We start from the raw sequence: 144179 nt of genomic DNA, 5'->3' as shown, positions 1-144179 counted from the left end.
AAGCAATCAAGACACGGAAAACTGGTTCAGAAAGGTTAAGTGGCTGAAGGATTAACCTTTCAACATCCATGCCATCAGGGACAAGGCGTGAAGATTGGGATGGCGGAGGCAGCCGTCATTTTGAGTGATCAGAAGTGGGTCCTTTCCCAAGGGAATGTGCCTGCGAATGGAGAGATCCTGCAGTATTGGAAACCACACTTGGCGTGGCCAGTGAGGTGCTATCAGGATCATGGTTCCCTTGTCCTGACGTAACTTCACAAGAGCTTTCGAGAGAAGAGGAAGTGGAGGGAATGCGTAGAGTAGACCGGTTGCCCACGAGAGGGAGAATGCGCCTCTGGGCTGAGAGGGTTTGCTGCAAATGAGAGAGCAGAATTTCTCTACTTTGCGGTTTTGAGGAGACGCAAAGAGGTCTATCTGAGGATATCCTCATTGTTGGAAGATGGAGTTCGCCACCGAGAGGTTGAGAGACCACTTGTGCGGTTGAAAGATGCGACTCAGCTTGTCTGCCAACACATTGCCCACTCCCGGCAAGTAGGTGGCCCTGAGGTACATTGAATGGGAGAGAGCTTCCGCCCAAATCTGTGCAGCTTCCTGACACAGAAGGAAGGAGTCTGTGCCTCCCTGTTTGTTGATGTACCACATGGCCACCTGGTTGTCCATCTGGATCAGGATAACTTGATTTGAGAGGCAATCCTGAAATGCCCTGAGAGCATATCTGATTGCTTGAAGCTCCAGGAAATTTATTTGGTGTTTGGCTTCCTCTGGAGACCAAGAGCCTTGTGTCTGCAGATCGGCCACATGGGCTCCCCATCTGAGGTTGGAAGCATCGGTGATGAGAATTAATTGAGGGTTTGGAGCCTGAAAAGGCAAGCCTTGGAGGAGATTGATCTGATTCTTCCACCAGGCTAGAGACTGACGGAGTGAGTCGGTTACATGGACAATGGTCGACAGGGGCTGAATGCTTTGAGTCCATTGAGACCTTAGAGTCCACTGCATGACTCTCATGGCCAAACGGGCCATTGGTGTGACCTGAACTGAGGACGCCATGTGTCCCAGGAGGATGAGAAAGTGGTGTGCAGCCACGGAGTGCTGAGACTGCAGCTGGTGTGCAAGAGACACAAGAGTGAGAGCTCGCTGTTGAGGCAGAAAAGCCTTTGCCTGGAAGGTGTCCAAGTCTGCCCCAATGAACGACAAGGTTTGAGATGGGACTAAGTAGGATTTGTCATAGTTGACGAGAAATCCTAATGAAATTAGAGTGTGTAAGGTTAGATTGAGGGACAACGGAGCAGCTTGCTGAGTGGGAGCCCTGATTAACCAGTCATCCAGATAGGGGTAGACGTGAATACCTTTTGTCCTGAGGAAGGCTGCAACTACTATGAGGCATTTTGTGAAGACTCGTGGCACAGATGCCAGGCCAAATGGAAGCACTCAGTATTGATAGTGCTTGGGGCCTACTAGAAACCTCAGGTATTTGCGATGAGATGGAGTTATCGCAATATGAGTGTATGTGTCCTGGAGGTCCAGAGAGCAGAGCCAGTCTCCTCTTTGTAGAAGAGGAAGAAGCGAGCCTAAGGTTACCATCTTGAACTTCCCTCGCTGGAGGTACTTGTTGAGAGCCCGTAGGTCCAGAATAGGATGAATGCCTCCCGATTTTTGGGGGATTAGAAAGTACCGGGAATAGAACCCTAGGCCGTGCTGAGAGTAGGGTACTGGTTCTATTGCCTTGGACTGGAGGAGGAGGGAGACCTCCTGTCCAGAAGGATGGAGTGATCGGATGTTCTCCACGTCGGTAGAGGTGGGGAGTCCGGTGGAATGGAGAGAAAGTTCAGATGGTAACCCTGAGCAATTATCGCTAGTACCCATTGGTCTGAGGTGATTGAGTGCCATATGTTGTGGAAGTGGCACAATCGACCTCCCACTGGTATGTGAGGCAGTGGAATCTGGCTGCTGCTCTCTAGGTGGAAGTCAAAAACCTGAAGCAGGCCCTGGTTGAGGAGCTGCTTGTGGTTTTTGTTTACGTGTTTGACGAGACTGTGCTTTTTGAAAAGGTCTTGTGGCACGGGATCTGGTTGGTGGCGGGTAGGACTTCTTCAGGCGAAAGAATGACTTTTTAGAGTCCTTTTTGAAGGGCTGTTTAGAAGAATAGTCAGAAGGCATCAGAGAGAGCTGTCTTAGGGTCTTATAATGGTCCTTAAGTTCCGCCACTGTCCGTTGAATCTGTTCTCCAAACAGATTATCTCCAAAAAAGATAGGTCGGATAACCCCCTGTACCTCAGGGCGAAGGTCAGAAGACTTGAGCCAGGCCCACCTTCTCACTGAAATAGCAGCTGCAGATATGCTAGTGGCAGTATCAAAGATATCATAAGATGATCTGATCTCATGCTTGCCTGCCTCAAAACCCTTGTTTACTAGGGTTTGGAGCTGATCTTGAAATTGCTGAGGCAGGGAGTCCGCCAAGTCTTGTATCCACTTAAAAATGACCCAATATAACAGGGTCATATAGAGTTAATAAGCGGCAATTCGGGAGATGAGCATTGATCCTTGGAAGACTCGGCGACCAATAGCATCTAAAAACTTCTGTTCCTTGCCAGGGGGAAAGGAAATGTGAGGCTTTGACCTCTTTGCTCTCTTCTGTGCAGATTCTACCACTACAGATTGGTGATCCAATTGTGGTTTCTGAAAGACCGGAGCTGACTGCACCAAATAGGTAATGTCAGCTTTTCTGTGGATTGGAGCAATGGAGCCAGGATGTTCCCAATTCTTCTTCAGGAGATCCAGAAGAACCTGGTGGATAGGGATGGAGGTTATTACCTTGGGAGCATCCAGGAACTGGAGCAACTCCATCATCTGATGTTTATCATCCTGTTCAGTCTGTAATTGGAAGGGAACCAATTCAGACATTTCCTTCACAAAATTTATAAAGGAAAGGTCCTCTGGAGGAGAACGCTTTCTACTTTCAGTGGGTGAAGGTGGTGAAGGCAACTCATCGGTGTCTGGTGAGGAATCATCAGTCCAGGTATCATAGGGATCAGCACCTGTGCCTCTAGGATGTAGAGGGGGACGGGATGGTGGGATACCTGAAGGCTCTGGTCTAGGCTCCGAAGGAATCGAAGGAATAATCAGAGGCACCAATGACGGCATTGAAGGCACCGGCACAGGCATCGAGGGCATCGATGGGTGGCTCGGTGGTGCCAACGGACGTATCAGCACCGATGGTTGGATCGGTGGCGAGGGATGTATCGGCATCAATGGCTGAGGCAGAATTCCCGATGGAGGGATGCGAAACGGTGTTTCTCCTGCCGATGACAGAGTGAGCGGGGAGGGCACCGGCACCATCGGTGACCCAGGGTCCATCGGTGGAAAAGCAGCTATGAGCACTTCCATCCTGGAGAACAGCAGTGCCAACGCTGCTGGAATCGGGTCGGTGATCCGTTCCGCAGTCGGTACTGGTGTCAGTTCCAGAGGAACCTGGAGTCATTGCATCGCCTTGTCGATGGCCTCCTGAACCATCCGGTCCAGTTCTTCTCAGAGACCTGGAGCAAGCAGCCCCGGCTCCGGAACAGAAGAAGGAGGCAGAGGCATAGCCGGAGGGACCACCATTAAAGGCAGAGTCGCGGCTCCCGATGCCCTATCAGGGGAGGGTTGCCTCGGTGACCTGGTCGCCAAAAAGGTCGGTGCCTTTTCTGGATGGGGTTTCTTCGACAGCGGCTCAGCCGATGGCGAGGTCGATGATTTCGCTCCCTCGATGGTCCGAGACTTTCTATGCCGGTGGCGATGTTTATCTCTATGATCCCCTTGGTCCTGAGGGGGAGTAGAGGGTGTCGAAGGCCGAGATGTCGTCGATGCCGGACGGTCACCAGCTGGTGGACAATGCTGGCATGAAGTTGACGGTGCCGGTTCTGACGACGTCGATGCAATGGACGGAGTCGGGGTTTGAGCATGGAAGAGAAGTTCCATCTTCTCCATTCTGGCCTTGCGACCTTTTGGTGTCATAAGGGCACATTTGGTGCAGGTTAAGACATCGTGCTCTCGTCCAAGACACATTACACAGACTTTATGGGGGTCTGTGATGGATATGGTGCGATTACAGTCCGGGCACTGATGGAACCCCAACGCCATGGCCATGGAAAAAATTGAGCCATGGTACGGTTGACAGCCAGTAGGCCGCGAGGGCAAACTCGACGGTAATCGACGGAAAATGGGTAAAATCTTACCAGAGTACCGTGGCTTGAAAAAATTCGAGGAGGGACCCCTGTGGGGCAAATTAACTTTTAGTAATTCCGTGAGGAAAATTCCTGTCAGGAATCTCTGCAGAGCTCCTTAACCGCGAGGCTACTGCTGCATGGAAAAAAGAAGACTGAAGGGGGACTCCTGCTGGCTGCAGGGTTAGTGCCATGCTGGGCATGCCCAGTACGGGCCAGTCAAAGTTCTGGAAACTTTGACAGAAGTTTTCCGTGATTGGGCTCCATCCTGTGATGTCACCCATATGTGAGGACTAACATCCTGCTTGTCCTGTGAGAAATGGAGGACTTTGGCGCCCATCACTGTAAATCTAGCCCCTTTCCAAAGCACGAAGGGCCTGATTTACTAAGGCTTTTCTCCTATTTTGTGTCTATGGGAAAAATGCTTAATAAATGATGCCCTAATTTTGCTAGAAAAGTATAAAGAAATAAATGCAAAACAAAAAAGCTGATCAGCTTGTACAAACGGGAAGTACATGTATTAATTCCTAGTTCAGCAACTGCTCACACTGAATTGATTGTCTTGGGTGAGTGGAATAGCATACTATATTAGGCAGCACAGAAAAGCAAGCATCATGATTGTTCAAATAAAACTGCATGATTATGCACTCTTATCTGCCTTCCCCACATAGTTTGGATCTCATTTTGACGTATCATGATCCCTTGAGCCATTATAGACAGGAAATCCTATTGGTCGAAGTTGTCAGCCAAAATGACCCTGCTTCCATGCATAATTTTCCATTTTCACACAGCTATTTTTAAAAGTCAAGCTGCCTGGGCAATGCAGAGAAAGATCCATCTCTTTCATGTTTTCACATTTCAGATCTTCTTTATACATTTTCCAGCTTTTTGGTATGCATAGAATACCTTGGAGGGTGCTGGAAGCCAGAGGGCCCTTCCCAATGTAAATTTCCATTGCGGAGTATTCTTGTACTTTACCAATCATTTCTCAGGGACCATTCATCACACACACACAAAAAAAAAATCAATCAATATCATTGGAAAGTTGAGATTCATAGCCATAACAAGTCCTGAAACATAAACAGCTAAAATTGCTGGCACTATCATAACTCCTGTTGAAACCTGCTGAGATAGTTGCTTTTCTGCTAGGAAGGGAGCTTGAAACCTCATTTTCTGGTTCAAATATGGGCTCTGAAATACAGTGCTGTGTGCCACCTGCATGCCACTATATCACAATATGAAAGAAGCACCAGAGAATGGCTACATTTCTTTACAATCATGGTACAGCAGCAAACATATATGCAAATTGAGGCAATGGAAACAAAGCAGAAGCTCAACATAAGATAATCCTGGTTTTCTCAGTTTTCATACTTTTGCTGCTGCACTACAAAGGACAAAAATAAAATAGGAGACTCAGAGGCATAAAACGGTAACTTCCTTTTGTCTGCAAACATGAACAGATATTCAGTTTCATTTTTCACAGAAATGTGACTAAATTCCACTTGCAGTTTCAAGCCTCCACAGTGACTGCATCTGTTTTGCAAGGTTTGTTACTTTCATCTTCGGTATACAAAGGATATGCAAATTAAAGCTGACGTCAGTTAATTCTCTAAAATAGACCTCAGAGTCAGTCAGCCATTGCAGTGGGGCACAGTAAAGCTCCAACTATCTATAAGGCTGTTATAGTAGACAAGTATTTATATGCCTATAGGAGGGTCATTTAATAGCTCAAGGTGAGGTGTTGGAGGTGGTTTAGGGTTTAGGGGCAGCTTATCATGCAGAATGAGACGTACGAACAGCACAGAACATCTCGGTGAAGATTAGACTTCATTTGGAGTAAGGAAAGTCTCACAAAGATAAAATTTTGTACTATATTATCTCGCCCTAGCTTGATGGTACCCTGTTATAAAGTCCATTAAGCTAGGGTGAGAGAACATGGAAATTTCATCTTTGTGAGACTTTCCTCATTCCAAATGAAGTATAATCTTCATAGAGGTGTCCTGTGCTGTTCGTACATTTCACTCTGCATGATAAACTGGCCCCTAAACCCTAAACCAACACCTCACCTCAAGCTATTAAATGACCCTCCTATAGGCATATAATTATTTATCTACTATGAAGCTCTTATAAATTCACTCTCTCTCTCTCTCACATAGGAAGTATCACAAGGTACAAAACGTTTACTGCACTATGCCCCTTTTTCATATCACTGGTGTTATCCATGTATTATTATTGCATTTTGATGAATCTAGGAGTAAGTTAGGTGCCTAGTGCTGAAAATCAGTGCTAAGCTATTAACTTTTTTCCCACCCTAACTCCATCCCTGTAGCCACTCACTTTTTAGATTCCTAAATTTAGGAGCATTGAGAAATTAGGAACCTAGCACATTTTCAAAAGGGTCAATTGTAGAACCTACACTCCATGAAAATTAATCTCATCCTGCTATAAGTGCACAACTTTTTCCAGTGTTTGCATGTGGTAAGATCTTCCTTTGCCAACACTCATGCAAATCTCATTGCTTAGATGTGCAGATGTGTCTACTGTGATCTGTGGTGCCATGGCCAGTACTTGCAGGGTTAGTGGACATGAAAGAAAAAGCAAAATATAGCAACCATTTTATTTTTATTGGGATGTGATGAGTCCCAAAAGAGGAGGGTGAACTAAAAGTCAGCACATAGGAGTACTTAGACTAGAAACAGCATCAGTATATTTTGCGTTCTAAAGACCATTACAACACCGAGTGGCCTAGAGCTGAAGAGCATGTGGTAGGAGGATGTTCCATGCCTGGTATAACAGGGCACTGAAGGGATTTTTCTCAGATGAGGCCTCCCTTCCAGTCGATTGCCAGCCGGGCTGTGCAGGCTCACCCAGTGCTGACATCAAAGCCTAGATGAGGGGGGAAGGAAAGCTTCTCAGAAGCACTTGCATTTTCTTTCAAGGCTCCCCCCCCCCCCAATTTTGGATCTGATGTTCTATCTAAAGGGTTTATTCCATTTTGAATCTATGGGGGAAATGCTTTGGACAAGGCCTAGAGTGTCTATGGGGGGAAAAAAAAACAACTTAGTAAATCAAACTCTCTTTCCAATCAATGGCAGCTTGACTATTCAGAAAGGGTTTTGTCTCAAAAGAGGCTTTCATTCCAGCCAGCGGGTCTAGTCAGGTTCTTTTTAGTACTGCCCTCAAATCCTAAGTAAAGGGGGAGAAGAGCTACTCAGAGGTATTTACAGGTTCTTTCATGACTTCAGGTCTGTTCCTCTTATTTTCCTTTTCTGGCCTGCAATATTAAAATGTTTTCCCGGTTTGGAATCCATATGAAAAATGCTTCATAGGGCCCTCTGTGTCTATGGAGAAAAGAAAACCTTTGTAAATCAGGCACAGTTCCTGCATTAAGTCCCTTAGAAAAGCATGTGCCAAAAGGCTTTCAGGTTAATTTGAAGCACACATTTTCAGCCAGGGACTGATGGAAAGGTTAGGATTATTCAAGGAGAAGGAGTGAGTGAGGGGCTTTCTTAAGAAACCAAACTGTGAATCTCTTTATGTTTTGCTGCGCAGGGGGGGGGGGGCAGTCTATATTTCAACGCTCTGGTTCTTTACATAGAGTGCACCCCGTCTTCAAAACATGAAACAATTCTGCACTCCCTGGTATTTACTGTAACAAAAAAAACGCCATGCAGCATTCTGCCCTTGTTTCAGAATGAAGATTAATTTCTTTATAAAAGTACAATAGAGTTCTGATATCTGGTTTTATTACTCCTATTATTTTCGTCTAGTTTCTGATTACAAAAAGGAAGCTGGAAAGAAGGTTAAGCAAGGTAATGCTTTCTGTTATTCTCATTATTCATTGCATTCAATGATTGTGACTGATGTCAGAGTGCAGGCCTTGAAAAGGTAAGTCCTTTTCTCCAAAATATGTTACATATACAGGGGCTGATGCAATACTGTGCGCATGGTTTAACATGCAATCGGAGCATTTTGAACGTGTGTCCATAACCCGCAATGCAATATGGGGATTAGCGCCTCCAAAATGCGCGTCCATATCACCACATAGCTAATAGTGCACATCACATGTAAATTCCATGTAAATGGAGGCTATTAGCTAATCCCTGCGATACTGAAAATTTCCCGCTTGGCCAATGTGCCCATTGCAATGCGGCAAATTGGTATGCTATGCTCAAGGGCACATTTAAAAAAAATTAAAATCCTGCTTTCTGTGATTCTTCCTAATCGTATCATAGCAATTCTAAGGAGGAGGAACCAAATAAAATAGATTTAGTTAAAACAAAAAAGTTTTTGAAAAAAACCCAAACATTCTGGATGCCTAATATACACACACAAGATACACAGTCCAGGCCATGTATCTTGTGGGTGTCTATGCCAGTAGCAGGAGAAAATGGAAGGTTGTAGATTGAGCGTCCGTTTTCCCAACCAACCTTTCAGCCACCTCTCCTGTATGCCCGATGCTGAGGCACTAGGGCTGCACAAACCTCCCTAGTGCCTCTTTTTTTGCGCAACCCCTAATTTAAATATTGCATCACGTGCCCAGGAGGGGAGGCTGGCTGCACGTTAGGAAAAATGGGTGTTCAACACTGAGCACCTGTTCACTGCACACAGATACTGCATTGGTCCCACAGGGCATAGTCCTGGCAGCAGCAGCAGCAGCAGCAGTTTTTCTGTACTGCCCTGCCATTGCGCTTCCAGACTACCTCTAGAGGCGAGAGCCTGAATTATTTTCTACATCCATGATCTCCCTGTTGAGATTGCCTGCAGGTGTGCGAATTGTAATGGTACTTTGGGTGATTACGGACGCTAGAATTAGAAAACACCAACTTGCCTGATGTGGGCCACTTGAATATGGGGTTTGAAAATTTGTACGCTTGTTCATTACTTCCCCTTTTGTGTAAGCACATCGTTACCATGCAGTGAGCCCCAAGCTTGTCTCCTTACTGCTGACCTACCTTGTGGACAGACATAAGTTCAAGTCTTGAAATTTCTGGATTCTTTTGCCTCATCGCCATTTGCTACACACCAGTATCGCTGTCTTTGCTCTTGCCTGTATTGTTCCCTGACACTGTCTCTGCCTGCCTGCCTGCCATGCTACTGGGCTGACAGTGCTCCTGGGTTTTTTTTCCCCTCAGGTCAGCACTGTGATTCTTTGTGTTCCCTTGTGCATCCCATTCCCTGCCCGGCATTGGAGTGAGGTTCCACCCTCCGATAACATCTGAAGAGGCTCCCTACTAGAAGCCCACAGCAGTGCCAGAGATGCAGATGCTGCTCACACGAAGGGCCACTCCTTTATGCGTGCTCATGCCATTTGTGCCATTAAATTGTTTCTCAGACTTTGGCTTTATTTAAGTTAGCCCTATTGGGCCATTTTATAAGGAAGACTGTACCTCATTTTGGTATTATACTAACATGAGAGGCTCTTTGGGTAGTGCTTTTACATTTTCCTTTGTCTCTATCAAAGACTTGCTTTTTTGTTATTGGGGTCTTGTTGGGCCATTTTTATTCTTATTATATTCTGTAACCATTCCTACAATGGGTGAATGTATTCCCGTAGCATTGGGGAGAGGTCTCTGTCTGCCCACCCATCTAGATTCCTGAACTCAGGAGAATGTGGTTTAGTACTAATACAGGTATCATTGAATAACCATCTTTCTATGTTAACAACCAGCTTTTGCTCCCTTTCACTTTGTCTCATCAATTTTCAAGCTATTCGGCGTAAGATTCCAATACTGATAGACCTTATTCAAGACCATTTCTTGCATCTCTTATGTATCACAGAATCCTGGCTTTTTCCATCGGATACTGTTCTGCTAAATTCTCTATTCTTACTAGGTTATGAGGGCTTTTCAAGCCACAAGCCAATGGCTGAGGAGGTGGTCTTTTGATGGTAGCTAAAGAATCACTAGGGTTAAGCATTTCTCTGAATTGCTTTCTCTTATTTCTTCAAGAAATTGGGGCATCAGTCTAATTTACTGTCCTCTGGGACACTTAACCTCTAATTGCTCTTCCGTCTTTGAAGGTCTGCCTTCTGTTAAAATAAATGTAAAAAATGCTATAATTTTCGGTGATTTTAACATTCATGTTGATAAATAAACAGGTTTGACGACCTATTTATATTCAACTGTTATCTATAATGGTTTTATTTATAAATGCTTATTTATAATTATTATTTTTTTCTATATTCACCTGTTATTTAATGATTTGACGACTTGTTTCAATGTAACGCCACAGCTGCGACTGTTCTGTTTCAATGGAAACTGATTTGATTTGATATTTTTATCAAGAATGTCGGTATATAAAAATTATAAATAAATAAATAAATAAATAAATAAATAAATAAATATTTCACCACCTTCTGCAGAGTGATGACTTTCTTTCATTTTTGCAATCTTTGGGCAGGACACGGGTCATTTGTACACCCACTCACAAGTTAGGACATACGTTGGATTTAATTTTCATATGGGATGACTGGAGTTTGAGTAGCTCTTATAAATCTTATATCTAGTCATGTGACCTGGTCCCTTGGTCAGACCATTACTTGATCTTTTTGTTGTCTTTTCATTCTTAGGCAGGAGATACACGCTCCTTCTCGGACCTTCAGTGTTACTCGATGCTCTCATATTGAAGTTGACCAGCTACATAAATGATGGGTCCCACTTCTCAAGGCATCAGCTTTTGCTGACGTGCAGACTCTAGTTGATACTTGGCAATCAACTTTATATACTGTGTTTGATAACTTAGCCCCAATGAAATTGCTCCAGCTTTCCCATAAGAGTCAAGCTCCTTGGTATTCTGACTTAAGGTCTCAGACAAGAGAAGTTTGATGTGCAGAATGAAGTTTGAGGAAAAAAAAAACTCCACTGACAATATGGATTTATACCATTCTTAGCTTGCTGCCTATAGAAATGCCACTGACCAGTCAAAAAAAAAAACAAAACAAAAAAACAACATTTTGCGCAGAATTCTTGTTTCAGTCTCATGTCCATTTGAACTGTTTCGAATAGTTCATTCTTTATCTTGATCAGCTGGGGGTTGGAGTGCTCATAGACTCATCTCCAAGATTTTGTGAGGGTTTAGCACTTTTTTCCACCGCCACCATTCTCACCACTGCTTCCACCTTTATTTACCATCATTCCCACTGCTGCCACCTCTATTTGCTGCCATTTTCAATCCTGCTGCCTCTGTTTACTGCCATTCCCACTGCTTCTATTTGCTACCACCATCATAGGCAGATGCCATTTGTCGATGTCAGGTTGCTGATGGGCCTGAAAGGCCACCTCCTGCTATTATGCATTGGAATGGCCTTCCCACATTGGAGAGTGCTGCCTATTTCTGCAGGCCTCCTCTTCCAACTCTCGCAGCCACACTGGGATGGACGTCTCGAAGGAGCAGGGTGGGACTGTTGTCTGGGAGCCAGGAGGAAGATGAAATGGAGATTCTCATGCTATGAGCAGGGAGAGAGGGAATGACAGACAGAAGAGGGAGGAAGAGAGAGAGAGTGGGGATGCTGGAAAGATGGTCAAGGGGATGGTGGCCAGAGGGTTAAAAGCCTAGGAAAGATGGACTCAGGGAAATGGGGAGGGGCTCAGTGGAATGGTGGACTGAGGGAGGGGATAAGAGATGGCAAGAAAGAACAGGTTAGGGGTTGATGGGGATCAGGTGGATTCTGGGCAGGAAAGGTTAAGAAAAGCATTGGACTTGGCAAAACCATTTTCACCGGATGATGCAAATGGACAATCTCACCTCTATACTAACCCCAATGCGACGACGTGTTTTCATGGACATTTGGGAGGTCTACCTGCACACTCTGCCGCATCATGCTAGGAGCTGGATACTAAATGCCTGAGCAGTGAATGACGACCTTACTTTTGGAAGTGCACTGGACTCCCACTCTTACGAATCGGTGTGGTTTCTCAATCCCATTGCTTTATATGTTGATGTTCTCTTTGCCTAGACCTGGGGAAAAAGGGAGGAGGAGGGGGAAAGGGGGGAGGGTAGGGGGGAGTGGGAAGGGGGGAGGGGGAGGGGGGAAGACTGTAGAAGAGTGGAGGCCTTGTGTACACATATTTTTTAATTTAGGGTACGCTCGCTACGGCGGCTCACTTCATTGATGAGAGGGATGTATCAGAGTTCAGCATCCCCAATGCTACCTGACTGGATCATTATAGCGGGCTTCCCTGGTGGTTCATGAATGCGGATGGGGGGCACAAGGATACCGATATTAGAGTGGTTCTGTTATACCCTTTGACGATGGTTGTTTGTATTTGTACTTTGATGCACGTATTTCACGTCTGCATGATAATGTTATTTCTATGTGTTATCCACTCAATAAAAATTGTTATATAAAAATAAAGAAAAGCAAAAGAAAAGTGAAACCTATCTGGTTCTCAAAGGAGGTGACTGATAAAATAAAGGCTAAAAGAACAGCGTTCAAGAAATATAAAAGATCCCAAAGGGAGGAGCACAAAGAAGAATATCTGGTACAACGGAGGGAGATGAAGAAATTAATCAAGACGGCAAAAAGTCAAGCGGAAGAGAGGATTGCCAAGGAGATAAAGAGAGGTGACAAAACATTTTTCAGATACATCAGTGAAAAGAGAAAAGTTCAAAGTGGTATAGTGAAATTGAAAGGTGGAAAGGATCAATGTGTGGAGAGAGACGAAGAAATGGCAGAAATATTAAACGAATACTTCAGTTCTGTGTTCACTAAAGAGGACCCTGGTGAAGGACCGTCGCTGCTTAACAAGGAACTGGAGGGGAGTGGAGTAGATGTAACTCCATTTACAGTGAAAATGTATGGGAAGAGCTGGAGAAACTGAAAGTGGACAAAGCCATGGGGCCTGATGAGGTTCATCCCAGGATACTGAGGGAACTCAGAGATGAGCTGGCAGGTCCGCTGTGTGACCTGTTCAATAGATCCCTAGAAACAGGAGTGGTGCCAAGTGATTGGAGAAGAGCGGTGGTGGTCCCGCTTCACAAGAGTGGGAACAGAGAAGAGGCTAGTAACTTCAGACCGGTTAGCCTCACTTTGGTGGTGGGAAAAGTAATGGAGTCGCTGTTGAAAGAGAGAATAGTGAAATATCTACAGTCGGGACAATTGCTGGACCAGAGGCAGCATGGATTCACCAGGGGAAGGTCCTGTCAGACAAATCTGATTAACTTTTTTGACTGGGTAACCAAGGAATTGGATCAAGGAAGAGCACTCGATGTCATCTACTTGGATTTCAGCAAAGCTTTTGATACGGTCCCGCACAGGAGACTGGTGAATAAAATAAGAAGCTTAGGAGTGAGTGCTGAGGTGGTGACCTGGATTGCAAACTGGTTGAAGGACAGATGACAATGTGAGATGGTAAATGGAACTCTCTCTGAAGAGAAAACAGTTTTAAGCGGTGTACCGCAAGGATTGGTGTTGGGACCAGTCCTGTTCAATATATTTGTGAACGACATTGCGGACGGGATACAAGGTAAGATTTGTCTTTTTGCGGACGACACTAAGATCTGCAACAGAATGGACACGCTGGAAGGAGTGGAGAGAATGAGACGGGATTTAAGGAAGCTGGAAGAGTGGTCAAAGATATGGCAGCTGAGATTCAATACCAGGAAGTGCAGAGTCACGCATATGGGGAGTGGAAATCCGAATGAACTATATTCGATGGGGGGGGGGGGGGGGGAGATTGATGTGCATGGAACAGGAGAGAGACCTTGGGGTGATAGTGTCTAATGATCTGAAGTCAGCGAAACAATGTGACAGGGCGATAGCTAAAGCCAGAAGAATGCTGGGCTGCATAGAGAGAGGAATATCGAGTAAGAAAAGGGAAGTGATTATCCCCTTGTACAGCTCCTTGGTGAGGCCTCACCTGGAGTATTGTGTTCAGTTCTGGAGACCATATCTCCAAAGAGACAGAGACAAGATGGAGGCGGTCCAGAGAAGGGCGACCAGAAAGTTGGAGGGTCTTCATCGAATGACTTATGAGGAGAGATTGAAGAATCTAAATATGTATACCCTGGAGGAAAGGAGGAGCAGAGATGATATGATACAGACTTTCAGATACTTGAAAGGTTTTAATGATCCAAAGACAACGACAAACCTTTTCCATTGGAAAAAAATCAGCAGAACCAGGGGTCACGATTTGAAACTCCAGGGAGGAAGACTCGGAACCAATGTCAGAAGTATTTCTTCAAGGAGAGAGTGATGGATTGGTGGATGCCTGGAATGCCCTTCCGGAGGAAGTGGTGAAGACCAGAACTGTGAAGGACTTCAAAGGGGCGTGGGATAAACACTGTGGATCCATAAAGTCTAAAGGACGTGAATGAAGAGTGGGCGGCTTGTGGGAATGACGGCTACTGCCTGGAGATAATACCCTTATTCAATAAACATACATACGGTTAATGCGACTCCAACAATGCTCTAAGCTTCATCGGCGAGGAAATGTGGAAAAAAGGATTTGCATTCACAAAAAAGCAGGGAGTAGCTTGCTTGTTATGGCGGTTACTACCCCAAACCAAATAAGCCTGATACTTCACTTTCAATACATATCCAGCAAAGCTCTCTGCTTTAACGGCAGGGGAGAAAGACCGATACTTCACGCATATCCAGCATAGCTCTTTGCTTCAATGGCAGGGGGAATGAAGAAAAGTGGATCTATATACAGACAACAACCGAAAAGGACTGAATTACATAGTCTGGGTAAACAAATAAGCATGGGTGTAGCTTGCTTATTGTGGTGGTTACTACCCCTAACTAATTAAGCTAGATATTCACTTAGATGCAGTTCCAACACTGCTCTCTACATTAATGGTGGGGGTGGGAGGGAAATAGAACCAAAAGGTTACTAAGAGCCAAGACTAACAGAAGTATGAGAAAAAAAAATAAATAAAAAGTGCAAAGCTTACTGGGCAGACTGGATGGGCCGTTTGGTCTTCTGCCGTCATTTCTGTGTTTCTATGTTTCTATGTAAGGTTGGTGGGAACAATCAGGGAGGTAATAGACAGAGGATAAGAGGTTCTCTGGGATGAGGAGGCACCTTTGACCCTAGTCCAAGCCTAGGATGCACAGCATCTGGAGGGGGCAGGGGGGCAGCAGTGTTGGGACTGGTGGTGATTTTATTTTTCCATTGTTGCATTCCAGTTTGGCTTCTTGGGTTTTCCAGTGTCATTTTTTTTGGTACATTTCTATTTCTAATTTGTGGTTCCTTATTCTGTATTTGGTGAGGGTCTGTCCATTTTCTGCTTGTGTTATCAAGGTGAGGGATTCTGCTAGTATATAGTTTCTATGTATGGGTCTATAGTAGTCTGGCTTCTTCTGGGGTTTTTTTCAGTAGGATGTATATTTATCTTCTATGGTTTAGTGTAATATTTGCGGTGCAGCTTTTCCCTGAGTAAGGTTGTTGCTGTTTGAGTTCTGGAAGTTAGTGCTGTTTTGGTATGGCAGATTTGTCTTTTAGGGTAACTGTATTCTTGGCATGCTGTGATAGCTTTTATTGAATCTATGTAAGTATTACCCAGAAATACCATGCATGAGCTATTGAGACTATATAGGACCCATCTTCATATGTGAATGTTTCTTATGTGACATCTGAAGAAGGGACCTATGTAGTTTTTAAAGTTTTTGTACAAAATGAAATAAAATGTTTAAGTACAGGAAATTGTTATTCTATAGGTATTTATAGGCATGCTGGATTGTTTTGTTTTTCTAATAGGATATATATTGTTTTAGTGCCTAGTGTAATATTTGCAGTGCTGCCTTTTCATAGGTACGGTTCTTACTGTTTGAGTGCTGGCAATTGGTATTGGTTTTGTAAGGGAGGTTTACTATACTGTAATTATTTATTCATGGTTTATGAGGACCAAGCCCATTCTCAGTACATGTTACAATATGTCTAATGATTAGTAAACAAAACGTTAACGGACCGTGAAGCACCAATAAAAAGACATATACAAAGAGACTGGGATTTAGGTGAAGAAATGATTTGCTAAACTTAGAATATTTTGGGTGTTAACGTTTTGTTTACTAATCATATTGGGACTCTTTAACTAAGAGAGGAATATATTTTCTACAATATGTCTAATGCCATATGAGTTCCAAGTGTCTTTTGTGCAGGGTTTTCTGGTTGTCACCACAGCACTGCATGTATATATACTATATATGTAGGTGATATTTTTACCTCAGAAGCCTAAATGTGTAATGTCCCTTTTCATGCAAATTTATGCAGATAAGTGGGAGGAGGAGAGGCATTCCCCCACCCTGGTCCACATATGTCCAGTCCTGGTCTACAGAAAAGTTGGCAACCCTATGTTGAAACATCTGCTGTGTTAACCATGGGCCTCTGTATCTACAAAGCCCTGCATGGTTCAAACATCAGTTGTTTGAACTGCATGGGCCACAAGAGGAAAGAGGTGCCTATCCCAAAGCAGCAGTCTGAGCAGCTTAGAATTGCCAGTCAAGGTTGGAGTTGCAAATCGTTTTTTGAGGGGGTAGGAGGGACTTTTCAACCCTTGCCATACTATAGCGACACCCCCTGGTTTTTAATTTTCTGGCCTCCAAACTATTCATGAAAAATCCTTGTATTCTTCTAAAACAAGAAGTACCCCTTTCATGCAACACAGAAGGTAATGATTTTGTCACTACATTTGACAGCCTCATTTGTCATTCTGATAATTAATGAAAAATTACTTTTCTGAAAATCATTTGCTTAAAAAAAACAAAAAAAAAAAACCCAAAATAAACAATGCTCTTTTATTCTGAATATACAAGCAGGAGCTAATTTCTGACTACAAGCCTGTGCTTATCGTTGACTAAACTTTTAAAAGATTTGGTGTTTAAGAGACCGTTCTTTAGTAGAATGACACCAAATGGTTTCCAGCCTACTAACCTGTCCCTGGAACCTAAAAGAATAATAAAAAAGAAAGAACTAAAGTTTTTTGCAAAAAGAAATGGCATTTTAAAGTCTATTTACTAACCAGTGTTAAAGCTGTAATGGTATCACCAGTTACCTAGTGATTTTAATGGTAGGGGTACACTGAGCTTTAGTATTCGGATTGATGCGTCATTGGTGCAATTTTGCATTGGGCACCGAGTCCAGCAGGAAGGAATCAGGCTCCAACCTACTGGCAAAATATTTAGGGGTCTTCTACCAAAGTAAGTGAAGGTATAGGGGTGGCTAGGGATTTTGCAGGCCTAAAGTCCTGATTTCTTCTTCAGGAGAGGGGGAGGGAGTGTTGTGGGCCCAATATCAGTTTGCCAGTGAGTTTATGGGGTAGGGGCACAGAGGTCAGATATCTGTTTGCTCCCAGGGGAGGAAGACAGGGAGGCATAGAGGTTTAAGGCATTTAAGGCTTGAGATAACATAGCCCACTAAGGCTGCAAAAGTTAACTGTACCTCTTAAGTCCATCCAATATTAGGGTTTTTTGACCCAGTAGTTTTCTGCCTGTTAGATCTCATCCTAGTTCAATTGGAACCATGTCGAGATTTAACACCATGATCTTTCATTTGCAACTACCTGGGGAGTTTTCTCCTTATTTTAAAAAACCTACAAACTTTCTTTAGGCCAGTCATGGCAGCAACATTCCTCAACCATGCACAAGCCTCTTTCCAGAACTCTGCACTCATGGGCGATAAATGTAACCACTAGATGGTGCCATTGCATGATGAATACGATTCTCTTCCCCAACAAGGACTGTAAACTCTGCCTCCACAGCATCCCCAGCCAACCCAGGGAACAGAAAATCTCAGCTGGGAATCAAACCCAGCTCCCTCCGCCTGGCAGAATACAACACTGGCACTGAGCTGGCTCCACATAATGAAATAATTTAAATATTTTTCTTTTGGTAAATTTGCATGTACATCAACTCCCAACTCCCTGACAGTAATGCTATCATGCATGCCAATAACACATATTAACATGTTTAGAACAAGGGCATTAGCTAGCATTAACACATTTAAGATGAACGTTGATACTAATATCCATAGGCACAATTAAGCTCTGGAATTTGTTGCCAGAGGATGTGGTTAGTACAGTTAGTGTAGCTGGGTTCAAAAAAGGTTTGGATAAGTTCTTGGAGGAGAAGTCCATTAACTGCTATTAATCAAGTTTACTTAGGGGTAGATTTTCAAACCGCGAGATTTGGCGTACTTTTGCTGGCGCATCAGGCGCAAGCAAAAGTACACGGGATTTTAGTAGATACGCGCGTAGCCGCGCGTATCCGCTAAAATCCTGGATCGGCGCACGAAAGGCTATCGATTCCGTATAGCCGGCGCGCACCGAGCCGCGCAGCCTACCCCCGTTCCCTCCGAGGCCGCTCCGAAATCGAAGCGGCCTCGGAGGGAACTTTCTTTTGCCCTCCCCTCACCTTCCCCTACCTAACCCACCCGCCCGGCCCTGTCTAAACCCCCCCCCTTACCTTTGTCGGGGGATTTACGCCTCCTGGAGGGAGACGTAAATCCCCGCGCGCCAGCGGGCCGCTTGCGCACCGGGACGCGACCTGGGGGTGGGTACGGAGGGCGCGGCCATGCCCCCGGACCGCCCCAGGCCGTAACCACGCCCCCGGGCCCGCCCCCAAAACACTGCCGACACGCCCCCAAAACTCCGCGCCGACCGGGCCCGCCCCCCGACATGCCCCCAACATGCCCCCCTCAGAAAACCCCAGGACTTACGCGAGTCCCGGGGCTCTGCGCGTGCCGGTAGGCCTATGTAAAATATGCGCACCGGCGCGCAGGGCCCTGCTCGCCTAAATCCGCCCGGATTTAGGTGAGCAGGGCTCTTAAAATCCGCCCCTTAGGGAATAGCCACTGCTATTAATTGCATGGGATCTTTTGGTGTTTGGGTAATTGCCAGGTTCTTGTGGCCAGGTTTGGCCTCTGTTGGAAACAGGATGCTGGGCTTGATGGACCCTTGGTCTGACCCAGCATGGCAATTTCTTATATTATTTTGTTCTTATTAGGAAAGGGAAGCAGTGGCTCATATCTGCCACATCTCCAGCATTTCAGACCTAATTTCTTGACTATTTTCAGTTTGTTGGAGTCTTAAGCATGTTTAACACATGACAATCCATTTAATCATCTGTATCTTTAGCAAAAGCAGAGTTCTAGCTATATTTATAAAACAGTGGGAATTAAGATACTGGTAGGATAGGGGAGGTGATGCTAAGGGGGAAGGGAGGTGTTGATGGGAGTGAAAGAGGTGTTATGGTGGGGTGCTGAAAATGAGGGGGGGAATGGTGCTAGGGACTGAGAAGTGCTGGTATTGGGGATTAAGAAATGTTGTTGATGTTAGGACTATTGGGAGAAGGGAATAGAAGGGCATTACGGCTAGGGATTGAGAGTAGGTATTATCAGTGACAGATTGGGCAGTTGCCTCAGGCCCAAACTTAGAAAAAGGTCCACACAGATTCAAAATAAAGGTAAGGATGAAAGGGTCCCAACGCACTGTCAATCCATTCCTAATTGCTATGGACTGAAATTCGTTAGAAAAGAATGGGAGGGGGGTCCTGCTGGAGACCGAGTAGCACTGTAGACGGGGGACTAAGGAAAAGTACTGTTGAGTGTGGGGAGGTGTTTTTGGGGATTGAGTTAAGGAGTTCTGGAGATCTGAGGGAAAGTGTTGTGGAATGTGAGCAGGTGTTGCTGTGGATTAAGGGAAGAAGTATTTTGGGGCCTGAAGAAAACAGTTATAGTTTATGGGAAGACGTTACTGTGGATCAAAAGAAGATTTTGTGGAATTGGGGGAGGTGTTGCTGGGGACTCAGGAAAGGAATTTTCAGGGATTGAAAGAGTTGTTAAGTCAAGCAGGATACAAGTTCTGCAGAAAACTGACTGAACTCTGGAATCCTTATGGATAAAAACTGCAAGTATGATAGGGAAGAGTACAGTAGTAGGGGTATACTACTGCCCACCTCATCAAGATGAGAAAAGATTGTAAAATGATAATACAGATTAGACAGGCTAATAAAATTAGAGATTTAATAATGGGAGATTTTAATTACCCCAATTTTAATTGGATAAATGTCAGACCAGGACATGCTAGGAAGGTAAAGCTCCTAGATGACATAAATGACTGTTTCATGCAGCAGCTGGTCATGAAATCAACAGGAGAGAGAACTACTTTAGATTTAGTTCTCAGTGGGACCCAGGACCTGATGCAATGGGTAAAGGTGGTGGATCCACTTAGTAATAGTGATTATAATGCAATTAAAATTGTCTCTTTGATGTACTATTCATATGAACAATTTGGTTAGAAGAATAATATGAATCAACTTTTGCAGTCAAAGTGCCTCTATTATGGAACTCACTGCCTGAGCATTTGTGGAAAGAGCCCAGCTTTTACACATTCAAAAAGCAACTAAAAACATTTCTCTTTAAAGAGGACTACCAGTTTTAAGCCCATTGTAATGTACCTACATCACACTGATTTTTTAACAAACAGCTTGGCTGGTACAATAATTTTGATTGTGCCATGGCAAATACCATCTAAAATAGTTATTGCAGATATTTTAGATTGTAGCTCTGTCTCATTTTTTTTATGTAATTACATATGCTTATTTGTGAGTCACGAAGAATTTTGGATTGTCGCTGCTTATAAAAGTTTTAAATAAATAAATTAAATAGATTTAACCTAATGTAATCACTGAAGGTCAGATATTAAGTAAATTTACTCTGGTAGCATTTAACCTTTAAAAAGGAAACTAAATAAAATTAAATTAGAAAAAACCCAAAAAGGAGTGGTTGCCAATGTTAAAAGTTTGCAAGAAGCATAGATATTGTTTAAATTTATTATTTTGGAAGCCCAGACTAAATGTATTCCATGTATTAAAAAAGGTCAAAGGAAGATTAAATGACTACCAGCATGGTTTAATGGTGACATGAAAGAGGCAGTTAAAGCCAAAAGGGCATCTTTCAATAAAAGGGAAAGCAGTTCCAAATGAGGTAAATAGGAACTGGCAAGTTAGATATAAAATAGTAATAAGGCAGGCCAAGGAAGAATGTGAAAAGAAGCTTGCCATAGAGGTAAAGACTAATAATAAAAATGTTGTTAGTGCATTCTAAACAAAAAGCCTTTGAAAAAGTCAATTGGATTTTTAGATGGCCAAGGGGTAAAAGGAGACAGAGGAAAAACTAATATAATTCTTTGCCTTGGTCTTTACTGAGGAGGATGTTGGAGACATAAATGAGAAATGTTCGGGACATACATGATTCTGAGCATCTAAAGCAAATTTCTGTGAAACTGGTAGATGTAATAGAGCAAACTGACAAACTAATGAATGATATATCATTAGGACCCATCTTGGAATTCTGAAAGAACTTGAACATGAAATTGCAACATTAAACTGTTACTAGTAATCTGTAACCTATCATTTAAAATGGCAATAATGCTAGAAGACTGCAGGATGGCCAGCATAATGGTATTTTTTAAAAAAATCTCCGGAGTGATATGGTAAACTACTGTAATTGATAGAACCTTTTCCTTCTACAGTATTGTTTAACCCAATCTGCTTGTTCAGGGTCTGTGCTGGCTCAATAAAAACATACGTGTTTTCTCATCCAGACAGCTAACTTTTCTTCCCAATCAGTCCTCGAGACAAAGATCCTTTAAGTTTGAAATTATTTATTGTACAAGCAGTTTTTCATTACTTACAATTGTTGCATTCCAAATGTGTAGCCCCAGGCAAAGATCTTTGTAGCTGGAGATAGGTAGGAGAGGGGAGAACGGAGTTTCTTGGGTTTCAGGGTGAGAAGGCAAGAGTGTTCTGAGGCTGATTTAATCTTTTTAGAACAAAGAGATAAGAGGAAATGTAAAAAAAGCCAAGCGTTTCACAGAGCTTTACAAAGTGCTGCTGGCTTTGAAGCCACAAGGGCAAGACTGAAACTTTCCTAGAGAGCTGTTACAGAAACGCTTCTATAAGCTGGAGACAGGGGGGACAAGGTCCAATGGCAGCGAACCTAAGACCCATGTGACACAGGGGGAGCATGAAGGGCAGTCCCTTGAGCCAATAAGGCACTTAGGAAGACTCAAGTTAGATTGAAAGGGCATTCAAGCTCTTCCCAAGTGAGAGAAGGAAAAGGGGGAAGGGAACTTCTCTTAAGGGCAAAGCTCCCTTAAAGGCAAGGCTCACAGGTTTTTATCATGGGTTACAAAAAGTGTTTCAGTGTTCCCAGAAGGGATGGGCTGCACTAAACACAGATAAGCTACACTATATATAGATACAAACATGTACCCACTGCTGGGGACAGAACAGGGTCAGAACCAGATGTGAGCAGCAGAAACCCCCACACATACAGGAGAAACTTACTGTGAAGCAGAAATGACTCAAAATATTTCTATGGCAATATGCAAGAATTCTTTACTTGGGAGCCTGGGATAGAAAAATAATAAACATATATGTAGTTATTGTTCTGTACAGGTGCTTGTATTGGTGTGAGCAGCTCCATAGGCAGGGAGGCAGATGAACTCACTAATACAGGTTACATCCTATCTAAATGCCCTTGTAGATCCATTCTTTCCCTTATAGGGTCAGGTGACATGCACCAGGGAACTTTAATCTCTTGCTGTTTGGTCTGGAAGATGAGTTTCCGCTTTTGCTCCTCCAGCACCTCTTTTTGATGGCTGAACACTCAATCCCCAAGACCCTTTTTCCAGGTTTTCTTTAATATACTCGGACATGGCTAGGGTATCTGGACGAGTCAAAGGGTAGGTTCTGCCCTTGGGAGGCGTTGTGCCTGGCAAGCTCTATGGGGCAATTCAGTTTGCGAAGTGGAGGTAGTGTGTCAGCCTATTGCTTAGAAAAGACGTCCTCGAATTCGAAGTACTGGGCTGGCAGCCCGGTAAGAGTGGTGGTCTTTAGAACAGATACCATTGGAGCCTCTGACTCACCATGGGCATCTCCTCTTCGTGGAGATGCCCATGGTGAGGCATCAGCCACCATATGGTGGGTGATGAGTCAGGGAAGGTTTTCCCCTTGGATGGATGAAATGCGAAGGGCGACCTCTAGGGGTTGTAGAGGAATGTTCAGAAGCTTGACGATGTCATCCATAATGAAGCTGCCACTTGCCCCTGTATCGATAAGGGCAGTGGTGGTGAAGGAGTGAGGCTCGATGCTAAGTGAGACTGGAAGTAGAAGTCGGGGGCCGGTGACAGTAGCGCCCAAGCTCGGGACCCCCGCCAGGCTCAGGCATTGCAGTTTCCCAGTTGGACCAGGCAAGACTGCCAAAGATGTCCAGAAGCACCACAGTAACGGCAAAGACCCTCCTTCCTCCGTCGAAGATGCTCGGTCGGAGGCAGTCGCCCACAGTTAACCTGAATAGGTTCCTCAGCAGGAAGTGGTGGTACCAATGAAGCCTTAGACGGAGGGCTTATGGCACGCGTTGGGCGTGGACAAGGAGATTGAGAGACCTTTAATTCTAGGCGCTTTTGCCGGAGTCGATGGTCAATCCTCCCAGGGAGGGAGATCAGATCCTCTAGAGATGTGGGAGTCTCACGGACGGCGAGTTCATCTTTGAGAGCACTGGAGAGACCATCTAGGAAGATGGCTTGCAGACACTCCTCTTGCCACCCAAGCTCAGTAGTCAGGGTCCTGAATTCCACCATGTACTCGGAGAGGGTTTTCGACCCTTGACAGAGGTGGAAAAGGTTATGACTGGCTACGGCTTGACTGCCCGGGTCTCCGAAGGTCTGCCTGAAGACAGTGACGAACTCTGATACCTGGGAGAGCATGGGATCAGAGTGTTCCCACAATGGAGAGGCCCATGCTAGAGCCTTTCCCTCCAAGCGGGTGGAATTGTGGTTTCCTTCTGGAACAAAGAGGGTTGCAGTGCAAATTGCATGAACCAGTGATTAAGGAAGCCTTGACAGAGACGTGGGTCCCCGTTAAACCAAGGAGGTGCTGGAAGAGCCAATGATGCTCTGGGTAGCAGAGAAGTCGAGAGGCCCACGGGGTTGGCCTGAGCTGTATCATGCAGCTGGGAACAAAGCTCTTCAACCAAAGAGACCAATGATTCCAAGGCTCGTCGATGTTCTTGGACCGTTGTGGCCAAACCCGGTAGGGCCCAGGAAGTGGAGGACTCCGCTGAGTCCATGGCCTTGGCAACATGTTGCGCCTGGAGGTGGACCCTTGTCCTGAGACAGTGAGGAGGGGCTTCCTGATCGGGCCCAGGAAGCAACTGCCACCAGGAGGCGGAGCAAGGAGGAGACAGAGGCTAGCTGGAGCTTCACCACTGGAAGCCCGAGGTCCCCCCGGGTGCAGCCCTTGGGGACCTGGGCTGCTTGGACTTAGGTGGGCCTCGAGGGTCTCCTGGATAGGAAGTATAGAGGTGTTCCCACCAGGATCAAGGGTGCACAGTCAATGTCAGAACTGGAGGCTTGAGGAATCAAGGAAGGCCAGAACAATGTCTGTGATGACAAAGCTAGGAGTAGGGCCAGGCTCAAGAAGATGTGGTCAGTGATAGCAGAGGTCACGTTCTAGAGGTCAGTCCGAAAGTAGTCAGCCATAGCAGGGGTCAAGTTCCAAAGGTCAGTCCGAGAGTAGTCAGCCAAAACAGGGGTCAGGTTCCAGAGATCAGATGTGTCAAGGAGGCAGGTGAAGGTCAGAATCCAGGCAGCAATCAGTGTAAACAAGAACAGGCAGAGGTCAGTATCCAGGCAGCGATCAGCGTAGTCAAGAACAGGCAGAAGTCAGTATCTGGGCAGCGATCAGTGTTGTCAAGAACAGGCAGAGGTCAGTACCGGAGAGTCAGTCCAAGAGGTATTACCTGAGGGAACGTAGGAACAGACAGACACTGGAACAGAAGGATGCTGGAACAGGAGGATGCTGGAACAAGGCTGGAACAAGACTGGAACAAGCGATGAGACACTGAGGCAAACTAGTACATACACGGTGTCGACCTGATTGCCAAGGCAAGGAAGAGAAGACAGGAACTTCCTGATATACTGTGCTCAATTAGGGCGTGCCACGGAGCTACAACCTGCCCCTGACCCTATAAGGGACCGGGTGGTCCGTGCGCGCCTAGGGGTGGGGGCCGATGCCGATGCCACAGAGGACGCCGAGCCCCGCCTTGAGGCCTGGTACGCTGAGGAAGGCCCGGCGACCGCCACTGCGGGACGCTGAGGCCTCGAGGAGCTAGCTGCAGCCACGGAAGAGGCTGGCCCGGAACCTGCAGAGGAGTTGGGAAGGTAAGCAGGCCCATGCGCAGGCTGAGCACGGACGGGGTGTACAACAGGTAGCTCCTAATATGGAACCTAACATCGTGTAACTACAGCATGGGTTATTTTTCCCTATATACATCACCTTGCACTTATCCACATTAAATTTCATCTGCCATTTGGATGCCCAATTGTCCAGTCTCACAAGATCCTCCTGCAATTTATCACAATTCGCTTGTGATTTAACCATTCTGAATAATTTTGTATCATCTGCAAACTTGATTACTCACTCATCATATTCCTTTCCATATCATTTATAAATATATTGAAAAGTACGTTGCAGGTGTCACTTTGCCTGTCACAGATAGTGCACACATGTCAGTGTCTCTGAGCATGGGAATATCTTTAAATCTGCTGTCATCTGTTTATTGAACAAATCATTTATTGCATCTCGGCATGTGTGTATGCACTTCTGGTGTGGCAATTGGGTAGCTGCTTTAGCTTTGTCATCTATGGAGATGATTCTGTTTAAGCTGACCCCCGATTCACATTTACCTGTTTAAGTTCTTTCATGATTTTGTAGATCTCTAATATGTCCCCCCTCAGCCATCTCTTCTCCAAGCTGAACAGCCCTAACTTCTTTAGCCTTTCCTCATAGGAGAGTCGTTCCATGCCCTTTATCATTTTGTTCATCCTTCTCTATACGTTCTCCAGTGCAACTATATTTTGAGATGTGGCGACCAGAATTACACACAGACTTACACACACAGTATTCCAGGTGTGGTCTCACCATGGAGTGATACAGAGGCATTATGATATAATTATTTTCTACGACACTTAAAATCTGTTTTAACATGTTATTGATATTTATCTAATAGCCACGTTCTTATGTTCAGAAACTTTGTTTTATATCTACGTTCCCATGCTCTAAAAAAAAACCAAAAAACCATGTTCTATGTAACGCCTTTTCAGCGACTGTTTTGTTCTATGGAAACCGACCTGATTCGATATGTCTATCAAGAATGTCGGTATATAAAAATTCTAAATAAATAAAGAGGGAAGGAGGGGAGATGGGTGGGTGGAGGGGAGGAGGGTAGATGGATGGGTGGAGGGAAGGGGGGTACCTGGGAAGATGTGGCAGAATTGTTGGGATTTGAAAGGGTTTAGTTTAATATATTTTTAGTCAGCTAGCTTTTGGTTTTAATGTATTTTAGTCATGTACCATGTTTTGTTTTTAGTATATATGTGTTTGAAGGTTGCTACTGCAACTTCAATCAATGTAAACCGCCTTGAAATGAACTTGAAAGCCGGTATATAAGATTGAATAAATAAATAAATAAATAAATAAATAAATAAATTCCTATCATTCTATTTGCTTTTTTGTCTGCTTCAGCACACTGTAATCAACTATAACACCCAGATCTTTTTCCTGGGTGATAACTCCTAAAATGCAACCTAACATCATGTAAGTACAGTGTGGGTTATTTTTCCCTATATGCATCACCTTGCACGTCTACATTAAATTTAATCTGTCATATGGATGACCAATCTTTCAGTTTCGCAAGGTCTTCCTGCATTTCATCACACTCTTCTTGTGATTTAACTACTCTAAATAATTTTGTTTCATCTGCAAATTTGATCTCCTCACTCATCATACCCCTTTCCAGATCATTTATAAATATATTAAAAAGCATCTGTCCAAGTACAGATCCCTGAGGCATTCCATTGTTCACCCTTTTCCACTGTGAAAACAGACCTTTTAATCCTACTGTTTGTTTTCTGTCTTTTAACAAGTTTACAGTCCACAAATGGACAATGCCTCCTATCCCATGATTTTTTAGTTTTCTTAGAAATCTCTCATGAGAGACTTTGTCAAATGCCTTCTGAAAATCTAAATACGAGAAAGATGTGTTTGGGAATTGAGAGAAGGTGTTGCAGAGCACAGAAAAGAAGGTTATTTTGGGATTTAGAGGCGTTACAGAACATGGACAATAGGTTTTGGGGGATTAACAGGAGCTGTTGCTGAGGGCTGGAGAAAGGTGTTGCAGTGTGGGGAGGGGGGAGGAATGTAGTTGGGGCTCAAGGGCCTCCGGCTGCCAGCCTGGAATGTGAGCCCTACAGTGGACGGTAGGGGATGGGAGGTGCAGAGAAGAGCTGCCCTTGACAGCCAGCTCCCCCCCACCCCCTTCCTCCTCCTCTCCCAGCTGGAGGTGCAGGCAGCGCGGAGCTGGAGCAGCAGGCTCAATCGTGCAGTGGCTGTCATGGTGAAGAGTTTGGAGAAAGTCCCCATCATCGCCCCGGCCGGGCCGGAGGACGTGGAGCAGTGCAGCCCTCCGCCCGTGAGCAGCCCGCGTCCGCTCCCGCCAAAATTCTCAATGACGGGAAAGCCAAATCTGCGGCGCCCACCCTCTGCAGCAGCGCGTTCATTAATTCTTCTATTATTATTTTTTTTTTCGTTAAGCGACGCCAAAAAGTGAAGCAACTTTCTGCTAGCGTTAAAGTAGCACCGTCGCAGCATCTGCTATGAGCGTCTGAAACTCAGGGCGCCCCGAAATTAGGCTTTTTGCTGCGTACGCCAATAGAAGGGTTAAAACCTATTCATATGTAATCATAATTTTTAGGTTTGTTAATTCTTTTATCGAATTTTCCGTCGTAACATGCATGTCAGTTGCTGGCGAGTGAGCGCAGGGGGGCTGGGACAGGGCCTGGCCGGCTCATCTCATGCCTTGCCCGCTCCTCTCGTCCCTTTCTTTCCTGCAGGCGTACACGGCGAAGCCCTCCTCTGGCAGCGGGCGGCGGCGGCTGCTGCTGCGGATCGGAGCCGCGGCGCTCATCTCCGGGGCCCTGCTGCTACTCCTTGTGGCCCTGGGAGCCTTCTACTTCTGGAAAGTCAACGACAAGCACGTGAGTGACGCCCGGGGGCCCCGCGCGCGCGCGCCCCCTCCCCCCGGAGGCGTCTGCACGCGGATAACAGCGGGGGAAGGGTGCGGATCCGGCGCGCGTGAAAGAGGAGCGCTCCAGCCGGGGCCACTTCTCAGCTCAGTGGCCCCCAAAGCGGAAACCTTCTCTCCCTGGGGGCCTCAGGGGCAGAGGTTTAGTGTTTGTCCCTTCGGGCTGTGTAGCTGATTCCTCCTTGTGGCCCCTTACCTGTTTGTTTACTTCGCTGACACCGCCTTGAGCTATTTTTAAAAGGCTGTATAGCAAATAAATATTATCCTAATCCCCGTTACGAACCGTAAAGAGCAGACGTATTGTTCACAAACTCCTTACAGAAGCAATGCATACTTTTATTCTGGCTAGCCATAATAAAGCGCCCTGGGATTTTTGCATTGGATTATTATTATTATTGGACTTCCAGCAATTATTGTTTGAATTGTAAAGCAATTCTGCTTTACCGCTGTGCTTTATTAGGAGGGGGGGGGGGGACTTTGAAAAAACTAAAGGCTGCAGATTGCCCTGCTTCGTCTGCCTCTTGTCTCCTTCCCCAGCCACCACTCATTCCCCTTAACAAAAAAAAAAAAAAAAAAAGGGGGGGGGGGGAGGAATTAGGTGCTTGAACTGAGATTATTTTGATAGCGGTAGAAAATCATTTTTTTTCCAGTTTCCCACTTTGAAAAAAATACAGCTGGGCAGTGCTTTGTAGCAAAACTTAAAAAAAAAAAAAGTTTTGATGCAAGTATTAGGTACAGTTTTGTTTTGTTATGTATTTTTCCTAGAATAAAATGCTCAGAGTCAAAATATCTGAAAGAAAGAAGGGCCATCTACAATAGCGGGAACAGGGGAAATTATTCCTTCTAGTATGGAAATAGTGGGGCAGTTTTGTATAAATCTGTTAGAGAAAACTTTGAACACTGTGTTTACCCTACAAAGAGCAATTCAGATAAACCAGTTAATTTATTACTGCCTTTTTTTTTTTTTTTTTTATGGCATGCCTTGTACATGAAAGGCAACGCTGTCTTCAGGTCCCAACAGCTATGAGGTTTTAGCAGTGTCTAGGGCTCTTATTCCCACTGGGAAGAATCTCTATTGAAGAAAACCCTATATGTAAGACAGCTCACACTCACACATCGAAATCATGTGAGGCTTCCATTGTGTATATCTTAGCAAATTAAAGTATGTAGAAAAATGTTTAACCATCAGAGCATAACAACATTACAGCATAACAACAAAACTGTACAAATAGTATTTCCCAATCATAGTAAAGTTGTGCCTTTTGGACAGATGGAAACATTTGAAGAGTTTGAAAAATTCACACAGTAGGTAATAAAAATCCACCCCCCTTGTATGGTGTTTTGGCATGATTGTAGATTCTTGATCAGATTTAAATCGACCCCCCTGATTAAAATTCTTTCATAACACAATGAGGAAGGTAACATGCTGGAGATCAAATCCTAAATTCTCAACCCATTTTGCACACATGGCAAAGAGGGGAACTGCACACTGTTCAAAATGTCCATGAGATTATTGTAATTCCACAGTATTCTATTTGTGATGATGTTTTTACACTTTGAGGAGTATGTATTAGGCATGTGTTTATAATGGTATCTATTTTTCAAAATAAACATTAGGTAGTATTTAGGATGGGGTTTAGTGGTTAGAAAAGAATTACAAGTCAGGAGAACTGAGGCAGATGTCTGGGTCTGTGATAGTGACTGTCTTGTTGCGCTGTGGAAGATACTTTCCCGGTGCTTCACTACAGTTTATTCTGAGTGCAAGTTGTCATTGTAAGCCCATAGAGAATGTTTGTCACAATTTATAATTTTAATGTTCTTCAGTTTTAAAATAATTTTTCTTAGCATCCAGTCAGATGAATCCAAAACAAGTGGGTTATGCACCTCTACCAGCAGATGGAGATGGAGTAGGCTGACGTCAGAGTATATATACACCTCCAATGACATCAGTTCACCAGTATTCTTTGTCTCCTGTAAATGGTGGACATGCATCTCCTTACTAGGGATTGCTTCATTTTAAAGAAAAGTATTCAGGAAATGAATTCATCCTGCTCTTCTGCGGTGATAGCAAATGGTCCCTTCCCCAGTTGAGCATTCCTGAGGTGATTTCCGTGGTCTCTCAGATGAGTGCCTTGGTCCGGTAGTCGGTTTTCAGCAGGCGTGGACTTAACTGCTTGAACAGCTGAAAGGCAGCGGGTGCAGGAAGCCGAGCGCAGCGGTGACGGCACATGCCTTGTCCCCCCATAGCTGTAGATCAACTCTGTACTCAGCCAGGTACAGCTGAGTTATGGTAAATTAAAAAAAAAGAAAACTTACAGAGACTTAGAAGGAGGTTTTTTGTTGTGTAGGGCTTCCTTTTCTCTCAGACTCCATGCTTGGCGCACTGGTCCGACATTCGTCCCGCTCCATGGAGGGTCGAGAATGTGAGCAGCCTTGCAGGTTGAGCAGTTTCCTTAAGCTAGGCCCCGCTCTGCGGCTTTTCACTGCGCACTGTGTGGTAGGCCGCAGCGGCTTTTCATGCACTTACTAAGGTTGCCCTTTATAGAATTGTCAGTCCGGCATGAGCATCTAGCTGTGTGTCCAGGTTGTGTGCTCTGTTTTTGGGCCCACAGTCGGGCTTTGTAGTCTGTGCACCCACGTTAACCACCGTTTCCCTCTGCATACAAGTGGTCCTGTGCGCTTCATTTTTTGTGCGCTTAATTTATTTTGGCTGCCTAGGTGTTGGTCGCATGATTTTTGAGCACCTAGTTGAGTGTGTAAAAAAAACAAACAGCTAGACGCATGCATATGGCCGCCGGTCAGTGCGCTGTCGGCTAGAGTGGTGCCTGTACCTAAGAAAACTAAGCGTCTTTCTCTTCGCAGATTTGTACCAGTGCTGTTTGGAGGCTCAGGGAGAATTGTCTTCCTCTGATTTCACTAAGCCTGGTTCTTCCCAGCTGGATGTGGGTTTGGGTAAAGATGACTCAGGTGAGGCGCCTGATTTTGGAATTCCTCTAACTGATTCCTCAGCAGGGGAAAGTGGCTCAGTGAGTACTCCTCAGGCTCCTCCTTTTCTGGATACCTCTACTCCTTCATGGGTAGAATTTTTCCAGGGATTGCAATCCTTTTCTTCAGGCGTAGTCCTTGGTCCTGTCCAATGCTTCTCGGGTAGAGGCACAGGTATGAACCTTGCCTGGACCTTCTGTTCAATACCGGAGTACTCTAGAGCAGCAGCAGAACATCTGGATATAGATCCGGATGGCATGGATGTTGACACCAATCCTGCCTCTCTTGTGGATGGTGAAGTTCCCCCCAGATTAGAACCATCTAGAACTATGTTACAGTTCTTTCATAGAGATGAACTGCCAGCTCTGATTTCCCAGACCTTGAAAATGTTTAGAGTTCCTGGGGCTGATTCAGTGTCTAAGACAAAGAGAAATTCCATTTTGGTTTCTTTGCATAAAGCCTCTTGATTTTCCCCATGATGGAGGCCATTCAAGAATTGATTGGTCTTGAGTGGGGCACCCCAGAGGCTAATTTCAAAGGGGGTCGGGTTTTGGAAGGCCTGTACCCTCTAAATCCAGTGGTAAGAGAGTGCTTACATTTTCCGAAGGTAAATGCACTTGTGTGTGCAATCTTCAAGCGGACCACTATTCCTGTGGAAGCAGGAGCGGCCTAGAAGGATGCTCAACTTTAAAAAATTGAGTTTATCCTTATGCAAGCATTTGAAGCTGTAGTAATGATCTTAGATCGCTTCTTGTTGTTCCTTGGTGACTCGCTCTTGCTTGCTTCTCTCCCAGGAGGTCGATGACTTGAGGATAAATTCCAGGGCAGTTATAGAACAAGCTGCTGCCTTCTTGGCAGATGCAGGCTGTGATTTGGTCCACACTTCAGTCAGAGGGTTGGCTTCGTTAGTAGCAGCCGGTCGTCAATGATGGTTGAGAAATTGGTTGGCCGATGTGATCTCCAAAGCTAAACTCATCAAAATGCCCTTTCCATGGCTCACTTTTGTTTGCCAGCAAATTGGAGAAACTGGCTAATAAGTGGGGCAAATCTCTGGTTCCTTGTTTGCCAGAAGATAAGAAGCAGGTGCAGCACTCCCTTAACAGGAGAGGTCATGATAGAGGATCCAAGCGTTTTCGGCCTTACAGAGGAGCGACCTTTCAGAGGATTTGACCCTTCGGTAGGTCTCAGTCCTTTTATCCACAACAACACAGGAGATGCGCAGGCTCAGGTAGTTGAACCTCTCAATCCTCCCAATAAAGTTTTGCTGACCCACCCCAGGAACAGGAGAAGGGGGACGCCTCTCTCTCTTCTATCGGAGGTTAGTTGAAATCAAATCGTATCAATAGGTACTGGAGGTGATGCGAGGAGGATATGCAATAGAGTTTCGCAGTGTTCCTCGGGACATGTTTATGGAGTTTCCCTGCCACTAACAACAGGAGAAGCAAGCAGTGGAGGGTACATTGGCAAGGTTCCTCAGTCTGAAGGCTGTGATCCCAGTCTCCACGTCTCAAGAAAATAAGGGGCAATATTCCATTTATTTTGTTTTGCCAAAGAAGGAGGGCTCTTTTTGTCCCTACCTGGACCTCAAAGGTGTCACTCTGCGCGAGAAGCATTTATTTATTTATTTATTTATTTATAATTTATTATAATTTCTTAAATACATTCAAATGAAATAAGAAAAGGAAAATATGCGTTACAGCAAAAATCAAAATTAACTACAACCACAAGGAAACATTATTCTGTAGCATCACATACAGACCCCATAATCAGTGGGAGAGCCTATTCATTTGTATAACATAACAAGGTAATTATGAAAATCATAAATCAAGGGAGACTTTTTCTATTTCCTGCCAAACATCATTCTCCAACTGGGGCAGTAACCCTCTTAACCACCTTTATCTTGAAGGAAAACTTCTAAATGCCCTGGGTCAGTGAAAACAAACTTATTTTTTTGAAAAGAAATCATACATTTACATGGATATTTAAGATAGAAGGTGGCCCCTAAAGCCAGTACCCTCTGTTTCATTATCAAAAATTGTTTCCTTCTGTGTTGAGTAGCTCTCGACACATCTGAAAACATTTGCATAGTTTGTCCACAAAACGCAAAACTTTTATTCAAAAAGTACTTCTGGAGAACCAGATTTTTCTGGCTCTCCAGTGCAAACACCACAACCAGTGTTGATCTTACCTGGATATTGTCCACTGAAGCCTCTAAAAAGGATGTTAAATTAGGGCTTTCAGGCTGGAGAATATCCATATCCCCATCATTTTTTGCCAAGGTTTTTTTTATATTAGATACATAATACAAATTAGAAATTATAATATCTTCAGTAATACCCAAAATTTCTTTTGAGTATTTCTTAAATAATTCATGGGCCGACAATAATCTGGTAATAGGAAAAACGAGAAGCATTTTTACATAGAGACCTTGCGCTCAGTGATAATGGCCAAGCATTCAGGGGAATTTCTGACCTCTCTGGATCTGTCTGAGGTGTATCTTCACATTCCCATCTGACTAGACCAGAAGTTCTCAACCGATGTGTCGTGACACACCAGTGTGTCACCAAGCTCCGGCAGGTGTGTTGCGGCTCCCTGTATTCCACTGCCCCGCTTGTGCTTCCCTTCGTCCTGGGGGTGGGGCCGAAGAGCGGAGAGACCTGTGCACCACCGCTGGCAGGGCCGAAGAATGAAGAGACGCTGCGCGCTGCCACCGGCGGCTGAAGAGTAGAGAGACCGCGCCGCCGCCGGCGAGGCTGAAGAGCAGAGAGACCTGTGTGCCGCCGACGGCGGGGCCAAAGAATGAAGAAACGTGCGCTGCCACCGGCGGCCGAAGTATGGAGAGACCTGCGTGCCGCCGCTGGCGGGGCCGAAGAGTGGACAGACCTGTGCGCTGCTGCCAGCGGGGCCGAAAAATGAAGAAACGCTGCACGCTGCCACCGGCGGCTGAAGAGTGGAGAGACCTGAGCGCCGCCACTGGCGGGGCCGAAGAGTGGAGAGACCTGTGTGCCGCTGCCAGCGGGGCCGAAGAATGAAGAAACGCTGCACGCTGCCACCGGCGGCTGAAGAGTGGAGAGACCTGAGCGCCGCCGCCAGCGGGGCCGAAGAATGAAGAAACGCTGCGCGCTGTCACCAGCAGCTGAAGAGTAGAGAGACCTGTGCACCGGAGGCCAGGCCGGCAGGGCCGAAGAGCGGAGAGACCCTGCGCACCGCGGGAGGCGGCTGGAGAGACGTTGCATGCCGCCGGAGGTCAGGCTTATTGGGCCAAACAATGAGAAGAGGCTTCATGTCAGCCTGTGTATGTGTGTGTGTGTGTGTGTGTGTGTGTGTGGTAGAATGGGTGCCTGGGTGCATGAGTGAGAGCTTGTGTGTGTGTGGTACAGTGGGTGCATGAGTTGCAGTGTGTGTGGTATATTGGGTGCCTGGGTGTATGAGTGGCAGTGTGTGTGGTTGTAAGTGACAGAGTATGTGTGAGCTTGTATGTAAGTGACAGAGCATGTATGTAAAGTTTAAAAATTCCATTTTATTTTGATTATTTTATTTTTGGTTTTAAATCTGTGAACCGTTTTTGATAAAATTTCTTTTTTAAAAAACGGTATATAAATACAAAACGGTATATAAATACTTTTTAAATAAATAAATAAATAAATAAATGTGATTGAGAGAGACTGGTCAGGGAGGTGATTGGTGTGTGTGTGTGTGTGTGTGTGTGTGTGAGAGACAGAAACTGGTCAGGGAGGTGACTGGGTGTGTGTGTGTGTGTGTGTGTGTATGAGACAGAGAATGGTTACCGAGGTGACTGGTGTCTGTGTGTGAGAGACAGAGACTGGTCAAGGAAGTGACTGGTGTGTGTGTGTGTGTGTGTGTGTGTGTGAGAGACAGAAACTGGTCATGGAGGTGACTGGTGTGTGTGTGTGTGAGAGACAGAAACTGGTCATGGAGGTGACTGGTGTGTGTGTGTGTGTGTGTGAGAGACAGAAACTGGTCATGGAGGTGACTGGTGTGTGTGTGTGTGTATGTGTGAGAGAGACAGAAACTGGTCATGGAGGTGACTGGTGTGTGTATGTGTGTGAGAGACAAAAACTGGTCATGGAGGTTACTGGTGAGTGAGTGTGTGTGTGTGTGTGTGTGAGGAAGAGATACTAGTTAGGGAAGTTACTGGTCTGTGTGAGACAGAGACTGGTTGTGGGCCCTAAGGAAGAGGACTGTGAGGACAGAGCTTCAGCATCCACTGCTGCTTCTGGTGAGTGCTATTGGCCTGCAAGGGAAAGGAGTAGGAGAGTTGCTGGAGAGGGTAAGTAAAAGCAGCTTTTTAAGTTTATTTTCTTGATTGACTGCCATTTTAATTATTGGGTATTATATGATGTCTGCTGTTTTGAAATATTTTACTGATATTTGGACAATTTTTAAATAATTTTTATGAGTTTTTAATTGTTGGATGTTATTCTGTTCATCAGCTGTTTTGTAACATTTATTAGTATAGTTTTACAATTACTTCTAAGTGAGTATCTATCTATAGCAGCTTGGCTTGCTCTGTTTTCCTAATAGGAGGTGTATTAGTGTTTAGGGCCTGGTTAAATATTTGTAGTGGTAAATTACTGTGTTTTCATAAGGAGGGGTATTGTGCTTGCCAGTAAAGAGAGTTTGTTTTGCTTTTACTGAGATGTCATCAGATCTAGAATATCTTTTTTTTGTGTGGTGAGCTGTACGGGTAATGCCCTAGTTCTGCTCTGCACCCATTGCTGGGGGTTGAGGGGGTTCCTGAGTATGCAGAATGTATATTTACATTTTGCCCCGTGACGGTTACAAGGTCAGTGTGTCATGCATGTGAGAACCATCTGACAGGTGTGTCCCGGCCAAAAAAAGGTTGAGAACCACTGGACTAGACCATCTATGCTTCCTGCGAATTGGTGCTGCCTCTTGGTCTGGCCACTGCTCCCAGAATTTTTTTCCAAGGTACTGGTGGTAGTTGTGGCAGAATTGAGAAAGGATAGAATCCTAGTACTCATGTTATTGGACAACTGTCTGATTCGCGCCAAGTCGCTGGAAGAGAGCCACCTGGTGACTCGCAAGGTGATTTCCCTGTTGCAGGAGCTCGGCTGGGTGATGAACGTAGCCAAGAGCAGCCTTCAGCCTCCCCAGCTGATGAAATAACTGGGGGCTCGATTCGACTGAAACAGGGCAAGGTGTTTCTGCCAGAAGCTTGAATTCGGAAGTTGCTTGCTGAACTCCGTCTATTGTAGAACAATGTGTGCCCAACTGTATGGTCTTATCTACATATTCTTGGCTTAATGGCGGTGACCCTGGAAGTGGTACCATGGGTGAGGGTGCATAAGTGTCCTCTACAGTGCTCCCTGCTGTCATGGTGGGATTCAGTCTTAGGACTATTTGATTCGGCTCCACCTGCCGATGCACGTCTCCTCCCAACTGCAGTGGTGGCTGCAGACAACTCATCAATGAAAGGGGTTTTCCCTGTCCTGCTCCGAAATGGTTAGTACTGACAACAAATGTGAGTCTTTTTGGTTGGGGAGCTCATTGTCAGAAGCGGATAACACAAGGGTGCTGGAGGTAAGAAGAGTCTCTGGAACGTCAATCAGCTAGAAGCCAGGGCTGTCCGGTTTGCATGTTTACAGTTCAGCAGACTGATCGACTGTAGGGTCGATCAGTCTGCATAATGTCAGACAATGCTACGACTGTGGCTTACATCAATCGGCAGGGAGGTTTCAAGAGCCAACAAGTGTCGCAGGAAATTGATCAACTTACAAAATGGGCAGAGGTGCATCTCCTGATGATCTCAGCCTTGCATATTACAGGCAAAGACAACATAAGAGCAGACTTTCTCAGCAGGGAGAGTCTGAACCAGGAGAGTGGACGTTGTCAGACGAGGCATTTCAGCTGATTCAGGATCTCAATGTGAAAGTTCTGTGATTCTTCATCTGGGGATTGATGCCCTAGTGCAGGCATGGCCGGAAGACAAGTTGCTATATGCCCTTCCTCCATGGCCCTTGTTGGGCAGGTTGATTTGAAGGATCGAACGTGTCAGAGGGATGGTGCTCTTGGTCACTCCAGATTGGCCCAGGAGACCGAGATATGCAGATCTGCGGAGGCTCCTGGTGAATTCACCTCTTTGACTTCAGTGCACAGGAACCTGTTGTAGCAGGGACCTGTTCTTCACGAAAATCTGACTTAATTTTGTCTTACAGTATGACCCTTGAGAGGGCTTACTTGCTGAAATGTGGATTCTTGGCGGCAGTGATTTCCACCTTGCTAAGAGCTAGAAATTTTTCCATTTCCTTGGCCTGTATGTGGTTTGGAGAGTGTTTGAGGTCTTGTGTCAGGATAGAGGTACTTTTCCTTCTTTGGTCAAGATTCCACTCATTTTGGAATTTTTTGCAGGATGGCTTGACTGAAAGCTTGGCTCTTGATTCCTTGAAGGTACAAGTAGCGGTTCTCGCCTGTTTCAGAAGTCAGGTAAATGGTGGACCCTTGTTGGCTCATCCTGATGTGGACCTTTTTTTCTGAAAGGAGTGAGACATCTTGCCTCTGTTGTGGTTTTCTGTGCCCCTATGCAGTCTTAATTTGGTTTTGGAGTTTTTGGTAGGCCCTATGTTTAGACCACTACATACTTTGTCCTTGCGGTTGCGGACTTTGAAAAAGGTTTTCCTTGTGGCAGTTTGTTCGGTGCTTAGGGTTTCCGAACTGCAGGCCTTGTCTTGCTGGGAGGCATTTCTCCAGGTGACTCCAGGGCGAGACAGCTGCGTACTGTTCCTTCCTTCTTACTGAAGGTGGTCACTGAGTTTCACTTGATTCAGTCCATTTTTCCGCTGTCTCTGGACAGAGAGAGAGATGTAGAGGAGTGTCGTCTGTTGTGACTCTTCAATGTCAAGAGACATATTCTCAAGTATCTAGAAGTTCCTGGGCCTTTGCAGAAGTCAGATCGCCTGTTTGTCCTTTCCGGCAGTACTAGACAGGGAGAGCTAGCCTTGCGGGCAATGATAGTTCGCTGGATTAAAGAGGTAGTTACGGCTGCGTACATGGATGCTGGGAAGCCGTTACGTGGTCAGGTTAGGGCTTATTCCACTAGGGCTCAGACAGTGTTGTGCGCAGAAGTTAGATTTTTGTCTCCTGTCGACATTTGCCGAGCTGCAACATGGTCCTCCTTACACACATTTTCCAGGTATTATCGTCTGGATATTCAGTCCCGGGAGGACATGGCCTTTGCATGTGGTTTTGACTGGACCGCGGGCAGCCTCACACCCTATTCAGGAGTAGCTTGGGTAACATCCCACTTGTTCTGGATTCATCTGACTGGATGCTAAGAAATGAGAAATTACTACTTACCTGACCATTTCCTTTTCTTTAGGTCAGGCAGATGAATCCAGCTTCTCTCCCTTGGCTGCCAAATGATTGTATAATGCTCCTCCTGTGTGCCTACATGTTTCAGGGATTACTGGGGTTACTTCAGTCCCTAGACTAGTGTTATTACCTTATTGTATGAGCTCAGTGTTGCCTGTTGCTGAGTATTGAAATGGTTATTGGTTTCTGATCAAGTTTTTCACTAGTCTATCTACAGTTGCTTTTGAAGAGAATGCTTGTGGGCTGATGTCACTGCAGGAGTATATATACTGTGACATCAGCTTGCTCTGTCTCCATCTGCTGGTAGAGGTGCATAACCCAGTTGTTCTGGATTCATCTGTCCTAAAGAAAAGGAAATTATCATGTATGAAGTAATTTCTCAATACAGCTTTGAAAAATACCATAAAATGGGAGATTTATTGTGTAATAATACCTATTATAATGTATAATATTTATTCTAATCATAATCGGTGCTACCTTGAAAGGATAAAGAGCTGGGTTGATCACACTGTGTTCTGAAACACTAGGACACAGATTTTACAGGTAAATTTAGTTAAATAGAGCTCAAATCACCCATATTAAAGACTTAGAGAAATTTATGAACAAGGGAGATTTAACAAGCTTGGCAAATTAAAAAAAAAAAGAAAGAAAGAAACAGCTTACATCCTTAGTTTAAAAAGAAGTGAGATTTGGAGGCCTTGCATATCCCTTCAAATCTGAATAAACTCACATTAGGTGGGTTTTTAGACACCCCCCACCCAATAGAATAAATTATGAGCTTTATGATGATATGCATGATGCATCTTATCCTTTCTCAGATATGCAGTCATTCTGATGTTACCGACATCTGGAACTGGACAGAAAAAGCACACCGACTGAGCATGCTTCAGTTGTGATGTCAGCTCCAACTACTACTACTACTACTCAGCCCCAGCGAGACCATTAGGCAGGACTAGGCAGTCGCCTAGGGCAGCATCAGTGAGTGGGGCGCCGCCGGGGTACACGAGGGCCAGCACTTGCTAGGTTTCTGCGACATGGTGGGGAGCATGGGAGAGAGAGAGAGCGCGCACTATAAGAGGGTGACCATAACTCTATATATCTACCGCTATCAGGGGCACATTCAACTCAGGGTAGGGTTTGAGGGGGATTGGGGGCGGTGTTACATTGGTCTGCCTAGGGTGCTATAGACCAGTGATGGCCAACCTTTTGAGCTCAGTGTGTCAAAATTCATAAAAAAGCCGAGCATAACTCGGGTGGTGTGTCACTTCTAGAAAAATCCATAATTGTGATATTTGTAGCTCTAATTAATAACAAGTTATAATTTTAATATATGTACTGTATTTATTAATAAAGCAAAAACAAATAATTCTTTACCTTGCCTGCTTAGTGACTTTTTTGTTGCTGAATTTCGTCAGCTAAATCTTCAATTAAAACACTCTCTCCCCCTCCACCCCCCCTCCCACACAAACTCTTACTCCCCTGGATTTTCTCATACACACTCATGCTCTCACACTCACTGGCTCCCTCACATACACACAAACACACACACCCAGGCAGGCTCCCATTCATTTTCACACCACTCCCGCTCCATCCTCCAGGCAGGCACCAATTCATTGTCACACACACAGACCCCCAGGCAGGCACCAATTCATTCTCATACACACACAGACCCCCAGGCAGGCACCTATGCATTCACACACATACACCCCCAGGCAGAGTCCCATTCATTCACATGCACACACTAAAGGCAGACCCCCCTCTCTTTTGCCAGCAACCTCGGAACCTCTCTCATTCCTCTGCTGCCACTGTCACTGCTGCCACATGACTATTGGGGATGTTACTATTCTTGCACATTCCCAAAGATTACATGTGCCAATCACTAAAAATATATATATTTTTTTTAACCTTTGCTGTCTGATCTTAGTTTTCTAATTGATTGGTCACAGGCTTTTTTTTTTCCACCTTCCCTTTCTTATTTTTTCCACCTTCCCTTTCTTATTTCTTATTTTTTTTTTGCCAATTCCTTTTATATTGTCTTTTTTTCTGTTTCTTTTCTCTCCATCTTCTTCCCTCAAACACACAGTCAGGTACTCATTCTCACATGCATTTCTCTCTCTCACACACACACACCAGGCTCTCACTGGCACATGCTGTCTAACTCACACACACAGGCTCTCTCTCACTCCCACATGCTGTCTTGCTCAAGCACATGCAGTCTCTGCAAACATTCAGGTCCTCACTCTCACACACAATCTCTCAACTCATGTCATACACGCGCGCACACACACAGACCCTCAGCCTCTCTCTCACCTCTGGGCCTCCTCTTTGCGGGTCGCGCAGGATGGGCTCTGCTGCGGCTCTGCTACCGGGCTTCTTCCTCTTCTCGGGCCGCTGCGATTTGAGATTCGCGGCGGCCCGTAAGTGCAAGCAATGCTCCTCTTCTGCACGCGCTGATGCTTCTCCTCCTTCCTGCCCACGCGGCTCCGGCAACGTTTACTTCCGGGGCCGCACAGGCAGGAAGGAGGAGGAGCATCAGCGCGTTCAACACGATCTTTTTCTTTGGGCTGTGGTGAAGTGAGCCTCACCACGGCCCTGCCTGTCGCTGCGCCTCCCTGCACCCGGGGGCATTGGGGGGGGGGGCTGGAGGGATACTAAAAAACTAATTTTAAAGGGTTGGCGCAGCCGAAAAAAAAAAAAAGGCTCTGCACAGCCAATAAAAAAAAAAAAAAAATCGATAGTCCCGAAACGCTAGGCGTGTCAGCAAAAACGGCTCGGCGTGTCACCTCTGACACGCGTGTCATAGGTTAGCCATCACTGCTATAGACCCTTGCACTAGCCCTGCTGCTACTTCTGCTACTTAACATTTATATATCACTACTAGGGATGTGAATCGGGCTTCGGACGATTGAAAATATCGTTGATATTTTCAAAATCGTCAGAAATCGGGGCTCCCCTAAAATGATAGGAAAACCCCACGATATTGATCGTGGGGGTTCCCTTATCATTTTGGGGGAGGGCGGGAAAAACGGCACACAAAAATAACCCCTAAACCCACCCTGACCCTTTAAAAGTAACCCCTTAGGTTCCCCCACCCTCCCGACCCCCCCAAAACCTTTTTACAGGTACCTGGTGGTCCAGTGGGGGTCCCAGGAGCGATCTCCCGCGATCTCCCGCTCCGGGCCATCCTCGGGCTCCCGGGCCGTCGGCTGCCACTAATCAAAATGGCGCCGATGGCCCTTTGCCCTTACCATGTGACAGGGTATCCGTGCCATTGGCCGGATCCTGTCACATGGTAGGAGCACTGGATGGCCGGCGCCATCTTGTGCTCCTACCATGTGACAGGGGCTGACCAATGGCACCAGTAGCCCCTGTGACATAGTAAGGGCAAAGGCTATCGGCGCCATTTTGGTTACTGGCAGCCGGTGGCCCGAGTGCAGGAGATCGCTCCCAGACCCCCGCTGGACCACCAGGGGCTTTTGGCAAGTCTTGGGGGACCCTCCTGACCCCCACAAGACTTGCCAAAAGTCCGGCGGGGGTCCGGGAGCGACCTGCACTCAGACCGTCGGCTGCCAGTATTCAAAATGGTGCCGATAGCCTTTGCCCTTACTATGTCACAGGGGCTACCGGTGCCATTGGTCAGCCCCTGTCACATGGTAGGAGCACAAGATGGTGCCGGTCATCCAGTGCTCCTACCATGTGACAGGATCCAGCCAATGGCACGGATACCCTGTCACATGGTAAGGGCAAAGGGCCATCGGCGCCATTTTGATTAGGGGCAGCCGACGGCCCGGGAGCAGGAGGACGGCCCGGAGCGGGAGATCGCTCCCGGGACCCCTACTGGACCACCAGGTACCTGTAAAAAGTTTTTGGGGGGGTCGGGAGGGTGGGGGAAGCTAAGGGGTTACTTTTAAAGAGTCGGGGTGGGTTTTTTGTTTATCGGCTGGGGCGCAGCCGATAAACAAAACGCGATCGGGCCCGATGGAAAAAAACCCACATGTGAATCGGAACCGGAATCCGAACCGATTCTGGTTCCGATTCACATCTCTAATCACTACACGACATACACAGCGATGTACAAACACATAAAAGAAAGTCTCTGCTCAATTGAGCTTCCAGCTAAGGCAAGAAGCTAAAATCACTTGCTCACATTCTCTGGTTTAAATATGTTGAAAAGCACTTTTTCAGCACCACTCCATGGGAATCCGTGAGGCAATATGGAAAAATGAAAAACAGAAATATTTAATTTATTATTATAGAGAAAAGCACTATTATATTATGAATAAGCAGAGAATGCTATAAGGAGGTAGGAATGCTTTTCATATTGAAGTCTGTTTTACCAAAAAAACAACAAAAATAATGTGTGGTGAGCAATGTACTGGATAATAACCATTAACAAAAAGAATTTTATTTATAAGTATGCATACATCAGTTGTGCATAATTCTAGACATACAGTTATTGTCCAGTACATTGCCCACCACACATTATTTTTGTTGTATTTTCTCCATATGTGTGAGCTGTTTACTCTGCCCCCATGCTCTGTGCTTTTACAAAAAAACAAACAGGGCCCACCTGGTGGAGGGACCCATGTTCAATTCCTGGCTCAGGTTTTCTGCTCCCCAGGTCAGCAGGGGCTACGGATGCCGTGGAGGCAGTGTTCATAGTCCCTGGGAGGTGGGGGAACAGAGTCATAGTCGTGAAATGGTGATGCTTAGTGACTAGATTTAGGGCTCATGATTGCTGGCTTTCAGGAAGGGCTTTTGTGCATGGCCCGTGGCCGAGGACTGTCACTGGACTAAAGAAAGTTGGGAGAGGTATAAGATAGAGGAAGGTTCCCCAGATCGTTGCAAATGAAAGCTCATGGTGCCAGACCCCAGACCTGGTATGTCTGAGTAAAAAAAAAACTTCCTAAAAAAAAACAAGTCTCTCTCATTACACTACCTGGCAGGAGTCAGTAGCAATGTGAGGTTCAAACATTCAGGCACTGAATAATTGTGCTGCAGAATCTGTGCACGCTATTGTAGCAGTCCTTTCTGCCAGAAGACAGATTTATGAAAAGCATTAACAGCCAGGGCAAAGGGGGATACCCTTAATCATCTACAAACACCTAACAAAGACACAACTTCACTTAGTGTTTGCTTCACAACATGACACACAAGCTCTCATTCATATCCAGACCTACCCAACAGAAGGCCTTCCCAAAGACAGCGACTGCACAGGAAGCTCTAGCTGAATATATTGGTATCATGACAGGAACCAGGAATTTACAGAAAACTTAAATGTTACAAAGAGGAGGATTTGGAGTTATACATGGATCAAAATCGAGCTCTGGAATCTGTTGCCAAAGGACGTGGTCAAGGTAACAAGCACAGCAGAGTTTAAAAGAAGTTTGGACAAGCTCCTGGAGGAAAAGTGTATAAACAGTTATTACCCAGGCAGACTTTGGGGAAAGCCATCACAATCCCTGGGAGTGAGTAACAAGAAACAGATCTACTTTATGGAACTAGCCAACTACTTGCAACTCAGACCTGCCACTGTTGGAGACAGGATGGGCTCAATGGACTTTGGTCTGACCCAGCCTGGCACTTCTTAACTTCTTATTCTCTTAAAGAGATCATTGCTGATTTTTTTTTTCTACAGGAAGCTTGGTTCAAGTTTATTCATTGTATATCAAATGTAACCAGCACAAAATTATCACTGATTATCTTTGGTACTGAAGGACCCCTTTCTACCATAAGCATAAAAACCATATAGATAAACTGCATGATAGTTACTGGTATGCACAGGACCAGCAGTGAATAAGGTTCTGTTTGTGTAAAAGATGATTTTTGTAAGGTCTTTCAGGACAAAATGCCTTGGCAATACTTCTTGGATTCTGTTGCAGGTTTACAATGTCCATTACACCATGAGCATCAATGGACAAGTGCAGGAGGGATCGATGGGAATTGATATGGCAAACAACATGGAAACGTTTAGAACTGGAAGTGGAAGTGAGGAAGCTGTGGAAGTTCATGACTTTCAGACTGTAAGTAGAACCATTTGAAGGTTTCCTATGCAGGAGGTAAATAAATAAGATAATGATTTTACTTACTGATACAACACAGGAAATAAATACAAAGCATCCCATTTTCAAAAGCTAATAAATGTGGGCACTTTTTGAGAAACAAAAAAAAAAGCAATGCGTCACGCAAAAGCTGACCAGCTTCAGTAGTTCACAAAAACATAGCATTATGTGTTCTGAAATGGTCTATTGTTTAACTGTGTACACAATCTGAAGTAGACATTTTCCTGAATATAAGAGGGCAAAGAAATAAGTTTTGGTACCCAGGGGTGGCTCAAGGCAATCTGCTGCCTGAAGCGAGGAATGAGATGGCGCCCCCCACCACGCCACCCTGCCCCTCCCCCTTACTATCCATAGGCCCCCCCTCTCTCTGGCACCCACACAAAAGCACCCGCACACATACTCTCTCCCCCCACAAAGTACCCTCACACATGCTCTCTCTCTCACCCCCCCCAAGCACCCTCACACATACTCTCTCACCCCCTCAAGTTCTCAATCTCTGATATACACACACGTAAACATAAGCTGCCACTCACACACACACAAGTGAGCTGCCTCACACACGCGCACATACACACAAGCTGCCTCTCAAACTCACACACACACACATAGAAACATAGAAATTGACAGCAGAAAAAGACCATATGGCCCATCAAGTCTGCCCTGCTATCTTGTTTTAATTCGAATCACAGACCTTTAGTCCGGGTCCTTTCACTGACACTAGGGTTTAATTGATACTGCTAACCCCATGCCTCTTAGCTTTAGCTCCTTAGGGATCCACATAGTCTAACCCATTCTCATTTGATAACCTACCCTGTTTTCTTCTTTACAATTTCACATTTACTTACTCCCTATTGTTATTGCTAATCCCCCTGACTCATGGAATTAGCTCTTTAAGTATCCACATAGTCTATCCCATGCCTTTTTGAAGTCCTTTACTGTCTTCTTTCTCACCATCTCTGGAAGGGCATTCCGAGCGTCCACCACCCTTTCCGTGAAGAAATATTTCTGACATTCAATTTGAGCTTTCTCCCTGGAGTTTCATATCATGACCCCTTGTTCTCTTTGTATCTTTTAAGTAGAAGAGGTTTGTTTTTAGTTGTGCATTGTTTATACCTTTCATGTATCTGAAGGTCTGTATCATGTCTCCTCTACGCTTTATCTCTTCCAGGGAGTACATATTTAGGGCCTTCAATCTATCCTCATAGGTCATATGATGGAGGCTTCCCACCATTTTGGTTGCCTTTCTCTGAACTGCCTCCATTCTGTCTCTGTCCCCCTTGAGATACGGACTCCAGAACTGAACACAGTGCTCCAGGCTGGGCCTCGCAGAGGATCTCTACAAGGAAATTATCACCTTTTTCTTACTAGATATTTCTCTTTCCATGCAGCCCAACATTTGTCTGACTTTAGCAATCGCCTTGTCACATTGTTTTCCTATCTTCAGATCACTAGATACTATCACCCCATGGTCCCTCTCTCTTTCTCTGTACTCATCAGCCTTTCATCCCCCAACACATACAGTTCCTTTGGGTTGCCACTCCCCAGATGCATGACTGTGCACTTCTTTGCACTGAAGCTCAACTGCCACGTTCCAGACCACTTCTCTAGCTTTCTTAAATCATTTCTTATTCTCTCCACCCCTTCCGGTCTGTCCACCCTGTTGCAAATCTTAGTATCATCTGCAAATAGACTTTATCCTCAACCCCTTCCGCTACATTGCTCACGAAGATGTTGAACAGCACCGGTCCCAACACCGATCCCTGCGGCACAACCCTTAAAACCTTTCTCTCTTCAGAGTAGGTTCCATTCACCATCACACTCTGTCTTCTATCCGTCAGCCAGTTTGCAGTTCACGTCACTATCTTGTCACTCAGCCCCAAACTTTTCATTTTGTTTAAAGTCTTCTGTGTGGGACTGTATCAAAGGCTTTGCTAAAGACCAAGTTGATTATGTCCAGTGCTCTTCCATGGTTCAATTTTCTAATCACACAGTCAAAGAAATCTATCAAATTCGCAGACAGGATTTTCCCCTGGTGAATCCATTTTGTCTCAGATCAAGCAACCCCCTGGATTCTAGATAGTTTACTATCCTTTCCTTCAATAGTTTCTCCATTAATTTACCCACCACCAAGGTGAGGCTAACTGGCCTGTAGTTTACAGCTACCTCTCTGCTGCCACTTTTGTGCAGTGGTACCACCACCGCTCTTCTCCAATCTTTTGGCACCATGCCCGAATCTAGCGATCTATTGAACAGGACACTTAGCGGACTTGCCAGCAAATCTCTGAGCTATTTCAGCATCTTGGGGTGAATTTTGTCTGGCCCCATGGGCTTATCCACTTTTATTTTTCCTAGCTCTTCCCATACATTTGTCGTTTAGTGCACTTGAACACTATACTGAAGTATTTGTTTAATATTTGTGCCATTTCAATGTCCTCCTCCACATATTGATCCTTGTCATCTCTTAATCTCAGTATGCCTAATGGACTTTTCTCTTTTCACTGATGTATCTGAAAAATGATTTATTTCCTTGTTTAACCTCCCTGGCAATCCTTTCCTTTGCCTGACTTTTTGCTTTCCTAATTTCTTTTTTTGTTTCTCTTAGTTTATTCAGATATTCTACCCTATGTTCTTCTAATTGAGTTTTCTTGTATTTCTTGTATCCATTAGCTGCCTCTCAAACTCACAAACACACAAGCTGCCTCTCACACAAGCACACACACACACACAAGCTGCCTCTCTCTCTCACATGGGGGCCTTTCTACAGTCTTCGGCCGCCACAGGCCTGAGTTCTGGCGGTGGCCCCAACCTCTCTCTGTTCTTCGGCCTGAACTCCAGTGGTGGCCCAAAGCTGAGTCTGAGCTCGGTGGCGGCCCCGAGCCTCTCTCTGTTCTTTGGCCACCACTGGCCTGAGCTGAGGCAGCCATAGCAGGGGCAGGCAGGGTGAGGCAGACACCACAGCAGTGTTCTGAGAGGGGCATTTTTTTGCCGCCTTAAAATTCTGTCGCCTGAAGTAGCTGCATCACCCTGTCTCATTATAGAACCACCCCTATTGGTACCATCCACTCTTAAAATGATCTTACACACAGCCCCTATAAGATAGTCTCAGCCAGTGTGCAACACTGACACCTATTGGCCACACTCGAGAGCCAGAGGAGAGCCATATAGTCTGTGGGTTGTGGCAGAGGACCACTTCTGCCATGGCTGGGCTAAATGGGAGACAGGGGAAAAAGTGGGGAAAAAAATGGTTCCTGTACATACTCAGATCATTCCAGACCAGTGGGTTGTGTATCCCTACCAGCAGATGGAGTCAGAGAACAAAAACTTGGGACACTGCTACATAAGAGAGAGTGCCACCTGCAGTCCCTCAGTATCTCTCTGACTCCAGCAGATGGTAGAGATGCAAACCTGCAGTCTAGGGTTTAGTTAAAAAAAAAAAAGTGTAGTTAGTTTAGATTAGCTGAGCTGAGATTTTGCTCCCTGAGGTGTTAGGCACCGTTGCGGGCCAACCCCTCCAGTGGAGCTGGGCGTACGGGGGGGTTTAGATATCCCTGACTGTGTTTTGCCCACACCCTGTCGAGGGCCTGATAACCAGAGGCTTCTGATTCCCTCGGCCTCTGAAGCTGTTCCCGGTTTCCTCTGGTCCTGCTGAGGCTGGCTAAAGTTTTTATTTAAAAAAAAAAAGAAAAAAAAAAGAAAAGTGATTTAATCAGAAACTGAGAAGTTCCTCAGGTAGGCCTCTGGTCTTATCGGGGCCTGGTCGGGACAGTGGGTACTGTGGCCCGAGGAGGAGACAGGTCAGTGTCTGGGGTGTGAGGGTCGGCAGCCCGTGGCTCTGGACGGGTGCAACACCAGACGCAATCGCTTGCTGAAGGGAGGGGGCTCCCTCAACTCTTTCGGGGTGCGCGCTGGTTCTTTCTCACGTCCCGCGGGGTGAATGACGCTTTCAGGGCAGGCAGCTGCAGGCTCTGGTGGCTTGATTCGCAAGTGCTTTGGTTCATCGGCAGGTGGCTGAGTGCAGCTCCTTTTCGTCGGGTGCCATTTTCATCAGAGCTCTCCCGCGGTTTGCTGCATGGTGCCGAAATCCAAGATGGCCACCTGCCGCACATGTGGCAGGCAGCAGATTGGATTCGTGCTCTCTCTGCATTAACTGCGGGTCAGGAGAGGAAGGCCCCTTGAGAGGGGGCTGCTCAGTTAGGCTAGGCCTCCGTTTGGCCGGGCCTCCTGCCTCTGCCTCGGAAGTCGAGGATTCTGACCTCATGGTGCTGGGGGGAGGGGATTCCCCTCCCTCCCTTTCCCCCTTGGAGCTGGTTTGCACGCCTCCGGACAATGCTGTACAGTGCGAGCCCCCGCAGGGGGTGGGGAGCAGCCTGTGGATGAATTTGTGCTGCTTCTTCATCAAGACATTTTGGCCAATCAAAGATCCGGAATTAAAAGGACAGTGGAGCGGTCGGCGACCCATCCAGCGGGGGATCCAAATGTTCTTCTGAGGATCCTCAGGATCCCTTGCGACCCCTGGGTCTCCATCAGGCACGGGGTGACCCGTCCTCCAGCGGTAACATTTTGGGGGCGCTGCAAGGTGACCCCCCAGACACGCAGGGGACGGTCCTGGGATCTGATCTCTCCCCAGACCTGGGAGATCCAGACACAGATGACCCGACCTTGGATGGATTCCCAATCCCGGAGGGGGATGACCCTTGAGTTGTTCAGCTGTTCAAGCTGGAGCAGCTGCGCCCATTGATTCCCCAAGTTTTAGAAAAGTTGGGGTTAAGGTCTCACAGGAAGAGTCGGATAGTGAGGGGGTCAATCCAGTGCTCGATGGTCTGTGAGGATCGACAACCGCCTTTCCTCTGCCCAAGAAGATCAGGAAGATTGATGACAAGGGAGTGGGACTCTCCTGATTCTGGCTTGAAGGTGGGCCGAGTGATGGTAAAAATTTACCCCCTCTCTCTGGAGACCTTGGACCTTCTGAAAGTGCCGCGGGTGGATGCGGCTGTTTCGGCAGTCACCAAGAAGACAACAATCCTGGTAGCTGGGGCGGCTACTTTGAAAGACATGCAGGACCGCAAACTGGAAATTCAGCTGAAGCATTTGTTTGAGGTCTCCGTGCTCAGCCTGCGTGTGGCGGTGTGTGCCAGCATGATGCAGCATGGCTGATGCTCTCTATGATTTGGTTTGCACCTCTGCGCGTAGTATGGTTTCCTCGGTGGCAGCTCGCAGGCTTTTATGGTTACGGAACTGGTTGGTGGATTCGTCCTCTAAGGCGCAGCTCTGTAATCTCCCCTTCAAGGGAAAACTCCTGTTTGGGGAGGATTTGGACCAGTTAGTGAAGCTATTGGGGGAGACTAAAGGCAATAGGTTGCCGGAAGATAGGAAGCTGAGTAAGAAGGTTTTTCCTTCGGCAATTTTGTTCTGTAAACCTGTTCCTCCCCCTGGGTCCAGGCAAGGCTCTGGTCATCTGCAGTCCTTTCGTGGAGGTCGTCGGACTCCCAGAGATGGTACAGGTCAGGGCTCAGGAGGTGGTAAGCCTCCCCAATGAGGCCAGGGGCCCCCCACTCCCATCTAGAAGCTGTAGGAGGCAGATTATCCAGCTTCTACGAGGAGTGGGAGAAGATTTCTTCAGACAGGTGGGTCTTGGAGGTAGTCTGGCACAGTTATGCTCTAGATTTCTTGTTTCCAGTTCAGGACACCTTTGTAGAGTCTCGTGTGATTTCTCGAGGCAGGTGAGAGGCCATGTGGGCGACTCTCCAGAGGTTACTCGATCTCAACGCCATTTGTCCAGTCCGTCCTGTGGAGCAGGGCCAGGGTCGGTACTCGGTGTACTTCGTAGTTCCCAAGAAGAAAGGGTCTTTCGTCCTATCCTCGACTTGCAGAAGGCGAACCGGTGTCTACAAGTTCCCAAGTTCCGCATGGAAACACTCCGAACAGTGCTTGTGGCAGTGTGCAAAGAGGAGTTCCTTGCGTCCTTAGATCTAACGGAGGCTTATCTGCACATTCCAATCCGGCAGGGTCATCAAAGGTTCCTGAGGTTCAAGGTGCTGGGTCGGCATTTTCAGTTTCAGGCTCTTCTCTTTGGGCTGGCCACAGCTCCTCGCACATTCACCAAGGTGATGGTAGTAGTAGCAGCAGCTCTGCACAAAGAAGGGATCTTGGTGCATCTATATTTGGACGATTGGCTCATCCAGGCAAAGTCTCGGGAGGACTGCAAGATATCTCTCCAGAGAGTGATGACCATCCTACAGTCTCTTGGTTGGGTCATTAATCTGCAGAAGAGCCAGTTGGTGCCCACTCAATGCCTGGTGTACCTAGGTGCACGGTTCAATACGCAAAAGGGCAAGGTCTTCCTGGCGACAGACAGAGTGAGGAAGTTACAGACTCAGGTGAAAGGCCTTCTTCGCTTGACGGTGCCAACAGCCTGGGATTATCTCCAAGTCCTGGGCTCCGTGGCATCCACATTAGAGCTGGTGCCTTGGGCTTTTGCGCACTTGAGACCTTTACAGCGTGCGCTGTTGTCCAGGTGGACCCCCTCTGTTGGAGCAGTTCCATATTCCATTGCCTCTTCTTCAGGAACCCAAACGCAGTCTATCTTGGTGGCTGTTGCGGCGCAACCTGGAGAAAGTGGTGGAGTTGGTCCCCCCCTGCTTGGGTGGTCGTCTCTACGGATGCCAGCCTTTCCGGATGGGGAGCGGTGTGTCAAGAGAAGACCGCTCAAGGCCTGCGGCGAATCTCGTTGAAATCTTGGTCCATCAACAGACTCGAAACCCGGGCGGTTCACTGGGCCCTTCAAGTGTTCCTCCCCTTAGTCAGGGGTCAGATGGTGCGCCTCCTGTCCAACAATGCGACCACAGTGGCATATATCAACTGGCAGGGGGGAACCAGGAGCCCTGCGGTGGTGCTGGAAGCGCGACATTTGTTCGCCTGGGCAGAGATTCATCTCGGGGGCATTGCTGCGTCACATGTCGTGGAAGTGAAAAATGTGCAAAAAGACTTCCTCAGCCGACAGTGCTTGGACCCTGGAGAGTGGGAATTGTCCTCCGAGGCATGGAATCACATTTGCGCCAGATGGGGCTCTCCGCAGTTGGACCTAATGGCAACTTGAGCCAACTCGAAAACGGTTTGGTTTTTCAGTCGAAGGAAGGAACACAGATCAGTGGGGCTCGATACTCTGGTGTGTCCATTGCCCACGGGATTTCTTCTCTATGACTTCCCCCCGTGGCCTCTCATAGGCCGCATTCTCAGGAGGATAGAGTTGCATCGCGGGTCTGTGGTGCTCAGAGTGGCCCAGGCATCCCTGGTTTGCGGATCTGGTACGACTGGTGGACAATCCTCTTCGTCTAGCTCATCTTCCACGCCTTCTGCGACAGGGGCCTATATTCTTGATCAGGTCGATCACTTCTGTCTTGTGGCTTGGCTTTTGAGAGGTGGAGGTTATGTCTGAACGGGTATTCTGAGTCAGTAATTTCCACTCTTCTTCAGGCTAGGAGACCTGCTACGTCAATGGCATATGCCAGGGTTTGGCAGGTGTTTGAAGGTTGGTGCTTGCAGAGGAACCTGAGCCCCGTGGCTGTGGGAGTGTCCCAGATTTTGGATTTCCTGCAGCAGGGGTTAGCTAAGGGCTTAGCCTTTAACTCGCTTCAAGTTCAGGTAGCTACTTTGGGAGCCCTCCAAGATGCTGCTCAGGGTCAGAAGCTGACGACGCATCAGGATATCATCAGGTTTCTTAGAGGAGGGAAGCATTTGCATCCGTCAGTGCGCAAAGTATGCCCAGAGTGGAGATTAAATTGGTACTCCGTGCTCTATGCGAAGCACCATTTGAACCGTTGAAGAGGGCGTCATTGAAGGATTTGACTCTGAAGACAGTGTTCCTGGTGGCTATCTGTTCGGCATGGAGGATTTCGGAGCTGCAAGCCTTATCTTGTAGAGACCCTTTCCTGAGAATTTACTGGGACAGGGTATCCTTGCAAACAGTTCCTTCCTTCGTGCCCAAAGTGGTCTCTTCTTTCCATGTCAGTCAGATGGTGGAACTTACAGCTTTTCCAGACTGGTCCCATGATTCCTCCTGGGAGAGGGAGCTGCATTTGTTGGATGTGCAGCGCATCCTTCTCTGCTATCTGGAGGTTTCTAATGCTTTTCGACGGTCAGACCACCTTTGTCTTATTTGCCGGGGCCAAGAAGAGAGACAAAGCATCGAAAGCTACCATTTCTAGATGGATTCGGGAAGTTATCGCTTCCGTGTATATTTCTAAAGGAAAGCAGGCTCCTGTGGGGTTGAGAGCCCACTCCACAAGGGCACAGGTGGCTTCCTGGGTGGAGTGTCAACTTCTTTCTCCGCAGATTTGTAGGGCGGCTGTCTGGTCTTCCCTTCACACTTTGACCAAGTTTTATTGTTTGGATGTCAGGGTGCAGGAAGAGGCGCCCTTCGGTGAGAATGTTCTGCAAGTGAGTCTTTCCAAGGCCCACCCAGTATAAGGTGGCTTGGGTACATCCTACTGGTCTGGAATGAAATGAGTATGTACAGGAAAGGAAAATTGGTTCTTACCTGCTAATTTTCGTTCCTGTAATACAGCAGATCATTCCAGAGGCCCACCCCATTCTGACTCCGAAAAATAGTCTGTGGAGCTTTTAGTATTCTGAAGGAATGATTGGATTTCTATTATACAGCAGGGCCGGTGGCTTACCAGTGTATGTTTCGTTGGTTTCGTCAACCTAGACCTCTGGTTAGTTGGGAGTACTCCTGGGGGAATTCTGTGCTACTGCGGAATGCAGAATTCCTCCTTCCCACAGATTTCCTCCATCACCTCGCAGATTTCTTCCCTCGCTGGAAGATTATTCAAAACCAGGACAGCGGCCATCGTGGGACAGGCAGAAAATAGCAGAGGAGACCCTGGCATGCCGCAAACGGAGCGTGTTCCACAGAACACGCTCCGTTCACGGCAAAAATGAAGGCCCAGTTCACCGTTCAAGGCAAAAAGGGAAGGCCCTTGTGTGCCTCGATCGGCGCACCCGGGCCTTCATCTTCGCTGCGAACGGCCTGGGTCCCGCAGCATGCCAGTGAGAGAGAATGTGTGTCGGGGAGGGGAGAGTGAGAGAGAGCAGGAGGGTATGAGAGAGAGCTTGGGGGGGGGGGGGGGGGATGCCGGTGAGAGAGAATGTGTGTGTGAGAGAGGGGGGTGACCGAGCATGGTTGGTAAGAGGGGGTGGGGAGGGTGTGAGAGAGAGCATGGGAGGTAAGAGAGGGTGGGTGGGGGGATGCTTGAGTGTGAGTTTCATAGTGGGGGAGCCTATATGAGGGGACAGGGATGCCGGTGAGAGAGAATGTGTGTGTGAGAGAGGAGAGGGGGGGGGGGGGGGGAGTGCGAGAGCTTGGTTGGTAAGAGGGGGAGTGTGGGAGGTACTTGAGTGTGGGTTTCAGAGAGGGAGTCTATATGAGGGGATGTGTGTATGTGCAAGGGAGTGAGGGAGCCTGTATGAGGGTGTGTGTATGTGGAAGAGACAATCTTACAGTGATTTTCTAGGGAAATTCTGCTCAAAATATTTAAAATTCTGCAACTTTAAGTAATAACTTTTTTCTTTAACAATTTAAAATGTAATTACTTAAAGACCGTCATGTAAATTGTGTTATTTTGACCAATATAAAGTTTGCAGAATTTTCAGTTTTTGTGCGCAGAATTTAACATTTTTTTGCGCAGAATTCCCCATTAATCCTAAGGAGTAGTTGGGAGGGATCGGTCGCCTTTGGTTGAAGTTCAGCTGAAGTTTAGTTTCAAGGTCTTGGGCACAGGCCGATACTGAGGGACTGCAGGTGGCACTCTTTCTTATCTAGCAGTGTCCAAAAGTTTTGTTCTCTGACTCCATGTGCTGGTAGGGATACACAACTCACTGGTCTGGAATGATCTGCTGTATTACAGGAATGAAAATCAGCAGGTAAGAACCAATTTTCCTACCCCAATAGGAGCCAGTTCCAATGAGTTGAAAGCCAAAAGTTAAGGAGGAAGTCACTGGGCCAAATCAAATGTATGTATAGTACTTTAGCAGTACTATAGCACTTGTGTGTTTTTGAACTTTTCTTCCCTTGCGTTTTTGTTTTTGTTTTTCATTTTTTTTGTGTATGGGTTTGTTTTATTATATTTTATTAGTTATAAAAAACTCAACACAAGTATGGATTAAAACAAAGAAAAAAAACGTAAAAAACTGAACAGCAACTAACCTGTTTATTATATCCCTATGTTAACAATCTTTTGAACCTTTTTGAAACCCTTGTTATCCTCCTTAATCTTATAACCTTTGTACTTTTTGTAAACCGGTATGATGGTGAAACCGAATGACGGTATATAAAACTCGATAAATAAATAAATAAATAAATCATGACTTATTAGCCATTGCATGTCTGTGGGCTTTTGATAATACCTTTTTCTCAGTCAGATGTGGGAAGGAATAAAGATATAGGCACATCACCAGAATGCGTGCACATTATCATAGTTATGTGTTTTTGGCACATTTAAAGTTAGAGCAAAAGGTAATGTTGTAAGGAGAGGTGCAAGCTTTCCTGCAAAAGTAACTACTACTCGGAGAGTGACACCATATCCTGGTTTGAAAACTCAAGCCTACAACATTTTATTTACTTTAGTTCCTTTTCAAGCTAAATCATATGGCAAAGTGAAAGAGCTCCAAACTCTTTACACTTCAGAGGTAAAAGCTATATATGCACCAAGAAAAAGTAAGTAAAATGAGGAGTTAAAGAATGGGGTAATAACTCATACTTAAAGCAGTTGCAAGGGTAGAGCTTTCACGCCACTTACTTGTTACAGACAATTCTTGTTTTCAGCTCTCAGCTGACCTTGAATTCGCAACCTTTGCGCCGCCAGCATGTGGGCACCCTATTTTTATTCATTTAATGCTATTAAACTACTGCAACTGTGATGAAAAGAAAAACAAATTAGACTCATTTACTTTTATTTCTTATCTACCATGTGTTTCTTGATGGCAAATTCAAACCAGGTAATTACATCCAAGGTCAAAATGCTGTACACTTCTGAGCAGTCAAGCAGGGCTGTAACGGGAGCATACGTGAATGCACAAAGTAAAGGCTACAACAATTACGATGTCTGTTCTTCATGCATTACTGTAAGCATGGTAGTAACAATAACTTATCTTATAGCCTGCTACCTCAAATTAAGTTTTTTATAACTTCCTCTCTTGCCGGTTATCTGGGGTTTTTTGCATATCTTTTCACATTATGGATGATTATTGCATGTAACATCAAATATTTCTCTTTATAATTTTCTCCCTCTGTTGTATTTCATCAACCAATCTGTAGTTCTTAATCACAATCCACTGCTCAAAAAGGGCTCCATTCACTTTTACAGTCCCAAGGGGAAGGCTTTGCTCCAGGGGTTCACACAAGTTTGGGCTCTTCTGTTATGTAAGATCTTTCACTGTGTGGAAGATGCTTGACCCAGAAGAAGGGTATGACTGTGGCTGTAAAGATTTTTTCCATTGGAGCAAAATGAGAAATTTGGAGGGGAAAACGTATGGAGCATGGGAGTGGGGGACCTGACAGTTCTTTCCTGCTTATATGGGCTTCCAGCTCAATCAGAAATGGAACTGGGATCCAGCACCATAAGTCTTAATTCACAGCTTCCCGGGGATTTTATATCCCTCCACCAATTCACCTAGCCCAGTCATTGCAGTGACAGTCCTTGGCCAGGGACTTCGTAATCGCCGGCCTTTATTTTGCATTTAGCTCTCATCTTTCATTGATGGCTCAAGGGGAGTTGCATTCAGGTACAGTAAATATATTTCCCTGTCCTCGTAGGACTTACAGTCAGGAAACCTACAGGCACAACATTTGCGCCTGTAAGTGGACGTGAGGAATTTAATGCTAGAATTTAATAAACTGTGCAGCGGAAGCTGAAGTTTATAAAATACCGCGTACTTCTGCTCTAAAAGTGTGCATGCATGCTTCCAGTGCAAGAAAGAACTTACTTTACCCATTTTATAAAAATATGCATGCATAATTTAGGCGTGTAACTAAAAATAATTACGCACAATAACACTGATTTATACAGAGAAAAGGATATTTTATCACGTATGTGCATATACTGTTTTGAAAATACATGCACATAAATTTGAAATCACCAATTCACCAATACCTCCATCATTTCACCTAGACCTCCCACCCAAAGCATTATAGTGACAACAAATCATTTAAGCTACCAGAAGAATAGACCAAAGGGATCTCAAAATGGGAACCTAGCAAGCTCAAGTTCAAGGAGGCACAGCATTACTGGCCAAGCAAGACAACCTCTTTTGAAAAAGGGATGCATTGGTAGCAAGTTGCAGAGTTTTCATTCAGGGAAAAGGATCTCCAGAGATGCCATTTGACCTAGATTTATGGAGAATGGGTCCAGACAGCGACAGATCAATAGGTTCTTTCAGCGATAAGAGATTGTTACCCTTAGAATTTGCTCACTGATTAAGGCACGCATTTGTGGAATGCTTCTGTGGAAAAGAGAGGAATGGTAGGTTTACCTTGCAGCCATAGTTACAGTGCTGAGAGAGGAATATAGTCAAGGCAGATATTCCATTTATTTCATGGCGCCGAAAAAGGTGGGCACATTCAGGCCCATTCTGGATCTCAAACATGTAAATGAGGTCTTGACAGTACATTTCTGAATGGAGACTCTTCAAACCTTAATTGTGATGGTAAGAAAAGGGGAATTTCTAATCTCACTGGATCTTTCTGAGGCATATTTCCATATCCCAATTTGACTATCTCAACAGCAATATTTCAGCTTTGTGGACCTGAAAATCATTTTCAGTTTCAAATGCTACCCTTTGATTTATCCATGGCTCCGAGGACTTTTTCCAGTATGATGGTAGTAATGGTGGCAGCCTTGCACAAGGAGGAAGTGATGGTGCAGCCTTATTTGGATGATTGGTTGAAACAGGTAAAATTGGAAGAAGAATCCAAATATTCAATAAACAGGGTGATACATTTGTTACAGGAACTAGGACATGTGATAAGTTTTGTCAAAAGCAAATTGGTACTTTCTCAGGTTCTGAAGTACTTGGCAGTATGCTTTGCTACCAAGAAGGGCATAGGACAAGACAGGATTGCCAAGCATATGTTTAAAATTCAGAACTCGTGGAGAATTAACTCTCCCAGAGTATGGGATTACTTACAAGTCCCAGGGTCCATAGCAGCAGCATTGCATCTTGTACCATGGGCAACAGCTCACATGCAACCATTTGGGGTGGGTAATTCAGATAGCTCTAGATATCTTGTTGGAGGATGCAATCTCAGGATTTCAAGAGGAGGTTGAAGTTATCATTGGAAGCCAGAGCCAGTTTGTGGTGATGGCTCACAGCTCTGAATTTAATAAAAGGGATATCCTTGGAGTCCCTGGATAGTGTGGTAGTAATTATAGCTACCAGTCTGAGTGGATGGGAGTGCTCATTGTTAGGACAGATCAACTCAAGGTCTCTGGGATCCGACAGAAGCGTCATGGTTCATCAGTTGCTTAGAGACAAGAGGCATAAGAAAAGCTCTGCATGTGTTCTGTTCCAGTGGTTCAAGGCAAAGCAGTGAAGGTTTTTTCTGACAATGCAACAGCAGAGGCTTATTTGAATCATCAAGAAGGCACAAAGATTCATCCACTGGCTGTAGAAACAACTTTATTCAGATGGACAGAGAAGCACTTTCTAGCACTCTCAGCATCACACATTGCGGGAATAGAAAACATTCAGGTGGATTATTTGAGTCGTCACACCCTGGATCCAGGAGAGTGTGGAGTCTGGCTGATGAAGCTTTCAATCTGATAGCAGGTGGGGAGAGCCAGCTTGGGACTTGATGGCATGCACCGAAACTCCAAGACAGTAACAGGCCGATGCAATATCTGTGCGGGAAAAACAGGCGCTCATGATTGGGCGCCTGCTTTACTAATGTGCGTCCATCTGCCTCTTCCCAAGCATGCGATACAGTAGGCTAAAGAGCTGCTGTGTTAAAAAGGAGGCGCTAGGGAAAATTATGTATCCCTATTACCTATCCCTAGCACCTCCTCGACAACAGGCACCCAGGAGAAGTGGCTGTGCATGGGTTAGGAAAACGGACGCTCAATTTTACAAAATTAAGTATCTTCAGTTGCAGGAAGGAAGCAGCGTCAGAGGGAGTAGATATGCTGTCTCAATAGTGGTGTCAGACTTTTCTCTGTGTGTTTCCACTGTGGCCCACGATAGGACGAGTCATTGACATGATCAAGAAGCATATGGGATGGGTAATTCAGATAGCTCCAGATTGGCCCAGATTTCCTTGTTATGCAGATTTTGTCAGACCCACAGAAGAAGGGCCTCTGAGGCTGAATGAGGGCTAAAGAGGTTAGAGCTGTTCAGGTTGGAGAAGAGATAGCTGAGGGGGGATATGATAGCGGGGTCTTTAAAATCATGCGAGGTCTAGAATGGGTAAATGTGAATCGGTTATTTACTCTTTTGAATAATAGAAGAATTAGGGGGCACTCCATGAAGTTAGCAAGTAGCACATTTAAAACTTAATCAGAGAAAATTCTTTTTCACTCAGTGCACAATTAAGCTCTGTAATTTGTTGCCAGAGGATTTTGTTAGTACGGTTAGTGTAGCTGGGTTTAAAAAAGGTTTGGATGGGGTGGAGTCAAGATGGCTGCCAATTGAGAGGTGTGTGAAGGTAGTTCTGTGAAGATTTTCTTGAAAAATCAATTATTTGCAACATTTGGAAAATGAAATGCCTCATATGAAACGTAAGGCTTGGTTCAGAGAGAGCCAGCCAATTCCTGGAAATTTGGATACAACTCAAGCAACTATTCCGACCTTTTTCGCCTCGATACCCACGCCGAGAGAACTGGGAGCGAGGGCCGCGATGGACAAAGACGCTGAGCGTGTGTCTCAGACCTTGGCAGAGGAGATCTCGCTAAGTCCTGGCGCACCCGAGGCTCCGTCCCCACTCCAGCGAAAGGGAGAGAGCCGAGAGACGGCGCAGGCAACCCTACCGGGAAACCTCAAAAAGCCTAGAGCCTGGAGAGAGGACGACCTGGAGGGGACATCTCAGATGGGAACATACTTGCCAACACCGCGCTAGATTTTGAAAGGGACACTTTTACTGAAGCCGCAAGTGGTGGTGAGTCTGGGCATTTAACCTCCTTTCTTGTTAAACCTGAGATTATAACTATGGACGCTATATGGGAAGCCTTGGCCGCTATTGAAACTGCAGTTATTAACCTTTCTAAAACGTGTCTGGAATCGAATAAACGTAGTAATGAAAATGAGAAAAGAATTGAAGTACAGGAAAAGAAAATACAGGAGATTGAGGGGAAAGTTAAAACAATGGAAGGTTTTCAACAACATATAATACAACATGAGACTGTGACAAATAAAAAGATAGAAAACATCGAGAGTGCGCTTAGAAGTACCAACATAAGAGCTCTTAACTTTCCAATTATCACTCAAATAGCACTGGTAGAACTGTTCAAAAAGTATTTAAGTGTAATTCTGAAAATTCCTTTGGAGGCACTCCCTTTAATCACGAAAGCGCATTATTTACCGCGGAAGAAAAGAGAAGACCAGGAGAATCAAGACCAGCAAGTTCAACTAAATATTACAGAATTACTGGAAATGTCGCACAAGAACACTGTCTCAAAGAGGGGGGTATTATTTGTGACGTTTGCTTTTTTTATCAGAAAAAAATAATGTCTTTAAGACTATTTTTCCGTAACAGATTAGCAGAATATTGTGGCCAAAAGTATGGCTTTTCTCACAGGACAAGCAGGATGGTTGTCCTCACAAATGGGTGACATCGAGGATGGAGCCCACCACGGAAAACTTCTGTCAAAGTTTTAAACCGAACTTTTGACTGGCCCCTACTGGGCATGCCCAGCAAGGCACTGACCCTGCAGCCAGCAGGGGTCTCCCTTCAGTCTTCTTTTTTCCGCGCAGCAGTTGCCACGCGGTGAAAGGAGCTCTCTAACCACAGTTCCTGACAGGAATTTGGAAATTAATTTCCTAAGAAAATTTGCCCCTCAGGGGTCTCCCTTCGACAAATTTTTAGTCATCTTACGGAACCCGGTAAGTTTTTTGCCTTTTTCCATCGACTACCGTCGAATTTGGCCCTTGAGGCCTGTTGGCACTTACCGATCCCCAGCCTAAATTTTGGCTTCAGGCCATGGCAACGGGGTTCCGCCGTTTTGTCCGGATTGTTACCCGGACTATGTCCATCACAGACCCCCACAGGGGTTTGTGTGATGTGTTTGGGTAGTGAGCATGATGTCCTGACTTGCACCAAATGTGCCTTAATGACACCCAAGGGTCGCAAAGCCAGGATGGAGAAGATGGGGCTCCTCTTCCATGCACCCACCCCAACGCCATCGATAGCATCGACGTCATCGGAACCGGCACCGTCGAAGTTGTACCATCATCGTCAACCCTCCGGGTGACCGTCCGCCATCGATCGCTTCTCGGCCGTCGACTCCCGTCCCTTCCCCGGATGGGCGAGGGGATCGGAAGGAAAAGCACCGCTATCGACGGCACAAATCTCGGCCTGTCGAGGATCCACAGCCATCGACCTCTGCTCAAGCCGAGCCACCGACAAAGAAGCCGCGAACAGACCGGACCCACCCTCCACGTCTCGTTCGCAGGCATCGAGGAAACCCTCACCCTCCCGGGGTGCGGGGGGCCGTGATCCCACGGTTTACCGGTGGTCCCTCCGGCCCTGCCTCAGCCTCCTCTCCCGTCGAGCCGGGTATGGTTACCCCTGGTTTCCGGGCAGAACTGGACCGGCTGGTCCAGGAGGCCATCGAGAAAGCAATGAAGAAATTGCAACCTCCATCGGCACCGTCTCCGCACCGGTTCCAGTGCCGCCCCGGCACCGACACCGGCACCGGCTTCGCACACCGAGGAGGGAACAGACCACCGAGCCGTTGATACAAGCGCTAGCACCGCTACTGAGCCGCATGGAGGGCGCTCATGACGGCCCTTCCATCGGTGATTCCAGTGCCATCGACAACACCACCGTCTCCGACTGGAATTTTCATCGGCAGGAGAAACACCGTTCCGGATTCCCCCTTCCGGGGGTGGTTCCATCGGTGCCTTCTGGTATATCTCCACCGATATACCTTTGGTTCCATCCATTCCACGCCAGGCACCGATTCCATCGACAGCACCGAAGCCATCGATGCCATTTCTGGTTCCACCTACGGCACCGATTCCACCTCGGTTTCCATCGATGCCTTTAGAGCCTCAGCCAGGTCCATCAGGGTTACAAACCCCACTTGATCCCTACGATACCTGGGGTGATGATGATGATACATCTTTCTGACACGGATTTGCCTTCGCCTCCATCTCCTACAGAGAGTAGAAAAAGATCTCCTCCTGAGGATCTATCTTTCATTAATTTTGTGAAAGAGATGTCAGAAGTTGTACCTTTTCAACTACAATCTGAAGCTGATGACAGACACCAGATGATGGAACTCCTTCAATTTCTGGATGCTCCAAAAATCATCGCTTCCATCCCTATACACCAGGTGTTTTTGGATCTGCTCAAGAAAAACTGGGAATCTCCTTCATCAGTGTCCCCAGTTAACAAAAAAGCTGACTCCACCTACCTTGTCCAGTCAGCACCAGGTTTCCAAAAAACCTCAACTGGATCATCGCTCTGTTGTGGTTGAGTCCGCGCAGAAGAAGGCCAAGCGTCTTAAGCCACACTCTTCTACCCCCGCCTACCAGGGACAACAAGTTCCTAGATAGTGTTGGACGGAAAGTCTATCATGGAGCTATGTTGATTTCACGCATAGCTTCATATCAACTTTATATGACTCAGTACAACAGAGCCATCCTTAAGCAGATGCAAGACTATGCTGACACGTTACCAGACCAATACCAACCGCAGCTTCAAGCCCTTCTTCACAAGGGATTTGAGGCAGGGAAGCACGAGATTAGGACTGCCCTACGACATATTCGATGCTTCCACAAAAGTTTCAGCCACAGCCATCTCAGCCAGACGTTGGGCTTGGTTAAAATCATCCAACCTTCGCCCAGAGGTTCAGGATCGTCTTGCTGATTTACCCTGCTTAGGCGATTAATTTGTTTGGAGAGCAAATTCAGCAGATTGTGGCGGAGTTTGAAAGACCACCATGAGACGTTGAAACAACTCTCCTCTGTCCCACCTGAGCTGACCTCCAAGCAACCGCAAAAGAAAGGACTCTAAGAAGTCATTCTTTCGACCACGCCGTTATTACCCTCCATCGGCCAGGCCTCGTCCAGCTCGATCCTCTACTAGGCCTCAGCCGCGTCAGCCTAGGAAACAAAGGCCTACTGTAGCCCCTCCTCCTGGGCCTGCGGCTGGCCTTTGACTCCCCTGTAGGGAACACATGCCAAACCCCTCTTCCGGACATCCCTGTAGGAGGTCGACTGTACCATTTTCTACAACCATGGTTGCAGATCACCTCAGATCAGTGGGTGCTAACAATTATCGCACAGGGTTACCACCTCAACTTCATAACTCTTCCGGCAAACTCCCCGCCTCTTCAAGCGTGGAGTCTATCCACCCCATTTGGCTCAATTACAACAGGAAGTATCTCTTCTTCTGCAATCAAATGCTATAGAACCCGTTCCTCCCTCTCAACGAGGCAAGGGATTCTATTCCAGATACTTCCTAATACCCAAAGAAATCGGGGGGACTACGTCCCATTTTGGACCTTCGAGCCCTCAACAAATACCTTCAAAAGAGAAGTTCAAAATGGTAACCCTAGGCGCGCTGCTTCCCTCTGCTACAAAGAGGGGATTGGCTGTGCTCTCTCGACCTCAAGGACGCTATACCCACATTGCGATCACACAATCCCATCGCAAATATCTGCGGTTTTTCTAGTTGGCCACGACCATTATCAATACCGTGTCCTCCCTTTCGGTCTAGCTTCTGCCCCACGAGTCTTTACCAAATGTCTCGTAGTGGTAGCAGCATTCCTCAGGAAGGAAGGTGTCCACGTCTACCCATACCTGGACGATTGGCTAATCAGGGCCTCCACCCAACAGATAGCTCAATCCTCCCTAAAATTGACAATTCAAACACTCCTTTCCTTAGGGTTTCTCGTCAATTACGAGAAATCTTGCTTAGTCCCGTCTCAACCTTTATCCTTCATTGGAGCAGACTTGGACACCTTGCAGGCAAAGGCTTACCTTCCTCTTCAGAGGGTCCACACCCTAATATCCCTGGCTCACCAGCTCCAGTCTCAGAACACTGCCACGGCTCGCCAGTTCCTCGTTCTCCTAGGACACATGGCATCCTCGGTTCAAGTCACTCCCATGACCCGACTAGCCATGAGAGTAACACAATGGACTCTACGACACCAATGGATTCAAGCTTTTCAGCCTCTGTCCTCCATAGTCACAGTCACGCAAGCGCTGCGCCTATCCTTAACCTGGTGGACGACTCAGGTCAACCTCCTTCAGGGCTTACCCTTTCTTCCACCGGATCCGCAAGTAATCCTAACCACCGACGCTTCTCACATCGGTTGGGGAGCCCATGTGGACGACTTTCAAACCCAAGGGTTATGGTCCAACGAGGAAGCCGAACACCAGATCAATTTCCTGGAACTTCGCGCAATCCGCTATGCACTCCGAACTTTCAAAGATCATCTATTCCATCAGATAATCTTAATCCAGACGGACAACCAAGTGGCCATGTGGTACATAAACAAGCAGGGAGGCACAGGGCTCCTTCCTTCTGTGTCAGGAAGCTGCGCAGATCTGGGCGGAAGCCCTTCTCCCACTCCATGTACCTCAGGGCCACTTACCTGCCGGGAGTAGACAATGTATTGGCAGACCAGCTGAGCCGTGTCTTCCAACCGCACGAGTGGTCAACTCGATCCTCTTGGTAGCGACCTCTCTGTTTCACAAGTGGGGTTCTCCCCGCATAGACCTCCTTTGCGTCCCCTCAGAACCACAAAGTGGACGATTACTGCTCTCTCATTCGGAGCCCAGCACTCTCGGCCGAGGGATGCATTCTCCCTCAAGTGGACAACCGGTCTGCTCTATGCATTCCCTCCACTTCCTCTTGTGTCAAGACTCTCGTGAAGCTACGCCAGGACGGGGGAACCATGATCCTGATAGCACCTTACTGGCCACGCCAAGTATGGTTTCCAATACTCCAGGATCTCTCCATCCGCAGGCACATTCCTCCTGGGAAAGGACCCGCATTATGCTCACTCAAAACGACGGATGCCTCCTCAATCCCAACCTCCAAGCCTTTGTCCTGACGGCATGGATGTTGAAAGGTTAGTCCTTCAGCCTTTCAACCTTTCAGATTCCGTTTTCTCGGGTCCTGATAGCTTCACGAAAGCCTTCCACAAGAAAGTCTACTCATACAATGGAAAAGGTACACATCATGGTGCACTTCTCAGTCCCTTGATCCCCTTCCTGTCCAATCTCCAAATTCTGGACTATTTATGGCATCTCTCTGAATCAGGTCTTAAAACCTCTTCTATCAGAATGCATGTCAGTGCGGTAGCCGCCTTCCATTAAAGGTGTACAGGGTGTCCCTATTTCAGGTACAACCCCTAGTAACCCGTTTTCTTAAAGGCTGCTCCATCTGAAAGCCACCCCTTACGTCCTCGGCCCCATCTTGGGACCCTTAACCTGGTTCTGGTCGTCTAATGAAACCTCCCTTTCGAACCTCTGCACTCCTGTGAGTTTAAAGTATCTCACATGGAAAGTGTTATTTCCTCTTGGCTATCACTTCAGCTCGCAGGGTTAGTGAATTTGCAGGCCCTAGTTACCTATCCGCCTTACACTAAGCTCCTGCAGGACCGGGCGGTACTCGCACTCACCCTAAATTTTTACCTAAGGTAGTTTCTGAGTTTCATATTAATCAATCCATCATACTACCTATCTTTTTTTCCCAGGCCCCACTCCAACTCCGGGGAACAGACTCTGCATACCCTAGACTGCAAACGAGCCTCTAGCTTTTTATCTAGACCGTACAGTTGCTCACAGGAAGAGCACTCAATTATTTGTCTCTTTTCATTCCTAACAAGTTAGGACATCCTGTGGGTAAGCAGGCTCTTTCCTCCTGGTTGGCGGACTGCATTTCTTTTTTGCTATCAGCAAGCTGGCATTCCCTTTCAAGACCGTGTGAAAGCACACTCTGTGAGGGCCATGGCGACGTCAGTGGCACACCTTCGATCGGTGCCGCTTCCTGACATCTGCAGGGCTGCAACCTGGAGTTCTCTCCATACCTTTGCAGCCCACTATTGTTTGGACAAAGCTGGAAGACAGGACTCCATCTTCGGCCAATCTGTCTTGCGTAACCTTTTTCCAACGTGATGTACCAACACCCTTCCACCTTCCCGGTAGGGTGCGGATGCCCTTTACCAAATTCCACCCCAGTTGTAGTGCCTGTTTGCACGTCGTTGGGTGCATTTGGTGCAAGTCAGGACATCCTCAGCTCGGTACTCACCCATTTGTGAGGACAACCATCCTGCTTGTCCTGTGAGAAAGCAAATGTTGCTTACCTGATGTAACAGGTGTTCTCACAGGACAGCAGGATGTTAGTCCTCACGAAACCCGCCCGCCACCCCGCGGGTGTTGGGTTTGTTTTGTTTTTACTTTCTAGGCACTGCCTGTAGCTTTGAACATCAGACTGAAGGGAGACCCCTGCTGGCTTGCAGGGTCAGTGCCTTGCTGGGCATGCCCAGTAGGGGCCAGTCAAAGTTCTGTTTAAACTTTGACAGAAGTTTTCCGTGGTGGGCTCCATCCTCGATGTCACCCATTTGTGAGGACTAACATCCTGCTGTCCTGTGAGAACACCTGTTACATCAGGTAAGCAACATTTGCTTTCCCTGACATTACAAGGTCAACGCAGGAAAGGAGGAAGAAATTCATACAAATGAGAACTGAAGCGATGTCTGTTTGCTCCATTTACCCTTTCTCTACCCATGTAAAGTATTTCGATTTTGTATACATTTTCTTTGAACCATCACATCTTCGTTTCTTTATTGATTCACACCAAGTAATTGCGACTTAGACAGTACAGTGGGTATAAATAGGCTTGTAATCGGTAGCATTTGATTTTCTTTTTTCAAGTTTAGACTTTGAAGTTTTTCGCTCCATAGAGTTTCAACTCACCCCCCATGCATTACTTAATATAATTAGATTGGTTTAATGATTATAATATTTTTTCTTTTGTATATTGTTTTTTATGTTTGAAATAATAATGTAAACCATCATTTCCAATCACAATGGTTTATTTGTGTAATAAAGTAAAATGCAATAAAAATAAAATTTAAAAAAAAAAAGGTTTGGATAAGTTCTTGGAGGAGAAGTCCATTAACTGCTATTAATCAAGTTGACTTAGAGAATAGCCACTGCTATTACTAGTATCAGTAGTATGGGATTTACTTAGTGTTTGGGTAATTGCCAGGTTCTTGTGGCCTGGATTGGCCGCTGTTGGAAACAGGATGCTGGGCTTGATGGACCCTTGGTCTGACCCAGTATGGCAATTTTTAATGTTCTTACCGAGGGCCAGTGGTCTTAGAGGATCTGGGCTTTGCTATTGAGCAGAAAGGTTGAGGAGCAAAGATTATTCAGACAAGGTAGTAACCACCCTGTTACAGGCCAGGAACCAAGTCCACCTTCTTAGTTTATAATAGAGTCTGGATAGTTTTTGAGCTTTGAAGTTCAGAGACCGGAGTATCTCCTTTTTAGGCTACGGTACCTACCATTCTGTCTTTTTTTGCAGAATGGACTTCAAAGGTACCTGATGGGTATTAATGAGGCACAAACGTCAAACATTTTCCATTGGAAAAGAAAGAGTAGAACTAGGGGTCACGATATGAAACTCCAGGGAAGATGACTCAGAACCAATATCAAGAAATATTTCTTTATGGAGAGGATGTTGGATTCATAGAATGCCCTCCCAGAATTGATGGTGAAGACAAAAACAGTTAATGTATTCAAAAGGGCATGGGACAAACACCGTGGATCCCTAATGGATGGTATAACATTTCTGCATGGGAGTACCCTGCACGGAGCTGTAGTTACCAACCTTAACAGAATGCTTACTACCATAAGCAAAATGCTGAGCAAACTAGATGGACTATTTGGTCTTTATCTGCCATCATTACTATGTTACTGGGTTTTTAAATGGCTTGGCCTTGAATTCCCTGAAGGTGCAAGTGGTGATTGTTGCCTGTTACAGAGCATAGATCCAAGGGCTTTATTTATTTTATTTGTATTCTGCTTTTTGGTACTTCAAAGTGAATTATATTCAGTTACTGTAGGTGTTTTCCTGTCCCCAGAGGGTTTACAATCTAACTGGGAGATTTATCAAACTATGGTAGGGCTATAACACACATTAAACAGCGTCTATTACGCGATTGTTGCCCTATTGTGGCAGCAACAGGCAATATTTTAGATAATTTGCATATTTGAGCCAAGCTTCCCACCTCTATTCCAAAGATTTGCTTTGCATGGGATTTACATGCATACATTTTGTAAATCCATGCAAAGCAGCTCATGCATAGGTAATTTAATATAAATAAAAATAACTCGGCTGACTTAGAAATTTGTTCAATCATATTATTTTATCTACAGCTCTGGGGAAATCACTAATCTAACGTGTGAGCATTGCGACTCTAACATAGGCCGACCAACCAAAACCAAAAGTAGCCAAAAGTGAAAAAAGGGTACAGAGATCAACCTGACCCCACCCCCCACACTTCAACTTGAGGTGATCCAAAAAAACCACAGTAAAAAAAAAATACAAGTAACTGTTTTCATGCCAACAGAGCCCCCGCAACCCAATCAGCATGTTGAAAAATGCGGCCATGAGGTTCCCCCTACTCCCCCTTTCTTTAAAAGAAATGGCTGACAGGTCTTCCCTGGTACGCCAGCCTCCCAGGCCCCAACCCCCTCCTCCCCCCCGATTAAACAAATCACCTCATTGGTGTTTACATGCCCCCCCCCTCCCCCTTCAAGACCAATTATTCATTGGTGCCAAGTGGACCACCCCCTCCCCGAATCCCCTACTGCACCCATTACCTAAAAAGGCCAATGTCCAACATGCAGAAGCGTTTAGGTGCCCCTAGCCCAGGGTCCAAACAGCCCCATTTTTCAGAATGGTGCCGACATAACCTCGCCACAGTCTCATGACTGGGGCAAGGTCTGGGCACCACTAAACACCAGTGAGGTGATTTGTTTAAATCATGGGGTTGAAGTACCGGGGGGGGGGGGGGGGGGGGGAACTGCCAGCCATTTATTTTAAAGAAACAGGAGGTGGGGAGAACCTTATGGCTGCATTTTTCGAAGACTGATTAGGCTGGGAGGTGGTCCGTTGTCGCGCAACTGTTACTTATATTTATTTATTTATGAATTTATTTATGTATTTATTTATTTGTTTTACTGTGGTTGTTGAGGCTGCCTTGAGTGGCCCCGGGCTGAAGAGGGGTACTCCTTTTTTTTTTTTTTTCCCCCCCCCACTTTTGGCTACTTTTTTTTTTTTTTTGGTTGGCCCTTTAAGGTGATGGTGGCTCCCTGCATTGGGGGCCAGCATCAGATGTAAAGAGACCATGCCATGGTGTTTTGCCTCACCGTGTTTTGCCACAAAACAAAACGCTGCGGTGATACAGCTGCAATATTTTTTTGAGGGAGGGGCCCAGTATGGCACCTGTGATAAAACAAAAAAACTCGGTTTAGTGAATCCAGCTGTAAGTTTGTACTTGAGGTAACGGAGGGTAAAGTGGTTTGCCCAAGGTCACAAGGAGTGGCAGTGGGATGTGAACCTTGGCTTCCCACTCCTCTAATCACTAGGCTACTCTTCAGCAGCTTATCCAGATGTTGCATGTTTCCTAAAAGGGGTGAAGCATCTTCATTCACCAGTTCATAAGCAGGTTCCTCCTTGGGATCTTAATTTGTTTCTCAAAGCTTTGTGTACCGCTCCATCTGAGCACATTAAAAGAGCCTCTATTACTAGTAACATTTGTCAACCCTGTTGATAGAGATCTGGTATTAAGATTGTTCCTGCGTAATCGGAACAAATTATATTATGGACAAAAGGTATGGATCTATCCCGATATCATGAAAGAAACTCAATCCCGCAGAAAAGTTTTTGTAAGCTTGTGTCAGGAGGCAAGATCTTTTGGTGTTCACATAAATTTAAGATACCCTTGTAAATGTGTTGCACAGTATAAGGAAAATACTTTTCTATGAACCATCTGAACTGGAGAGTTTTCTGTCTAAATGTAAAAATGAAGCCAAGTTATCTAAACCCACAGGAGCTGGATAAATGATATAGGCTGTTTTTCTCTCCTTGTTAGTCTACAAGAGGTGTGGTCTATTAAATTTGCTCAGGATTTATAGGTATTCCTTTTATCTTTCCTCATATCGTTTAGGAATATTGACTTACATTGGATCTTTGATTTGATGTTTTTGAATGTTATGATTATTGTTTGATGTAATTGCTTAGAGATTCTTTGTAAGTTTAATTGTGTAATTATTATTTAAATATAGACTAAATAAATTTAAAAAAAAAAGAGCCTCTATTAAGGATTTAACACTGAAGGTGGTGTTTCTGGTGGCGATCTGTTCAGCAAGGCGTATTTCTGAAGGTTTCAAAGGCAGATGTATCTCTTCAGACTGTACCTCCTTTTTATTTGATCCAGTCAGCAGATCTCCCAGTATTCAGAGAGAGGGATGCAATAGGAGATTATGAGAGCCTGCATTCTTTACACATAAAGAGAACCTTGCTTAGATACTTAAATGCGACTAATTTCTTTAGGAAATCAGATTGTTTGTTCTCTTTGGGGGGTCAAAAGAAAGGAGATGCAGCCTCTAAGGTGACTATAGCTAGATGGATTAAGGAGGACAGGTTGGTTCCTAAGGAGTTTCAGGCTCATTCCCCAATAAGTCAGGTGACTTCATGGGCAGAGCAACAGTCTGTCTCCTCGGGAGATCTGCAGGGCAGCCATGTGGGCTTCCTTGCATATCTTTTTCAAACATGATAGGTTGGAGGTGCAGGCTAGAGCGTTTGCCTACTTCGGAGTAGGGGTCAGGGATCAGGGATCATGAGGGTAGGTTTGACTGGATCACCCCCTGATTGAAGGTGGCTTGGGTATGTCCCATGCATTCTAGATTGGGCTGGTAAGGAAGGGGAAATTAGGTTTCTTACCTGCTGTTTTTCTTTTCTTGTGTCCTACCAAACCAATCCAGGGACCCATCTACTTTTAGTGTCAACCTGCTGTATAGATCATTCTTGGTCAGATGTTTACAGTGATAGTCTAAGGACCCAGTTTGTTTATGGGTCTATATGATAACTCTCCTGCTTGAGGGGAGGACAAGTTTAATGTGTTGTGCTTTTTACAGATATACTGAAGTGCTGTAGGCTTCACAGTGCCCTATAAGGGGTGACATCAGCCAATCTGAAGACATGGTTCTACATATTGTAAAGTTTGCAGTTGAGAAAAATTGTGTGAATGACCTACAAGAAGCATATTAACCTGGCCAACTATTTTGAGCTGGTTATGCAGAAGTGCACCTGAAAAGCATCTATCTGGGACAGCCTAGTGGCTTAAGTGGCAAGTGCTGTGCACGTCTGTCACAGGGCAGTGAGCTGGAGTCAGAGGGCATCCCACAGAGGCGATACAGGGCTGCAGGACAGGACTGGAGCTGATATTCTGCCTAACCAGCCCCCCTCTCCCGCAGGTTAAACCCTTGGGTTCTGGGAGCAGTAGAACTTGTCTCCTGCTGAACATCATAGCTGGAGTCAGGCACAGGCTGAGAGCTGGGTCCCAGTAGGCTGGGATCTGGGTCCAGGAACTGGCTGGTTTGGAGACAAGGCAAGCAAGGATTGGACTGGACAAGAACTAGACTAGACAGAACAGGCAACAATAAACAGGAAAGCCCAAGAGGGCACAGTGCTAGCTAGGAGAACCTTAAGGCCTGCTAGGTTCTCTTAGCAGGACTTAAGGTAAGGTAAGAAAGTCCAAGAGGGTACTGAGCATGACAGATAGGCCCAGGAGGCTGCAGAGCAAGGCCAGAAGACTTGGAAGGGCCCGTAGCAAGGCAGGAGGCCAAGAGAGGCCACAAGGCAAGGCAGGAGGCCTGGATAGGCTGTAAGGCAAGACAGAAGGCCTGGGTAGGCCACAAGACGAGGCAGAATAACCAGGCAATGCAGAAGGCCTGGGAAGGTGACAGGACAAATCAGAATAATGGACAAATCAGAATAACAAGGTAAGGGTGGCCAGGTCAGAGAGCTGAGGTGACTGAATGAAGAGGCACTGAGGGACCGAACAGGCTGGGTTAAGGAAGGCGGACTGAGGCTTCAGATGATCAGGAAAGTGGTGATTTGCACAGATGGGAGAGTGGTGGAGGTGAGGCTGCACAGCAGGCAAAATTGTAATAGTTTCTATGCGGAAAGTTTCTGGTTCGATTCCCCAAATCGGGTCTTCTGCACTCTGTCAGCCCCTTGGGGAAGAAGTTGTGGTCATAGTTAAGCGTGACAATCTGGTTGGGTTTAGAGCCCATGACAAAGGGTTCTGGCTAATGGCTTCCAGCTCCAGGACCACTGCTATAATGTCCAGATTGGGAACTTTAAAATGGGGGAAAACATTTCCTGGTAATTGTGAATGAGGGTTCATAGCCTCAGGATCCCAGCACCAGTTCTGATTGAGCTGAAAGAGAATAAGGAACTAATGGAGCAAAAAGGGAAAAAAAAGTATCCAGCATAAACTACCGTGTACAAATGAGATAGCTGAATTACACAGAATATTGCCTGTATCTCAGCTGTCACAATTGAGCACCGCAGTGAGCAAATTAAGTTTTGTTACCAAACTAGCGCTTTTCCAAGTAATTGCAGCTGTGCAATCTAGTGTGTAAACACCAGATTACAGTTTGAAAACTGTTGTATGCAAGTTCTTTATATTCTCTTTAGAAGTTGTGGGGGCTTGTACTTTTGATTTTAAATTACCATGATTATGAATTAGTTTTGAATGAAAAGGTAATTTTTGGTAAACATACCCATTAAAATCCCAGACAACCTCGCTACTTTGTTTCTTTAGGAATCAGAATATATTCAATCCGTGCAGCCATAAAAAAATTTTTTTAAATCCTTTTTACAGGGTATAACAGGTATCCGCTTTGCTGGAGGAGAGAAATGCTACATTAGAGCACAAGCCAAAGCTCACATCCCTGATGTTGACAGCATGATGAAAGAGAGCCTCTCCTTTGACTTGGTAGGTACCATTGGAAGAGTGCCTTCCTAAAGATTATGCACACCATAGTTTATAAATACTAAAAGACAACCATCATGCCGTTTAGACAGTCCATACTGTCCATACTAAAGGAAGAGAGTTGTCTTGCTTGAACGCTAGGTGCCTTAAAATAAGGTATTTTACCAGCATAACAGTTTATGTTCCTCTTCCATGGTATTCCCAATAATAGAAGCATTGATGCCGACTCATCAGTCCCCTAGAGTAGAATGGAGGATGAGCCAACAGTGCAGGCCTCAGGCAGCTCCTGCTACAGGGAACAAAATGGATGCACCCAGTAGCTGAGCAATGGGGCTTTCATGCTGGTTTACCTGCAAACTAGTCTCTCTTCTCTGGGCCAAGCCTCTGAAAGAGAATGGCACAATATTTGTTCTCCTGCTGACATCTTCTAGTTCAAGATTTTTTCTTTTTACTCATTTCTGTGATGATGTTAGCAGTTCCAAACATACTGTCACAGCTGCATGTATTTAATTTCCTCCTAGCCACAGAACTTATTGTCCTTAAATTTTCTCTTCATCTTTCTGCTGTCCCCTCACTCTCCAGAAGGTAACGTTGCTGAATTTTTTCATTAACAAAGTTTCTGCTCTTGGCTGCCTCCCTCTCTCTCTCTCTCTCTCCAGTGCTCTTCACATTAAAATGTATTCTTTTTATCTTCTCAGAAAATATCTCCTTAATCTTACAGTCCAAGCCCATAACTTGTAATTTGGATCCTACTCATGCATCTTTGTCTTTCTTTACTTTCCTTCTCCCTACTAATTCACCTTTGTTCTCTGGTATCTTCCTTTCATCTTGCAAGCAAGCAGTGGTTTCCATGTGTTACAAAAATAAAACTCTTGACTCCTCAAGCATTGCCATTTCGCCTCTTTCCTCATTTTCCTTTGCTAATTTTTGAATTATGATGCTACTTGTGAAATCTCTGATTTTCTGACTGATTAGCTTTTGGACACTAGGGCCTAAGTTTGTAGTAGTGAATATTACTGCGCATTCAGGCGTGTTCTTTCAAGGACACAGAAACCCTTTAAATGTTCAAACACAAGGTAAACTATGAGCTCTTCAGATGTCTAACGTTTTAAAATAGGGTCGTGCATGGAAATCATAAGGAGCGTTCTAGGGGCATGCTTTTCCATGTGCATGCAAAGGTACATGGGAGGAGGACAATGATGAAAGCCGCTTACCCAAGTACCGTAAATAGCAATTGCCCTGGTCAGCTAAGATTAAGAGTGATCTTCCATAATGCCAGCCTATGCATGGAATTCCTTATTTTATGCATCTAAGTCCTAACTAAGCTGTTGAAAATGTAGCCTTTAGTGTTTTTTTCACTGAATTAGAATGCCTTTGTCTCAAATTTACTTCTCTTGGCCAGGTATACTGGGCTGTTCCCTATCCCAGGGGTGAGCAAATTTTTTAACTGCAGCATTCCCATGCATTCATGCAATTGGATCGGCCCTCCAAGATGGGTTACTATATATATATATATATAGTGTGTGTGTATACATTTTTATATCTATACATTTTTATATCTATATATGTATAGTTATATATGTAAATACAGTTGATTGCAAAAGTATTTGACCCCCTAAAAAGTCAGCAGATTTGTGTGGATTACAAATGACAGTTACACAGATTATTCCAGACAGTATGTTTATTGCAAACCAGTATGCTTTTAAAGTAAATTTTCAAAGTCACAATTCATTATTTCTCTGCATTTTTTGTAAAATAAAATTAAAAACTGAAAAATTCTGCTTGCATAAATATTCATCCAGTAGACAATATAAGATTATACGTAGCCGGGAGGAGACTGCCTGCTCCCTCTCCCCTTCCCTCTCTGGGGGATACTGACCATGCTAAGAGAACTTACCACTTATTACCTCATACGCGATCCGAAAAGTCTAAGAAAGGACACCTGTTTGTCTCAGAATCACACTGCTTTATTTTCAGACACTTCAGGTTTAGCATTTGGAATAAAATAAACCCATGCCTCTGACGTCCTTAACACAGCACAGGTTTATACTGAGTAAAGCTCTGCATCATTAATAAACTTTGCATATTAGAGACCTCGATTTGCTTTGGGTATATTAATTAATTAATAAACATAACTAGCTAGCCCTCATCAGTTCTCAACTTTATAGAGGTGCAGTTTGCAGATCCATGGGAGACACTCTGGCTCTCGGAGGACGTTCCTGGATTGGCAGCACAGGTTGAAGTCGCCATTGTCCTGGCTACTGTGCAGCAGGCAGGACCTTCTCTTACTTGGGGAGGCCTCGGGCAGGCTGAAGCAGGTCTGCTGGCTGTAGGGAGGGGGGCAGGCAGCAATGGCTCAGGCGTCATCTTCAGGTGTTAATGAGCCTCTCTTCGCCAGTTGCTGCCCTGAGTCTCTCACTGCTGCAGCTTTTAACAGTCAGGCCATGAATATGCAACAGTTCATGCATAGTCAATCAGAGAATGAAAATAGGGTCTCTCTTGTTCTTTAGAATGCTGGCCCTTCTTTCCCATTGGAGGGGGTGGTCTCTGATTTTGTCACATGGCAACTCTGAACCAGATCTCAGTCCTACAACAGCTTGACCCACAAGCTATCTTGCAGTGACAGCGCTTTTCTGTGAGCTGACATGTCTAATAAACTGCCCTTCGGATAGTTGCTTTTGCCTCTGTGACCTGCCTTTGTCCTGGGCTTAGTTCATGTTTAATTTATTTTATTTATTTTATTTAAAACATTTCTATACCGGCCTTCATGAATGGGATTCATATCAGGCCGGTTTACATGGAACAGGGGAAACCAGAAGTAAAAATAAAACCGACTAAACATAAATAAGAAAGGTCGAAAATTCAAAGTTACAATAAACAGGGGTATTGAACTTGGGAGCTAGTGTAGCTAGGAATAAGTGAAGTAGGAGTAAGAGCGATAGAGATTAACTAGGTAATTATCAATTAATATGTTATGAAATTAATAGATATTAAGTTCCTTGATCTGGGTATGACGAGTTAATTTGTGTTAGGGGAAGGCTTGGAGGAAAAGCCACGTCTTAAGTTTCCTTCGGAAGGTGTGGAGGCATGGTTCCAGTCTTAGATCAGTCGGTAGTTTGTTCCAGAGGACTGGTCCTGCTGTAGAGAAGGAACGTTCTTTGGTGGTTGTTAGCCGGGTGGATTTGGTAGGTGGGACTTGCAGCATTCCTTTATATGCCTCTCTGATGGGCCTGTCTGAGGCATGGAGTTTGAGTGGAGCCTGTAGGTCTAGGGTGAGTTGTTTGTGAATGGTTTTGTGTATTATGGTGAGTGCTTTATGTTGAATTCTGTATTTTATTGGCAGCCAGTGTAGGTTACGGAGGATAGGGGTAATGTGGGCGCTTCGGTTAGTGTTAGTTAAGATTCTGGCTGCTACGTTCTGGAGCATTTGTAGCGGTTTTGTTGCCGAGATGGGGAGCCCCAGGAGCAATGCATTGCAGTAGTCAGTCTTTGAAAATAGTGTAGATTGGAGGACAGTTCTGAAGTCCTGGAAGTGGAGGAGAGGTTTAATTCTTTTCAACACTTGAAGCTTGTAGAAGCATTCTTTGGTGATATTATTGATTGATTTTTTTAGGTTTAGATGATTGTCTAGTATGACTCCTAAATCTCTTGTGTGAGAAATATGTGTGTCCGGTGAAGTAGAATCGGTTTTAGTCCAGTGTTCAGGAGAGATGAGCAGGATTTCTGTCTTGGATGCGTTGAGTACCAGGTTCAGGCTGGAAAGGAGACTTTTTATGGATTTCAAACAATTTTCCCAGTAATCGAGTGTTTTTGTCAGGGTTTCTTTTATGGGGATCAATATCTGAACGTCATCTGCGTAGAGGTAGTATGTTAATTGTAGGTTAGTGAGTAGTTGGCAGAGGGGTAGTTAGTAGATATTGAAAAGGGTTGGAGATAATGATGAGCCTTGTGGAACGCCTAGGGTTGATATATAACTTGGTGATTCTATGTTGTTGACTCTCACCTTGTAGCTTCTATTGTTGAGGAATGAGTTGAACCAATTGAGGGCAAGACCCGTGATTCCAATTTCTGAAAGACGATTTAGGAGGATGGCATGGTTTACCGTATCGAATGCCGATGAGATATCTAGAAGGACCAGTAGGTATGCAAGCCCTTTGTCTAGTCCCATGAGGATGTGGTCTGATAGTGAGATGAGGAGGGTTTCTGTGCTGGCTGATTTTCGGAAGCCATACTGTGCAGGGTAAAGAATTTTATTTTCCTCAAGGAAGTCAGAGAGTTGTGTGTTAACAACTTTCTCTGTGAGCTTCGCTAGAAACGGCAGGTTCGATATGGGTCTGAAGTTGGCGAGTTCTTTTGTGTCTAGATTGGGTTTCTTTAGGAGGGGTTTGAGGGATGCTGTTTTTAGCTCGTCGGGGTAGATTCCTTGGGCCAGGGAGCAGTTTATGATATTGGTAAGTGAACTGGAGATGGTGCTGGGGATGAGAAGCAGAAGTTTTGTAGGGATGTGGTCTGTCGGATGGCTGGAGGGTTTCATTTTTTTTGAGAACGGATTCTATCTCCATGGTGGTAGTAGGTTCGAAGGAGTCAAATGTGTTTCTGGGGTGATAGATGGTGTTGGAGTTGAAAACTGGGGTTATTGTATTAGTGGGGAGAAGTGCCAATGTGTTTGCAATTTTATCCTGAAAGAAGCGTGCAAGATCATTGGCTTTAGATTGAGCCTGTTCATCAGGGATGGTGGGGGCAGAGGGTTTTGTGAGTTGTGAAACAAAAGAAAACAGAGCCTTGGCATCATATTGTATATCATGGATTCTGTTTGCGTAGAATTCCTTTTTAGTCTGTAGCAGAGAGGTCTTGTAGAGATGGAGGAAGCGTTTGTAGTCTGATAGAGTTTTGGTGTTAGGGTTTTTACGCCATGTGCCTTCTTTATGTCTGAGGTCTAGCTTCATTTGTTTAAGTTCTGGGGAGAACCATGGTTGTTTCATTTTTTGTGACCAATTGATGATTTTTGTCATTTTCGGGCATAGTTTGTTGGCAATTGTTTCCGTGATACTGCTCCAAGTGAAAAGCGCAGAGTTGGGGTTGGAGCAGTCCAAATTAGGGAGATCTTTAGTTAGCTGTTCACTAAGAGTGTCAGAAGGGCATAATTTCCGGAAATGAATGGTAGATTGAGGCTGGGTTTTTGCAGGATTTACTTTGGTAGTGAGAGTAGTTGATATCAGGGAGTGGTCTGACCAGGGTACAGGGGTGCAGACTGGAGCATTCTTGTGAGACAGGTTTGAGTTGATGAATATGAGGTCCAGTGTGTGACCAGCTTTGTGGGTAGGTTTGTTGATGATTTGTTCAAAACCCATTGCTCTAAGAGTGGAGAGGAAGGTATCGCAGATAGGAGAGAGTGGTGAGGCATCGACATGGAGATTGAAATCCCCCAATATCATAGCCGGTAAGTCTGTATTTATGTATTTGGCAATCGTTTCTATGAGAGGGGAGACTTCAGTGTCCAATATTCCTGGTGGGGCGTAGACTAGGAGAATTTGGATGTGTTTTGACTTGAATAAACCTAGTTCCAGTTTTTTTGAGGAAGATTTGACAGGTTGCTGTGTTAGATGGAGTTCTTTCTTAGTAGCTAGTAAAAGTCCTCCTCCTCTTTTTTTGGGTCTTGGGATTGAGAAGAAGTCGTAGAGGTGTATCGGTAGTTGGTTTATAAGGGGGATGTCGGAAGTTTTTAACCAGGTTTCTGTGATGGCACAGATGTCTGGTTTGGAATCCAGCAGAAAATCATTGAGGATGTGGGTTTTCTTAGTGAGGGATTGGGCATTGAAAAGTGTCAGAGAAAATAACGTGAATCCTAAAAGTTGGGTGAGAGGTGAAATCATGATAGGGATGAGAGATCTCTTAGCTTGGTTCACGGGTCGTAGTAGAGGTCTCAAGTTAAGAGAGACGTGTCGATGAATAATCGGGATGGGGTAGGTTAGCATATTGGAAAAAAGCTTATAGCCCTTAAGTAAATAGGCAGATTAGATAAACAGGGCCCGTATTCTTGTTCTGGTCAAAAGTTCCACATCTTGTTTTTCTGTGCTGAGACATACATGTCAGCATCCATCTTTTAAAGTCTGTATCCTTCTAGGGTCAATATTCATAGAAGTTAGAATTCATATTTTGTTGTATACAGTGATAGAACATCTAGTGCCTTCCTACAAACTCCTGTGCTGTGGAAGCTCCAAGTTTACACAGATAAAAGATATTGCCCTAACAATTGGCCTCTACCTGGGAATCACTAAAAAAGATCAGCTTTTCAGGATAAAAGACTTCCTAATTCCAGTACCATTGGTCAGACTGTGAATCTGAAGGAAAGCTGTGAAAATGAAGAGCATTCTAAGGAAATTAAAGATAAAGTTACAGACATGCACAAGATAAGGCTACAAAATAATATCCAAGTTCTTGGGATATCCCAATGAGCACTGTTGGATCAATTGTGAAGAAGTGGAAGCTGCATCATAGCATTCAGACACTGCCTAGACAAGGCTAACCCTCAAAACTCAGTGTCAGAGCAAGAAGGAGACTTGGGGAAGGGAAGCCACAAAGAGGCCAATGATCACTTTGAGGGAGCTACAACGTTCAGTGGCTGAGACTGGACTGGAGGTGCATCAGACAACCATATCAAGAGCTCTGCATACAACTGGCCTGCATGGGAGGGTGGCTAAAAAGAAACCATTACTGAGGAAAAAAACACGTCTGGAGTTTGCCAGAAAGCATCAGAGTGACTCAGCTAAAATGTGGGATAAGGTTTTGTGGTCAAATGAGACAGAAATGGAGAGGTCCATATTTAAAAGCCAGTTAGATGGTTAACATAATAGTTATGTTTAGATGGCTTACCCAGCTATAATCAGCCTTTATCTGACTTCAAGATAGCCGGCTAATAAGTTAGACGGCTATAATTTAGCTGGATAAGTTAGGGATGGATCAGGGGCATAAATGGGAGGAGTTGAATTAGTCAGCTAGGTTAACCGGCTAACTCCAGTATTCAGAGTTAGCCGGATAACATAGCCGGCTAAGTCTGGTTGAGTCAAAGAGTTGTCCTTAAGTTAGCTGGCTAACTAATTAACCCATAGATTCAACAAAATGTGAAAATAATGCATGGATAACACCTGCGCTAAGAAAAAGGGGCATGTTTATAGAAATTTTAGAAGTACCGCACCACACGATAACGTACTGTGCCCCACAATAATATATATGAGAGAGAGACTGAGAGACTATCTATAAGGCCCTCCTAATAGTCAAGTATTTATATCTCTATAGGAGGGCCATCTAATAGCTCGATGTGAGGTACTGGTGGTGGTTTAGGGTTTAGGGGCCAGTTTTCCATGCAGAGTGAGAACAGCACAGTATACCTCGATGAAGATTTGACATCATTTGGAGTGAGGAAAGTCTCACAAAGATGAGATGTTATCTCGGCCTAGCTTGATGGTACCCTGTTAGAGTCCATCAAGCCGCATGGTTGGTCTTGGTCGCAGTACAGTTTGGCAGAGTCTATGTTAATTCTTAATAAATAAATGCTGCATCTGCAGTTTAGTTTCTGTATCCTCTCCTTGTGCTATCTGTTTTTGGTGCCTTCATCTGGTGCTGACAGGACTGACAGAATGCAGCCCATCGATGATCTGTGTAGGGCACTGAGCCTAGGGACTTGCCTGAATTCTACCCAGGTAGGAGTTTCATGTCATTTCACCAATCGATTGGCATCGATGGAGGCATGAACAAGGCACAAAGGTATCGAGATCTGCACCGTTCCTGTGGGTGGGAGAGCTCATCCTCCCCACATTGTAAGGAACTAGTCTCCACAGGCAAGAACCCTTGATGACAGCAGTGCAGTCTCCTTATGAGAGAGAGGGTAAACAGGAGCCTGGGCAAGCAGTGTTGCTGTTGCACCTTCAGTGCCATGCCCGGTATCAGTTGCCTGTGCACATCTGTGACCAGTGCATCAATGGGGCATCCAGTGGCATGTCGGTGCCATAGGGCCTCCACCTTTGGGCTCCACAGGCATCATTGGTACTGCTGGACCATCGACATCTTCAGATATCAGTTTCCATCGGTGCCACCAACCCTTAGGCATTTTCGGTGAGCCATCAGCACCTTTGGGTGCTGTATGCATAATGAGTGACACTGGGCTTTTGCTGTCTGCAGACGCCTGGCACACCATAGATAGTGCTGCATGCCGGGCATCTGTGGCACAGTTAGGCATCTGTGAAGCCCTGGGCGCGGCATCGTTGGTACCATTGATGCGATCCATCGTTAGGGCACTATTGGCACGGGAAGTGCCGTAGTCACTGGGGGCACCGGTGGACACTGTCAGAAAGTGCAGGGCACCACCGCAGAGCACCATGGGCACCTTCAATTGCTATGGATTTCCCTTCTGCCATCATCCAGCAGAAAGCAAGGCTAGTCATTCACGATTCAAATCCAAGGGCTGCAATTAGCCTCTTGGAGCGTTGTCAGGTACCATGGGTACTGTGGGGGCAATGCTGCCTACCACCAGGGATGGTAAACAATACACAGGGATATTTCAAAATAATTCTCTACCCATCTGACAATTACATACACATAAAGGGCCAGATTTTCAAAAGCATTTACTCGAGCAAAACTGGTTTTTGCTCGAGTAAATACACTTTACTCAAGTAAGTGGGCTTTTCAAAATTGCTACAATATATGCCATTGAATTGTCCATAGGATTTACTCAAGTAAGTGCACTTTACTCGAGTAAATAGCTTTTGAAAATTGCTACGATAGTATGTCACATTTACATGCGTAACTCCTTTGAAAATGACCCCCAAAGAGAATAATTTATCAGTACAATAACTTTATTGGTATCACAAAATATAAAATCACATCTCTTACTAGACAGTATTAAAACTCACTAACCATCACATACACACCAACCATTCGTACTATTAAAAAGCTAACACCTGAAACATAGTGACATTACATGCTTTTATCAATTGGATCGGGAGGTACCGTGGTGTGCAAAGGAATCATTGAGGAAGAACTTGTAAGGTCTTGGGATATAAAACGGTTGATAAGATTATTAGTTTAAGCGTTGTGGATGTACTGGGTAATAGATAATTAAAAACCAGTAATAAATAGTGGAGTATATATTGCATACTTGGATAAAAATATGTAACAAAAAAAGTATTGATAAAAGCATGTAATGTCACTATGTTTCAGGTGTTAGTTTTTTAATAGTACGAATGGTTGGTGTGTATGTGATGGTTAGTGAGTTTTAACACTGTCTAGTAAGAGATGTGATTTTATATTTTGTGATACCAATAAAGTTATTGTACTGACGTATTACATGTATAAATTATTCTCTTTATGTGTATGTAATTACCACCAGGGATGGCCATAGTCAAAAACCCAGTGGAACTGACGATGCTGGGGCAGTGAGCGCCATGTGTAGCGTATGTTCAGGAGGACGCTGATGGTTGGGTCAGAGCCTAAGTTTTCCGATGGTGGCAGAAGGATGCCTTGCTGCTAGAGACCACCTTTTCTGCATTGTGGCAAAAAAATGTATTGGGAAGTAGGAGCCAATTTTCTGTTCAATTAGTGTCTCCTGTTCCATATCAAAATGTAATGGTAAGCCTGCCCTGTAAAGCAGAGGAGTAGGGCAAGAGGAGTAAAGCCCCTCCCCCCCCAAAAAAAACCACATTATTGCAGCTGACTGCAAATGGATGTAAATAGACTGTTTCCTTCTGTTAAATCTGCTATAGTTTCTACCTCAAATGAAGAAAAGTCCTTGAGAACAACCAGCACTTGTGTGGAAAGTACATTTTGTGGTTCATTACTGGAGGTCCTTGAAGACTCTCCTTCCCTCCCCCACTTGGTTCAAGAACCCTTAAGTCTGTGCAAGGACTGATTTAGGACAACCAAGGTTACATTAGTAAACTCTTTCCTTTAAGGAACAAGGAAAATAATTATTTTTAAGTGCCTCCATTTTCTCTCTTTCTTACTGGGGATATTTACCTTGGTATAAATATAAGCCAGAAGAAAATGTAGCTCTTGTCTTCTGCAGTTCAGACATATGCAGACCACTGCTTTTTTGTTTTTGTTAGAGAAGGCTGTTCACAGACTGCCTTAGCTAGTCAGCACTTACTCCTACAGCAACTGTAAGATAACATATAAAGGTGTTGAGAGATTTGTAAGAGATCAAATTTTATAACATTTGTCTCGAGCACACGAGTTAAGCTAGAATCTTGTAATTAGATAAGGTGCCTGCTGGCAACCACAGAGTAACAAGAACATAAAGCAGAAATGTCCAAAACTTTGTAATGTTTTTATTGAAAAACCCATTACAGCTAGCAGACTCACTGATGAACAGTTTTCTATTTAGTTGTCTAACACTTCATTTTCACACTCCTTTGTGTGAGTGGGATTAAGACTTTCCAGCTGCAGAGGCCTAGAACAGTGATTCCCAACCTTGGGGCCTGTCAGACAATTACAGGGGCTCTGCCGGAAATACAGCGATGGAGAAAAAGATCGGACTCTGCTTGTCCGTGATCAGCTCTGACTGTTTGATCCCCTCTTTAAAAAGGTGCCTGGTCCTGCCAGCTGTCTATCCTGTCCCTCTTGATCTTCCCCCTTTCCCCCACTGTATGCCAGCAGCAGGAGCATGTCGGCTTCCTGCGCCAAGCAAGGCCCAATCTCAGTTCGCGCCTGACAAGAAGCTGGCATGCTATTAAGTGCGGCTCCTACCGGCAGCATAGAGGGGCGAAAGGAGGAGGATCAAGTCTGTGTTTGTGCCAGGCCTGGTCAGAAAAGCCACTTCTTCTCTGCTTCTACACCCCCCACCAAGCTGTGGCCCTATTGGAAACAGTGAGCAGCAATATATTCCCTCCCCCTCCCCCTTTCCCCACCCCCCGGCAGTTTGGCCAGCAGTACCGATGGGGCACCTGCTCTTCCTGCATCTGGGTGTGATGGAGACTCTGCTTCCCCCTTTACAGAGTGCAGTCCCCAGGGAAAGAGGTGAATGGTGGTGGTGCTGTCCCTCTCCCTCTCCCCCCAGCCAGCAAGAGAGTGGGACTAATGGTTTGCCCACTCTACCTGCAACCAGCCTCTCTCTGCGGATCAGATCAGCTGTTTGACCTGCACAGGAGGAATAAGTTAGAAACAGAGCCACCACCCGCCAGGAGGTGAGAGAGAGAGAGGTGGATCGGGAAGGCAAGCAGGAGGAGGAGCAGCATCCTTCAAGTTGAAGAGGGGAAGAGGTGATGTGCAAGAGAATGGCGACCATAGTTCCCTCTAAGGTGAGTGCAAGAGCGAGAGTTTGGGCATTTCAGAGCATTGCTCACAGGCTTTACATGGTCGCTCACATTTCTTTGTGCTACATACAGAAATGCAATGCTAATACTGGCACTCAAAAACTGTTGGTTTAAAAAAATTGTTGCTCACAAGAAAACAATTTGCACACACACCCCTAGTCTCTCCTTGGCGGGAGCATTGCTGGGGACTTGTGAGGAGGGCAGGAAAGAGTACCCTGGGGAGGGGGGAGGGGGGAGGGGAGTGGGCATTCAAGAGGCATGGTGGGGTAGGAGAGCGTGGGGAGTGTGGGAGAGTGCCTTGGGAATTTGTGGGGTGTATGGGAGTGGGAACTTGAGGTGAGATGGGGGGTGTGGGTGGGAGAGAGAGTACAGAACCACAGATTGGGTTGGAGGTGGGAGACTGGGAACTCAGGGACTGAGCTGGAAGGGTTTGAATGGGGATTTGTGAGAGCAGAGGGCTCAGAGGTGGAGGGGAGAATGAGGACTCAAGGATTTGAGTAGGGAGTGAGAGACGGGGGGCTGGAGGTGTGAGATGGGGGTAAGAGATAAGGTGAGCTGGAGGGGGGGAGGGCTGCTAAAGGAATGAAGGGGGCAGATGAGGGAATGATGAAACAGGTGGAAGGGCTGGGGAGGGGATGAGAGTGAGAGTTGGAAGGCTGCAATACTGTCTTTTGCCAAATTCTGCAATCTCCCTCCTTCCCAGCTTATGCTGCACCCTGTCTTCTGATACTGCCCTTTCCTCTACCCCCCGTTCTGCCCCTTCCCTCACTTGTGCCTGACACTGCCTGCCTACTTCCTCCTTTTCTCGTGCCTGATGCTGCCCCCTCTTTTCTTTCCCTCCCTGTTTCTGCTGTCCATCTCTTTCCCTCCCAGTTCCCCTGATGCTGTCCTCCTGCTCTCCACAGGACAAAGGGTAGGAGAGGAGATCCTGAGGAAGAGGTGGGTGGGAGGGAGAAGGGGGAAGAGTGATGGAAAAAGAAAAGTGAGGGGAAGAGAGAGGGAAAGGAATTACACATTCACTGAAAAGACAAAAAATAAACAGAGCTAAAATGGAAAATAAAAAAAAAAGGCGAGCGGAGATACAAGAGAGAGAAGAAAAATCAGGTAGAGCATACTGAAACAGAGGATGAATAAAAATGGGAGACGCAAAACAGAAAATAAACTAGAGACATCAAAGGTTGGAAAACTGTTCATTTCTGAGAGAGACATTAATCAATATAAAGAAACTTCCGATCCAGTCCAAAAGTATTACGGTCTGCACGTATGTCCCACAAACTACGGATGCAGCAGAAGGCTTCTGTCCGTCTTGTGGCAGCGATCCTTGCCCTGGACTATCCACCTGGAAGTGATATTGCCTCCATGGGCTGGATGGAACCGAATCCTCTGCAACTCTGATAGAACTCTTCCCCACCTCACACCCCTTCACTCTCCGTCATGGAACTTCCTGTCTCCCCCCCCCCCCCCCCACATCCGACTGGGTGAATCGCTCAAGTGTTCCAGAAAATCTGGTAACTTTCACTGGGGATGGGAATGGCAGGAGGGAGAAGAGAGAAGAGAGAGACTGGAAGGGAGGGTCTGTGGAGAGAGAGAAAGAGATGCTGGTGGGTTGGGAGCTTCAGCAAGAGAGACTACTGAAGATATGCTGGGAAGAGACTTGAGAGAGTCTGGGATCATAAGGGAGACGCTTCTGAGGAGATAATGATGGAGAGGGACTGTGGGGAGGGGCTGGGCGAGAGAGAGAGAAGCTGGGGGAGGGGGAGGGATGGGAGCGAGAACTGTGGCGACAAGATGGAAGTGCCTAAAACTGTTGGATGTTGAAAAGGGACCTCCGCACCCAAAAAGGGCGGGAAACTGTAGCCTAGAAGATCTTCATTCTCTAACAAGTCTTCCCTCGTTGAACCCTTCAGTGTTTCTCCTTATCCAGGAGATATTCACAGCAGTGCAAAATCATTCCTCCCCTTTTCCTACATACTTTACATATGCATTGTTTCTGTGTCCTTCTGGCCATCTCAGATGCCAATCCTGGCATAGTATTGTCAACCCACTGGATTAAGGTCTCGATTCACTGAATCTTTTCTACCATTCTGTGCCTATGGGGTGGAGAGGCAGGGAAATTTAGTGAATTAGGTCCTATAGATTGCTATGTACATTTCTGTGTTAGGAAATTTTAATTTACATTTCCAAATAGTTTTGGCAAAATGAGAACTCAAATTTAAAATGAATCTTTTTTTTTTTAATTTTAGTATTCTAAGCTGTATAATTTGAAAATGTGGTTTACATAAGAATATAAGATATGCCATACTGGGTCAGACCAAGGGTCCATCAAGTCCAGTATCCTGTTTCCAACAGATGCCAATCCAAGTCACAAGTACCTGGCAAGTACCCAAACATTAGATAGATCACAAGCTACTATTGCTTATTAATTAATGTCATAGCAGTTTATGGATTTATCCTCTAGAAATGTATCCAAACCTTTTTTAAACCCAGTTACACTAAGTGCTGTAACCACATCCTCTGGCAATGAATTCCAGAACTTAACTATACGCTAAATGAAAAAGAACATAAGAAATTGCCATGCTGAGTCAGACCAAGGGTTTATCAAGCCCAGCATCTTGTTTCCAACAGAGGCCAAACCAGGCCACAAGAACCTGGCAAGTACCCAAACACTAAAAAGATCCCATGCTACTGATGCCAGTAATAGCAGAGGCCATTCCCTAAATCAGCTTGATTAGTAGCAGTTAATGGACTTCTCCAAGAACTTATCCAAACCTTTTTTAAACCCAGCTACTCCATCTGCATTAACCACATCCTCTGGCAACAAATTCCAGAGCTTAATTGTGCGTTGAGTGAAAAATAATTTTCTCTGATTAGTCTTAAACGTGCTACTTGCTAACTTCATAGAGTGCCCCCTAGTCCTTCTATTATCCAAAAGTGTAAATAACCAATTCACATCTACTCATTCAAGACCTCTCTTGACTTTAAAGACCTCTATAATATCCCCCCTCAGCCGTCTCTTCTCCAAGCTGAACAGCTCTAACCTCTTCAGCCTTTCCTCATAGGGCAGCCATTCCATGCTCCTTATCATTTTGGTCGCCCTTCTCTGCACTTTCTCCAGTGCAGAGAAGGGCACTGCATCTTTTGAGATGCAGTGACCAGAACTGCACACAGTATTCAAGGTGCGGACTCACCATGGTGCGATACAGAGGCATTATGACATCCTCTGTTTTATTTTCTATTCCCTTCTTAATAATTCCTAACATTCTGTTTGCTTTTTTGATTGCCATAATACACTGGGCCAACGATTTCAATGTATTATCTACTATGACGCCGAGATATCTTTCCTGGGTGGTAACTCCTAAGATAGAACCTAACATTGTATAACTACTGCAAGGGTTATTTTTCCCTATATGCATCACTTGCACTCGTCCATGTTAAATTTAATCTGCCATTTGGAAGCCCAATCTTCCAATCTTGCAAGTTCCTCCTGCAATTCATCACAATCTGCTTGAGATTTAACTACTCTGCATAATTTTGTGTCATCTGCAAATTTGATCACCTCACTTGTACCCCTTTCCAGATCATTTATAAATATATTAAAAACATCGGTCCAAGTACAGATCCTTTGGCACTCCACAGTTTACCTTTTTCCACTGTGAAAACTGACCATTTAATCCTACTCTCTGTTTCCTGTCTTTTAACCAACTTGCAATCCACAAAAGGACATCACCTCCTATCCCATGAGTTTTTAGTTTTCTTAGAAGCCTCTTATGCGGGACTCTGTCGAACACCTTCTGAAAATTCAAATACATCACATTTACCAGTTCACTTTTGTCCACAGGTTTATTCACCCCTTCAAAAAACTGTAGGAGATTTGTGAACCAAGATTTCCCTTGGGTAAATCCATGCTGGTTGTGTCCCATCAAACCATGTCTGTCTAAATGTTTTGTGATTTTATTCTTTATAACAGTTTCCACAATTTTTCCCAGCACTGAAGCCAGGTTTACCAGTCTGTAGTTTCCCAAATTACCCCTGGATCCCTTTTTAAATATCGGGGTTTCATTGGCCATCTTTCAGTCTTCAGGAACATCGGATGATTTTAATGATAGGTTACAAATTTTTACTAATAGTTCTGAAATTTCATTTTTTTAGTTCTTTCAGTTCCCTGAGGTGTATATCATCCCATCCAAGTGATTTACTATTCTTCAGTTTGTCAATCTGGCCTACCACATCTTCAAGGTTCACCTTGATTTGGTTCAATTGATCTGAATCATCACCCATGAAAATCTTCTCCAGAATGGGTATCTCTCCAATATCCTCTTCAGTAAACACTGAAGCAAAGAAATTGTGTAATCTTTCCGCGATGGCCTTATCTTCTCTAATTGCCCCTTTAACCCCTCGATCATCTAATGGTCCAATTGACTCCCTTGCAAGCTTTCTGCTTTGGATATATTTAAAAAAGTTTTTACTGTGAGTTTTTGCCTCTACAGCCAACTTCTTTTCAAATTCTCTCTTAGCCTGTCTCATCAATGTCTTACATTTAACTTGCCAATGTTTATGCTTTATCCTATTTTCTTCTGATGGATCTTTCTTTCAATTTTTGAATGAAGATCTTTTGGATAAAATAGCTTCTTTCACCTCCCCTTTTAACCATGCCGGTAATCGTTTTGCCTTCCTTCCACCTTTTTTAATGCATGGACTACATCTGGTCTGTGCTTTTAGGATGGTATTTTTTTTAACAATGTCCACACCTGTTGCACACTTTTTACCTTTGTAGCTGCTCCTTTCAGTTTTTTTTTTAACTATTTTTCCCATTTTGTCAAAGTTTCCCTTTTGAAAGTTTAGCCCTAGAGCCTTGGATTTACATACTGCCCTCTTTCCAGTCCTTAATTCAGATTTGTTCATATTATGATCACTATTGCCAAGCAGCCCCACCACCGTTACCTCTCTCACCAAGTCCTGTGCTCCACTGAGAATTAGATCTAAAATTGCTCCCACTCTCATCGGCTCCTGAATCAGTTGCTCCATAAAACTGTCTTTTTTTCCATCCAGGAACTTTATTTCTCTAGCATGCCCTGATGTTACATTTACCCAGTCAGTATTGGGGTAATTGAAATCTCCCATTATCAGTGCACTACCAATTTGGTTAGCTTCCCTAATTTCTCTTAGCATTTCACTGTCTGTCTCACCATCTTGGCCAGGTGGACGGTAGTATACTCCTATCACTATAGTCTTCCCCGATGCACAAGGGATTTCTACCCATAAAGATTCCATTGTACATTTAGTCTCATGCAGGATCTTTATCCTGTTGGACTCTATGCCACCCCGGACATAAAGCGCCACCCCGCCTCTCAGATGCTCCTCTCTGTCATTGCGATATAATTTGTACCCCGGTATAGCACTGTCCCATTGGTTATCCTCCTTCCACCATGTCTCTGAGATGCCAATTAAGTCTATGTCACCATTCACTGCTATACACTCTAATTCTCCTATCTTACTTCTTAGACTTCTGGCATTAGTATACAAACATTTCAAAGTGAGTTTTTTGTTTGTATTTACATTCTGCTTTTTAATTGATAGAGATAAATTGCAATCTTTTAGCTCAGGTGAGTTTTTAATTATAAGCACTTGGACTACTTTTATTATTAGTGGAACTTCTCTGTTGGGGTGCCCTAACTCTAATGCTTCATTAGTATCCTTTGAAGATATCTTCCTCCGAACCATGCACTGCTTTCCCTCTTGTTCTAGTTTTAAAGTTGCTCTATCTTCTTTTTAAAGGTTAGTGCCAACAGCCTGGTTCCACCCTGGTTAAGGTGGAGCCCATCCCTTTGGAAAAAACTTCCCCCTTCCCCAAAAGGTTCCCCAGTTCCTTGCAAAACTGAATCCCTCTTCCCTGCACCATCGTCTCATCCACGCATTGAGAGTCCAGAGCTCTGCCTGCCTCTGGGGACCTGCGCGTGGAACAGGGAGCATTTCAGAGAATGCTAGCCTTGAGGTTCTGGATTTCAGCTTTCTATCTAACAGCCTAAATTTGGCTTCCAGAACCTTCCTCCCACATTTTCCCATGTCGTTGGTGTCCACATGTACCACGACAGCTGGCTCTTCCCCAGCACTGTGTAAAATCCTATCTAGGTGATGCAAGAGGTCTGCCATCTTCGCAGAGGGCAAGTTTTAGATAGAATGGAATTGGCCCCAGAACTGATCTTTGTGGCAGCTTTCTCTCCTCAGAATAGCTTTTGTTGTCAACCAGTTTCTAACCCAGTAAACCAGTGGAGGAGCCACCTCTAGGTTTTCCAGCTTCTTAGGAGGCGCTTGTGTGGTGAAATGTGAAGAAGCTTGGAATCTATCTACCTCTCGGGTATCCTGCCAGGTACTTGTGACTTGGCTTGAGCAGTATTGGAAACAAGATACTGGGCTTGATGAACCTTTGGTCTGACCAGTATGGCAAGTCGTATGTTCTTATGAATTCTTTATTAGTCCGCATTCAGTAGTCCACTAATCTTATGGTCAAACAAATAAATCCGTATTATTCGAGATACTCAGTAATCCCTTTAACAGTAATTCCATGAAATTTCCTCAGTTTCTCATTGACTGAATTACATCATTGTAATTAATAGCTACCTAGCATGTTGTCCATTTATATTTTAGAAAGCCATCATCCAATTTTAAAAGAGGACGTAAGCCCAAGGGGAAAACGTGAATTAATGCACTTGTTTAACTGCATGTACTGAATGCTGAGCCTAGTCATCTCGACACAGAGTGCAAATCAATACATACATTAAAGGAATCCCCTTGAAACAGCAACTGAGCTAATGGAATGTAAGGTCAATCCAAAGAGCTCATGGAAGGCAGCTGCATTTCAGATGACAGCACAGATCCATCAGTACATGAGGCATTTTAAACAGAGGGTAGTTCTGTTAAATATCTAGATGTTTTACAGATGAATAATGGACGTAACACCCCCTCCCCACCCCCGAGACACCTAGCTGAAATCTCTGCTATTACAGAAATATTCCAAGCCTTTCTGCTTATTTCTTATTCAGTTAATTGTGATTGACACAGACAAAATACCCATGTGAAGAGAACTTTGCATTAAAACCTTTAAAGTGTTGTCTCTCTAAATCACCCTTTCTTGTCTTTAAATGAAGGCAGGGGAGAGTCTGGAAGGCACATTTTATAAAATGTCCTAAAATCTGCAAGGAGCATTAAAAGAAAAACTTTTAACTATTACTTTCTGGGAGCTGTCTTTGTTTCTTTTTTCCTTTTAAAAGCATTGGGAGTCGTTGAGAGGAGAGATTTTCTTCCAGAAGCAGTGAATAGCTTATTTCCCCCTCACTGATGTGAGAATGCAGAAGGATGGTTGAAGCTACAGTAATACCATCATTAAGGCTTCAGCCTCTGGTGCTGTCCGCTGCACTCACCTCCCGTGCCCATCACCTCCAAATCTCCACTGATCACCATCAGCCGATACAGTAAAAATGCGGGAGAGCGGGCGAGCGCCCGCTCTCCAGGCACACGCACAGGCCACTCTCTTATGTGCGCGATTCAGTATTTTAATTTATTAAAATTAGGCCCGGCGGTAAAAAGAGGCGCTAGGGACACTACTGCGTCCCTAGCACCTCTTTTTATGAAGGAAGCGGCGGCTGTCAGCGGGTTTGACAGCCGACCCTCAATTTTGCCGGCTTCGGTTCTCGAGCCCGCTGACAGCCATGGGTTCAGAAACCAGACGCTGGCAAAATTGAGCGTCCGGTTTTCGACCCGCCAGCCGCGGGCCCATTTAAAATTTTTTTTTAAAATTTTTTATTTTCTTCAACTTTCAGGACCTCTGACTTAATATCGCCATGATATTAAGTCAGAGGGTGCACAGAAAAGCAGTTTTTATGCTTTTCTGTATACTTTCCCAGTGCCCGGAGAAATTAGCGTCCAAATGCCGGCTAACAGTGCGCTCGATTGGAGCGCACTGTACTGTATCGGCCTGAAAGAGAGGCATGGGAGAAGACAGTAATATTCACCGATGTTTGCAAACACATTAATGTGCGAGGCTTTGCTTTCATTAATTGCCAGTTTAGCACACGTTTAGTTGTTGTGAACATTGCTGCAAAATGTATGTGAGAATAATGAGCTGCATGATTATGTAAATCCACTCAATACCTATGTTTACATAGAAAAATAATGCATGTTTAGTCAGAAATGACAAAGCACACCCCTTCACGCAAGACATTTTTTTTTTAATATTGAAACTTTATCACAAAAAAATTAGCATGTGCTATTTATCCCCTAAAAATGGACCATTAATGCATGAAAATAGCCCATTTTAGGATAGCTTGGACTGATTCTTTTCAATATTTTTATAAACAATATTGTAGAAGGACTATCAGGAAAGGTGTGTCTCTTTGCTCATGATACCAAAATCAGATACCCAGAAAGGTGTGAAAACACAAAAATGGTCCAGAATCTGGCAGCTAAAATATAATGCTAAAAAATGCAGGGTCATGAATTTGGGTCACAAAATCCCAAGGGAGTGGTAAAGTATAGGGATGAAATTCTTCTATGCACACATCAAGAACAGAATCTGGTGGTCACATCTGATGATCTGAAGGTGGCCAGACAGGTAGAGAAGGCGACAGCAATAGCCAGAAAGATGCTTAGGTGCATAGTGAGAGGAATGGTCAGCAGAAAAAGGAAGTTGGGGTTGCCCCTGTATAGGTCCCTGGTTAGACCTCATTTGGAACACTGTGTACAGTTCTGGAGACCGCACCTTTAAACCGAATAGAGAATGGTGGCTTCTAAAATAGTCAGTGATCTTCATTCTAAAGCATATAGGGACAGACTTAAAGAACAACTAAACTAGTATACCCTAGTTTGAAAGGCAGGATAGGGGAGATGTGATAGAGACATTTAAATAACTCTAAGACAGAGGTTCCCAAACCTGTCCTGGGGGAGCTCCAGCCAGTCAGGTTTTCAGGATATCCATAATGAATATGCATGAGATCAAATTTGCATGACATGGAAGCAGCACATGCAAATTTAGCTCATGCATATTCATTGTGGATATACTGAAAACCTGACTGGCTAGGGGGTCCTCCAGGATAGGTTTGGGAATTACAGCTCTAACGTTTGCATACACAGGAGGCAGGCCTCTTTCAATGGAAAGGAGGCTCTGGAGTGAGGGATCATGGAATGAGGGTGAAAGGTGTGGACTCGGGAGTAATCTAAGGAAATATTTATTTACAGAGAGGGTGGTGGATGCATGGAACAGCCTCCCAGTGGAGATGAGGATAGCATCTGAATTCAAAAAAGCATAGGACAAGCATAGGGGATCTCAGAGAGATTAGTAAGGATTGAAGAGATGGGCAGTTTACAAAGGCCTTATGTTCTTTTTCTGCCGCCATGTTTCTATTAGTCTCTTTGAAATCTTGATAATGCTGTTACTGCTCACGGGTGCTTCTATTATTCTTACTGTTTTTGACATGTGTAATCTGTTTAGCAGACGTGCTTTCTTCACAAGATCAATTAACCTACTGTATACTATAAGCTTGCACAAGTATTAGATGCAACATGCAAATACAATCTGATGCAGTATATACCAGCCATGATCAATTTACTAAGTAATAAGGCTTGTGTAAGGAACCCCGCCTGAAAATATTTAAGGAAATTAAAATAATTGCCTCATTGTTCACTAAAGATTTGGCTTCAGAAAATACTATTTATGCCCTATTTGGTTAATAATGTTAGGGGACAACTCTCCTCTGGAATTTTGACCTTCCTTTGGCAAATAGCATCAGCTGTTTAAGGCTGGTCTGATTTCAACTGTCATAAAAGGGTTTATTCTAGTGATATATGACAAAGTTTTGGAAAAGATATTTGGGAACATGGGAGGCAGAGCCAGTGAAGTGTTTCCATTAACACCCTTCATGCTACCCTTGACTCATCTAACAGGGGTTAGTCACCCGTACACTTATACAATGTTTATTAGCCTTCCAGAGCCTTCCACTGCAAATATATTGACACCATCTTATAGCAGAATGACCTTTTAAGCCTCCTTTTCTGCCACAGCTCCCATTACGTCTATGTTGACTGGATTATAAGCTTCACAGAGCAGGAACTGTCTCTTATACGTATCTACCCTGCATACATTTAGTAGAGCTATAGAAATAAGTAATGGTAGAGGTAGCAGCAAGTCTTATGCCCTGCGTGCCTGTGTAGATTTGAGAATGTAAAAGGTGAGCAGAGCATCCATATTATAGTCTCCCCTTGTGGATGGTAACTGTTGGACAAAATCATGGCATCCTGGCAGGAGGGGCATTTATGGATCCAGAACCCTCTTTTAAGAACATGGCCTGCTGCTGTAGATACTGTATGCAAACTCCTGCAAGGTAGATGGTGTAGAGGTGGAGTCTTTCTGTGAGGCAGAGGAAGCTGCATTTTTCCCTTCTGTTCTTGAGTTATGAGGCCATAAAAGCATTGGAAGTGTTGGACTGGTGAATGGTCTGGGCAAGGGAAAATGATGCCTTGCCTGGAGTACTGACAATGATATACCATAAGAGAGGGTAAGACAGCTATGTTCAATTTTATAAGATTTGTGCAGATATTATTATTGTATAATCAAAAATATTTTTAAACATGAAGATTTCTGCAGAGACTTTTGTATAGTCAAGATACTTTACTTATTTAGTTCAAATAGTTTAATTTTTAAAGGTATTTTTTTAAACAACTGCAATTAAAGTTACTTAGCTAAAGAAGCTACAGGAATGTTTAACAAGCATTGAAGACCCAACGTGGCCACATTTTGAGATCATTTTTTTCTGCAGGGGTCACTTTACAACTACTATGCTGCTCAAGCAGAATTTGCTGACACAGTTTCACGCTGCCATCTCGATCTCTCATTTTAAACCGGTAGCGTGGATTAGAAAACTTCCAGTCAGAAATATTCAGATCAGAGAGAACCAATCAAGAGCTTCATCTGCTCCACATGGAGATATCTGTACTTGCTCCAGAACTGTCTGTTTGAAATGACTGAAAGTGGGCAGATAGCCCATGGAAAGTCTTCTTTGATCTGAAACTTTCCGATTGGCTCCTTAAAGCTGATTTTCTGATTGGACATTTTCCAAGCTACACTACTGGTTTACAATGAGAGCTAGAGATGACAGTGTGAAATTGTGTCAGCAGATTTTGCTTGAGCTTAGCAGCATTGTAATTGTAAAGGCCCCCGAAGAAGAAATAATCTCAAAATGTGGCCGATTGGGGTCTTCAAAAATACCTTAAAAAATTGAACTATTTGGAGGAAAAGGTAGTATTGATGATAATATCAAGGCACCCAAGAGACATATAGAATGAGGTAGCCCAGTATGAAATTTACCCCTTACCTCCTTTAATATTTTTCAATGAGCAGGAAAAATAATTTGGGCGTGATTAGTGCAGGGCTTCCCAAATCTGTCCTGGGGACCCCAGAGCCAGTCGGGTTTTCAGGATATCCACCATGAATATGAATGAGAGAAATTTGCCTATGCTCTTGTATCTATTATATGCAAATATATCTCATGCATATTCATGGTGGATATCCTGAAAAACCCGACTGGCAGAGGGGTCCCCAGGACAGGTTTGAGGAGCCCTGGATTAATGTATTGTGTGACTGTAGATTGCTAAGCCATTGCTGTTTTTTTTTTGGGGGGGGAGGGGGACTAGAGCCTTCATGCGTAACATGTTTCTAGCTGATTACATTTCCCCATTTTATCCTATGGAGCCATGCCACAGAAGTGTTTCAGAAAGTTTATAAAGGAAGCAATGTGCAAACTGAAGTGCAGGCAATCATTTTGAGCTTCTTGCCCCAGAGCACAATGATGTCATTTTGTCAAGCATGCTCAATGCGTTGGCTTTGCCTTTCCATATAGGAGACCAACATCAGCAGAGGGATTTGGCCTGTCCAGAAAGGAATGGTAGTTTAGTGTATCTGCATCTTAGAGCCGGATTAGCCCGAAATATCTCATTATACATTCTTTGACAGTCAATTAGCCACTACTCTATTTATTGACCTATTAAGTTGCATTGCCTCCTCCCCCGGTTATTTGTATTGTTATCTGTTATTTGTAAGGGCGCTGCCCATAAGTTTTTTGTTCTTTGTGAACCGATACGATGTGCGAACGGCTATCGGTATATAAGAGACGTTAAATAAATAAATAAATAAATAAATAAATAAATAAATACTCAAGCTCCCAAGGCCTAATTTTTCAATCTCAGCATAATGTTCAAAATATTTGCCTAATCCTCCCAAATAGCAATTTATCATGGTCTCTTTTCCAGCCTCTAAACAGGTGACTCAACCTTTTGTATCTGGGCATCAGTGTAAATATGTAAAATCTCTGCTCTTGGTCCCTGCACAGCCCGTTAAAACTATAATGTTGGGGTCATGCTGCCGATTACAGCAAATATTGATCAGGCGAACATGCTGTGATTTGCAATGTGAAACTGCTGTCATGCTAAGCAGCGTACTCTGATAGTGTGGCATGCCATGCTGTTGGAGTGTAAGAATGATACCTGCGTCTGCAGGTAAACATTACAATGTGTTTGATCAGTTTACTTGAAACATAAAAGGAAAAACATGATGTTGTCTTCTTCCAGGAAGATGAAATTATGCCAGCTAAGTTTGATGAAAATTCTCTTATTTGGGTGGCTGCTGACCAACCTGTGAAGGATCACAGCTTCCTTAGTCCTAAGATTCTGGAGCTTTGTGGTGGTCTTCCTATTTTCTGGCTTCGACCGACATATCCAAAAGGTAACATTTTAAAATGAAGAGCTTGGGTGATGTATTCATTTTTCAGCGATGCAAGGTCAACAGGGGTTTATCATAGCGCCTCTTAAATTTTCCTTGGAGTCGCTTGCATGTGGTCTAGTGATTTTCAGTTAAATGCACAGTATTATGCTCTAGGCTACTTATAAATTGTACCTGAAACTATACCTTCAATTGCCAAGAACCGGTGAAAAACAAAATCTGTACAGAAAAAGTTTTCAGCTCTAATGTTTACAAAAGTAAACTTTAATTTCAGTTATTTCTATAGCAAATGTGTGATTTCAGAATTCTGAATATATATATATATATATATATATATATTTTTTTTTATTTTTTTTTTTCAACAAGAGGAAATGGCCAAGTACATTCACTAGGTCCAGAAGCACCATTTGTTTCAGATGCAGATGTTTACAAAACTGGTCATTAATTAAGATCATAAGAACATAAGAAATTGCCATGCCAGGTCAGACCAAGGTCAGCATCCTGTTTCCAACAGAGGCCAAACCAGGCTACAAAAACCTGGCAAGTACCCAAACACTAAGAGGATCCCATGCTACTGATGCCAGCAATAGCAGAGGCCATTCAACTTGATTAATAGCAGTTAATGGACTTCTCCTCCAAGAACTTATCCAAACCTTTATTAAACCCAGCTGCAACAAATCCTCTGGCAACAAATTCCAGAGCTTAATTGTGCGTTGAGTGAAAAAGAATTTTCTCCGATTAGTCTTAAATGTGCTACTTGCTAAATTCATGGAGTGCCCCCTAGACCTTCTATTATCCAAAAGTGTAAATAACCGATTCACATCTACTCGTTTAAGACCTCTCATGATCTTAAAGACCTCTATTATATCCCCCCTCAGCCGACTCTTCTCCAAGCTGAACAGCCCTAATCTCTTCAGCCTTTCCTCATAGGGGAGCTGTTCCATCCGCTTTATCATTTTAGTCACCTTTCTCTATACCTTCTCCGGTGCAACTATATCTTTTTTGAGATGTGTCGACCAGAATTGTACACAGTATTCAAGGTGCGGTCTCACCATGGAGCGATACAGAGGCATTATGACATTTTTTGTTTTATTAACCATTCCCTTCCTAATAATTCCTAACATTGTTTGCTTTTTTGACTGCTGCAGCACACTGAGCAGACAATTTCAAAGTATTATCCACTATGACACCTAGATCTTTTTCCTGGATGGTTGTTCCTAATATGGAACCCAACATTGTGTAACTATAGCATGGGTTATTTTTCCCTATATTAATCACCTTGTACTTATCCACATTAAATTTCATCTGCCATTTGGATGCCCAATCTTCCAGTCTCACAAGGTCCTCCTGTAATGTATCACAGTCTGCTTGTGATTTAACTACTCTGAATAATTTTGTATCATTCGCAAATTTGATAACCTGACTCGTCATATTCCTTTCCAGATCATTTATAAATATATTGAAAAGCACCGCTCCAAGCCCAGATCCCTGAGATGCTCCACTGTTTACCTTTTTTCACTGAGAAAATTGACCATTTAATCCTACTCTCTGTTTCCTGTCTTTTAACCAGTTTGTAATCCACAAAAGGACATCACCTCCTATCCCATGACATTTTAGTTTTCTTGGGCAAGCACAGACCTGCATCTGGGTGCTAAAAATAACTAAACGCACAGCAGCAGTCCTGGCCATGCTGGTTAGAGAGCCTACAAAATAGCCCCATTGTCCATAGACTTTAAAAAAAAATTAACAAAAATGCAACCCCTGCTTTTCAGCAGTGGTAAATTTGGAGTACATGAAACTCAATGGCAGGTAGCAATTTGTTATTTTTTTTAAATCTTATTGAACTGTGTGGGTGGATTTTACCTCCCCTTGTAATTCTTTTTCATGTCATCAAAATTGTGTCCTCTTTCATTTCTGTGTGGCAGTGAAAGTGCCTAGAATTCAGGCGATAAAGCGGGGTTAGACATCTCTTCAAAATACAGCACTGTTTGAAAAGATACTGTCAATATTAACACAGACCAAAGCTTTTTAACTGTGTCCCAAAGTGTCTTATCCCTTTAAACCAACAGAGCGACCTGAATTGCAAGAGCACGGAGGTGCTGCCGTGCTCTACGCAGTGCCTTGTGAAAGTCTTCACACCTTTGTGCATTTTTCACATTCTACTGTTTAACAAACACAAAGTAAAATGCAGTAACATAGGAGTTTGTATCACCGGGATCTACACAACACTCGCTACACTTTCATCATTAAAGGACTATTACAGAAATATTCTAAAAGTAATTATTGTAAGAATAAAAAACTAAAAAGTCTTTAGTGTATAAGTCGCCATGTCCTTTGGCGTAGCAATCCCAAATTAACTCCAGTTCAAAAAATTGGCTCGGCAAGGCCCGTGATAAGTTCAATTGAGCTTGCGTGTGTCCAGTCACAGTAGCTGATCTGATTCAAATACTCCTGGATGACGAATCAAGCTCTTTCCCTTGTATGAAGTGAATTTGAAGCAAAGGTCAAAACATGGTGAAACGGCGCTGTCAGAAGACCTGCGAGATAATGTTATTCAAATGTACAGCTTGGGAGAAGGCTGTAACAAGAGCCCTGTAAGCTCCATCATTGTTAAGTGGCACCACTGAAAACACTGCCTCAGTCAGGTCATCCTTCCAAAATCAGTAGCCATGCATTAAGGGAACTGCTGCAGAAAGGCAATAATTCAAAGCCATTTAGATGGATAAATCACAAGTTATCTGATGAAAGGAAAAGTTCCTGCATATTGAGCCACTTATACAGTTAGGGGCGGATTTTAAAAGCCCTGCTCACCGGCGCGCCTATTTTGCATAGGCCGCCGGTGTGCGCAGAGCCCCGGGACGTGCGTAGGTCCCGGGGTTTTTTGAAGGGGGCGTGTCGGGGCGGGGCTGGGTGACGCAGTGTTTCGGGGCGGGATGCGGCGTTTCGGGGGTGGGACGGGGGGCGTGGCGCCAGCCCGGGGGCGTGGTCGAGGCCTCCGGACCAGCCCCGGGACCGGAGGACGGAGCGGGGCTGCCGGCGACACGCGCAAAGTTAAGGGGGGGGGTTTTTAGATAGGGCCGGGGGGGTGGGTTTGGTAGGGGAAGGGAGGGGAAGGTGAAGAAAAGTTCCCTCCGAGGCCGCTCCGAAATCGGAGCGGCCTCGGAGGGAACATGCAACTCGCGCTGGGCTCGGCGCGCATAGGTTGCACAAATGTGCACCCCCTTGCGCGCGCCCACCCCGGATTTTATAGGCTACGCGCGTATCTTATAAAATCCAGCGAACAAAAGTACGCGCTCGAGTATTTTGTAAAAATCTGCCCCTTAGATTTTAGCTAGATAAGTCATTATCAGATCAGATCTAAAGCTATCCAGCCTTATGTGGGTGGATAACTTGCTATTTAACCAGATATCTTCAGAATATATCCGGTTAAGTTGCGCTTTAAAATAAAATAAGTAAAGGGCCTATGGCCCGATTCTCTGCCTTCCCCCAGGCTGTGCACCCATCATCCCCTTATCCCCTTAGAAATTTTAGGGAAGTATTCTAGGGCAGGGGTGGGCAATTAATTTTCCCATGGGGCTGCATGAGAAATTGGGATGGTTTTAGAGGGCCGGACTAATATAATTAACTCAGTTCTCAATAGCCCTACTTATGAAAAGACAGCAGTTTACCACCAATGCATGTCCTCTGAGAAAACACAACAAATAAGACCGATACAAACGCTTACATGCTAGCAAAATATCTCATCTCGGTAACAGACACAGAACCGACCTAACATACTCCCAGGATCTGTAGTAATGCACATAAACTAATCCGCACACAGTTACACCTGTATTATGGAATACACTCAAACAGGAGCAACCCTATCTATGAAAAGGCAACACTACAAATATTAAATCAGGTCCTAAAAACCAATACACCTCTTATTAGGAAAACAGAACTAGCAAGCACTATAGATCCCCACACAGAAATAATTGTAAAACTATACTAATAAGCAGAATAAATGTTTCAAAACAGCTATGAACAGAATAACATCCAACAATTAAAAACTCATAAAAACTATTAAACATTCTCCAAACACCAATAAAATATTTCCAAAAAGCAGACATCACACAATTAAAATGGCAGTCAAGAAAAATAAACTTAAAGCCACCTTTACTTACCCCCTCCAGCAGCTCTCCTACTCCCCTTCCCTGCAGGCCGTGGCACACACCAGAAGCAGCAGTAGAAGCTAAGCTCTATACTTATGGTCCTCTTCCTTAGTGCCCATGTCTCTCACACACACACCATACCAGTCATGCCCCCATGACCAGTTTCTGTCTCTCACACACCAATCATCTCCCAAACAGTCTTTCGCACACACACACCAGTCACCTTCCTGAACAGTTTCTCTCATGCCATACACACACACACACACACACAGGCTTCCCACTCTCGTGTTCTACTTACATATATGGGCTTCTCACTCTCATAATCACTTTCTCTGTCTCTCTCTCTCTCACACACACACACTCACTCACCAGTCTCTCACTCCCATGCTTGTTCTCTCCACATGCACAGGCTTCTCATTCCCATAATCACTTTCTTTCTCTCTCTCTCTCACACACACACACACACTCACCAGTCTCTCACTCCCATGTTCTCTTTCAGATATACAGGCTTCTCCCTCCCATGATGTGTCTCACACACACCCAGGTTTCTCACTCCCATGCTCACTCTTCACATGCACAGGCTTCTCATTCCCATAATCACTTTATTTCTCTCTCTCTCTCACACACACACACACACCAGTCACCTGATCTCACTCATGCATACACACACACTCAGGCTTCCCACTCCCAAGTTCTCTTTCAGATATACAGGCTTCTCCTCCCATGCTGTCTCACACACACCCAGGTTTCTCACTCTCATGGTCACTCTCTTCACATGCACAGGCTTCTCATTCCCATAATCACTTTCTCTCTGTTACACACACACCAGTCTCTCTCATTTCCATGCTCACTCTCCACGTGCACAGGCTTCTCATTCCCTGAATCACATTCTCTCACATTCACACACACCAGTCTTTTTCTCTCACACACACCGTCACCTTACCAAGCAGTCTCTCTCTCTCATGCATGCACACTCACCCAGGTTTCTCACTCCCACAACACCAGGCTTCTTACGCTCATGCTTTCCCACATACCCAGATTTCTCACTTCCATGCTTTTTCTCTCACATACACACACACATCAGCTCTCTGACCAGTCAATCACACACAGGCTGGCTGGCTGCTTCTCTCTCTTTCTCTTACTCACTTCCTCTTCCCCCCCCCCCCGAGCACAAATGGGAGCTGCAGCAGCCCCCGCAGGCCAAGAAAGAAGAATCCCATCGGCCGCGAGAGGCTCATGCTGCGGACTCCTTTCTCGATTACCGGCTGCTTCAATTGCTCGGGGACCGACGCTGCAGCCAATGCGGCACGGCTCTTTCTCCTTCCCGCGCACCGCTCCGTGTATCACTTCCTGTTCCGGGTCATGGGAGGGGGCGTGCAGGCGCGGGAAGAAGAAAAGGCCAGCCGCGGGTACCACAGCTTCTTCTAACACCGCTGCCGTTCCCACTGGGCTTGAACGTTCTGACAGCCCAGCGGCAACGGCTGAGACCGGGAGCGCGCACCGCGGACCGGCAAAAAACTCCCACGGCCCGGTCCCGGTCCGCGGACCGGTGGTTGGGGACCCCTGAGATAAAAGACCACGAAAGGCGGAACTGTGACATATGTAGGAAAGAAACTCGAGCGAAGGCACGCTGCCTTCGCTCGAGTCACTCCCCCCCCCCCCCACCGGACGCTGTAAAAAAAAACAGTTCATTCTCCGCTCCCTCGCTCCCCGATTGGCCGGCCAATCGGGGAGCAAGGGAGCGGAGAATGAACTGCTGCCTTCCCTCTGCAAGGGAAGGCAGCGTGCCTCATTCTCCATCTGCTTTCAGCAGTGGGCGGACCGGTCACAGACCGTAGGCGGGCCGATTCAGCCCGTAGGCGGGCCGGATTCAGCCCGCGGGCCGCCCCTTGCCCAGGTCTGTTCTAGGGTCTGCTGATGGCCCCCTTCCACCCCTTTGCAAATGCTGCCGCCAGGCCTCCAAATCCGCCCCCTTCCCGGACTCAGTGTTCCATGCCGCGCCGCACCCCTCACCCTTTCTCGGACCCTCCCTGCATCTTCCTGAACCTTAAAAATCCCTGCTGGAAGTGGGATATGACCTTACCTGCTCCTAGCGCGCTCCTGTACGGTCTCTGTCACAAGCTGAGCTGGAAGCATACATTATACACAGTTTGCACAGGAAGGGGGTGAGGGGGGAGCCACCAGTGGACCTGGAATACTTTTCTTAAAATGTAAAATGGGATTGAGAGTGGGGTGCACAGCCTGATATGGCATATATAAATGTTTGTGAGGAAAGGCAGAGAATCAGACTATAAGCCTTTTGCTATTGCTTGTTTTTTTTTAAACATTACTTAACCGGATATCTTTTGAAGATAATCCAGTTAAGAAGCAAGTTATCTGGCCACACAAGGCCAGATATTCAAACATAACTAAAAAACCTAACCAGCTACATGTAGCCAGATAACTGTAGGAAAATATATACAGCAGGAAATTTATCTCACTGAATACACGGGCAAGTTATCTGGATAACTTATCCACTCAGTGGTTTATTGAATATTACCCCCTTTAAGATTACTCCACAGACATGGCCTGTATGGGAGGGTGGCAAGAAGGAAGTCACTGCTGAAGAAAAGTCATATGAAGAACTGCATAGAATTTGCAAAGAAACACTTAAAAGATACTGTATGCAAGTGGGAAGAGATTTTGTGGTCTGATGAGACCAACGTGAAACTTTTTGGTCTCTGGAAAGGAATACGACGAGTGAGGTTATCAAATTTGCAGATGATACAAAATTATTCAGAGTAGTTAAATCACAAGCAGATTGTGATACATTACAGGAGGACCTTGCAAGACTGGAAGATTGGGCATCCAAATGGCAGATGAAATTTAATGTGGACAAGTGCAAGATGTTGCAAATAGGGAAAAATAACTCTTGCTGTAGTTCCACGATGTTAGGTTCCATATTAGGAGCTACCATCCAGGAAAAAGATCTAGGCATCATAGTGGATAATACTTTAAAATCGTCGGCTCAGTGTGCTGCAGCAGTCAAAAAAGCAAACAGAATGTTAGTTATTATTAGGAAGGGAATGGTTAATAAAATGAAAAATGTCATAATGCCCCTATATCGCTCCATGGTGAGGCCACACCTTGAATACTGTGTACAATTCTGGTCGTCACATCTCAAAAAAGATATAGCTGCACTGGAGAAGATACAGAGAAGGGCGACTAAAATGATAAAGCATATGTAACAGTTCCCCTATGAGGAAAGGCTGAAGAGGTTAGGGCTGTTCAGCTTGGAGAAGAGACGCCTGAGGGGGGATATGATAGAGGTGTTTAAAATCATGAGAGGTCTTGAACGAGTAGATGTGAATCAGCTATTTACACTTTCAGATAATAGAAGGACTGGGGGGCACTCCATGAAGTTGGCAAGTAACACATTTAAGACTAATCGGAGAAAATTCTTTTTCACTCAATGCACAAAATTAAACTCTGGAATTTGTTGCCAGATGTGGTTAGTGCAGTTAGTGTAGCTGGGTTTAAAAAAGATTTGGATAAGTTCTTGGAGGAGAAGTCCATTAACTGCTATTAATCAAGTTGACTTAGGGAATAGCCTCTGCTATTACTGGCATCAGTAACATGGAATCTTCTTAGTGTTTGGGTACTTGCCAGGTTCTTGTGGCCTGGTTTGGCCTCTGTTGGAAACAGGATGCTGGGCTTGATGAACCCTTGGTCTGACCCAGCATGGCAATGTCTTATGTTCTTAATTAATGGCCAGATTTGTAAACATCTGAATCTGAAACAAATGGTGCTTCTGGACCATGCGAGCTTTGTGGTGGTCTTCCTATTTTCTGGCTTCAACCGACATATTCAGAAGGTAACATTTTAAAATGAAGAGCTTGGGTGATGTACTCATTTTCAGCGATGCAAGTTCAACAGGGGTTTATCATAGCGCCTCTTAAATCTTCCTTGGAGTCGCTTGCATGTGGTCTAGTGATTTTCAGTTAAATGCACAGTATTATGCTCTAGGCTACTTATAAATTGCACCTGAAACTATACCTCCAATTGGCAAAAACCTGTACAGAAAATGTTTCAGCACTGAAGTTTACAAAAGTAAACTTTCATTTCAATTATTTCCACAGCAAATGTGTGATTTCAGAATTCTGAATATATACAGATATTTTTTTTTTAACAAGAGGAAATGGCCAAGTACACTCGCGGCCCCAGCCTCAACATAGTCTGCCCTCACGTCCCAACAGTCTCAGTACAGCCTGCCCCCCCCCCTCCCCCAGACTGAGACCCTCCCCCAGGCATAGCACAGCCCGCCGCCCATCATATCGAGCCCCAGTCTAGCCTCCAGAGATCGGACTCATTCTCTGAGGGCACAGAGCCCCCCCCCCCCCCTCACTGCTCGACTACTGTCTGCATCATAATTTTGTTCAGTGGTTAGCGATTTAAATTTTCTAAGGGAGTAGGGATATTCAGATTAATCTAAAGTACTTTTAATCTGTTGGTTTATTTCATATTTGTCTGTCTGTGATCCTCCAGGGACTACCTTTAATCTACTTATAACTACCCGGTTACACATCTTATTGACTCTTGTTTCCCTGTTATCATACCAAATAAATAAATCCGTTCTTGGAAATTTATCGGAAGTGGTGTTTCCTCTGCATCTGGAAAGAGAGGAGGATGTGGAAGCGGAAGCCTAGATGGCTCGTGGTGTCCTTTAGAGTCCTCTGCTGGGAGACGTATGCAGATGAGTCTTCTGGTCCTCTGCGGCTGGAAAGACTGGGGGCTGTGGAAGATGATGGATGGCCTGCATTGTCCTCTGGTGGCGCTACTGGATGAAGTATGCAGATGAAATTTCCAGTTCTCTGTTGCTAGAAAGAGTAAAGAGGTTATGGAAGCTGAAGTCTAGAGTGTTTATCTTATCCTCTGCTAGGAGAAATATCCAGATGAGTTTTCAGGTCCTCTGCTGCCGGAAAGAGTGCAGGGGCTCTGAAAGCTGAGCCTAGATGGCTTGTGGTGTCCTCTATAGGGGCTGCTGGGAGATGTATACAAATGAGCCTTCCAGATCTCTGCTGCTGAAAGAGCACAAGGACTGTGAAAGATGAAACTGAGATGAGTCACACTGTTCTGTGGAGTCATCTGCTGGAGAAGTATGCAAATGAGCCTTTTGGTTCTCTGGAGAAAGTGCGGGGGCTGTGTAAGCTAAAGACTAAATGACTGGCAGTGGCCTCTGGAGTCGCTGCTGGGAGAAGCATGCAAATGAGCCTTCCAATTTTCTGCTGCAAGAAGGCACAAAGGGGCTGCAGAAGCTGAAACGTAGATGACTCAAGGTGTCCTCTGGAATTCTTTGCAGAGGGTGCTAGGAAATGAATACAAATGAGGCTTTCGGTTCCCTGCTACTGGAAAGAGCTCACGAGCAGTAGAAGCCAAAGAATAGTAGGCTCACAGTGTCCTCTGGAATCCTTTGTACTCTTCTGCTGGAAAGCATGCAGGGACTCTGGGAGATGAAACCTAGATGGCTCATGGTGTTAATGGAGTCCTCTGGTGGGAAAGGTATGCAACTGAGCCATAAGAACATAAGAAATTGCCATACTGGGTCAGACCAAGGGTCCAGCATCCTGTTTCCAACAGTGGCCAATCCAGGCTTACAACTACCTGGCAAGTATCCAAAGACTAAAGAGATCCCATGCTACTAATGCTAGTAATAGCAGTGGCTATTCTCACAGGACAAGCAGGATGGTAGTCCTCACATATGGGTGACATCACAGGATGGAGCCCAATCACGGAACACTTTTGTCAAAGTTTCTAGAACTTTGACTGGCCCCTACTGGGCATGCCCAGCATGGCACTAAACCTGCAGCCAGCAGGGGTCCCCTTTCAGTCTTCTTTTTTCCGAACAGCAGTAGCCACGTGGGTTAAGGAGCTCCACAGAGATTCCTGACAGGAATTTTCCTCACGGAATTACTAAAAATGTTTATACCCCACAGGGGTCCCCCTTTCGAATTTTTGCTTCCGCGGTACTCCAGTAAGTCCCTTACCCGTTTTCGGTCGATTCCTGTCTAGTTTGGCCCTTGCGGCCTACTGGCCGTCGACCGCACCATGGCTCAATTTTTTCATAGGCCATGGCATCGGAGTTCCGTCGGTGCCCTGACTGTACTTGCACCATGTCCATAACAGACCCCCATAAGGTCTGTGTAATGTGCCTTGGTTGCGAGCATGATGTCCTGACTTGCACCAAATGTGCCTTAATGACACCAAAAGTTCGCAAAGCCAGAATGGAGAAAATGGAACTTCTCTTCTGTTCTCAAACTCCGACGCCGTCTATTGCTTCGATGTCGTCCGAACAGGTGCCGTCCACTTCGCGCCAGTATCGGGCACCAGCCAGTGACCGTCCGGCGTCAATGACTTCCTGGCCATCGACTACCTCTACTCCCCCTCAGGATTGAAGGGATCGAAGAGAGAAGCATCGGCATCGACACCAAAAGCCTCGAACCATCGATGAAGGAAAATCATTGACTTCGCCATCATCCGAGCCACCATTGAAGAAACCCCGTCTAGAAAAGGCATCGACCCTTTCTGTGACCGGGTCACCGAGGCAACCCTCACCCGGATGGGTATTGGGAGCCGCGACTCCGCCTTTATTGGTGGTTCCTCCGTTTATGCCTCTGACTCCTTCTCCCCTTCCGGAGCCGGGGCTGCTTGCTCCAGGTCTCCGTGAAGAGCTGGACCGGATGGTTCAGGAGGCCATCGATAAGGCGATGCACAGGTTCCAAGTTCCTCCGATGCCGACACCGGTGCCAATTGTGGAACCGACCACCGATCCCATTCCAGCAGCATTGGCACCGCTGCTTTTGAAGATGGAAGCGCTTATAGCCACTTTTCCACCGATGGATCCTGGGTCACCGGTGGCTCCGGTGCCTTCTCCACTGACTCTATCAACGGGAGGAGAAACACCGTTCCATCTTCCTCCATTGGGAGTCCCATCGGCGCCACCGATCCATCCATCTATGCCCTCGATGCCTTCATCGGTGCCTCCACTACTTCCCTCGATACCTTCAGAGCCTAGACCAGGATCTTCAGGAATACCTTCGTCCCATCCTTCCCAGGTTCCTAGAGGGACAGATGCTGATCCCTATGACACCTGGACTGACAATTCATCTCAAGACACCGATGATTTACCATCACCACCTTCTCCTGCTGAAAGCAGGAAGCATTCTCCTCCAGAGGACTTGTCCTTCATAAATTTTGTGAAGGAAATGTCTGAGTTGGTTCCCTTCCAATTACAGACTGAGCAAGATGATAGACACCAAATGATGGAGCTGTTACAATTCCTGGATGCTCCCAAGGAAATAACCTCCATCCCTATCCATCAGGTTCTTTTGGATCTTCTCAAAAAGAATTGGGAACACCCTGGTTCGGAAGCTCCAGTCAACCGAAAGGCAGATACCACTTACTTGGTCCAGTCAGCCCCAGGGTTCCAAAAACCTCAGCTGGATCACCAATCTGTGGTGGTAGAATCTGCCCAAAAAAGGGCACGACGCTCAAAACCCCACTCTTCCTTCCCCCAGGAAGGAGCAGAAATTCCTGGATGCCATTGGCCGGCGAGTCTTCCAGGGATCAATGCTCATCTCTCTGATCGCCTCTTACCAGCTCTATATGACCAATATAATAGGGTCTTATTCAAGCAGATACAGGACATTGCAGAGTCCCTGCCTCAGCAATTCCAGGAACAGCTACAAACCCTGGTTCACAAAGGTTTTGAAGCGGGGAAACATGAAATAAGGTCCTCTTATGATATCTTCGACACCGCTTCCAGGGTGTCTGCAGCTGCTATTTCTGCAAGAAGATGGGCCTGGCTTAAGCCTTCGGACTTGCGCTCTGAAGTACAAGACAGATTGTCCGATCTGCCTTGCATAGGAGACAATCTGTTTGGTGAACAGATCCAGTGGACGGTTGCGGAACTCAAAGAGCATCATGAGACCCTTCGCCAACTCTCTCTGATGCCTCCTGAGTATTCTTCTAAACAACCATTCAGGAAGGACACCAAAAAGTCATTCTTCCGTCCAAAGAAGTCCTATCCACCACCGTCTAGAAATCATTCTAAGAGACCTTTCCAGAAGGCCCAGTCTCGTCAACCTCGTAAGCAAAAACCACAAGCAGCTCTTCAGCCGGGCCCTGCTTCCGGTTTTTGACTCCTGCATAAAGAACAGCAGCCAGCTTCCACTGCCTCACATACCAGTGGGAGATCGATTGTGCCATTTCAGCAACATATGGCACACAATCACCTCGGACAAGTAGGTCCTTGCCATAATCTCTCAAGGTTATCACCTGAACTTTCTCTCCATCCCACCGGATTTCCCACCTCGGCAGACATGGGGAACATCCGACCACTCACCACTACTGGAACAAGAGGTCTCCCTCCTCCTCCAGTCCAAAGCAATAGAACCAGTGCCCTACTCCCAACAGGACCTATGATTCTAGTCCCGGTACTTTCTAATCCCCAAAAAATCAGGCGGCGTTCGTCCAATTCTGGACCTGCATGCTCTCAACAAGTACCTCCAACGAGAAAAGTTCAAGATGGTAACTTTGGGTTCCTTCCTTCCTCTTCTGCAAAGAGGAGACTGGCTCTGCTCTCTAGACCTCCAGGACGCGTTTACACACATTGCGATAACTCCATCTCTTCGCAGATTTCTGAGATTTCTGGTAGGCCCCAGGCACTATCAGTACCGAGTGCTACCATTCGGCCTGGCATCTGCACCTCGAGTCTTCTCCAAGTGCCTCGTAGTGGTAGCAGCCTTCCTCAGGGCCCAAGGTGTCCACGTCTACCCCTATCTCGACGATTGGTTGATCAGGGCTCCCACTCAGCAAGCTGCTCTGACGTCCCTACAACTTACTTTACACACTCTGATTTCGCTAGGATTTCTCGTCAATTACGCGAAATCCTGCTTAGTCCCATCTCAAACTTTGTCCTTCATGGGGGCAGACTTGTACTCCTTTCAAGCAAAGACTTTTCTGCCTTGACATCGAGCTCTCACTCTCATTTCTCTCGCACACCAGCTACAGTCTCAACACCGTTCGACTGCACGAAACTTCCTCATCCTGCTGGGACACATGGCGCCCTCGGTACAGGTTACCCCGATGGCTTACTTGGCCATGAGAGTCTTGCAGTGGACTCTAAGGTCACAATGGACTCAATCCATCCAACCACTATCAACCATTGTCCACATCACCGACCCACTCCGCCAGTCTCTGGCTTGGTGGAAAAATCAGATCAATCTCCTACAAGGCCTACCCTTCCAGGCTCATATCCTCAAATAACTCTTACCACTGATGCTTCCAACCTCGGATGGGGAGCACATGTTGCCAATTTGCAAACCCAAGGAGCTTGGTCTCCAGAGGAAGCCAAACACCAAATCAATTTCCTTGAGCTATGAGCAATCAGATATGCTCTCAGGGTGTTTCAAGATTGCCTGTCCAACCAATTCATCCTAATACAGACGGACAACCAGGTGGCCATGTGGTACATCAACAAACACGGAGGAACAGTCTCCTACCTACTGTGCCAGATAGCGGCACAGATATGGGCGGAGGCCCTCTCCCACTCGATGTACCTCAAGGCCACCTACTTGCTGGGAGTGGACAATGTGTTGGCAGACAAGCTGAGTCACGCCTTTCAACTGCACGAGTGATCCCTCGGCCCCACAGTGGCAGACTCAATATTCCAACGCTGGGGTTATCCTCGCATAGACCTTTTTGCATCACCTCAAAACCGTAAAGTAGAGAATTTTTGCTTTCTCACTCGCAGCCAACACTCACAACCAAGGGATGCGTTCTCCCTCTCATGGGTGACCGGTCTCCTATATGCATTCCCTCCACTTCCACTTCTCTCGAAGACTCTCGCATCTCAAAAAAGATATAATTGCGATGGAGAAGGTACAGAGAAGGGCTACCAAAATGATAAGGGGAATGGAACAACTCTCCTATGAGGAAAGACTAAAGAGGTTAGGACTTTTCAGCTTGGAGAAGAGACGACTGAGGGGGGATATGATAGAGGTGTTTAGAATCATGAGAGGTCTAGAACGGGTAGATGTGAATCGGTTATTTACTCTTTCGGATAGTAGAAAGACTAGGGGGCACTCCATGAAGTTAGCATGGGGCACATTTAAAACTAATCGGAGAAAGTTCTTTTTTACTCAACGCACAATTAGACTCTGGAATTTGTTGCCGGAGGATGTGGTTAGTGCAGTTAATATAGCTGTGTTTAAAAAAGGATTGGATAAGTTCTTGGAGGAGAAGTCTATTACCTGCTATTAAGTTCACTTAGAGAATAGCCACTGCCATTAGCAATGGTTACATGGAATAGACTTAGTTTTTGGGTACTTGCCAGGTTCTTATGGCCTGGATTGGCCACTGTTGGAAACAGGATGCTGGGCTTGATGGACCCTTGGTCTGACCCAGTATGGCATTTTCTTATGTTCTTATGAAGCTACGTCAGGACAAGGGAAGCATGATCCTGATAGCACTTCTATGGCCGCGCCAAGTGTGGTTTCCGATCCTTTGGGACCTCTCCATTCGCAGGCACATTCCCTTGGGAAAGGACCCGCTTCTGATCACTCAGAACGACGGGAGCCTACACCACCCCAATCTTCAGGCTTTGTCCCTGACTGCCTGGATGTTGAAAGGTTAATCCTTCAGCCACTTAACCTTTCGGATCCAGTTTCCCATGTCCTGATTGCTTCACGGAAACCTTCCACGAGAAAATCTTATCTTTACAAGTGGAACAGGTTTAAATCATGGTGTTCCTCTCAGTCCCTTGATCTCTTTACCTGTTCCACCATGAAGTTTCTAGACTATCTTTGGCACTTGTCAGAATCAGGTCTAAAAACTTCCTCCATCAGAATGCATGTCAGTGCGGTGGCCGCCTTCCATAAAGGTGTCAGGGATGTTCCTATTTCAGTACAACCCCTTGTAACACGATTTTTGAAGGGCTTGCTCCACCTCAAACCTCCACTGCGCCCTCCAGCCCCTTCTTGGGACCTCAGTCTGGTTTTGTGTCGGCTCATGAAATCACCATTCGAGCCTCTCCAAACCTGTGATCTTCGCTATCTCACATGGAAAGTGATTTTTATTTTGGCAATCACATCCGCTCGCAGAGTTAGTGAGTTACAGGCCCTAGTTACCTATCCGCCTTACTCTAAACTTCTGCACGACCAGGTAGTACTCCGCACTCACCCTAAGTTTTTACCTAAGGTAGTATCAGAGTTTCATATCAGTCAATCCATTATACTACCCACCTTTTTTCCCAGGCCCCATTCTAATATGGGAGAACAGGCTCTGCATACCCTTGATTGTAAATGGGCTCTAGCGTTCTATCTAGACCGTACAGCTGCCCACAGGAAAAGCACTCAATTGTTTGTTTCTTTCCATTCCATCAAATTGGGGCAGCCTGTAGGTAAGCAGACTCTCTCCTCCTGGTTAGCGGACTGCATATCCTTTTGCTATCAGCAAGCAGGCATTCCACTTCAAGACCGTGTGAAAGCATACTCTGTCAGGGCCAAGGCAACTTCAGTAGCGCACATACGCTCGGTGCCGCTTCCTGATATTTATAGGGCTGCTACCTGGAGTTCTCTCCATACCTTTACAGCCCACTATTGTTTAGACAAGGCTGGACGACAAGATTCCATCTTTGGCCAATCTGTCTTGCGCAACCTTTTTGCAATTTGATGTACCAACACCCTTCCGCCTGCCCGTTAGGGTTCAGGATGCCCTCTACCAAATTCCATCCCAGTTGTTGTGCCTGTTGCACGTCTTTGGGTACATTTGGTGCATGCTCGGACATCCTCAGCTTGGTACTCACCCATATGTGAGGACTACCATCCTGTTTGTCCTGTGAGAAAGCAAATGTTGCTTACCTGTAACAGGTGTTCTCACAGGACAGCAGGATGTTAGTCCTCACGAAACCCGCCCGCCACCCCGCGGTGTTGGGTTCGTTACGTTTTATTTTATTGTTTGGCACTTCCTATAGCTTTAAACAAGACTGAAGGGAGACCCCTGCTGGCTGCAGGTTTAGTGCCATGCTGGGCATGCCCAGTAGGTGCCAGTCAAAGTTCTAGAAACTTTGACAAAAGTGTTCCGTGATTGGGCTCCATCCTGTGATGTCACCCATAGGTGAGGACTAACATCCTACTGTCCTGTGAGAACACCTGTTACAGGTAAGCAACATTTGCTTTCCCTCAGGGCCAGATTTTTATTTATTATTATTTGCATTTCTTATATACCGGCATTCGCGATGGGAGTCGCATCATGCCGGTTTACAATTAACAGGGTGTGACAAAAGAAGAAATACTTAGAACATTAACATGTGATAGAAGAGGAAATAGCAGTTACAATAAAACAGGGACATAATGCAACTTGGAATGTAAAGAAAGCGATAGAGAAAATTAACAATGAGGTAAAAGAAACAACAATGTAATAAACCTGCCAATTTAAAAGAGAAAGAGTATTATGGAGTTGTCGAATTTGTTGATTAGACTTAGGGGAGGTCTTAGTTGCTTGGATTGAAAGAAAGTTCAATTGGTATCTGGAAAGGCTTTCATAAATAACCAAGTTTTTAGTCTTTTTCTAAATGTAGGAAGGCAGGGTTCCTGTCTCAGTTCTGGTGGGATGGAGTTCCACAAAGTAGGTCCTGCTGTAGAGAAAGCCCTGTCTCTAAGCGTCATATGGTGAAAGGTTTTGGCAGGAGGAACCTGTAGTGAATCTCTGTAGGACTCTCTAATAGGTCTGGTGGAGGTGTGTTTTTTAAATGGTATTTGGAGGTTAAGCGGAGAGAGTTGATGGAGTGCTTTGAAAATGGTGGTAATGGACTTGTATAAGATTCTATAGTGCACTGGCAGCCAATGTAAGTCTTTGAGAATCGGAGATATGTGGTCTCTTCTTCTTGTGTTTGTCAGAATTCTGGCCGCCGTGTTCTGAACCATCTGAAGAGGTTTCGTATGGGAAGATGGGAGACCTAATAGAATGGAATTGCAATAATCTAACTTAGAGAAGATTATTGATTGCAAGACTGTTCTGTAGTCGTGGAAATGGAAAAGTGGTTTCATTCTTTTTAAGACGTGCAGTTTATGAAAGCAGTCCTTCGTGGTTTGATTAATAAAAGATTTTAGATTTAGCCGATTATCAATGATGGCTCCTAGGTCTCTTACTTGTGAAGTTTGAAAGCCGGTTGGAGGATTTGAGGTGAGGTTACTGTTTTCGGGGGAAATTATTTACACGTGGGCGTAGATTTGTGCACACACCCCAGCTCACACAAATCTACACCCGATTTTATAACATGTGCGCGCAGCCACACACATGTTATAAAATCCGGGGTCGGGCCTAGCCGAGCCATGCAGCCTTCCTCTGTTCCCTCCAAGGCCGCTCTGATTTTGGAGCGGCCTCGGAGGGAAGTTTCCTTCCCCCACCCTCATCTTCCCCTCCCTTACCCGACCCCCAGCCCTACCTAAACCCCCTCTTACCTTTATCTGATAAGTTGCGCCTGCCTCCGGGCAGGCGTAGGTTACATACGCCGGCCAACGGCCGGCCCACGATCCTGGGCAAAGTGGCAAATGGCTGCTGTGCCTGGAGACTCCAGCCCCGCCCACTCCCCACCTCTTTTTTCAAGCCCCAGGACATGCGCGCGTCCCGGGGGTGCGCAAGTCGCCGGGCCTATGCAAAATAGGCTCAGCGCACGCAGGAGTGGATTCTCATGATTATGCGCATAACCCTTTGAAAATCCGCCCCTCTGTCAGCTTGATTAATAGCAGTTAATGGACTTCTCCAAAAGCTTCTCCAAACCTTTTTTAAACCCAGCTACATTAACTGCACTAACCACATCCTCTGGCAACAAATTCCAGAGTTTAATTGTGCATTGAATACATTTTCTCTGATTAGTTTTAAATGTGTACTTGTTAACTTCATGGAGTGCCCCCTAGTCCTTCTATTATGTGAAAGAGTAAATAACCAATTCACATTTACCCATTCTAGACCTCTCATGATTTTAAAGTCCTCAGTGATATCCCCCCCTCAGCCGTCTCTTCTCCAAGCTGAACAGCCCTAACCTCTTTAGCCTTTCCTCATAGGGGAGCTGTTCTATCCCCTTTATCATTTTTGTCGCCCTTCTCTGTACCTTCTCCACTGCAACTATATCTTTTTTTGAGATGTGGTGACCAGAATTGTAACAGTAGTCAAGGTGCAGTCTCACCATGGAGCAATACAGAGGCATTATGACATTTTCTGTTTTATTAACCATTCCCTTCCTAATAATTCCAACATTCTATTTGCTTTTTTGACTGTCACAGCATACTGAGCCGACAATTTCAATCCATTATGATGCCTAGATCTTTTTCCTGGGTGGTAGCTCCTAATATGGAACCTAACTTTATATAACTACAGCATAGCTTATTTTTCCCTATATGCATCACCTTGCACTTGTCTACATTAATTTTCATCTGCTATTTCGATGCCAAATCTTCCAGTCTTGCAAGTTCCTCCTGCAATTTATCACAATCTGTTTGTGATTAAACTACTCTGAATAATTTTGTATCATATGCAAACTTGATTACCTCACTCATCATATTCCTTTCTAGATCATTTATAAATATATTGAAAACCACTGGTCTAAGTACAGATCCCTGAGGCGCTCCACTGTTTACCCTTTTCCACTGAGAAAATTGACCATTTAATCCTACTCTCTGTTTCCTGTCTTTTAACCAGTTTGTAATACATGAAAGGACATCACCTCCTATACCATGACGTTTTAGTTTTCTTAGAAGCCTCTCATGAGGAACTTTGTCAAACGTCTTCTGAAAATCCAAATACACTACATCTACCGGTTCACCTTTATTCACATATTTATTAACCCCTTCAAAAAAATGAAGCAGATTTGTGAGGCAAGACTTCCCTTGGGTAAATCCATGTTGAATGTGTTCCCTTAAACCATATCTTTCTATATTTGTTTATTTATTTATTTATAGCTTTTCTATACCGGCATTCATGATACAATCATATCATGCCGGTTTACAGATAACAGGGGGTGCAATAACTTAGTACATTTAACAAGTGCAGAGGAAACAAAAAGTTACAATATAACAGGGATGCTGGAACGGGGGGGGGGAGGAGACAAGAATAAAAGTATCTTTACAGAAGTAAATTAATTACATTGTGCAGTAAGGTCTCTTAATGGATATTAGTGACTCAGTTAGACTCGGGAACGGCTTGTTTAAATAACCAAGTCTTAAGCCTTTTTCTGAATGTTAATAAGCATGGTTCCAGTCTGAGATCAGATGGTAAGGTATTCCACAGAGAGGGGCCCGCTGTAGAAAAGGCCCGGTCTCTGAGTGCTAGATGGTGTGATTTTGATCTTTAGAATAGTTTCCACTAATTTTCCCGGCACTGAAATCAGGCTCACTGATCTATAGTTTCCTGGATTGCTCCTGGATCATTTTTTAAATATTGGGGTTACATTGGCCACCCTCCAGTCTTCAGGTAAAATGAATGATTTTAATGATGTTACAAATTTTAACTAATAAATCTGAAATTCATTTTTTAGTTCCTTCAGAACCTTGGGGTGCATGCCATCCAGTCCAGGTGATTTGCTACTCTTTAGTTTGTCAATCTGGCCTACCACATCTTCTAGGTTCACAGTGAATTGGCTCAATTCACCTGCCTCATCACCCTTGAAAACCATCTCCGGAACCAGTATATCCCCAATATACTCATTAGTAAACAAAGAAGCAAATAATTCATTTATTCTTTCTGCACTGGCCTTATCTTCCCTAAGAGCCCCTTTAACCCCTCAGTCATCTAACGGTCCAACTGAGTCCCTCACAGTTTTCTTGCTTCAGATATATTTTTTTAAAGTTTTTATTATGAGTTGTTGCCTCTACGGCCAACTTCATTTCAAGTTCTCTCTTAGCTTGCCTTAAAAATGTTTTCACTTAACTTGACAATGCTTATGCTTTTTCCTGTTTTCTTCAAATGCATCCTTCTTCCAATTTTTTAAGGATTTTTTTTTTGGCTAAAATAGTCTCTTTGACCTCACCCTTTAACCATGCCAGTAATCGTTTTGTCTTCCTTCCACTTTTCTTAATGCGTGGAAAACATCTGGACTGAGCTTCTAAGATTGCATTTTTAAATAATGTCCATGTCTATTGAACAGATCTAACCTTTGCAGCTGCACCTTTCAGTTTTTTCCAACTATTTTCCTAATTTTATTCGTTTCCCTTTTGAAAATTTTGTGTTAAAGCTGTAGAGTTACATATTGTCCCCCTTCCAGTCATTAGTCCAAATTTGATCATGCTATAATCACTATTGCCAAGTGGCCCCACCACCGTTATCTCTCTCACCAAATCCTGCGTTCCGCTAAGAATTAAATCTAAAATAGCTCCCTCTCTCGTTGGTTCCTGAAACATGAAGCAGTCGTTTATTCTATCCAGGAATTTTATGTCCTGATGTTATATTTACCCAGTCAATATTGGGGAAATTGTAATCTCTCATTATTACTGCACTGCCAAATTAGTTAGCTTCCCTGATTTCTCTTAGCATTTCATCATCTGTCTAATTATTCCGGCCAGATGGATGGTAGTATACTCCTATCACGATACTGTTACCCAACACACAAGGGATTTCTACCCATATAGATTCTACTGAGCATTTAGTCTCTTGTATGATCTTTATCCTGTTGGATGCTATATCCTCCCGGACATAAAGTGCTACATCCCCACCAATTTGATCCTCCCTATCATTGTGATATAATTTGTACCTTTATATAGCTCTGTCCCATTGGTTATCCTTCTTCCACCAGGTCTCTGAGATGCCACTTATGTCTATCTCATCATTCATTGCTATACAATCAAGATTAATTTTGATTTTTTGTGATGGTGAATATGATAATACTTTCAGCTATTGACAAATGTCTTTAAAACCATTGTTTCTATGAAATTTATAGTACGTTTTCTTTATGTTGTATGTTTCAATAACATTTTGTGTATGTTTTATTGTGAATCGCCTAGACCTTTTTGTGAAAGGCGATCAACAAATTTTAATAAAAATGAAAATGAAAAATGAAATACACTCTTAACTCTCCCATCTTACTTCTTAGTCATCTGGCAATGGCATACAGACAGTTCAAAGTGCATTCCTTGTTTGTATTAACAACCTGCTTTTCAGTTGATAGGAATAATTTGGAATTCTTTAGCTCAGGTGATTCTTTACTTTTCGGCACATGGACTACTTTTGCTTTGATTGGAACCTCTCTATTGGGATGCCCTAACTCTACCGTTTCATTAGTATCCTTCAAGGATACAATCCTCCGAACCATGCACTGCTGAGTGATGTCAGCTTTCCCCCTTGTTCTAGATTAAAAGCCTTCCAGTTCTCTGCTACTGGAGAGAGTATAGGGGCTGTGGAAACTGAATACTAAATGACTCACAGTGGCCTCCAGAGTCCTCTGCTGGGAGAAGTATGCAAATGAGCCTTTGGGTCCTCTGCTGCAGGAAAGAGCACAGGGACTGTGGAAGCCAAAACCTAGATGACTCATAGTTACCTCTGGAGTCTTTTTTAGCACACATTTACTGATGCCAAGCATCAGGCAAATTTAGAATAGTAACATTACATAAAAATCAAAACATAAAAACATTAAAATGTGGGAGTTCTTTGTTCAATGTTTGTCATGATGATAGGCGTATCAATAATAATAAAAAGATTTAAATATAAAAACATTAAAATCAGACAATAGATCAATAAAACAACAAAAACATTAAACCAACACATGTGTAAAAATAATAAAATACATAAATACAAAATAATGTGTAAGACCCAGAGTAAAATTCAAAGGTAAAAATCATTGCATCAGCACTCACATACTGTTAAAGACCAACAGAAAATCAAAGCTAATCAAAAGCCAATTGAAACAGATGTCTTCAGCAAGGATTTAAATTGTTTTGAACATGACACCATTCTTAGTTCAAAAGGAAGGATGTTCCAAAATTCAGGGGCAGCAACAGAGAATGCATTCTCACATATGATGTCAAGTCTAGCTACTTTAAAGGAAGAGATATTTGATAGGCCTCTTTGCACTGATTTGAGACTACATGTAGGCACACAAATCCTCAAAAGAGAATTTGCCCAGGGAAATTAATCATGTTTCAAAAGGTTATGTACCATGACAGCTATTTTATATAAAATACGCTGCCGAATTGATAGCAGTGTAGATCTGGGGCTGCTGGGAAAAGTATACAAACGAGCCTTCCATTTCTCTGCTGCAGACGGCACTTCCTCTTAAGCACATTAGATATATATATATATATATATATATATATAAGATTATTTCACAATGAAAGTGTGGTATGCTGTGTAGATCAGTGAAACAAACACCTATTTTAATCCATTCTGATCTGTATTTTTTTCAGACAGCACAATGTGAAAAACATACAATGGTGTGAAGACTTCTACAAAGCACTGCAGCTCACAGTCTCTTGTTGTGTCCTTGTCATAAGTCAGTGACTGAGATGTACAAGGAGCACGTTTGCTGCCCATTAATTAGCAAGCTTCAGGGCTCATGCTGTAGCTGGGAAGAGAAGGCATGCATGATCACAAAGGGGCAGATTTTTAAAATTACGCGCGGGGGGTACATTTGTGCGCACTACCCGGCGCGCACAAATGTACACCCGATTTTATAACATGTGTGCGCTACCGCGCGCATGTTATAAAATCCAGGGTCAGTGCGCGCACAAGGGGGTGCACACATGTACACCTTGTGCGCGCCGAGCCCTAGGGGAGGCCTGATGGCTTTTCCCGTTCCCTCCAAGGCCGCTCCAAAATCGGAGCGGCCTTGGAGGGAACTTTTTTTTGCTCCCCTCACCTTCCCCTCCCTTCCCCTATCTAACCCACCCCCCAGCCCTATCTAAATCCCCCCTTACCTTATTTTGTTGAGGCGGGGCGTAACTTACAGGCGTAACTTGCACGCGCCAGCAGACGGCCCCGACACAGGCCACTGTGTCGGGGCGCTCGGCCACGCCCACGGACCGCCGCCACACCCCGCCCATTTTTGCAAGCCCCGGGACATACGCGCGTCCCGGGGCTTGCGCACAGCGCGCGCAGGTTTTTTTTTTTAAGGGTTAAGCAAATGTTCTCAGTGAGGCGCTCCCACACGTGTAAGAGCCACCATTGCTGCCTCTTGTTGCTGTGAGGTGCTGGGAGCTGATGTGGATCTGAACATCAGGCAGGGATGACTATTCCATGGCACAGCTAACCAGTCTGAAGGCACACTGACTGAGAAACACTAAGTTAGAGCAGGCAGCTGAAAACCAGAGAAGCCAAGTAACAAATCCTGCTGCCACTCCTTGTGACCTTGGGCAAGTTATTTCATCCTCTGTTGCCTCAGGTACAAAGTTAGAATATAAACCCTCTGGGGACAGGGAAATACCTATAGTACTTGTATATAACTCATCTTGAGCTACCAATGAAAAGGTGTCAGCTAAATCGAAATAAGGTAAAACAAAATATTTTTTAAATACTATTTCACATAGGCCACCAGAATTGGTGTGGGGACAGATTGCTCCCAAAGGTGGTTGCCACTTCGGATCTCTTTCAGGAGCAGCTAGAGGACTGGGAGCTAATATGGTTTAGATTTGTGGGATATGGTTGGGTTGTTATTCTGATATTAAATGGATATTTTATTAGCTGGTTTATGTTTAGCCTCTTTAGTGAAAGTAGCTTTGGCTTAAGTTTCCAGTTTGATATATTGATGTATTTTGATATATTAATTGTTTTATGTTCATTTATTTTACTCATGTATTGGATTAATAATGTATGTTTATTATAATTGTACCTTGTTTTTGTAAACCACTTTGGTACAAGAAGGGTGATCTAGAAATATAAATTAATGTAGTTAATTAACATAACATAGGGAGGGATGCCTGGAGAGGGAGGAGTAGATGAGAAAGTGGAAGGAGAGACTCAAAGGGTAGAGAGAATGTGAAACTAGAAGAGAAGAAAGGGAGGAGAGACTAGAGAGAGAGGATTTTGGGAGGCACAGAAATTCTGGTAATAGGAGAGAAGAAAGGAAGTGGGAGAAAGAAAAATGAAACAAAACTGAAAAAAGGGAGAACTGTTTATACAGAGAAAATGATCATGAAACAGTTAATAGTGATTTTAAATAAAAAAAATTTTAAATTGAAGATTGTTCAATAAAAATTAGCACTTCTTTGCATATTAAGGGTCAGATGTACTAAAGATGACGTCCTATTTTGTGTGCATGGGAAAAAAGCTTAGTAGAAGTGATCCTGAGTAATGTGCTGTCTGCCAGTCCATGGAAAGGCACCTCCAGAATCTTCAAATCTGTTGCTGCAGAATTTCTAACCAAGTGTTCACCAAGCTGGTCCTGGAGGTGTACCCGACCAGACTGGTTTTCGGGATATCACAGTGAATATGTCTAAGACAGATCTGCACACATTGATCTCATTAAATACGCTGGAAACCAGTCTGGATAGGTGCGCCTCCAGAACAAGGTTGAGGAAGACCTTGTTCCAGTCCTCATCACAGAATCTGCCTCATGAGCTGCAGCAGAAACTTGGGGGGCGATGACTGAGTTTTACATAAATATAACCTCATTATTTACTATGGCACATGCTGCTTCATAATTAAAATTAAACATGAACAAAAAAGAAAATTGAAATACTGTCTTGATGGGTTTATAATGAAGTCAGATGTAATAAGATTTCTCTCCATGATTCATAAAACACGATCTGTTCTGGGAAGTACATCTACAAAAACGCATTGATAAAGTAAAGGCAGTTCAAGCGATCCTTATCTGTTAACATCTTTTATGCATCTCTGTGTATAAAATTATGATTGCCGAGGATAGTTGTTGCTTAACTTACGCACATAATTACCTAAGACAACGCTCCTTCACTATTTTCATTTTCAAGAAACATGGCCACCTGTTTTTATATTTAAGAAATGAAGTCCAGCTTCAGCTTGCATGTTTTCTTAGAGGCTTTTACCGCATGGCTGTATCATTTTATCAAAGGCATCAGTCTATAACTTGGGATTTCATGCTTACTGTGATCCATTAATTGATCAGTTTGGGAAAAAAGAAATACTTTTACTGATGGTGAACCACAAGCATGAATCTATTGCTGGATATTCAACCATTTCCCTATGTACATTGCCCACTTTTATCTGCTTAAATAGGGCCCACTTTTTCTATGGACTACATTATGTTGCATGACCTGACAAGAGTCCTCTAGTGCCTCAAGACACAGCATGAATTGGGTATAATTACTGTAATTGTGTAATACTTTTCAGATGCCCAGAGAGAGAAGCGAGATGTTGAGAGAGAGGTTCGTCAAGCACAATCTTACTACGACCAGTTTGAGGCTGCAGCCGAAGAGGCAAACAGCAGATCCAACAGAAATCAGCAAGCTAATCGCCCATTTAATGAAACAAGCCCAACTGGTGAACAAGACATGTCGTCCTTCAATCCAGAAAATCCTTATCATGTAAGTACACACTTGCAGTAGAACAGTTTTCAATAATCAAAATGTTGTAGGCGCAGTGCTGTCTGCTGCCATGTGGTAGACCCGGATTTGATTCCCAAAACCCTGCTTCTGGTTCTTGGGCTATCAGGGGCAGCATTCGCTCCCTGGGAGAGGGCAAAGTCTCACGAGAAGCAGCTGTTGGCTGACTGGCGTCCGCAATTGTGCCGGCTTGTAAAGGGAACCAAAATTCTACACCTCTCACTCTGATGACTGTTGATAGATTGGCAAAGCTAGACAGGGAGGGGAGGAAAAGAAATACGAATAATAAAGAAAAAGCCTGGGTGACTGCCCTCAGACTGGAGCACACTGAAGTGCTGAGTAAGGAATCCCAGGCCTGATTTCCAGCTCCCAACCATTGACAATTCTGAGCCAAGTATTGTTCTTAGAAGAGATATGCTACAGGAGCTGAGAACAGCAGTAACAGTACTCTGGCATACAGATGCAACCTGTCCTCGTGGCCATCCACAGCTTCTGCGAAGTTTGGTCCATAAATGGATGAAAGAAGGAGAAAATAGGAAGACTGTAGAGCAGGTCAGGTCACAGCTGATTTGGCACCAGCTAAACCCAGCAGCATGAGGACCACAGACAGCCCTGGATGCCAGAGAAAAAAAACAACGAGCCAGGGGAGCAATCTTAAAGAATCCAAATGTACTTATTCAATAGAGGAATTTAGATGGTAGGGAAATAGCACTTTATTTATGTATTTGTTTGTTTGTTTTTAGCAACTAGAAGGTGAAGGTGAAGGTGGTGGCATGACCTTCGATCCTATGCTGGACCACAATGGAGTCTGCTGCATTGAGTGCAGAAGAGGTTACCCACACTGCCAGAGAATTTGTGAACCGCTGGGCGGCTACTATCCTTGGCCCTACAATTATCAAGGCTGTCGCTCAGCCTGCAGGATCATTATGCCTTGCAGTTGGTGGGTTGCTCGAATCATGGGTGTTGTGTGAAATGAAAGTTCAAGCTCTTTAACAGAATAAAAACAGCAGCAAGAATAAACTGCTAGGAGAGCGCGAGAATAAGAGGCAGTAAGACCCATGTTGGATTAAGCGTATGCTAATGTATTGATTCTAGATGTAAATAAATAAGAGTTCATTAATATTCTAGTAGCTCAAATGCAGAGTATAATTTTTTACTGTTTTCTAGTGAAATGTACACTAAAACCTTTTTAATGTGCAATATAAAAATCTGCAATCTACATTTTAACTTTTGGCTTATGAACTAGTGTACAAGTAGAAAAAGTTCTCTCGTTTATAAATATCTCTGAACATGTTCCTCTTTACTGACATAGCTATTTACATAATTTGATATTTTCTGACAGCTAAGTATGTATATTGGGGAGGTTTTTATTTTTATTTTGCAAGTGCTGTGGCATATATAAATAAATGACAAGTTAAGTTGCTTCTTTTGTTAATAGTGTTGATAAATTGCAGTGCCTTTTCATAAACCACTTCTAACACAACCAGGGCCCCAGGAAGGGCCACAGAATTGGGACTTTTTCTGGCATAATTTGTACCTTGACATGGAATCGTAAAAACATAAAAGGCTGCCCACCACCTACTCGTACCTCCTTCTTTCAGATTTATACCACACATTAGATTAAAGCATGGACAGACACAGTCTCAGTCTCCTCACTGTTATAGTAACTACCAACCTTCATCCATCCCTCATGTTGGCCTTTATCCCCTTACTCACCACATCCTGACAAATTCTTGCCCCCTCCTCTCTCCAGCTGCGTCAGTCGGCATACTGTCTCCGTCCAAAACCAATTCTGGCTCCACCTGGTCCACTGTTAGTGGTGGATCCACTTGTTTTTGGGTTTACTATCTCTGTACTATACTGTACTGGCTGTTGTGTGTGTAGCGCTGTGGTCGGCACTGCGCAACACACAGGAACTAATCGCAGAGCCACGCTGCCTGCAGAACTGGCTGAGGTTGGAATGAGGCAACTCCATGAATGGAAAGGGAGGGAGTGGATGAGAGGGAACATATGGAATGTAAAGGGAAGGGAGTGAGGAGTTGGGAATGGACGGAAAGGAGCGGGAGAGAGGGAGGGGTGATTGGAAGGAGTAGATGAAATGTAACTAAAAGCAGGTGAAAGAGTAGGTCTTTATGTATGCAAAGGACTGAATTTTGCCTCCATAATGACAAATACAGCTTAATCAGATGCTTATGTAGGTGGAATAGTGAACCATAAAAACTTATGGAAAGGCCCTCTGGACCACTATGGCCTCCCAGGAAAGGGCATATTGGAGACAGCAGAGTGGACTGGTGTGCAAAACCCCATAGGAGTGGCCTGATGATTCAGTCTTGTGTTTTAAGTAGCTGTCCCCAAAAAAGATTCTGGAGAAGGAGGGAGTCAGCCTCTTGTCTCCTAGCCTGCAGTGGTGTCATGCAGTTTGCCCCTGCACTGGAACACCTGGCAGTCCACTTTCACTAGGTATCTCTGTTGAAATATCAGGAGTGGGGAATTTCCCTGAGAGGGTAAATGACCACCCTATTAGGTTTGGCTCTAAGGGGAGAGAAACTCTGTTCGAAGTTCCAGACTGAACACGGATCTCAGGTAGAGAACAGGGAATGGTTGGTAAAATACTATATTTGGAGAGGGATATAGGCTCAATCAACTGGCCTACTAAGGTGCCATCTGGCTAGAAGTCTACAGGGAAAGAGAAAGGAGAGCGCCCCTGATCTAGTGCTCACCCAGAAGAGTCCGAGGAGAGTGTGCTGTGCTGGTGCAGTGAAGAAAGCATTGGAAGGAGAAATGGAGTTCTAGCAGTGGATCTCAGATAGTAGCAAGGTGTCGCTGAGGAGAGAAATCCATCCAAAGGGAGCCTTAATTGCAGGAGGGAATACAGACAATCTCAAGAGAGTGTATAGAAAAGGATCATAAGACCATTTTTGGGAGTGAAATGTGTACTATGGATTCCATAGCCAACAAATGTACCATAGGCCAAAGATTTATATCGAAGATATGTTTTCAGTAAAAATAAATAAATAAATAAAAGTTATTGCTGGTGCACCACACCCTTTTGATTGGAAGGGAGATACAGAGTCAAACACCTAGGCTCTGAAGCTGAATCTCGTGCACCTCCACCCAGATTGGAAAAACCTGAGGAATGTAGTGACTTGTGAGAGACTTCAGCCACTTCAAAATGTCACCTGGCCCTGGCACTATCTTGCCAAGATGAGACCTGGGAGAGGGGGACTACAGCTTAAGTGGCAAGTGCTGTCATGTAAACGACCTGGATTCAATTCCTGGGCCTGGCTTCTGCTCCCTGGGTGGGACTGTGAATACTGCAGCATCTGAGAGTAAAGAAGTCACAATTACAGTGCAACAGTGACAGCTGGTGGCTAGACCAGGGTCCATAATTGCAGGGCTTCAGAGGGAATCCTGGTGAATGGCCCCCGGCTGAGGATTGTCCCTGCTACTGAAGGGTAATGGTACCATAGCCCAATGGAGGTCAGTTCCAACTGAGCTGGAAATAACTGCCGGGCCAAAAGAAAAACCTTATAGCACTACTTTCTGTTCCTAGAATTTTTACATCTGGATCAAGGACGAGGCCACAGGGTATATTCCTAAAAATATTCAATGATGGATCAAGTTTGAAAATAGCACTTAGGAACAAAGTAGTAACTTTTATTCATGCAGCTTCTAATTCACCCTTACCACAGGGAAAGTGAAGAAACCTCCTGCATGCTTCTTTCTAAAACAATCCTAAGTTAGAAAATCTGGAGGCCAGCGTGCCAAAAGAAAATAGACAGGATGGAGGCAATTCAGAAAAAGACAACCAAAATAGTGTTGGTTCTTAAAAAATCATATGCAACTTAATACAGTACCCAAGTATACCCTGGGACAGCATTTCCCAAGCAGTGTGCTGCAGCAGGTCCAGAAGTAGGCTGCTGCTGCAGAGCCCACCCTGCAATGCAGTGGGCGGCAGTGGCATACCAAGAAGGAGAAGGTGGGAGGGGGTCAATGCCCCCTGGGTGCCAGGTTGTAGCAGGGTGCCGACAGCTGACACAGGTGTCACCTTGGGGAGATCCGTATGGCACTGGTGGTTCCCATCCTACAGCAGCCAAAAAAAAGGAGAGAGGCTGCACGACAGGACCTCACCAAGAGCAGAAAATGGAGCCCAGCAGCCCGATCATACCACTCGTCTTCTGTCCTGCCCCTGAGGAATTAAACACTTGCAGTGTTAGCAATTTCTCTAGCTGATTTCGCTATGCACAAGATCAGCATCAAAGAATTATTAGCCCCATGAATTTTGAATGCTGCAGGGCCAGCACAGAGGATGATCAGCAGAATGGGCTCCTGCAGCAACAGATAAGCATCTCCCCAATAGGCGCACAGTGACAGCAGCAGCAAAGGAGTGAGAGATTTATCATGTCTGCCTGCAAGAGAGAGAGAGGCCTGCATTGGATGTGTGAGAATGAATGGGAGCCTGCCTGGAAAATGGGGGTATGTGAGCCTGTGTGTGTGTGTGAGTGTGTGTGTGTGTGAGAGAGAGCGAGAGAGAGAGGGAGCCTGTGGGAGAGAGCTGGTTAGTGAGAAGCCTGAGGGAGTGAGGAAGCCAGTGTGGGTGTGTGTGCAAGCATGGATGTGTGAGGGAATCTGTGAGAGAGCACTGAGCGTGTGTTTGTGAGGGAGCCAGTGAGAGTGAGAGCATGTGTATGTGTGTGAGAGGGAGAATGTGTGTGTGAGAGAGAGAGAGTGTGTGTGTGAGAGAGAGAGAGTGTGTATGGGAACCAGTGAGAGCATGTGTGTTTGTGATCTACTGAAAGTATTTGTGTGTGTGTGTGTGTATATGTGTGTGTGAGCCAATGACAGCATGCACATATGTATGTAAGAAAGTGAGAGCATGTGTCTGTGTAGGAGGGGAGCCAGTGCGCATGTGTGTGTGGGAGCCAGTGAGAGTATGTGTGTATATGGGTATGTGAGCCAGTGAGAATGTGTGTGAGCAGTGAGCATATGTGAGGTGTGTGTGTGAGAGAGAGAGCAGTGAGAACGTGTGTGTAATTGTGTGTGTGTGTGTGAGAGAGAGAGTGCAGTGAGAGTATATGTATGTGTGTTTTTGAGAGAGCCAGTGAGAATGAGAGCAGATGTGTATGAGGAACCCAGTGAGATTGTGTAAGTGTGAGGGAACCTATGGGAGTAAGACCCAGTGTGTGCATGGGGGAAGAGAGAGAGGATGTGATATCCTGTGTATGAAAGCTTGTGTTTGTGTCTATGAGAGGGAGAGGATATGGGATGAGTGTGTGAGAGGACAAATTTTGTGTGCCCCTCCCAACCTCAACAATCTAAGGGTGACTGGAAATCAAGAATTCCCAGATATGTATAGCCAGAGATTTTTTATATCTCTATTAGTTTTAATTATTGGGTGGTGTTTGATGTGTCTGCTATTTTGAAATATTTTATTGGTGCTTGAGAAATTTGAAAATATATATATGACTCATTATTGGATGTTATTCTATTCTTCGGCAGTTTTGAAATATTGATTTTTTTATTAGTATGGTTTTACTATTTTAACTGATGCTTTTTATTTCTTGATTTATTGTTTGATGCTGGATCCAATCTGGTGTGTGTTATGTAGAGGGGGAGATCAGGTGCAGCTGGGAGCAGCAGGTGCAGGGAGAGGGGAGGCACAGGTCTGATGTGCCACACATGTCTTTTGTATATGTAAGTATGCATTGGGCTGAAAAAGGTTAGGAAACACTGCCTTAGAGAAGAAGAGACAGGAGGGATGTAATAGAGACATTCCAGTATCTGAAAGATCTTAATAATGCACAAGATGTACATTTTTTTCTCAATAGAAAGAAGTTGTAGAACTGGGGATCACATGAAGCTCCAAGGGGGTTAGACCATCAGATTTATGAAATTATAGCTTAATGTACAGTAATATCTTGAATGTTAATGGATGAAAGCTACAATCCGATTGCCTTAAGAGGCTACTTTGTGATAGAATCAATGTTATATTGCATTATTGCTTTTGAATAGCCAGCATCACAAACACTTAAAACCAAGAAAAAAAAAACCCCAGCAATCAAGGACAACATTTATTTTTCTAACACCAAGGCAAAAGAAGTCATGTTTTATGTGGCCTGGCATTAATTACAACACTAGAGTAGCCAAGTCCACCTCCAAACTATTGCAGAGAGTGATGGCAGCCATTGTGAAGAAGTTGAATGACCTTAATAAAATTTGCAGGGCATTCAAACCTGGCTAGCACATGCCACAAAATTTCATGATTAGGTAGCAAAGGCCTTGGTATAAATCTTGATTTTGTTCCTGACACTTTAAATGGATTTGAAGGTCAACGAAGATCATATTGGTTGTTTCACAGGCCACAAAGATTCTGGTAGAACTTCCTCAGCAAGAGGATGTAGACAGTATAGAAAGATACAGGTAAGGATTTTCCTTGCAGTAAAGACAAAAGTAATGCCCCAATATTGTCTACGTTACCATCTTTAAGAAAGGAAGGAAATTGAAATGATGTTGATGTTTTTCAGATCCTTGAACAGAGAACCTGAAGGTAAGCACTTGAGGACTTCAGCATCAGCAGCCTGGTTTGTGCATTGCATGTTGGCACATCTCACTTCATTGATGTCCAGAGCCTATGGCTGATATGGCCTTGGCCATAGGCGCCATGCTCCAGGGGCACCATCGCACTCTCACAATGAATTTGAAAGGCCTCCCCTCCTTCCACTATGGCTCTTCCTCCTAGGCTTTGAAGAGCTGCTGCACCTGATCCTGCTGTCCATCCTCTCGTCAGGGCCATCCTTGGAGAGGGCAAATCAGGAAAACACTGCTGCCCAGGTAACCTGCACAAGAACGTCTCCTCTCCTTGCCCCACTCTGCAGTTAGAAGCAGTGTGGCCCAAGGGACCATAAGAATCCTCACCTTTCTCCCTCCGATTGTCAGCAGGAAAAGCAGTGTGGCACTGCAAAATGAAACATCAGCTTCTCCTCCCCTCTGATGGCCAGGAGCAGGATAAGCAATGTGTGGCTTGGAAAAAAACCCATCATTGGCCTCCCCCACCTCCAGTCAGGAACAGAAGGAGCAGTGCAGTGCAGGTCGCAAAAAGAAGATTCTGCCTCCCTCGGTTGTCACGAGCAGGAGGAGATGCGCTGCCAGTTAGCAGGAAGAAGCACTGTCATTCTCCCTTGCCCCTTCCCATAATCAGGAGAAGGAGCAGCTGGGCCTGAGGCTAGAAAGACTGATGAGCTGAAAGAAGATGCAGCTGCTGTTGCTTCTTGTGCTTCCACAGGGAGGAAACGAGAAAGCATGTGTGTGTGACTGAGCATGTGAGAGAGAGAGCGAGCAAGTGTGTGACACTGAGCATGTGTGAGAGAGAGAAGTATGTGCAAGTGTGTACGACTGAACATGTGAATGTGTGTGTGAGAGTGACTGAACATGTGAGCAGGAAGCAAGTGTGTGACAGGATGTGAGCGAGCATATGTGTGTGTGACTAAGCATGTGAAAAGTGTGTGTGTGTGACTGAACATGTGAGAGAGAGAGCATACGTGACTGAGCATATGAGAGAATGTGTGTGACAGAGTGAGAGTCTCAGAGTATCTAAAAATCATAAGTTCCCAGGTATGGAAAGGGGATGTTTTTTTATTCTTAGTTTTAATTATTGAGTATTATTTGATGTGTTCTAAAATATTTTATTGGTGTTTGGAAAAGTTTTATGAGTTTTTAAGTTTTGGATGTTTTATTTAGCTGTTATGAAATATTTATTGTTTGTATCAGTATGGTTTTACTATTATGATTATGATTTTATAGTTCTTAATTTTATTGTTGTTTTATGAGGCAACGCTTTGTTTCTGATTTGTAAAAATAAAAAAAAGGGAACAAGCTAGCTATACATACAACTAATTCACAAAAGGAGAGTAGGAGCAAAAATCCTCAAAAACAATTATTATATACAAAAAATAATTTACATTCAATTATTGCCACACATAAGAACATAAGATATGTCATACTGGGTCAGATCAAGGGTTCATCAAACCCAGTATCCTGCTTCCAGCAGTGGCTAATCCAAGTCGCAAGTACCTAAATAAATAAATTACAAGCTACTATTGCTTATTAATTAATAGTTTATGGAATTTTCCTCTAGGAACTTATCCAAAACTTTTTTAAACCCAGTTACACTAACTTCTGTAACCACATCCTCTGCAATGAATTCCAGAGTTTAACTATGCGCTGAGTGAAAAAGAGTTTTCTTTGATTTGTTTTAAGTGAGCTACTTGCTAACTTCATGGAGTGCCCACTGATTTACATTAACTTGTTCAAGTCCTTTCATGATTTTGTACACCTCTATCATATCCCCCTCTCTTCTCCAAACTGATCATTCCTAACTTCCTTAGCCTTTCCGCATAGGGCAGCCGTTCCATGCCACTTATCATTTTGGTCACCCTTCTCTTGCACATGCTCCAGTGCAACTATATCTTTTTTAAGATGCAGTGACCAGAATTGCACACAGTATCCATGGAGCAACACAGAAGCATTATGACATCCATCCTTTTATTTACCATTCCCTTCCTAATAATTCCTAACATTCTGTTTGATTTTTTGATTGCCACAGCACACGGAGCCGACGATTTCAATGTATTATCCACTATGACGCCTAGATCACGTTCCTGGTTGGTAACTCCTAAGATAGAACCTAACATTGTGTAACTACAGCAAGGGTTATTTTCCCCTTTATGCATCACTTTGCACTTGTCCATGTTAAATTTCATCTGCCATTTGGAAGCCCTATCTTCCTGTCTCGCAACGTCCTCTTGCAATTCATCACAATCTGCTTGAGATTTAACTATTCTGCATAATTTTGTGTCATCTACAAATTTGATCACCTCACTCATTGTATTCCTTTCCAGATCATTTATAAATATTAGGGATGTGAATCGTGTCCTCGATCGTCTTAACGATCGATTTCGGCTGGGAGGGGGAGGGAATCGTATTGTTGCCGTTTGGGGGGGTAAAATATCGTGAAAAAATCGTGAAAAATCGTGAAAAAATCGAAAAAATCGCAAAACCGGCACATTAAAACCCCCTAAAACCCACCCCCGACCCTTTAAATTAAATCCCCCACCCTCCCGAACCCCCCCCAAATGACTTAAATAACCTGCGGGTCCAGCGGCGGTCCGGAACGGCAGCGGTCCGGAACGGGCTCCTGCTCCTCAATCTTGTTGTCTTCAGCCGGCGCCATTTTCCAAAATGGCGGCGAAAAATGGCGGCGGCCATAGACGAACACGATTGGACGGCAGGAGGTCCTTCCGGACCCCCGCTGGACTTTTGGCAAGTCTCGTGGGGGTCAGGAGGCCCCCCACAAGCTGGCCAAAAGTTCCTGGAGGTCCAGCGGGGGTCAGGGAGCGATTTCCCGCCGCGAATCGTTTTCGTACGGAAAATGGCGCCGGCAGGAGATCGACTGCAGGAGGTCATTCAGCGAGGCGCCGGAACCCTCGCTGAACGACCTCCTGCAGTCGATCTCCTGCCGGCGCCATTTTCCGTACGAAAACGATTCGCGGCGGGAAATCGCTCCCTGACCCCCGCTGGACCTCCAGGAACTTTTGGCCAGCTTGTGGGGGGCCTCCTGACCCCCACGAGACTTGCCAAAAGTCCAGCGGGGGTCCGGAAGGACCTCCTGCCGTCCAATCGTGTTCGTCTATGGCCGCCGCCATTTTGGAAAATGGCGCCGGCTGAAGACAACAAGATTGAGGAGCAGGAGCCCGTTCCGGACCGCTGCCGTTCCGGACCGCCGCTGGACCCGCAGGTTATTTAACTCATTTGGGGGGGGTTCGGGAGGGTGGGGGATTTAATTTAAAGGGTCGGGGGTGGGTTTTAGGGGGTTTTAGTGTGCCGGCTCACGATTCTAACGATTTATAACGATAAATCGTTAGAATCTCTATTGTATTGTGTTCCATAACGGTTTAAGACGATATTAAAATTATCGGACGATAATTTTAATCGTCCTAAAACGATTCACATCCCTAATAAATATATTAAAAAGCACCAGTCCAAGTACAGATCCTTGAGGCACGCCACTGTTTACCTTTTTCCACTATGAAAACTGACCATTTAGTCCTACTCTGTTTCCTGTCTTTTAACCAGCTTGCAATCCACAAAAGGACATCACCTCCTATCCCATGACTTTTTAGGTTTCTTAGAAGCCTCTCATGCTGGACTTTGTCGAACGCTTCTAAAAGTCCAAGTACACCACATCTACCAGTTCATCTTAGTCCACATGTCTATTCACCCGTTTAAAAAATGTAGGAGATTTTAGAGGCAAGACTTCCCTTGGGTAAATCCATGCTGGTTGTGTCCCATCAAACCATGTCTATCTAAATGTTTTGTGATTTTATTCTTTATAACAGTTTACACGATTTTTCCTGGCACATAATTTGATTTAGATTTTTAAAGAAGTGACATTTTTAAAAGTAAACTTTTTTTTAAGATTAAAGGGCATCAAATATCAAGTCAAGATTACATTTTATGCTCTCGCCTCTGTATTCTGAACATCATCTCATGCCCAATGTGTCCAATTTTTTCATTCGTTCTTTTCAAATGGTGAAAACAACATTTTAGTGTCTCAGAAACAGTGTCCGCCAAACAACTCTACTGTCCCAAAAACAGCACCAACAAACAATTAACTTTGTTGTATTTATCTTTTCATTCAAAATGGAGTAGTTTATTATCCTTTTCTTCTGAATAAACTTTTTGTCTTATTCAAAATGGAATGACTTGTAAAAATTAAAAAAAATAAAAGTTTAGTTTAAAAAATTTCACTTCTTTAAAAATCTAAATCAAATTGGGCATTGCAGTAACTGAATGTGAACTCATAGTTTTTGTATATAATAATTGTTTTTGAAGATTTCTGCTACTCCTCTCCTTTTGTGAGCATGTTTCTGAATTTCCATAGTTGCACTGCATACAGAGACTGGCTTATTTGTGGTTTCCAATTCAGATTTTGTCTACACATTTCTATTTATACATTATGGTCTCTTTATTCTGTATTTGGTGAGGGTCTGTCTGTGTTCTGCATGTGTGATTGAACCCGAGGTATTCTGCTAGTGTGTAATTTCTTTGTAGGGATCTATAGCAGCTTGGCTTTTTCTATTTTCCTAATAGGAGGTATATTGGTGTTTTAGGGCCTGGTGTAATATTTGCAGTATTGCCTTTTCATAGGTAGGGCTGTTACCGTTTGCGTGCTTGCTCACATGAAAAAAAAAGTTTGCACACACCTAGTCACTCCTTGGAGGGAACATTGGTGGTGGTGATATGGGAGGGATGGGGGGAGGGGGTTAGACATAAACTCTCTCTTCTCTCTTTCTCTCCCATACACATACTCTCAATTACATTTGATTTCAAATCACACACACATACTCAATCACACCAACACACACTTTCTCCGCACATGCTCTCATCACCACAGACACATGCACACTCTTTCACTCACTCCTCTCACCCCCGAAGCACATGCGGCAGCAGCCTCTTCCTTCTTCCGTTCCCATGGCCCATGGGACTCTTGTACTTTTTTTCTAGTGGCGGGGGGTTACTGAATCTCTGCCTCCGGCTCCAGGCCGCGGGGCCTGGCAGTGCTCTGCTTCCTGTTCTTGCCAGCATGCAGTCGGCTGCCGCACCTGCTTTTGACTGCGCGAGGGCAGCGGCTGTCTCTGCTCCCCCTTCTCCTGACCAGCCTGGCCCCTGCTTCTCCCCTCTGCTTTTGTCTAAGCACCGGCGGGGCCTGCGGAGAGGCCTCTTACTCTTCCCTGCGGTGCCTGCCAATGCTTCAGTGTTGCTCATGCTCGCAGTGGAGACGGCATCTCCTCCTTCCAGCATGCAGGCCCTTTACAACAGGGCCCCTCAGAAAGGAGGAGATGCTCCCAGAACGTGGCACTAGAGGGCGGCTGCCTAGTGCTTCCACCAGCCGTGATTCTGCTGACTTATAGCTTCTGTGTAGGGATCTGTAGCAGTCCAGCTTGTTCTGTTTTCCCACTAGAAGGTGTATTGGTGTTTCAGGGCCAGGTGGAATATTTGTAGTCATGCCTTTTCATACAGGGCTGTTTGAGTTTTGGGAATTAGTGCTGTTTTGGTATGGCAGGCTTGCTATATAGGCTCTGAGTGACTTTTTGCAGGGTTCTGTGTTATTTTACAAAGTGCTATAAGCACTGAAGTGACATTATTATTTGAATGGTTGTTCTATGATGAGTAGGAAGGGGAAAAATTCCAGTTCAGCCCTGCCAGTTCTTGTGGAGATTACATTCAAGCTATGAATTTATTTTACTTGATAAATGTAGGTATTTCTTGGGATTTTGCTTTTGCTTCAGATGACACATTCAGAATCATGCCACCATGTCTGATGAAACATATACACACATTCATAACAAAGGTCTTTTTTAGTATTTAAAAGTGTGATGTCCAATTAGGTGATTTTACAGGATTGTTCTGGGAAGGATTTCAGTGGGATCAAGATTGCGTAGTTTAATTAGCAAAATCTTAGGGGGACCTATGGGGCATGGGCAAAGCTGAAAGACTTAGGGAAGTGGCTCCCAAATCTGTCCTAAAGGACCCCCGGCCAGTCAGGTTTTCCAAATCCTGCACTTAATTAGCTTGTGCGGGAAAGGGGCTGGAGCTGCCTCGGGATCTGTGGGTGCAGGAGGGCTCCAGGCCTCACAGTGATTTTAAGCTTCTGCTATTACAGCGGCACAGAAATCTACAACATTGCAGCTCAAGGAGCATAAGAAGGAAGAGAGAAAGAAAAGGGAAGGGGGAGGAGGCTGCCACTGAGCAGGGTGTGAAGGTGACAGCTGAAGGGGCTGCTGCTGGGCAGGAGGGTGGCAGCTGCGGCACAGAAGGTTGGGCGAGAGGGGGTTGCTGCTAGGCAGGGGTTTGTGAGGTAGAGGCGGCTTCTGTTACTGAACAGGCAGTTGGGAGAGAGGAGCTGTTGGGCAGGGGGTGAGGAGGAGAGAGGCAGTAGATAAATGGTGCTGCTGGGCGAGAAGTAGGTGGGAGAGAGAGGAGGGCGGCGGCTGGACAAGGCATAGAAAGGGGAAGAGAGGAGGATGCAGGAGAAGGAAGGGGTGAAGAGGTAGGGGAATGCAGAGTAAGCAATGGGTGGGGCAGAGGAATACAGGTTAAGGAGTGGCTAGGGGTGAAGGTGGATGTAGGGCAAATAGTGGGGGAACAGGAATATGGGAACCCAGGACAAGCAGTGGGTTGGAGAGAGAGGATGTAGGGCAAGGATTGGGGGGGGGGGGGGAGACAATGGGGGGCAGAACATGGAGTGGTGTGGGAGAGAAAGAAGGGAATGCATGGTGCAGAGAGGATTAGAAAAGGTGCAGGGAGGGAGTGGAGGGGAATTAAAGGTGCATGTGGGGAAGAGAAAGAGTGGGGGATGCTTTTCTGAAGCTGCTGCTGCTGCCACCACCAGAGGGACAGCACTGTGCCAGGACAGATACTGATAATTCAAGGTGAAGGGAGGGGCCCCAGGCACAGAAAAAGCTGGTCCTAGCACTGCTGCCTACAATGCTGGACTAAATCTAGCCATTATGCAAATACTTCAGAAGAACATCCTGGCTGGAAGAATAGCTTTAGAAATAAATAGCTCAGTGTCATATTGGCCTTTACACATGTAGATGGTTATTCCACCACCTAGAAGGGCTACAGGAAGTAGCTGACCTGCTATTTTACATGTTTGACTAGAGACCCAAGCAACCAAGCAGGCGCACAGTACTGGCAAGAGGAAGAACTAACTTGGTTATTGGAAAAATGAAAAAAAATAAAATAAAAAATTAGAACAACCCTGCCAAGCTATTGCAGGATTATTTTTTTTTTTTTGGGCTGAAGAGGCAGGGGAAGCAATGGTTCTTTGGTATATTTATAAGGCGAAGCGAAAATGTAATTAACTTAATTCTCTGTAGGGCACTGGTCTTATAAAATCATCATGTCTGTCTCTAATCCTCCCCCCCGCCACCACCACTAATAACTTCTAAAACATTTATCTACATTTCTGCCATAGACAGAGTAGTAATTTACCTTAGCTCAGATTTTTTTCAGGTGTACCCAATGCTCCTTACACTTAGAATATTTTTAACCTTAGCTTTCCACAGAGAAATATATGGTTTGGATCAGTTATAAGCCGAGGGCAGACCGAGCACAGTGTGATGTTGTCCAGCAGGTTTAAAGCTGCCTTGTCACTGGATAATAGTGGAACTAGGCCTCATGACATTTGCAGGCCTCGCCTTGTGTTACTAAAAACTCAAACTTGGAATTTTGGTTGGGACCAGAAGCTGCTTTGCTTTAAACAGTCGTTAAGGATTTGCAAAGCTTCATAATTATAAATCTGAAGAGTTGCTGAAGGTAAGCACGTGCTGCAAAGAATACCAGAGCGCTCCAGGGTAATGACTGACAGAACCCCGAGGCTGGCACGACTTTGCACAACACTAGGCACCTTCATTTAAATTACATTTTACTGCTACTTTTCAAAATTTGGGAAGCACAAATGGTGAGAACAGGCACCAATATAGCAAACGTCACAAAACTGACCATAAAAGGAAGCTTTATTTTTCCTTTTACCCCAACGTACTGATTTAAATTGTCTTGCAAATCAATGTGTAAGCTAATCTTCATGGCTTAGTTCCGCAAACGTCCCGAATCTTCTAACTAGCCAGGCCTCTGCTACCTTTCCAAACTGAAGAGCCGTTTCACGGGTTTTTTGATTGTCCAAAGTATTTTAAGAGTGGCAATCCTGCAGTACATTGGGACACTCGTGTAAATTACCTGCACCTCCTCTCACTCCCAGGCTGCCTTCCCGTCACTCCTTCTCTCTGAGTCTCCTGCACCCCTAGCAGTCACTCTTTTTCAACTGGGGATTAAAAGAGTGCCTTCCAATCTCACCCAGCCCTGGCTGCGTCTCTCTCTGACACTCTTCAGTGCTCTTTCTTTCAATCTCCAATGGATGGGGAAATTAAAAAGAGATTGACTGCTGGAGATTTGGGGAGGGGGGGGGGGAGAATTGAGAGAGAGTAACAGCATGAATACAGTCCCACTACAGTTATACGCATAGTGTGCAGACTAAACAGTTTAAAATTATGGAAACATAAGACAATGCATTTTGATCAGGACTAGTAAACTGTGTCTTTACCTTCCACTTGGCAGGGTCTTGCTGCTGCTTGATGATCTCGCAAACTCAGCCCTATAAAAGGCCACCTCTGCCTCAGCAACAGGTCTAGCTACTTAGTAATGTGTGTTGCTACCAGCTTTCACCAGTCTGTGCCAGTCTTCATCTGTCCTGCTTGCTTCAGTCTGTCTCAGCCAGTTCCACTTTCTCCTCCTCAGACGGATTCCTGGTTTTGACCCTTGCCTGAACTTGGATATGCCCGAGTGCTGAGTGCCTATGATGATAGCCTGGCCTTGGCCCACGGCTCCGATCGTGAGCGGAGACCCTTGCCTAAAGGCCCCGGCACCCAAAGTCTCAACCCGAGGGAATGTGGGTTGGTAAATATGTCTGCTTCGCCTGGGCCTGCCTGCAGATGGTGAGAACCTGCAGGGCTTCTTTCTGCAGGCAGAGCCAAACTCAACTCAGCCCAAGGATCCACAGACACACCACCAGGCTTTGCAAGTAAAAGGAGCCTTCCTGTATTTTCTCCTCCACCGTGTTGCTACTTAAAAGCTCCTAGTCTTGTTAATCTTTATACCAGTTTTTTTTTAACAGGCTTTGAATAATGTTTTGTGTAGTATGGCATTAGCAGCTACGGTTCCCAAACTACTCCCATTTTGGTGCTACTTCTCTTTGCCCTGTTACCCATCACCTGCCATGGTCCGCATGCTTATTACAGGAGAATCCATGGAAAAATCTTTTTGGCAGGCAACATATTTTCAAAGGTGATGAAGAATACATGTAATAAGTAATCAAAATTTCACTATTAAGCACCCATTTTAATGCTTAAAGTCGGTCTCATGTTTCTTCTCTAAACGTATTTAATCACTTAGCCACTTACATGGTTGTCAAATTTTTTTTTTTTTTTTTTTTGCAAAAATGGTGAGAACTGCACCGTTAAATTCCAGTCCCCTAAAAATAAGGAACATAACTGAATACTGGTAACACAACTGTTTTACAGCATGAAAACTAAACCCAGAACACAAGCTATGGCAATATTCGCTAAACAAGCTTGTGTCATCATGATAGTTTGAAAGTTTACCTAGAAGTACAGCAAAGACCTTAGTAAAAGAAAGCACGCCAGCCAGTGCTACCTACCATCTCCAAATCCTGTTTGTAGAATAAATTTGTATATGTTCAAGCCAAGTGAAATAGGATCCCCGAAGGAGGGAGAGAGCACAGCCCTCTTAGACGCACCTCAAAAGTTTGCGATCCAGCAAAAAAAAAACACAGCCTTCACATGTTTCATGTTCTCGCAGGAAAAAAAAGACTGGAACATTGAAAAGGCATTGCTGTAATGAGTGATGCCTTCTGCTATGTTCATTTTAAAACTGTTACACTTATTGAACTGCTGCAGCAATAAAGTTAAACGTGATCTTAGAGCACAGAGCAGCCTCTAGTCCTTTGGTTCTGGTCTAAACGTAGGGACTGACAGAAGCTGCACTACCTCCTGATGCTGCTGGAAAAGTTCACCTGTTAGAGAAAATACATATTAGGGGCCTGAAATTCAGCAGTATGAAAACGACTCTAGAGTTTCTCTGACAGACTGAACTGACAGTTTTACCTTAAGACTGTTGCTATAGCAATGGGCCTTTCTCCTTCCTCTGGTGCTGATGTTCCCAGACAGAAAAAAAAAAACTTCCATAATTGGGCTAGTGTTAAGTAAAAAGCTAAGAAGTTACCAAAAAAAAAAAAAAAATAATAATAATAAAATAAACTTCTGTGAAATGGAAATTCTGCCAACAACCACCTCTGGGGTTTTAGATGCAGGAAGCACATCAGACATTTTTGTCTTTTTCCTCTTCTTATCTGCCTGCACATCTTCCATTGCAGGAGACACATAGCAAACTTCAGGTTTGGAACTTGTTTCCGGCAAGTGATGGAAGATTACCCATCCATCTGCCATGATATGGGAAACTCCAAAAATACATTTTATTTTACTTGAAAAAAAAATCCACTAAGCTAAAGCTTATATAAATGGAAGTGCATTTACCAAACATTTTGCAAAAGAACCCCAATAACTGGAACAGTGAAAAGGATGCCAAGTTTAGTAGTATCTCATATAAGGGTCTAAAATCTCCTCTCCCCTACAATGAAAAAAAGATAATAGTAGGAGAATGGGGAAAGCAGAGTTGCTTACCTGTATCAGGTGTTCTCCCAGGACAGCAGGATGTAGTCCTCACATGTGGGTGACGTCACTGGATGGAGCCCTATCATGGAAAACTTTTCTGTCAAAGTTTCTAGAACTTTTGACTGGCACACTGAGCATGCCCAGCATGCCATGATCCCTCGAGCCACAGAGGTCTCCCTTCAGTCTCGTTTGTAGCAAAAGATGCAAATGAAAAAATAAAATAATAAAACGTTTCAGACCCAACTCCGCGGGGTGGCAGGTGGGTTTCGTGACGACTACATCCTGCTGTCCTGGGAGAACACCTGTTACAGGTAACCAACTCTGCTTTCTCCCAGTACAAGCAGGATGGTAGTCCTCACATGTGGGTGATTAGCAAGCTACAGGCTGACTCATATGTAATTTGGGCCAACAGCATACAACTTGTGCAACAGGCACAACTGGTGTACTGTTGTGAAAAATGAGGAAGCCTGAAAATCACAGCAGATGGATGTGGAAGGAGTTGGGATTATACTGGAAATAAGCTCTTTAAGACGAATTGGCCAAAGGCAGAGTCCTGTCGTCCTTCCTTATCCAGGCAGTAATGTGCTGCAAAATAGAAACATAGAAATGACGGCAGAAGACGACCAAACGGCCCATCCAGTCTGCCCAGCAAGCTTCGCACTTTTTTTTTTTTCTCATACTTATCTGTTTCTCTTGGCTCTTAGTAAGCTTTTGGTTCTATTTCCCTTCCACCCCCACCATTAATGTAGAGAGCAGTGATGGAACTGCATCTAAGTGAAATATCTAGCTTAATTAGTTAGGGGTAGTAACCGCCGCAATAAGCAAGCTACACCCATGCTTATTTGTTAACCCAGACTATGTAATTCAGTCCTTGTTGGTTATTGTCTGTATATAGATCCACTTTTCTTCATTCCCCCTGCCATTGAAGCAGAGAGTTATGCTGGATATGCGCAAAGTATCAGTCTTTCTCCCCTGCCGTTGAAGCAGAGAGCTATGCTGGATATGCATGAAATATCGGTCTTTCTCCCCTGCCGTTGAAGCAGAGAGCTATGCTGGATATGCATTGAAAGTGAAGTATCAGGCTTATTTGGTTTGGGGTAGTAACCGCCGTAACAAGCAAGCTTCTCCCCGCTTTTTTGTGAATGCAAATCCTTTTTTCCATATTTCCTCTTGCCGTTGAAGCTTAGAGCAATGTTGGAGTCGCATTAACCGTGTGTATGTTTATTGAATAAGGGTATTATCTCCAGGTAGTAGCAGTCATTCCCTCGAGCCACCCACTCTTCATTCATGTCCTCTAGACTTTATAGATCCACAGTGTTTATCCCACACCCCTTTGTAGTCCTTCACAGTTCTGGTCTTCACCACTTCCTCCGGAAGGGCATTCCAGGCATCCACCAGCCTCTCCGTGAAGAAATACTTCCTGACATTGGTTCTGAGTTTTCCTCCCTGGAGCTTCAAATTGTGACCTCTGGTTATGTTGATTTTTTTCCGACAGAAAGGTTTGTTGTTGTCTTTGGATCATTAAAACCTTTCAATTATCTGAAAGTCTGTACACCTCTGCTCCTCCTTTCCTCCAGGGTGTACATATTTAGATTCTTCAATCTCCCCTCATAAGTCATTTGATGAAGACCCTCCACCTTTTTGGTCGCCCTTCACTGGACTGCCTCCATCTTGTCTCTGTCTCTTTGGAGATATGGTCTCCAGAACTGAACACAGAACTCCATGTTGCAGTTTTACAAATCTCAGCAATCGGTACTGAATGATAGTGTGCTACTGAGGGTGCCATGGCTCTTACTGAGTGCGCCTTTACTCGTCCCTAGAGAGGAAGGCCTGCTTTTTGATAGCAGAATTCGATACAGTCTGCTAGCCAGTTGGAGAGAGTTTGTTTGCCCACTGCACCTCCTGGTTTGCTTTTGACAAAAGAAACAAAGAGTTGGGTGGATTTCCTATGGACTGCAGTGCTGTCAAGGTAAAATGCAAGTGCAGTTTACAATCCAAGGTGTGTAAAACTTTCTCGCCCTGGTGAGAGTGGGGCCTTGGGAAAAAGGTGGGTAAGACTATAGATTGATTCAGGTGAAAGCCCGTCACCACCTTGGGAAGGAATATAGGGCGAGTGCGGAGGACCACCCGTCATGTAGGAACCTTGTATAGGATGAGTATGTGACAAATGTCTGTAACTCATTAACCCTTTGAGCAGATGTAATGGCTACTAGGAAAAGAACTTTCCATGTAAGAAACTTAACATCGCAGGAGGGCAAAGGCTCAAACGGGGAGCGCATGAGCCTTGTAAGTACTATGTTTAGGTCCCATTCTGTAACTGGTGGCCGTAGAGAGGGCTTAAGTTGTAACAGGCCCCTCCTAAACCAACTCACTGGGGGTTGTGCTGATATTGGGGCATTGCCTACTCCCTTGTGGTATGCTGAGATAGCACTAAGGTGTACTCGTACCGAGGAAGTCTGGAGACCAGAGTCTAAAAGGTGCCAGAGATAATCTAACAGAGATGGAGTGGGGCAAGAAAAGGAGTCAATACCTTTTTGCATGCACCATGTGGTAAATTTATTCCACTTAGAACGATAGGATTTTCGTGTGGAAGGCTTTCTTGAAGCTACAAGCACTTGAGATACATCAGTTGAAAGGTTGAGCGGTTGTAGGATCAAGCTTTCAACATCCAGGCTGTGAGGGATAGGGTTTGAAGGTTTGGATGGTGCAGCATGCCTTGGTTCTGAGTTATGAGATTAGGTGCTGTGCCCAGGCGAATGGGTTCTTAGATCGAGAGGTCGAGAAGCATGGGAAACCATACTTGTTGAGGCCAATACAGGGCTATGGGTATCATTGACCCTTTGACCTGTTGTAGTTTCACGAGAGTTTTGGCTATCAGTGGTATCGGAGGATATACATATAGGAGGCCTGTGTTCCAGGGGCGAGCAAAGGCATCCATGGCTAATTTGTTTTGTTGCCTGTGCAGGGAGCAGAATCTGTCCACTTTGTGATTCAGTTTGGATACAAAGAGGTCTATTGTTGGTTGACCCCAGCGTTGGAAGATTTTGTTCGTTACCACAGGATTCAGTGATCACTCATGGGGATGGAACTGTCCACTGAGGCGATCTGCTATTACGTTCTGTATGCCTGCCAAATACGTGGCCCTGAGATGCATGGAGTGTGCAAGGGCCCAGGCCCAGATCTGCGCAGCTTCTTGGCAGAGGAGATAAGAGCCTGTGCCTCCATTTGTTCAAGTACCACATTGCAACCGTGTTGTCTGTTTGTATGAGAACAGTCTTGTGTGAAAGGCAGTCTTTGAATTCAAATAGAGCATAGCGTATGGCTTGAAGCTCTAGGAAGTTGATTTGAAACTTTGTTTCGAGTTGTGTCCAAGTCCCTTGAGTTTGAAGGTTATTCACATGAGCTCCCCAACCCAAGTTGGATGCGTCTGTGGTTAAGTTCACTTGAGGAACTGGTTGCTGGAAGGGTAGACCTGTCAGCAAGTTGGCTTTGCTTGTCCACCAGAGAAGTGATAGATGCAGCTGGTGGGTTACATGGATCTGGGATGAAAGAGGTTGAATGGCTTGGAGCCACTGAGATCTCAAAGTCCATTGAGTTATTCTCATGGCCAGCCTGGCCATAGGAGTGATATGGACCATGGAAGCCATGTGGCCCAGCAACGTGAGGAATTGATGGGCTGAGGCTGTTTCTTTTGTGCGCAGAAACGTAGCTAGCTTGGAGAGTGTGTCTACACGGTTGTTGGGCAGGAAGACCTTTGCGACCGTGGTTTCCAAATCTGCTCCGATGAAAGTAAGGAGGTGAGATGGAATCAGGTGGGATTTCTGGTAATTGATGAGAAACCCCAACGAGTGTAGCAGATTGATAGTGAGCTTGAGAGCGGTGAGAGCTCCTTGTTTGGATTGGCTCTTGATTAGCCAGTCGTCCAGGTAAGGAAACATGTGTATGCTTGTCTTTGTGTAGATGGGCCGCAGCCACTGCTAGGCACTTTGTAAATACACGGGGTGCCAAAGCAAGTCCGGAAGGCAGAACCTGGTACTGAAATTTTGATCTCCCCTATAAAGCGCAGGTATTTGCGGTAATGTGGGGATATTGGAATGTGAGCATAAGCGTCTTCAAGATCCAAAGAAAAGAGCCAATCTCCTTTTTGCAGAAGGGGAAGCATGGTGCCCAGGGACACCATCC

At 44.9% G+C, this 144179-nt stretch overlaps 1 protein-coding gene across 1 annotated transcript; it reads left to right on the top strand.

Moving 5' to 3' along the window:
* The first annotated feature begins 27510 nt into the window (after positions 1 to 27510).
* Positions 27511 to 124111, top strand: CNMD (chondromodulin). Its single transcript, XM_029602981.1, has 7 exons — positions 27511 to 27676; positions 28098 to 28241; positions 44509 to 44649; positions 72816 to 72929; positions 96848 to 97001; positions 122477 to 122670; positions 123432 to 124111. The coding sequence occupies exons 1-7, from the start codon at positions 27599 to 27601 to the stop codon at positions 123657 to 123659; spliced, it is 1053 nt and encodes a 350-aa protein (XP_029458841.1). The 5' UTR covers positions 27511 to 27598; the 3' UTR covers positions 123660 to 124111.
* The last annotated feature ends 20068 nt before the right edge of the window (positions 124112 to 144179 follow it).

This window comes from Rhinatrema bivittatum, chromosome 5 (assembly GCF_901001135.1).
Source record: "Rhinatrema bivittatum chromosome 5, aRhiBiv1.1, whole genome shotgun sequence".
Lineage (NCBI taxonomy): Eukaryota > Metazoa > Chordata > Amphibia > Gymnophiona > Rhinatrematidae > Rhinatrema > Rhinatrema bivittatum.
This window is presented reverse-complemented; position numbering and strand designations above follow the sequence as displayed.

What these genes read in the sequence shown, in the direction of transcription:
- CNMD (XM_029602981.1), top strand. Translation starts at nt 27,599, where the DNA reads ATGGTGAAGAGTTTGGAGAAAGTCCCCATCATCGCCCCGGCCGGGCCG. An exon ending in AAGTTCATGACTTTCAGACT is followed by an intron (nt 44,650 to 72,815) that starts GTAAGTAGAACC and finishes TCCTTTTTACAG; the next exon opens with GGTATAACAGGTATCCGCTT. An exon ending in TCGACCGACATATCCAAAAG is followed by an intron (nt 97,002 to 122,476) that starts GTAACATTTTAA and finishes AATACTTTTCAG; the next exon opens with ATGCCCAGAGAGAGAAGCGA.